Source organism: Alligator mississippiensis, chromosome 4 (assembly GCF_030867095.1).
Source record: "Alligator mississippiensis isolate rAllMis1 chromosome 4, rAllMis1, whole genome shotgun sequence".
Lineage (NCBI taxonomy): Eukaryota > Metazoa > Chordata > Crocodylia > Alligatoridae > Alligator > Alligator mississippiensis.
The window spans coordinates 168,382,678-168,504,573 of NC_081827.1; the positions used below are offsets into that span (position 1 = coordinate 168,382,678).

The following is a 121,896-nucleotide window of genomic DNA, read 5'->3' on the forward strand; positions in this document are numbered from 1 at the left end:
CGGATCAAAATGCAGTTTGGCGGCAGCAGGCGGCTCAGGCATGCTCCCTGCCAGGGAAGCGGAGAGAAGGCTGCATTTCCATGACCCCTCAGTCCTACAGCACCCGGAGGGGAAGGGGCTGTGCAGTCCCTCCCATCCATGTGGGGGGCACAGAAGGGAATTGGTGAGACTTTACACACCAAGGCGCCCCTGGGGATTACAAGACATAATGGCCATAAACTAGCAGAGAGCAGATTTAGACTGGACATTAGGAAGAACTTCTTCACAGTTCCAGCGGCCAAGGTCTGGAACGGGCTCCCAAGGGAGGTGGTGCTCTCCCCTACCCTGGGGGTCTTCAAGAGGAGGTTAGATGAGCATCTAGCTGGGGTCATCTAGACCCAGCACTCTTTCCTGCCTATGCAGCCGTTCGGACTCGATCTATTGAGGTCCCTTCCGACCCTAGCATCTATGAATCCCACTATCCCAGGGAAGGGGGGGAGCTCTGCCCCCCCCCCCGCTCTTACCTGCCCCAGCCCCTCGCCCTCCGCCCTGCCCCGCCACAGCCGCCCGCACCCCCTAGGACTCTCAACCAACCCGTCCGGCCCTGTCCCGCACAGCCCACCCTGCTCGCTCGCTGTTGACCTCCGGATTGGCCAACACACACTGCCACACCCCCGGCTGTCCCGGTCCATCTCAATTAGCCTCTTGCCCTCCCATTGGTCCAAACGATAACTAGGTTGCTGATTGGGGAAGACTGAAAGGTGGGGGGAGGGAAGGTGGTTGTCATGGCAACGGCACGACGCTCCGGCCTCGAGCCGCTGTGTGGAGGGGTGCGCCCGAGGCTGCGCGAGCGTGCTTCGCTTCTCCGCCTCTTCGTGTGTATTGCGCTGGTCCTCCCAGCAGAAGACCAAGGGTCACGAACTGTCCCAACTACACACAGGGGGCGGGGCCACTTTTGAACCTCTGCAGCCAATCACAGCTGGAAGAAGCAGGCGGGATTTAAATACACGTCATGGCTTCTGCTCCTACAGGTTCTTAGAGGCAGCAGTGGAGGGAGGGGGCGGAGAGCTGCAGGGAGGGGAGAAAAGAAGAGACCCGTCAGCACGGAATTTTCCCCAGTCCCAGGTGTACCCGGCGATGACGTCATGGTACCATAAACACGCCACCGTGACATCAGCGCACTCAGCTTGGTGGTGTGCAGGCATGATGACGTCAGTCACGTGCATCAGACGCCGGCTGTTGGGCTCACCCCGCTGCGGTGCTGCTAGCTGACCCCTCTTTAGGGCTGGGTTGGGATTGTGCTCTGCGTAGGCTCAGAAGTCCCCCAAATCGGTGCCTTGCACAGCAGCTTCTCGCCAACTACAACCTGCAGAGCCAGTCCCAGCAGCCTGGTTTTGCTCTTTGCTGCCTCTGATGTCATCCCCCTCCGGTGGAAATCTGACCTCTGGTTGATGGGAGCCCTGTGACCACCCCCACCCCCCGTTCAGAAACCGTGGGTCGGGTCCTCCAGCATTGCTTTCAGATGTGTGAAGCTTAACGTTACCACAACTCGTGGCAGAGGTGATCTCTTTCATTAGACCAACTAGATATTTGCACACAAAAAATTAAAATCTTTATTTTCAATCTTTTGGGCACAGTCACCCTTTCTCAGCCATAGGAGAATGGCACAGATTGTAAAATTTCTCCTAGGTGGCAATGAAAATTCATATTTCACATGAGAGCTGAATAGTTGGAATAGTTTGTTTTGTGCAAATTAGGCTCAGATAAAAGTTAGAACAGTCTTTTTAAAGGTTAACATTTGCATTTGTTTTCTGACTTTTAGGTGCATGTTTTTGTGTTTTTCAAAGCAGAGCCACAACCTTAACTTCAAAATTAAATCCGAGCTTCTCATATAACCATCTGACATCAGGAGCCTCAGCTTTTCAGACCCACAGAGTACCAGAGGACTCATAATAAAATTGCAAGAGTTGATGATAACCCCATCTGATGACTGTGGGAAATGACCTGTGAAGTCACAGGCCAGTTGTCAGAGGACAAGTACACACATGACAAAAATTGCCAATGCTTTTCCTCCCTTGTTTCCCTGGTAATTTCAGCAGAGAAGCCAAAACTTGAATGGGCTTTGAAGACCTACCTGTCTTCTTATGACTGTGGCTCCTAGGTGCTACAACAACACAAACAATTCATAATGATAGTAATTAGGGGTTTGACCATACACGCCTACACTGGAAAATTGAAGAGCCTTAGATTTTTCTCCTGGATGATGTGTCCTGTTGTCTTCCAGGGCATGTGCCAGGTCCTGCCAGTGGCCTGTGCTATGAGCACAGTTTTAGTAATTCTCTCTGGCACTTGAAAAAGGATTAATATTTCATAGATTTCATAGACATTAGGGCTGGAAGGGACCTCGGAAGATCATCGAGTCCAGCCCCCCGCCCAAAGGGCAGGACGTCAGCTGGGGTCATAGGATCCCAGCAAGATAAGCATCCAGTTTCATCTTGAAGGTGTTCAATGAAGGCGCTTGAACAACCTCCGGTGGCAGGCTGTTCCAGACCTTGGGGGCTCGGACAGTAAAGAAATTCTTCCTTATGTCCAGCCTGAAATGATCTTGTAGTAGTTTGTGACCATTCGACCTCATCATCCCTTGGGGCGCTCTGGTGAACAAACGTTCCCCCAGATACTGGTGGTCACCCCTGATAAACTTGTAGGTGGCCATCAGATCACCCCTGAGCCTGCGCTTTTCCAGGCTAAAGAGCCTCAGGGCTCTCAGCCTGTCATCATAGGGTCTGCTTCCCTGACCTCTGATCTTGCGCGTGGCTCTTCTCTGGACTCTCTCAAGCTTCTCCACATCCTTTTTTGAATTGTGGAGCCCAAAACTGGACGCAGTACTCCAGCTGCGGCCTCACTAAGGCCGAGTACAGGGGGAGAATGACGTCCCGGGATTTGCTTGAGAAGCATCTATGGATGCAAGCCAGTGTTTTGGTCGCTTTACTAGCCGCAGCATCGCATTGCAGGCTCATGTTCAACTTGTGGTCAATGATGACCCCCAAGTCTCTTTCTTCCATAGTGCTAGCCAACATAGCACTGCCGAGCCTATAAGGATGCTGCGGGTTTTTTTTCCCAAGGTGGAGAACCTTGCATTTATCGGCGTTGAACACCATCAGATTCTCGTCCGCCCACTTGCGGAGCCTGTCCAGGTCAGCCTGGATCATCCGCCTGTCTTCTGGTGTGGATGCTTTGCCCCAAAGTTTGGTGTCATCGGCGAACTTGGCCAGTCCGCTTCTGACTCCAGTGTCCACATCATTAATGAAGATGTTGAACAGTATGGGTCCAAGGACAGAGCCCTGGGGGACCCCACTGGTCACAGGACACCACGATGAGTGACTTCCATCAATTACTACCCTCTGGGTCCGACCCCAGAGCCAATTTTCCAGCCAGTGGATCGTGGAGGACCCAAGGCGACAATTGGCCAGTTTCTCCAAGAGACGATCATGGGACACCAGATCGAAGGCTTTTTTGAAGTCAAGATATATGACATCAATCTCATGTCCCTTGTCCAGGTGATAGGTCACCTGGTCGTAGAAGGAAATGAGATTGGTCAAGCAAGACCTACCCGCAACAAACCCGTGCTGGCTATCCCTTAAGATGTTGGCGTCGGCCAGTCCATTAAGGATGGCCTCTTTAATAAACTTTTCTAAGATCTTCCCCGGGATAGAAGTCAGGCTGATGGGCCTATAGTTAGCCGGATCCACTTTCCTCCCTTTCTTGAAGATAGGCACCACGTTGGCCTTCTTCCAGTCTTTGGGCACTACACCAGAGCGCCAAGAGTTTTCAAAGATCCGCGCTAGAGGCTGGGCTATGATGCTTGCCAGCTCCTTGAGTACCCTGGGGTGAAGATTGTCAGGGCCGGCTGACTTAAAGGTATCCAGCTTCTCAAGATGTTCCTTCACGAAGTCAGCATTAATGGAGGGTTAATTGATATTAATATTAATGATGGGATTAATTAATATTAATTAATATATCAAATACACTTTTAAAATGTAATTAGGAAAATAATATGAAGACCCATTTCATTTTTATTCCTCTCTCTGCCACCTACCGGCATTCCTTTCACCTGCTATCGCAGCACCATCAAATGACATAAGATCTTGGAGAGGGCTCCTGAGGGTTTGGAAAACTCCCCCAAAAGGATCATTTATATTATTGTTTCGATGGCACCCACAATGTAGATTTCCAATGCAAACTAAGGCAGAGTTTACATGGTTAGACTCCAGTCCTGGAATGGGGCTCTGGATGGGTGCAGGTCTCTGCTGCCATAGGTCTAATTGGAGGATTAGTACCTACCAAACTAAAGACCAGAAATAGGCTGGCACTACCATGACCTGTACTGCCCACTCTGTGGATAAGCAAAAGGCTTCAGTCCCTGGCACAGTCTTCCATGTTCCTTTAACTGGCATAAAACTCACATTAAGTAAGTAGAAATAGGAGTTAGATCAGGGGTAGGCAACGTTTTTTGGCTGGAGTGCCGAAAAAAACACAAAGTCTACATTGGAAGGTGCCAGAGTGCCAGCATGCCAGAAAAACAAAACCAGGGCAGGATGCACTGCATATTAGTATAGTTAATAATCATAAATGTTGCCTTTTATGGTAAATACCAGATTTTCTAAAAATTGTAAACCTGGTGATAATAAATAAAACTTCTGATCCTTTGATCAGAAACCTTTGAACTTCTGAAACCTTTGATCTTGTGTATTCGTTTTGTGCGGGTCCTCCCACAATAGCCCCCCAGCCCTGCTTGTGCCCCTTGGCTGCCACCCAAAGCCCCTGTCCCCCAGCCCTGCTGGAGGGGGCCCTCAGTTGCCAGGGCTATGGGGCCAGGGACCCAGGTCTATAGCTCCCTGCCCCCAACAGAAGGCAGTGGCTGCTGCAGCAGGAGCCAGCTCCCCAACCCACTGCTGCTGCCTGCTGTGCGCTTAGGCAGGTGGTGCGGCTGGCTCCCGGCAGCAGCATGCACTCCTGGAGGGCAGGGGGGACCTGCGCCCCCCAGATCTGTGCAAGGCTGGCAGTGGTGTGCCAAGCAAAATGGCCTCGTGTGCCATGCTTGGCACACGTGCCAGGGGTTGCTGACCCCTGAGTTAGATCCTAGCACCTGTTAGTGCTGTTGAAACAACAGTAACTAGCATTCTACATAAGGAGATAATTGCAATAGTCGTATCAGTTCAGTTGCTGCTGCCATGGAAACAGACATTGGATGGCTAAAAATGGAGCAGGTTGTATTAAGCTAATCACAGTTCTACAAAAAGATAGGTTTGTTTTGTTTTTTGGTGAAACTGATTTGTTTAAAGCAACCTGTTCCATTTCTATAGCAACCAGCAGCAGATTTACTAAAATTCATTTTAAATTTGGAACCAAAATACATAAATTTGTAAGGCTTAGATTTGGCTAATAGTTTACATTGAACTCAGGATCCAAAAATAATTCTTTAGATCTATTTTAGCAATTGGTAGAGTACCCCTTCATTTAACATCCAAATGATACATACAGGTTTCCCTTATCAACCGCGGGGGTTAGGTTCCTGAAAGTTCCCATGGTTGGCAAAACCGTGGTTGGTAAGACAAAAGGCTTATGGGAAAAATGGGATTAGGGACTTGAATATGAATAATAAAGGAACATATAGTGTATAAAAATCATTTTTATTTACCTTTAATATAGGGGTTTTTATCCGGGGGTACACGTACCCCTAGGGGTACTTAGGTGATAGGGGGTACATGTGGGTGGGTGAGGACGGAGCACACCTGGGGCACAATGGCAAGGTCTCCCTGGTACATTCATCTCTTACCCGGAGGAAAGGGAGGGGTGCACCAGGCACCACCAGCCCTGCACAGCACACTACAGTGCCTCCCCAACCCCACCTGTCTGAATGGCAGGATGCGGGTATTTTGTGCTCGCCCCCAGCAGTGCATGATTGGCTGGTCAGCAGCCCATGGAGCCATGACTATAGGAAAGTGGTGCAGCACGTGGCGACTGCTGCATGCAAGCACCCCCTCCACCTCCAGCACCGCTGCTATGTGCACCCCCGGGAGGGCACGGTTGGTGGGCTGATGCATGGCCACAGAAAACCTTGGTTACTTAAAACTGTATACCACGGTAGCCAAAATGGTCCATTTAGTCCTGTATATTGCTTCCAGAAGAGGCCAGCTGCAGAAGATTCAGCACCAGGTGCAAGAAATCTCTTTGTAGGTTGTTATAAGCCCTGACACATAATTGCTATTCCAAAGTATTTATTGCATTAAGCTTTCCCTGAAGGGGAAGAAAAATGACCCAACATCACCAGAATTTACTCTTTCCTCCTAGAACTATTTGCCACTGTTCTGCAACCAAGCATGCCAATCTTGGATCAGCCTTCTCTGTCATCTAAGGTCATCTATGGACTTACCAATGACTTCCCTATTTACTGGCAGACTGTCATCCTCCTATTGAGGGAAGGATGCCACCACCACCAGCTGCATTAAGTTGTATGATTGGGTATTCTTGTTAAAAATGGTCTGACTTAGAATCAAATGGGGGCCTCTATGGTATAAAGTTTGCAACAGTTGGAGAGTCTCTATTTTTATTGTTTTGTTTTAAAGATCACCTTGCATGAGTGATGCACCAAGAAACCTCTCAGTAAATTAACATCTAGAAACAACCCTCAAAGAGTTGGTAAAATTATTTTGACAGAATATAAAAGCTGCTTTCTTGAAGGTGTAATATAAACACTAGCCTGGCTAAATGAAAATATTGGTGCCTTCTCATTAATCTTATGAAAACCCTAATCCTTTTTCTTTAACTTTCTTCAGTCCTGGAAGCACTCACTTTTGGATGATCATGTGATATTACCACTCCAGCTAGGGGTACTTCTCCCAGTTTCTGCATACTATCACTTTCTCTTGCAAATACAACAGAAACTGTTGAGACTTCCACCTTGGCCACATTAGAAAGAGTTCATCTCTATAGCACTTCCTGTGCTATAGCTATATCAGAAAAAAGAAGTGCACCTTATATTGGAGCAGGGGTGTAGGTTTTAGCCGTGTTGGTCTAAGGACATAGGCAGACAAGGTTCCTTTGGTGAATTTGATATCTTTTATTAGACCAACCCAAATAGTTGGAGAATAGTTATTAAGCAAGCTTTCGGGTTCAAAAACCCTTCGTCAGGCTAAGGAAGCTTCAGCAGTTGCTGCGTGCTCTTCCTGGATGGAATGAAAAGTAAACAAGCCAGGGGCTGGGCTGGGCTGGGCTGGGGAGTCAGTTGCCAGGCAGATTATAATGTATCAAAAATCCAATGTCTATGTTTAGTCCATGATCTCTAGTATCCAGGAAGTTGATGAAATGGAGCTCATAGGCTCGTCTCTGGGAAGTGTTGTGTAAGTTTCCCTTGAGGATCAGGACTGAGAGATTGGAGAGAGTGGCCCTCCTGTGAGAAATGTGCCCCCACTGGTAATTGGGTATTTCTGTCTTTGATAGATTTCCGGTGTGTGTTCATTCTGGTGTGCAGTTGTTGTTTGGTCTCTCCTACGTGTTTTCCATCAGGGCATTTGGTGCATTGGATGAGGTATATTACATTTCTGGAGGTGCAGCTGTAAGATCCTGGGATGCTGATATTGGAGTTATTTTATTATATGCCTTGTAACAGTTCCACAAACAAAATAAGCTCTACTTGTTGGCAAGAAAATTCTTGGATAATTACATCTGTAACTAGGGTTTTGTGCCAATATAACAATGTTGTAATGAATCACAATCTTAACAGACATTATTACACTAGCAGAGGTTTCTAGCAGAGACTTGGCTGAAGAGGCAGGCTGCTGAATACAGTAGACTCTCATTTATCCAGTTAAAATAGAATACACATAGTTTATTCAAACAGATAGATTTTGGATAAGCATTTTCAGTGTAGCAGATGCATGTAGAAGGATGTGTTTCCAGTTCTGAATATGACCTTCTGAATAAAAACTCTACTGTAAATCTCAGTGCTCTGGTCTTAGAAACAAACCCTGACATATGTTTAACTTGATATATGTGAGTAGTTTCATCTGCTATTTTGGAACTGTTGGCTTGTATAAAATTAAGCATTTGTGTGTGTGTTTATAAGATAAAAGGCTTTTAAATATTGTTTTAAGGAAAAGAACGGTAAGGTTAAATACTGTATTTGAAAAAAAAAAGCATATATTCTAAATAGCCTTATTATAACTTTTAAATCACAGAATGTGCTTTTTTTTCTCCCTGCTTATTTTGCATTTGTCTAATACTGGACCCTGGAAATAGACTATTTTTTTCATTTTTTATTATCACTTAGCCCTTTTCACTCACACATGTCCAATGCCATGATGTTTTTTTTATTGTAAACACAGAATGGGAATATTTCTTTGTTATACTCTTTCTGTTGACATTTAAAAATAGCCTTGGAAGCACATTTATTGGAAAGAAGGTTTTTGTGTTTATTTGATTTAACAAAACCTAATTTGTGCACCAATACTGTCCTGGCAATCTCTCTTTAAAAGAGGATTGCCAACTCTAATGGCTCCATTAGGACTAGTGTGGATTGTCATGTGCACTGCTGCTACTGACTAATAACTCTCTTGATTAAAAATTTCTATGCCTCTCTGGACCACATACTACACATGTACATCAACTGCTTTTAAAATTATTGGTTTATAAAACAATCAAAATAAAGTTATTATATCACATTGCTTGCTAAATAACATTTTATTTTTCAATTTAAACTGCTTGTTTAAAAGATGCTGTCAACTTTCTTTTTCATTATTATTATTTATTTGTAGTAGTGTATAAATACCTCATTCAGGATCAAAAGCCTGTTGGGGCAAGGACTGGGGAAACAATAGTCTCGTCCCCTCTTGTTATGGTGGGAGGAGACAGGCTGAGTGTGGGACTTTTAGAATCATGGCCAGCTAAGGACTGGAGCTGGTTTGCTCCAAAGCCATCTACTCTCACTGGGAAATGTTATGTGGGTTATCAACGGGGAGAGTCATTCCGAAGAACCTTACTATGTTTTTCAGACTGAGACGCTAGGAAACATAAAGGACTCCCAAGATCCTGAGGCTTTTGCCCTTTGAAAAGCAACCCTTTGTCCTCCATCCAAACTCTCTCCTTCTGCTACCCAACCCTATCCAGGATGAGTGCTAGATCTGAGATCCTTTTATGCCATAAACTTTCTTTGTGACTTTGGCCAAGTTGTTTCGTCTCTCTATATCTCAGTTTCCCCATCCGTAGAATGAGAAGAATGTTTTGCTGCCTCATGCTACGGGATGGAGGTTAAGAGTCCTAATTCATCTATATCTGTAATGTGCTTTAAGATCCCAAAAAGAAGAGCTTAGAAGATGCAAGGAAAGAACTAGACACTAAAACTATTATTACACATTAGGGTCTGTGTTTTGGAGTCTTGATATTGTGCTGGTAATTGTGTGAGAATGCATTCCTAAAGGGCAAAATCCTGGTCATTCTGAAGTCAATGGGAGGTTTATCATAGATACCTCTAATACCATGACATGGCCCTACACTTGCACTAAAAATAATTGGAACTGTTTATGGTGGAATGTCCTGGGAAAAGGAGTCTGTCTTAATAAGAGATGCTTCTTCTGACTAACAGCAGGAGATAGGTTATACAGTACCAATTACAGAAACTCTACCAAACTAGCTCTGATGAAAAACTCCACATTAAGGGAGGCACTGAGTTTGTTTAAGATTTACTGCTTCACAGATTGACAGAGTGAAGTGCAAATTGCAGCACATCTGTCTGTTTTCCAGCAGCCTCTCTGGTTATGCTATCCTTATTCTCCAGTCCCCGGGGTGAATTGCCCTTCCTCCAGTACAAGCTGAATGGACCAGGTGACTCTGTAACTGACCACCCAGCAGATGCTTCTGCAGTGCCAACTGTTCTGAATCCCCTGCTACTTCTTTCCCTTTTTTTCTCCTCCTTCCCCTGTGTCCTACCAATCTGGGCTGCCTGGCACATGCTGCCGGCTGCAGTCCCACTGGAGTGATATTGTGATGGAAATGAGGGAGGGCATGCAGGCTGAACTGCATAGATTTACAACACTCAAAGGATTTCCATTAAAATCCTTAACAACTTGATATTTATGGAGAGAGCCAATAGCTCTCCTTATAGCCAAGGTCCGGGCACCATTTTGCTGCTGTAATGCTGTTTGGACAAACAAATGAGCAGGAAGTTAGAAACCACCTCAGGTAGCAGGACAGCAGATGCTGACAACTGGTTAAAGAAAACAAGAGATTCTATTTGGGATTGAATCTTGCTTTCACTGACAAACTGCCAGGGCCTGGCCTGTCATGTTGTCACTTAGATAAGGACAAAGTGAGTGCAAAATGCTCCCATTCTGATTTAATGGTGTTTTACACCCACTACACACAGTGTATGTTATTAGTTACACCAGTACAATGGAGAAATAGGCTTTCATTGACATGAGTGTGAGCAGGAGCAGGCTGGTTCTTCACAGAACACAAAGATGGACTCAAAAAGGGATGTGTGCTTAGAAGACAATAGGAACAACAAGAACAGCTCTGCATTACCATTTGTTTGTATTTATTTTCCAAATCCTGGATGCTTAGGTAGCATTTATTTCCTTTTCAAACTTGTTTCTGTATGTTTACTTTTCCAAAATGACCCAGTAGTAAAGCAAACGGCTCCTTAGAATAACACCCTACATTTTCTCCTCAGTATGAAATCTGATAAGGAAAATATAGGTGCATTTCTATATAACCAGCACAAATGAGCAGAATAGATATGATCCATGAAATAAGGATGCTTGTTTAGCATTTTATGTGGCCCAGGGGGGAAGGTGGTGACCAGTTGAGAGCCAGGAAGCTGCACATTAACCCCTTGCAGCCTGTATGTGGCCCCCAGGCCACCAGTTGTACAACCCTGGACTAAGCCACATAAAATGCTAAACAAACACACAGACTCCACAGGACTCATTAATGTTCAACTCACCAAGTATATGTATTATGTATAGAATAAAAAAAATAAGAATAGCCATCACCACTGAACAACTAGCAAGGATGAAGAAAATCTGGACAAACAGCAACATGGCAATGAAAATGAAACTCCAGCTACTACATGCTGTTGTCATTTCAACAACTCTCTATGGCTGTAAGACCTGGACACTCACTAGTGCACTGGGAAAGTGAATTGACACCTTTGAAATGTAGTGTTTCAGTAGACTTCTATGCATACCCTACACTGCAAACAGAACAAATGAATCTGTGAAAGATCAAATCAGACAAGAAGCTGGCAAAAATGGATGCTTACTTGAAATCAGAAGAAGATGTAGTGGTTTGGACATGTAACAAGAGACTCAGCGCCCTCACCAATGCCATCCTGCAGGGTGCTGTAGGTGGATGAAAAAGAGGAAGACCTAGGACAAACTGGGCGACCAGCATCAAAGACTGGACAGGATTAAAACTGACTGATAGTACAAAGATTGCAAAAGACCTGAAAGAATGGAGGAAAGTTATTGCTATATCAAAGGTGCCCCCTTGGTGATGTGGCCTTGGGACTGACTTGACTTGATAGCTATACCACCGCCTTGAAGGACAGGAGGTTAGCTGGCAGAAGCCCCCTTCTGCTAACACAGATGTATTCAGACTAGAGTGGGAGGAGCTGCTGGCATCTGTATCAGGAAGGTGTGCGATCAATCATTTCACATCCTTAGCCAACATAGCAACATCAGAAAAAATTTAGTAGTGTAAACTAAGCCACAACTGTCCAGCCTTAGTCCCTGGGGACCACATGCCTGGGTTCCACACCAGCAGGGGCAACATGCCATGACGGCTGCTCTGTGTGCTGCATAGATGCTCCCTCCTCTCATCCATCTCTGCACACACTGCATTGGTACATAAGTATGATCCATCCACGCTGTGATAGTAACCCACATATGTGCCACCTCTCACTGCTGCACTGCATGAGCGTGATCCCTTTCTGTACATGGCCCCAGACTCACCCTTAGCTCCATTTGCTGCCATACTGCCTGCCTCTGAAAGCTGCAGAAGATAGGGGAAGCCTGGACCAGTGATGTGGGGAAGGTGGCAGCCAGTTGAGAGCCTGGAAGCTGCACATTAACCCCTTGCAGCCTGTATGTGGCTCCCAGGCCACCAGTTGTACAACCTTAGACTAAGCCATAGGGGCCCAAGTCCCATTTTCAAAAGTGATCTAGGCACTTAGGAGCCTAAAATTCCAGGATCCCAGCTACATTTTTACACACCTAAATACTTTTGAAATACTGGCTCTAAGTCAGTTTTGGAAATGAGACTTGGGCAGTTTTGAAAATTTTATCCAAAGGTTTTGATTTCTGCTGACCTGTACCTTGCATAGCACCTTAGACAGCTGAAGAAAAGTGTAGGAAATTCTGCCATCCTAACTGAATAGCATTTTTATACCCAGTTTCTTGGGAGTAATTCATGATGAGGCAGCTGAGAATCAGTATGCTTGTGTTGGTTTCCCAAGAGTTCAAAATACTTAAGTGCAATTATTTTTATGCAAATGCTGAAGAAAACATGGTGTAAACAGTTCACACACATAACATGCTAAACAAACACACAGACTCCACATAACTCATTAATGTTCAGCTCACCAAGTATATGCATTTCAGAGCTGTCTTTACTTAAATAGAGCAGTGCTTAGGCTGTTGTAACTTTCATCAGGACTAGGTCAGTTTGAGAATCATGGAGTTCTAACTGGCTTTTCCCTTTCTTCTGCACCAAGAATATTTTGACACAGAAAAAATTCTGGCCCCTCTTAACAGAATTTAAACCACTGGGTATTTGGTGCTATCTGTGATCAGAAGTACTGTGTCCTTATAGTGCAGGACTGTTCAAAAGGCAGCCCATGCTAGGTTAATCTGAAGTCTCTTAGGTCCCACATGCTGACCATGAAAGCTTGGCAGGACCTGCACATGAAATTAAAATGACCAGATTACACTAACAATACATCTGGCACAAGAATGCATTTCACCAGGTTCAAGTCCCGTTCTTGACTGTAACAAATTGGGAGCTCCTCCGGAATTCTAGTGTGGATAGATGGCAGAAACGCTTGTGAGATTTTGAGTTTGTGTGTGTGTTCACTTTTATTGCAAGGTAGCATTTGGAAAAAGAGAGACAGATTGTTTGAGGCTCTGTTCTCAGTTGTTGTTCAGAGCTAGTACTTGGGTAAGGAAGTATGGGGTCACTCCCCACACACAAATACAGTCCAAGTATTTAGACCTGAGTGAAAGGGTAGCAACCTACATTCAAGGGCTCTATCTGATCCCCATGGTGGGAGGAGGGTAGGTGTAACTTAAGAAAAAGTTACTAAGGAAGCTGATAAAGACAGCTTTACCATGGCAGTACCATTTGACTCAGTCATGGGGACCATATTTAAGCAATTTGTGCAGGAACAAAACTTTAATAAAGGTCCTTGGGAGACCTATAGATTCACTGGCACCATGGCATGGAGATTTTACCACACCTTCAACTCTCCTATGAAATATGAACTTTCATTTTTACCTAGAAGAACTTATACAATCTTTTCTCCTATGCCTGAAGAAGGGTGCCTGTGCCCGAAACCTTTCAAATATCTAGTCGGTCTAATAAAAGATATTACCTCTACCATGAGTTCTGATTCCTTTTGCCTCTAGATGAATTTGGCTACAACCTGGATACCTGACATCAACAGATTGCTACCCTCAAGGAGGAGTTAAAAGCCTCACAGGGAACTATCTCAGCAGTTTACCCCAAGGCAATTCAAAATGTTACTGCAGAGATCCCAGAACCTTATCCTCCCCAGTACACTCCAAATTCTCCAGGCTTTATGTGCCCAATTATTACAGATCACAAAACCCCAATGTCACCAGCATCCCTATTCTCATCCATATCCATATTAGAAACCCCACTCCCCACCCTCATCTCCTCCTGTAATGGACAGGAATGTGTCTATGGCCCCTGTTCTCATACATACTACACAGAAATACTAACAATACCATCACTGGCATGGATTCACGAGTGAAAACCTACCCCCTAGCTCCTGCACAAGCAGCTGCTCTCACCAAGACCCTTGGGCCACTGGGTTTTGGACTGGGTTATAACCATCCATAAAATTCCTACCTTTTACTACCAACTTAATTTGCCTGGCTTGTTCAGGGAAACTATACACCCTGCTGACTATGCTGGGCTCCTTATCTAAATTAAATCTGGAGCCAGCACAGAATACACAGAAGCCTTACGGCAAATTATTCAGTATCTCAGCCCGGGAGACAGCATGTTGGGCTTATTTTACTCTGAAAAACTAAAGCCCGGGGAACACCCAAAATTCTTCCTTCATAAGAAAAAACTGTTAGGCAAATTATCAGGAGTTTTCCCCAACCCACCTCAGAGACAACAGCATAATTATGACATCTTTGAGTCTAGAACAGATGTGTGGTACAGTCTTTAAACAGCAACATGAAGTTTGTAGCTGTTAACTTCCCAGATCCAATCCCTCCAGATAACATGCTCACTCACCTTTGTATTGCCTATAATGCAACCTCTGCACTTGGGGGTTTTAAACCCTCAGACTTGGGGTCAGAGACCCAGAGGAAAGGTTGCTGGTTATCATAGTAGTCATTGGTGTGGATACAGTCATGCAGCTGACCAAGATGGATCAGGAGTTAACACTTTTGATTCGGAAAGGGCTTGGGTACGATGCCAGTTACTTCTATTTGAACCCTGAGATGCTACTGATGGATTGCCCACGCGAGCTCCTTCACTGCTTGGCTGGACACTGGGAGCACAGTTTACAAAGCAGTGCCAATGATGCCCTGCCAAAAATGCCCACTTGCTCTGAATATAGGCTAGCCTGGTTTCCACACTCTGTCCCATGACTATCTGTGCATCTATAACATATAATCATTGGGGACAGCCTGAGGTTCGGGTCTTCTTAAAAGATCCAATATCTCTGAGGAAACTGAGGCAGCAAATGATTCTAAATTCAAGCGCATCTGTCTTTTAAGCTGTGAGGGACTCCAAACCTCTTAGCTTAGAGGTCCCCAAGTCTCAGTTAGGCTTGGGAGTGGCGAGAGATGCACAGGTGAAAGCCTGCTGCGCCCCCGCTCCCCCGAAGCCCCCCAGAAACCCTCCAGCAGCCGCAGAGCCCCCCACCGACCCCCAGCATAGCCGGAGGTAAGCGGGGCCTGTGGAGAGAGGGGGCTAACCCCTTAGTGTGTGCGTGGGAGGAGGCGGCTGAGTGGAGCTGGGCCGGCTCAAGCCCCACCCAGGCCCCTACTTCGCCCAGCCCCGCAGGAAGCCACGTGAACAGGCTGTGCAAACAGGCACGCTTCTCTGCCGGCACGTGAGTTAGCGTGGAGTTCTCATGGGAGGGTGCACGGGAGGGCCCAGGACCCTGCCTGCGCACCTCCCAGGGTAGACAGTCCCAGCCATAGCCAGCCTACCAGAGGCATGCCACGGATGGGCACGTGCTGCTCCCCGAGGGTCCCCTCAGGCTCTGCGGCCCCCCCCTCGGGCACCTCAGCGACTGCCACCCAGACGGAGCCCCTGGTTCCGGGCTCCACGCAGACGGAGCCCCTGGCTCTTGGCGGCGGGAGCTGCCTGTCCCCTTTTCAGGCTCTGGGGCCTGGGAGCATGGTGACCTCCCCTTGTGGGGTCTGCTCCCTTTTGGGGTCTCTGGTGCGCCAGCTGGAAGAGCTCCAGGCCACAGTCCAGAGACTGCGTGCCATCAGGGACTGCGAGCAGGAGATAGACTCCTACTGCCAGGCCCTTCTGCTCCGGGAGGCGGAGGGTAGACCACAGTCTCCCTCCAGGCCAAAGGAGGACTCCGGGACCTCCTGCTCTGTCCAGCCAGGGGCATGGACCACGGTGGTCAAGGGCCCTAAGGCCCGCTGCACCAAGGCCCCCACCCTGCCAGAGCTGAGCAACAGGTATGCACCTCTTGCCGCTCCAGCAGAGCCTGCTGAGTTGCCGGCTCCCGCAGGCAACATGGGCCCAACTGCAGCTCCCGCCCCTGCTCTCCCCAAGACAAAACGTAAGGTGTTTGTTGTGGGAGACTCCCTCCTGAGGGGGACTGAGGGGGCAATCTGCCGCTCCAACCCCTTAGCCTGGGTAGTCTGCTGCTTCCCGGGGGCCCGCATCCGGGACATTGCGGAGAGGATCCCAGAGCTCCTCAAACCCACAGACCACTATCCCATGCTCCTTATTCATGTGGGCACCAATGACACGGCTCGGAGCGCTCCCAGCCGGGGCATGAGGCGCTACAGGGATTTGGGAACGGGGCTAAAGGGTCTGGGGGCACAGGTGGTATTCTCGTCGATCCTCCCAGTCTCAGGCTATGGGCTGAGGAGGGAGAGGAGGATCCACGTGGTCAACCAAAGACTGCAGCGCTGGTGTCATCGGGAAGGCTTTGGCTTCCATAGCCACAGCCCACTCTTTGGCGAGAGAGGCAGTGAGCGCTGGGAAGAGATGGCCTCCACCTCTCCCCCCTAGGGAGGAGGCTCTTCTCAGCCAGACTGGCTGACCTGCTCCACCAAGCTTTAAACTAAGCCCGCTGGGGGACAAGGGGACTACCGCCACTGCTGGCCCGCTGAGCAATCCTTGCAAAGCCAGCGGGTCAAGGCACTTAAGGGAGCCCACCCCTGCCCCAGCCCTGGTAAAATCTGTGGGCAAGGAAGGGGCCCCCTAGGGGACACTTGCCTGCCTGTACACAAATGTCAGGAGCTTGGGAAATAAGCAGGAGGAGCTCATCCTCCTGCTCAATGAAAATAATTATGATGTCACAGGGATAACGGAGACCTGGTGGGACTCCACCCATGACTGGACCACGGGTATAGATGGCTATACCCTGTACAGGAGGGATCGTGTAGAGAAAAGGGGCGGGGGTGTAGCTCTCTATGTTAAGGAAAGCTACACGTCCCTGCAAGCTGATATTGGCGACCAGGGTGGACGACTGGAGACCCTCTGGGTTAAAATCTGTGGGGAACACGGCACAGGGGACACAATGGTGGGAGTCTACTACAGACCTCCCACCCAAAGTCCTGAGCTTGACCAGGAGTTTGCCCAGGAACTGGCTGAGGCAGCATGCTCCAGGACCATGGTTGTCATGGGTGACTTCAATTACCCGGACATCTTGTGGGAGGATCGCTCAGCAAAATCTGAGCAGTCACAAAGCTTCCTCTCGTGCGTGGATGACCTCTACCTGACTCAAGAAGTCTATGGGCCAACGAGAGGCAAAGCACTGCTCGACCTGGTACTGGCTACTGAGGATGACCTAGTCGGCGACCTAGTGATCGATGGGAAGCTGGGTGACAGCGACCACGAGCTGATCACCTTCACCATCTGCCGAAAAGCTGGCAAGTCAGTCAGCAACACAGAAGTCCTTGACTTCAGGAAAGCCGACTTTGACAAGCTCAGAAGGCTTGTCAGTGAGGCCCTAAGGGACCATGACCACAGGGAGAGGGGAGTTCAAGAAGAGTGGTTGCTCCTCAAGGGAGCGATCCTCAATGCACAAACTAAGTCTATTCCATCTTGGAGGAAAGGCAGCAAGAGGGCACAGCAGCCCCCCTGGCTCTCCAGGAACCTAGCAGACCTCCTGAGGCTAAAAAGAAAGGCCTACAAAGGATGGAGGATGGGAGTCACCTCCAAGGAGGATTATTCTGCACTGGTCCGGTCCTGTAGGGAGCATACCAGGAAAGCCAAGGCTGCAACTGAACTCCAACTAGCTTTGAGCATCAAGGGCAATAAAAAGTCCTTTTTCAGATATGTGGGGAGCCGGAGGAAAAGCAGGGGCAACATTGGACCCCTGCTGAACCAGATGGGGCAACTGACAACTGATGCCCAGGAAAAAGCCAGCCTATTAAATAGGTACTTTGTGTTGGTCTTTCATCAGTCTCATGGGACGCCTATGCCTGCTACAGGACAGGGAAGTCCGGGTGAGGGTGATCCCCTGCCCTCCATTAATGCTGACTTCGTGAAGTAACATCTTGAGAAGCTGGATACCTTCAAGTCAGCCGGCCCTGACAATCTTCACCCCAGGGTACTCAAGGAGCTGGCAAGCATCATAGCCCAGCCTCTAGCACAGATCTTTGAAAACTCTTGGCGCTCTGGTGTAGTGCCCGAAGACTGGAAGAAGGCCAATGTGGTGCCTATCTTCAAGAAAGGGTGGAAAGTGGATCCGGCTAGCTATAGGCCCATTAGCCTGACTTCTATCCCGGGGAAGATCTTAGAAAAGTTTATTAAAGAGGCCATCCTTAATGGACTGGCCGACGCCAACATCTTAAGGGATAGCCAGCACGGGTTTGTTGCGGGTAGGTCTTGCTTGACCAATCTCATTTCCTTCTACGACCAGGTGACCTATCACCTGGACAAGGGAGAAGAGATTGATGTCATATATCTTGACTTCAAAAAAGCCTTCGATCTGGTTTCCCATGATCACCTCTTGGAGAAACTGGCCAGTTGTCACCTTGGGTCCTCCACAATCCACTGGCTGGAAAATTGGCTCCGTGGTCGGACCCAGAGGGTAGTAATTGATGGAAGTCACTCATCATGGTGCCCTGTGACCAGTGGGGTCCCCCAGGGCTCTGTCCTTGGACCCATACTGTTCAACATCTTCATTAATGATGTAGACACTGGAGTCAGAAGCGGACTGGCCAAGTTCGCCGATGACACCAAACTTTGGGGCAAAGCATCCACACCAGAAGACAGGCGGGTGATCCAGGCTGACCTGGACAGGCTCGGCAAGTGGGCGGACGAGAATCTGATGGTGTTCAACGCCGATAAATGCAAGGTTCTCCACCTTGGGAAAAAAAACCCGCAGCATCCTTATAGGCTCGGCAGTGCTATGTTGGCTAGCACTATGGAAGAAAGAGACTTGGGGGTCATCATTGACCACAAGATGAACATGAGCCTGCAGTTCAATGCTGCGGCTAGTAAAGCGACCAAAACACTGGCTTGCATCCATAGATGCTTCTCAAGCAAATCCCGGGACGTCATTCTCCCCTTGTACTCGGCCTTAGTGAGGCCGCAGCTGGAGTACTGCGTCCAGTTTTGGGCTCCACAATTCAAAAAAGGATGTGGAGAAGCTTGAGAGAGTCCAGAGAAGAGCCACGCACATGATCAGAGGTCAGGGAAGCAGACCCTACGATGACAGGCTGAGAGCCCTGAGGCTCTTTAGCCTGGAAGAGCGCAGGCTCAGGGGTGATCTGATGGCCACCTATAAGTTTATCAGGAGTGACCACCAGTATCTGGGGGAACGTTTGTTCACCAGAGCACCCCAAGGGATGACGACTAGGTTGAATGGTCATAAAGTACTACAAGACCGTTTCAGGCTGGACATAAGGAAAAATTTCTTTACTGTCCGAGCCCCCAAGATCTGGAACAGCCTGCCACCGGAGGTGGTTCAAGCGCCTACATTGAACACCTTCAAGAGCAAACTGGATGCTTATCTTGCTGGGATCCTATGACCTCAGCTGACTTCCTGCCCTTTGGGCAGGGGGCTGGACTCGATGATCTTCCGAGGTCCCTTCCAGCCCTAATGTCTATGAAATCTATGTGTGGCAGGGCACTGTGTGTGTCTGCCACTTTAAGGGCCTGGAGCTGGCAGCCACCAGGTGCCTGATGAGGGCAGCCATTTTGGAGGCAAGGGCTGCCTATATAAACAGGGCAGTTTGGCTGCTGGAGGCCAGGCAGCAACATTGCCTGGTTGGAGGGCTGCTGAGAACAATCTGGAGGTAAGGGAGGAGCTGGAAGGGATGGTAAGGAGGCTCCTGGTCCTGGGCATGACCTAAAACTGCACCCTGCGAGGAGTGGGTGGTCTGGTGGGGCTCTCAGTGACGTGGGAGCCCCCAGGAAATGCCAGGCCAGTTACCACCCTGGTGGAAGGCGGGTTGGGGCACCTTATCCTCTTGCCCCCACCACCGGGTGGGTAACCCTCTGTTTGTTCGAGGGGCCCAGAGGGCGGACCCTGGGAGAAAGTGAGGGGCTTGAGACCCGACCCGGACGAGAGAGTACCCTCGACTGGCCCATGCTGGGGCCAGGGCCAGGAGGGTCAAAAGGGCCAGGGGCCCACCATGAGGGACGCCCAAGAGCCAGGGGCCTGGGGTCTCGACTGGCCTGGAGGTGGGCCAGGGCTGGTAGCTGAAGGTCCCGGGGGGACCACACCCAAGATGGGAAAATGGCTTCAGGGGGGCTAGGTAGCCCAGATGAAGGCGGAGAGGCCGCCTGATTGGAGGGATCATAGAGGGGTCCTGTTTGGATGATTCTAGGGCCCAGCAGGGGGCCGGTGAGGATATGAACAGCAAGATGCCATCTGCGAGGCTTGGGCTGTGGTATTGGGGAGGACAGGAGCTGCAGAGAGCGCCCCCTCGCATTGGGGCACTAAAATGGGCAGCCTCCCGCTTGAGTGACATCTGTAAATGAATCGATTAACACCAGGGTGTGGCAGGCGAGAAGGCGGGCGACTGGCCCAGAAACAGGTGGGCGGGCCACAGAGATCGGCCCCGAGGAGGCCCCCTGTTACACTATGAAATCTATGAAAAATAAATCTTGAAGGATTTAATGGCCATTCTACCACTGCCTGCATTTTTTCTGCCCTTGCAATTCTGGGTTGGTGAATCCAATGCCCTATCAGAAAGTACAGCTGAGTTTGCCTTTACCCCACTGGGAGGAGTTGGGATCCTGGGAATGAATGCATTAAGAACCCTGCAGTCCATAACAAATCTTTCTAATTTAGCAATCTATGTTCATCTCAGGGATGATGAAAAGGAACAAAACCCAGAGACTGTATTCATCCATGCTGTGAATTGATATTCCACCCTTAAGGCACCCAAATCTTTAAAACTACCTGAGTGGCCCCCTGATGTCAGAGATATGGCCAACACTGTCTCAAGGGTCTGGGCTCAATCAAAATTAGATTGTGGACAGATTAATGCCTGGGAAAAGGTAACAAGATTAGATCCGCTCCCCCAGAAGCAGCATTGTTTTCCAGTGGCTGCAGAAGCCAACATAGAGTAAACTATTGACAGCCTGCTTAAGGAGTTCTGGTGGAACCAGCCAGCCCTAATAACAGCCCTATCTGGCCAGTCCAAAAAGCAGGTGGGAAAACTTGAACCTGATTATTGATTACCATGCCCTTAACAAAGTTACAAATATCCCTGCACCTGTAGTGGCTAAGTACCCTAAAGTTATGGCTTCCATAGCAGGAGGTGCAACATAGTTCTCTGTATTAGAGTTCTCTAATGCATTTTTCGCAAACCCCTTAGACCCTGACTCCTGGTATAAGTTTGTCTTTACCTTTAAGGCATGGCAATACACTTTTACCTGTGTTCCCTAAAGTTTCCATAACACCCCAGTGGTCCATCATGCCTATGTCACCCACATGGGGGACCATCTCTCTGAAGACCACCCCATGTAATTTCTTATGTTAATGACATCATGATTACTGCACATTCATGTGCTGAGTGCTTAAAAAGAACTCAGAAAGCGCTCCAAATTATTCAGGATGCTGGGTTTAAAGTTAATTCCCAAAAGGATCAGCGAGTCCTACAGATTCAATATCTTGGCGTCTACCTATGTCAGGATGGCAGGAGTCCTGACCAGCAGTGAGTCAAGTTAATTAAGAAGCTCCCAGTTCCAACTGGTTTCAATTCTCCACTCCTTTATGGGACTGATAGGGTTTTCCTGTGAGTTCACTGAGAGCTATGCCAAATTGGCGTCCCCCTTAAATCATTTATGAAAAAGAGAAGGAGAATGGGAATGGGGTCCTGAAGGGCAAACAGCTTTTCAGGTACTGTGGCAAGCCTTAACTCAGGCTCCAGCATTAGCATACCCATAGCCTGAACTGCCTTTTGAACTGCAGCTTGTTGCCACTGATCAGAGCATGGGTGCAATACTCCTGCAGGACCATGGCACAAAGCCCCAACTAGTGGCTTATGCATCCCAAGTTCTCCAAGCCCCAGAAAAGGCATCCACACCCTGTGAAAAAGAAGTGCTTGCTTTAATATGGGCACTTCAGCATTGAAATATCCTATAGGGTCCAGCTCCAGAGTACCACGAGTCAGCCACACTCCCATTACATTTGTTCTGTCTGGAAAAATTAATGAAGGTTATGTTTTCAATCCAAGATTAGCCTACTGGATGTTGACCCTAGTAAATAAAAACATTATTACTGAAAATGTCCCTCACCCATTCCTTGTCCCCTGTGCTCTCTTAACTGCATTAGGTTTGAAGCCCATTCTTGACTGTAACTCACCTGGCTGATGCTCCTCTACCTGTGACAGCAGCTTGGGCCTCTGGACTTTCTCTCCCTCATCCATCTTTTGCTTCCTGGACTTGTCCTAGGGGGTTGTGTGGCATGGCACAGCCCCATGGTGTGGTGCAGTAAAGGAGCTGTGGGGGTGGGCTGCACATGTGCATAGTGCAGTGGGGGAAGAAGAGGCTTCCTGCATGCCCAGTGCAGCAGGGAAGGGAGTGCTGCCCATGTGGCCTCAGGCTGGGGAGCTTGGAGCTTGTGGCCCCAGCTGCTTAGAATTTGGACAGCCATGTTGTAGTTGGAGTATTTTTATTAAATATATTTATTTATATTATTTTCAGAAATTACTACACTGGATCAGACCGATAATCCCTCATTAATAAATGACCTATTCTTTCTAAACCTAGCCATGTCTTAGTCTTAAAATGCCAAAAGACAATATTTTAGTTTTTTGTTTTGCTATGGGTTTGTTTTGCTTAGCAATGTCTGGGGCATGTGGATCAATAGAGAGTTGAATTGATTTTATTCATAGGGTGAAAATAAATTGTTTTGTGGTAAGAAGAGAGAAGGAAGGGACATTGACATCAGAATCCTGTCGTGACTTAAAAATCACAAAATCATACAAACATAGGGCTGGAAGGGACCTCAGAAGGTCATCTAGTCCAATCCCCTTGCTCAAAGCCAGATCATTCCTATTTAAATCATCTCATCCAAGTATCTTTTCTAGTGTAGTCTTAAAAAACTTCCAAGGATGGGGACTGCACAGCTTCTCTAGTTAAATCTGTTCCAGTGCTGAACCACCCTCTGAGTTAGAAACTATCTCCTCACATTCAGCCTATATTTCCATTGTTGTAATTTAACTATTATTTATCTTCTTTCCCCTATGGCCACAGAGAATAGTTTACCACCAACCTCTTTAGAGCAACCTTTTGTGTATTTCAAAATTTTTATCCAATCCTTTCTTGGTCTTCTCTTCTCCAAGCTAATCCCAGTTCTTCCAACCTTTCCTTGTGAGACATTTTCCAGAGGTCAGAGGGTTTGTTCCCCCAATTATTTAAAAATGCTCTTCCCTTTCTGGCTGTGACAGGGCCGACCTGTTGCCAAGGCACAACACGGGCCTGCCCCCTGTCTAGGGCAGTTTGCCCTCACTCACCTGCCATGTCTTGATGTCACAAAACGGATGAAAATGTGGGAGGCTGCCCATTTTATTGCCCTGATGCCTAGGGCCAAATACACAGCTCCGAACCTCCCCTAATAATGTGTCCCATGCCTCACAGATAGCATCCAAATTCACTATTACTCCACTGGCCCCTTACTGGACCAACACATTCATGCCACACAGTCCTTCGGGTCACCTCTCTGGCCCTACTCTACACGGCACTTCAGGCTACCTCTTTCACTCACTCCCTGGACCTTTCACCCCTTGGGCCTCAGGTCCCATTAGATGGACCTTGGCCCAGTCTCAGTCTCCACTCAATGGGCCTGGACCCTGTCTTAGGCCCCCCTCACTGGACCTGGGCTCTGTGCTTTTCTGTCAGGGTGTTCTCTCCTAGCTTTTCCCCTCCACGGGGTACCCACAAAGTAGCAAGGGGTGAGGCTTTACAGCGCCACATCCTCACCTTTCACTGGAGAGGCACAGGTATGGCATTTCCTGGAGACTGCCCCATCACAGGCAGCCCCACCACACCATCGAACCCCAGTAGTTTATAGTTTCAGGTTTTACCCAGGACCACCAGGAACCTCTTCCATCCCTATAGTTCCTACCCTAACCTCCAGGTGTTCTGGGAGCTGCTCTCCTCAGGCTGCACAATGTTACTCCACTGGCTCCTTAGGTGTAACTGTGGGCTCTGCTCCTAGGGTCTGGGCTTATACCCTGGCTGCCCAGCCTTCATCCAATCAGTTGGCCCCTTTGCAGTCAGGTGACCACCTAATTGGGCCTGACTGCACCTGCCAGCTGCTGCTCAGCCTGCCTAAACCTCTTAAAGTGGCAGACACAGCTTGTGCTCTGCCACACTGCCATATAACCAAAGATTTGTAGAAAGCACCTGGCCAAATTCTGCACAGATGTAGGTGTGAAACATGGGCCATTACTGTAGAAAGCTCTTTCTCTTTCTGGCTTGCTCGTTTGGGTTATTCATCCATCAGCTACTAATGTAATATTGGAACAGCTCCAAAATTTTTGACATACACATAATGCCTCAAGCAGGGGGTTGAATTAGATGACCTCCTGAGGCTCCTTCCAGACCCACTTTTTAATGAATCTACACACTGGTAGAGTTACTCCTGAATTAACTGGATGGAACTGAGACAGGTTGTCAAGCATGGTTGCCAAGTGTCCATAAATTTGCAGACGGTCAGTAAAAAAACAGGTTAAAATGGCTGTCAGTAAAATCCATTAAAAAATTTGAGACATCTGTAAAATCACAAAGCTGTAGGTCTGCTTGATTGAAGCTGGACAGCCAGAGCTTGATTGAAGGATAGAGCACAGCAGCACCACGTGGTGTCCAGGCTGGAGTACAGCATCCTGCAGGGATCATTCCCTCAGGTCTTGTAGACACATATTCCTCTAGCCATATGCTACTGCTGCTGCTATTGTATCAGGTCCTATAATACTGCTGGGTTGCAGATAGGCTTCTTTGGGGGTTCATGCCAGGATTGGGGGGGGGGGGGGCGGCAAGGGCAAAGCCAACAGGACTAAGGCTGGGTGGATATAGACAGTATGGTGCAGGCTCCAGGGTGCAGTCAGTGACATCAGGATAGGGGTAAGTAAGGGACCACTAGGATGTGGGCAGCATGGTCTAAAACCATTGCTGCAGTAATCAGTGTTGCCAATCAGTGTTGCTTTTTTTTTCTAACAACCAACCTTTTTAATGTTTTTACTATGCTTGGGGTTAGACCCCTAAATTTGAACCCAGTTCTTCTCAAGGGTCCTGGCAACAGAACAGGACCTGCCAGAAGAGTTTCATTTATATTATGTAAAACATATATCTTTAAAAATATGTCAGTTAAAAAAAATGGTTGTCAGTAAACGTTAGCAATTGTTGTTTTCTTGGGTTGGCAACCCAGAACTTGAGATGAGAATGAAGTCCTAGGATTCCATGGTTTAAACTCTGTAGTGACATGAATAGTGGTGTAAGGTACTGGTCAGGTACAGTTTTATAAAAAAAAATGGATACTCTAATGTGCCGGGGGCCAAACTGGTCTTTAGCTGCCTCAGGGTAGTGACAGAGCAAGCGGCATCCTGCCAATCAATATAGCTACAGCTTTGAATCTCTGCTGTTATTAAGACTATTGTTCTTTAAAATACTAATACAAAATAAGTATCATCATGAGATTTCTTGCAGTCTAACCCCCTCTACTGGTCACCCACCAGTTATCTGTGGTCCTGGAATGGGGCTACGTGATGGATATACACATGAGAAGACCTGAAAATATTACAACAATAAGACAAAGGGCAGCGGGGGGGGGCGTAAAAATAGCTAATGCAAAAAGGAGGGAATGGCAAACAAGGAGCTCAGATGAGTAGGATCACAATATTGACAGTCAGATGGACATAAGACAAACTCCTGATATGGATAATAATGCCAAAGGACCATAATTTGTGTTTACAAACTAAGTTTCTAGGGCAAGTACCAGCAATATACGGCTGTGGAAGCAGATGCGAGAACTGTGTTTAATAGTGGGATGTGCTGATATCAGGGTTTAATACTATCTTTTAGATCCATATACATGGTCTGCAAATCAGTCATGTATCTGTGAAGGCAGAAGGCTTTCTAGGCAGGAAAATATAATTTGAACCATAGTGGCTGGAAAAAAATGGGAAAGAAAAAGTGAGGGGGGTTTCTTGTTGGAAAATGGGATGTGGTTAAATCTGAAATTTTCTGCAGGAAAAGAATGATATTGGTGGAATTTTCTCTTGGAAAACTGAAAATAGGCATTTCTTTTCAATAATATTGTTATGTTTAATTTTGATAGAAAATATAAACAAGAAATAGTTTGATATTCCCTATTTCAATTTTTGCAACTTTTCTTTGTGTAAAAATTTTCAAAGTTTTCAGACATTTGTCTATATCTGAGACAAACTAACAAGTTAAAGTATCAGGAGTTACCACTTAATAAAAATTCCATATTTTGATCAACTCTACTTGGAACCATATTAAGAAAACATTACAAACAACAGGAACATTTCCCCAAGATGCTGTGTACAAATTAAATTAGAACACAGGGAGTCAAATCCTCAGTTGGTAGAAATGATGCTATAGTGCTTTACATCAGCTAAGGATCTGGTGAAGAGACCTAGACCTTATGGAAATGCCAAATGAAATAAAGTTTAATGATGTAATTCAGCCAGTTATCAGTGCATGAGTGATTTGGGGCTTCTTTGGGCTAGGCACTGCACATTGTGACAGTTAAAGGAAGCAGTCGCTACCTAGAAGTGTTTACAGTATAAACATCTGACAAGAGCCAACAGGTATAGAGAAACAAAACAGATAAAGCCCTTGTTTTAAGCAAATATCCTCAGAGGATTGCGTGATGTCACCAGCGCATATCTTTCTAGGCCAAACGTAAACTCAGAGATAATAAAAGAATGGGTAAGAGGAGGTGAAACATGTTGCTCAGAGGGTTGTTTGAAGTACAAGAGGAACATCAGTTACTCATTAACCAGGAAGCTAAGAAGGTGATAAAAATGGCCTTATGGTCCAACCTACAGGCTGGAAGAAGGGAAATCTTGTAAGATTTAGCATTCTCTCTGATTTCTGTGCTATGCAGGCTTTAGTTCTTGCAACATCCTCCAGGCCACTAGGTAACAAAATATCATTATCACAACTGTAGAGCTGGAAAAACTGAGGCAAAGAGGTTAAGTGATTTCTCAGGCTAAAAATGAAACAACCAGCTTAATCCTGGGCTGATTAGTCAGAAATTTCACTTGCATCAAGACAGGCACCAGGACAGTCATTTACACAGAAGATTTAAATGACAATTAACTCCAAATGTTCTGAGACAAAGTAATCAGGACTCATAGTAGAGATGATATCTTTTATTAGACCAACAAGATTTTTGCAAAAATTTCTTTAATTGCAAGCTTTCGCAAAAATCTTGTTGGTCTAATAAAAGATATCATCTTTACTACAAGTAGATTGCTTTTTTCCTCTAGACTAATACGGCTTCAACCTGGATACCAGAGACAAAGTGTTAATCCAGGCTAAAAATAGATCACCACTTTTGATTTGGATTTGGGAGGAGCAAAGGGGATTTGGCAGCAAATCCTAGAATCTTATAGAAGACAAGCCTATTTTTTCACATCAAGTACCTGTGAAGTATTTCAGGCTAAAAACAGGCTGGAAGTGTATTCCCCTGGGAATCTGAGAGTCCTTTTGTGTTGCTCTGTGAACACCTCCAGGGAAGAAGACACACATCACAGAGCAACACAAAAGGACTCTCAGATTCCCAGGGGAATACACTTCCAGCCTCTACCTCCCCTGTGCAAAATGGGGTTTATTTTCTACCTAGGAGGACTTTTACAATCTTTGAATTCTCCTCAGCTTGATGAAGGGTGTATGTGCCCAAAATCTTGCAAAGAAAAGACATTTTTTGCTGCTATTTAGTTGGTCTAATAAAAGCTATCACCTCTGACCCAAGAGCTTTGTATCTCTCTTTTTTTCTCAGACCAACACAGCTACAAAATAGATCTCTGAAACATGGAAGATATATTTTAGCCATTTGGAAAAATAAACTTCATTGCTAAACAACAAAGATTGTTTTCACCTCCTTGGCTGCCTCTTACATCAGACATCTTCAGGGAAGGCAGCCTAATCTGCATATTTCCAGTTTAAAAACAGAGGACACCTGGTATGTGTGTGCACGTGTGTGTGTGGGGCAATGATATGCCCATGCCCTTCCTCTGCCCTTCACTCCCAAGCCACAGCACTCCCCCCCCACCCCCCGCCCTGCTGCTGCCCCTCACTCTCAGCCCACAGTACCCCACCCCCCAGACAACACTGGTGCCCCTCACTCCCAACCTGCAACCCCCCGTCCCTGTTGATACCCCTCACTCCCTCCAGCCCTGCAGCATCTCCCAGTTGCCTCACCTCTGCGAGCACAGGCACAGGACCTGGTGCAGACAGCCTGACTATGCAGCTCTTTGCTGCTCCTGAAGACCCCCTCTCTTCCCCCGTTGGAGGGGCAGGTGCCTTCCCCCTTGCCCTGCTGCAGCCCCAGCATCCAGACAGCTTCTCCCAGTGCCAGCAGGCACCTGCCACCCTCACACACCCCTGCCACATACCCATACATGCCACCCCCTCACTCCACACAGACTTACTTGCAGGCAGCTGCCAGGGCTGATCCCACCACCCTGCCTGGCTGCATGCCAGCCATGTGCATGTGCATGCGCAGACGCACATAATGCCCCCTGCCTCCAATCATCTCCCCCCGCCCCAACTACCTCCATCCCCAAGCAGCTCATTGCTGGGGAAAGCTGAGAAGTGCAGGGAAAAACTTGGATGCTGAGCAGAGCAAAACCCTGGACATTTGGTGATATTTAAAAAACCCCTGCCTGGACGAAGATGGGGTGACCCAAAAAGAGAACATGTCCGGGAAAACCTGGACATATGGTAACCCTATAGTTGCTGAAATTGCAATACAGCATGTACATGCTTGGCTATTTTTGCTATTACTGCATATCCTCAGTAGAAGGTGGTGGCAGAGGACACTGTGCACCATGTGTAGAAGCCCAGCGATTTCCCCCACTGCCACTGTGATGTTTGTAGTGAGCTCACACTGGCATTTTGTGGTGACTGAATGTCAGCTGACAGCTTGTATTGTTCAGGGAAATGGTTTTACTTGGGGACACAAAGGCTGAGTTTTGCTGATTTACTTCAGATTTGTGGACAGAGGCAAACTAGTTGCAACAAAACACAACTTCTCTTGAGCATAGTGTGTATGAGGAGTCTGGAAGGGGACTGGAGATGTCTGAGGATAGATTTTCTGTATACATACAGTGCCTAGCACAATGGGGTTCTGATCCATGCTTTGGGCTCCAGTAATGCAAATATATGATAAAAAAGAGCAGGAGATTTTGTAAAGAGAGGTATATGGGATTTGGTAGCAACTCAAGGGGTAAAGTTTAGAATGTGCTTAGGATAAGGGGAGGGGATGGGTGACAAAAGGTTTGTGTACAAAGGTCATCTGTTGTGGACACTTGAGAGTGCGGATGAGAGGAAGGGCCTGGAGCAAGGAACACGTTCCTTTTATGCCCTACATCAGTATTTGAAAAGCTTTTCTCAGTGCTGCTGTCTTGGCTGTACTCTGCACAGAATCAACATGACCAGGAGTGCTAATGCAGGTGTCCTAGAGCAAAGATGTACTGGTGTTCAGGGACTGGGCTCTACAATGCACCATGGCCTGCTACCCATTGCGATGTCTCAACGTGAGAGCTCTCCTCCCTTCAAGGCCTACGTACATCTCTGCCTCAGCCTGGCTCTCCCATTCCCACTCCTCCATAATCTTTTCCTATCCTTCCCCACAACACCCTAACATCAAGACAGCAGTAGCATACATGGGGGAAGAACAGCTACATTTTAGGAGAGCAATGTGGGGGAGCAAGTGAAAATTGAAGGGCATGGAAGTGTCACAGCTCTAACACAGAGCTTTGTTAGACAGGAGCTGCCCCAGGAACATACTGCATTTACCCAAATCCAAGACAACTTCGAATTTAAGATGACCCCCCTCCCCCGTAATTAGATTCTATACATGGAAAATTTATAAATGTGTTATAATTTTCCATGGATAGACTCTAATTATTGAAGTCATTATAAATTCATGCCACCACTATAATGGGGCAAGCAGCAGCAGTGAGGCAGGCAGTGGAGGAGTCAAGGGGCTTAACCCCCACACCTTGCCACCTGCTCCCCCTACTTGTCCCTCCTGCTTGATGCCTGTGCCTGCTCTGTGCCATGCCCTACAGTGTCTGCACCCCTTGACACCTTACCCGCCCCGTTCCCAACCCAGCATTGCTTACCCTCTGTTGTGGTTCCAGTTCCACTTCTGGCCGTGCCGTGGTTTGGCGTACAAAGCACATGGTTGCTCTGGCCCCTGCCTGGCCATACAGCAATAGTTGCAATGGTGGTGGCAGCTCTGGCCCTGACCCCAGATTATAGCTGAAGCCAGAATTGCGATGGAGGGTGGGGGAAACAGGTGCCAGGGAGGTGGCAGAGGTGGCAGTGGGCGGGGATGGGGGGGCTGGAGTCAGTGCCACAACAGCTACCTGCCCTTCACCTTGTACTGAAACCCAAGATGAGGGGCTTTTCTCTCCACATCGAATGGGAGGGAACTTCATCTTGGATTTGAAAAAATATGGTAGTTGATAGCTCTGCTCCTGAGGCACCAATGTATCTCTGAACTCTATATGTATATAGCAGTGGAGGGCAAAGTATTAGCAGTTCTGTTGCCACTGGTGACCATATAATCTGCCTTCTCTGCCTACACTGACTTCAGATCTGACTCTTCTCCCTTTCACAATGCCCCATGGCATGGTTTTGCTGCCCTGCTGTGTCCCATACTGTTGGGTTTTCCACGCTAGGGTGAGGGGTTGGCCAAATAATGTATTTTCACCTCTACTAAACTTACCTTTAAAGAAAAATGGAAGTCTTGTGTAATGCTCCCATCTTTGCTGTGGGTAAGCTATTTCTTGGATGGACATTGCAGTGTTGCTTAAAATGGATGCAAGTACTGCAGTGCTTGTTTTAAATTAAGATGATGAAGGCAACATTATAATGAAGCACATGTTCATCACCAGTCCTTAGAATTCAGTTTTAATCTTGACTTGGCTATTGCTGGGCTATTCCAGAATCCTTGAACTCCTTGCTATACTCCCATTTTCACAAGCAGACCATGAGCCAATGAAAGACGCATCAAACCTTCTTCACTTCCAAGATCTTCACCAGAGGTCCATTCAGTAGCATTTAGTTTTTGCACTAAACAGAACAGGTACCTCTAATTTATGCTCCTGCCCCATGCTGACAACTTAACTGGAGTGCAGGAACTTCCCAGCTACTAGACATATCTAAGTATGAGCCATCAGCTTTGAAGGGTTATCTTCTTGTCTACTAGCATACTGGGATGCATTAGCCGATGTGTTGTGAGCAGGACTAAGGAAGTGATACTTCCTCTCTACTCAGCGTTGGTGAGACCCCCAGCTGGAGAACTGTGTCCAGTTCTGGGCACCGTGCTTCAAAAAAAGACTTGGAGAATCTTGAAAGGGTCCAGAGAATGGCCACAAGAATGATTAAGGACCTGGAAGACAAACCTTATGAGGAAAGACTAAGGGACCTAGGACTGTTCAGCCTGGGGAAAAGACTGAGGGGGGACTTGGTGGCCATCTATAAGTATGTAAGGGGTGAATATTGGGAGCTGGGAGAAAAACTGTTCACTAAGGCGTCTCAGGGGAGGACAAGGAGCAATGGCCATAAACGGTTAAAGGATGGCTTCAGGTTGGATGTAAGAAAGAACTTCTTTACAGTAAGGGTGACCAGAATCTGGAATAGATTTCCTAAGGAGGTGGTGCAGTCCCCAACCTTGGAAGTCTTCAAGAGGAGACCCTTCCTCACTGCAGAGGCCTCGATCTGCCCCCTCCACCTCTTTCCCCTCTCCTTCCACCACAACAGACTTACAAGCTGGACACAGCTATCCAAGCTGCCGGGCTGTGCTCCTTGCCGCCTACGTGCTGTGCTGTGGCTATGCACGTGCACAGGGTATTTTTTTCTGTTCAGTGGTTCCTCGTTCCTCCATTGTTTAATAATTCCTACCAAGTGATTCAGGTTCTATCCCAGCAAAGCACTTGGGAATGGACCTATGCAGAAACTTGTATCAACATAAAATGGATTTTAAGCCCTAATTTTTGTTATCTTGGTGCAAGCTTGAGTGATGATAAAGCATTCTGAAATAAAAGTACCTCACAGGAACATCCACATTTGTATAGCAAAAGGTCCAAATTACAATTGATTTGCTTATCTTGGTGCTGGTCTAGTGTGAAGGCCAGCCACTTATTTATGTGCTTTCCTTGATTTCAGTGGGGTTAATTGACATGTTAAAAGTTAAACAATGTGCACAAGTGCTTTGCTGGACAGGAAGCAATTGATAGGCTGCAAGATAGCTCTCTTAAAACATCTTCAACTCAGTAGAGTCTCCATCTGTCTCATTTGTTATAATGAGGGTTTATAACAGGGATTTTCCTAGTACAGTTGCTCTTCTTTGCTAGTTTTTTCCACCAGTATTTCTATGTTTCCGTTACACGCTTCTAAAATAGCAGCTAACATAATTGAAAATAAATAAAATAAAATACATGACAGCAGACAGAACTGTAATGTTTAACACTATAGGTTGACTGATAACAAGTTTATTTATGTTGGCAGCTTTGAAAAGATTTAAACAACATTTTAAAGGTTTCCATTATTCTTAATATTCAAGTTAATTTAAACCAAGCTGCTATGAAAACCTATTAGCATTTCCCATAGCTTTACATATTCATCAGTAAATTAATGCACAGTATGACACAGTTGAATAATAAATGTAATCCTTTTGTACTTGCATAGAAGGAAAAATTGCTTATTGCGTACTGCAACCAGAAACAGAATTCAAAGTAGTGTTTTTTTGCATAGAGTGTCCAGTCATTATAATCACCCTAGGCACTTGATAGTTTTGAACCCACTGTGTTCTGAGAACAGGTCCTTCTTGTCCTGGAGTAAGGGCTGAAGTCAAGATGCTACATACAAATCAAAGAAACAATCCAGGCTCATCCATTATTTTAGAAAAGGCTTATGGATGGCTAAATGCATTGCTGAAACATATAAAATGTTATCTGGGTGGGGACAGAGAATGAAGGAAGAGGAAATAGGTACATTTTTATTAACCATTAGCTCTGCACTCCTGATACCTCAAAGAAGTCAGAAAGCATGAGCTCAAAAGGTATGTACACTTGCTTTAGTCTATGGACTAGTGTCCACAGCATTATGCCACGGGAAAAAAAAAACATTATGGAAGAGAGATTTCTTTCCAAGCACAAACAATTCAAAACTGCTATTATAGATTCTTATTACTCGGCCAAAGCTAAATGATATATCACAGCTATCACTGAATGATTGGTTATAGGGACTGAGCTGTTTCACAGTGTCTAGGCTTGACTCAAGATAACAAGACATAGCTGACAAGCACGGATCTATTTCAGGGCATTGATAGGTGATCCAATTCAGTAAGGGGTCCCTCCATCTGGAACACCAGGGTCAGCACTGCAGTATCAGTGCTATGTCCAGCCTTGTTTGGGTGGCCTCACTGGGAGTAGCGTAACCTACAAAACTGATTCTAATCTAGTTGGTGCTGAGAGTTATGAAAGAGCAGCTATGCTGCCTACTCTAGAGAGCAAAAAGAAGAGTTAAGAATTATTCCAAATCATGACAGAACAAATGATCCTCATACACCTGCTTATTGGACTCTTCAAAGGTCTGACTGCAGATAGGGCACTCCAACAGGTGGCTTCGCACATGGACTGCATACTGACTTTCTTCAATGTCCTCAGGAAAAGATGCAATACACCAGGGGCATTTCTTCAGAGAAGACTGAAAGGAGAATTACAGTGAGGTATATATCTCTGCTTTAGCACTTAAAGGCGAAAGAAGAGAAGGAGAGGTGGCCAGAAAACATCAGTTACAGTGCAGACCTTTTTTATTTCTAATGGTCCACAGGGTTTTAAATGTCTCCATACTTCAGTGACTGGTTCTATCAAGCTAAATGCTTCTGGGAACTGCTTCTGTTTTCCATCCTACACAGTATGTGTCCTGTCTCCATTATGAAATACAGCAGTTGGCAGTTGCATGCTGCTCATTGTGGCTTCAAAAGCTGATGTTGCCAAAGGCTGTTCCTTAAATTTTAAAAGATCTAGCAGAGTTTCCTCTCTTATCATTAACAACAGCCATTAATTTCGCAGCTTTTCTAAAACATTCAGGCATCATTTTTTATTCTGCCTGGAAAGATGAAGCCTGCTGCCTTGATCAGAGCTAAGAGCTTATTGAGGCAGCTGTCCATGGAGCTTAGAATTCTGACTTTGTGCCATTAACCAAAACCCACAAAAAGTTATACTCACCATGTTCTCAGCACTTGTCTTTGGGGAGGCTGCCAGAAAAAAAAAAGCATATTTAACCACAGCAAAAAGTTTAATATCATGATGGACTGCTGACTAGTAAATCTTGATTATTCTTGAAGAATGTGGCTCTCAATCTGGAAGTCCTCCATTTAGAACTACGGAAAACTGGACTCAACCCATAGGCCCAAGCACCTCCCTGCTGAGATAATTGGCTGGTGGTTTTAATGGCCTGCAGGGTTTTAAATATCTCCATACTTCAGTGACTGTCTCTTGGCAGAAAAAGAAGAGAGAGCTGATCACTTAAATCAGCTCCAAAACCTGACAGCATTTTGGGGACTGCTAAATCATCTCCTACACACACGAGGCTACAGAGAGGTACTGTTGTGAACTTCTTTTGTAATGCCTCCAAATCTAGAGGTAAAACAACTTGCTGAAACTCCCCACAAGAAGTACATAAAGTAATGCCCCTGCCAACAACAAGAGAGAACTGATAAAATCTCTCTTCTCAGGAGAGGATGGAAGGGCAAGTTGTTCACCCTCTGCTCCCAACAGCCAGAAAGAGGTAGGAAAAGGAATGAAAGGGGATCACCAAGAGACGGGGGTTGAAATGTTGGTAGGCCCAGCCTCTGCTCCTTTTTAAATCATCTCTGGTTTTAGCCAAGTTATTTGAATAGGGGGCTCTTTTGCTCAGGACCGGTCAGGGCAAGGACTAGCTATGTTTTATGCTGTTGATCTCTGGAAGTCTCCAGATAGAATGCCAAGTATCTCACCATATGGATTTCCAAAAACAAGTCCTGCATCTTCTGGAGGCACCTGAACATACATTGGTGAGGCAGCAGCAAAGGAAGAATAATCTGGAAGTGCAGAAAGGCGCCTCAGCAGGTCACTGTTCTCCTGCTTTAATAGCTGCAAAAGGACAAGATGGGCATAATGAAATTCTAACAGTTCAGGGAGTCATAGAATTAAAGAAAATGAGGGTTGGAAGGGACCTCAAGAGGCCATCTAGTCCAATGCCCTGCTCAAAACATAGATTCATAGACTGTAGAGCAGAACCATCCCCAACTATATCATCCAAGCCAAGGCTTTGTCTAGCCAGATCCTAAAAACCTCCAAGAATGGAGACTCCACAGCCTCTCTGGGTAACCTGTTCCAGTACTTTACTACCCTCCTTATGAAATTTTTTTTTCTAATATCTAACCTAAACTTCCCTTGCTGCAACTTGAGACCATTGCTCCTTGTTCTATTATCTGCCACCACTGAAAACAGTTTCAGTTTAGCTCCATCCTCTTTGGAACCACATGTCAAGTAGCTGAAGGTTGCTATTATATCCCCTTTCATTCTTTCCTTCTCTAGACTAAATTAGCCCAGTTCCCTCAGCCTCTCCTCATAAGTCATGTATCCCAGTCCCCTAACCATTTTTGTTGCCCTCTGCTGGATCCTTTCCAATTTGTCCACATCCTTTCTGTAGTGGGGGACCCAAAACTAGACATAGTACTCCAGATGGGGCCATACCAGTGCTGAATAGAGGGGAATAATCACTTCCCTTGATCTGCTGGCAATGCTCCTATCAATACAGCCCAATGTGCTCTTAGCCATCTTCAAAACAAGGTCATATTGTTGCCTTATATTCAGCTGTAACTACCAAGTCCTTTTCTGTAGAGCTCCTGCTTAGCCAGTCAGTTTCCAGCCTTTACGGGTGCATGGGATTGTTCTGTCCTAAGTACAGGACTTTGCACTTCTCATGAGATTTCTTTTGGTCCAATCCTCTAATTTGTCTAGGTCTCTCTGAATCCTAGGCATACCCTCCAGCATATATACTACTCCCCACCTGGTTGGTGTCATCTGCAAATTTGCTGTGGTACACTCTATGCCATCTTCCAGGTCACTGATGAACAGTGATCCTGGTTTTCTCCGATTAAAAAAAAAAATCTCCAATTTTCAGTTTTAAAAAAGTAACCTAAAATCCCTATTTTTCCATGATTAAAATGAAACACCACTAATATATAGAATGTTGTGGGAAACTATAACAGGCTGTAGGCTTTCAGTCTGGAGCTGTTAGCTAGCCAGTTAGCAGGCTGCCCACCTAAGGGGCTGCAGCTGACTCAGCCAATTAGTAAATGAGGGGAAGTTGACTGGCGGACCCAGAAATAAAAGGGACCAGGCAGACTAAGTCAGAGGGAATTGGTTGTGTGAAAAGGCAGGTCTCTTTCATGGAGTAAAGGAAAGTACTGGGCAAGAACTAACCAAGGCTGCTGGGTGTTCATTGTGGACTGTTGGTACTTTATGTTGTGCTCTGTGGTGCAGTTTAATCCAGGGCTTAAACTTGCTATGGGTGGTTATGTTTCTGTGTGCTCTGTGGAACAGAAGAACCCAGGGCTTTATCGGCTGTGTTGTAAAGCCCAGAGAAAGACTGTAGTGGGGACCAAGTAATTTGGACATCAGAGTTTGTTCAAGGGTTCAAAGACTGACTTGAGCCAGGCTAGCTGGCAACCCGCTACAGAAACTGTATTAAAAGCCTTGCTAAAATCAAGTTATAGCACATCCACTGGTTTCCCTGCATCCAAAGAACTAGTCATCTCCTCATAGAAGGCAATCAAGTTGGTCAGGCATGACATACCCTTGGTCATGAATGGCACGTGCCCCCAGACGCTGGGGGGGCATGGAGAGCTCCTGCAAGCAGCTGCAGCACTGTCAGCAGCAGGGGGGGTTAGCAGATCCTTGAGGATCTACTCCATGATTTATCCTCCCTGGATCCTCATTTTTCCCTTAATGATAGGCACTATATTTGCCCTTTTTCCAGCTCTCCTGGACTCCCCTCCCCCTCAGACTGGCCTCCCAGGGGATACTACCCATAAGTCCCCTGAGTTAATCTAAGTCTCATTTTTTGAAGTCCAAGGTCCTTACTCTGCTGTTCTCCTTTCTTTGTGTCCTCAGGATCCTGAACTCAATCACCTCATGGTCATTGAAGAGAGAAGCCATTTATTAATAACAAAAGTTTGCAGTGATGTAGCTCTTCACCCCTGAGAATCAGAGTCCTTCAGAACCTTTTTAGTTAGGTCAGTGCTATCTCTATTTTACAGAATGCTGAAACTGAGGCAAAGGATTGAAAAGATCTATTCTGCAACCTATTTTAGAACGTGCTTTATGTGGGAAATCTGACCAGATGATCATGACAAATTTGTAGATCTTAAGGACAGAAAATTCTCAAAGATTGCTCTGTCCTGTTCCCAGCCAGTAAGTGGTAATGCTCTGAATACAACGCAGGAGCCATTCTTTAGCTGACAACCCCACAAAAAGGCTGTGTGCAGGTAGGACCATTGACTTCAAGGGGAAAGACTTAGGACAATGCTTAATGTTCTTGAAAATCCCGGCAGGTTATTGTCATTAAGAATATGATTCAGTCTCTAACCAAAACCTCTGATTTTTTTGACCAACTTCCCCAAAATAGAAATATTCTTAATATCACTTGCAGAACTCTCACTTGTATTCAGTTCCATGGCAAGGGAAGCCCTTTGCCCTGGAAGGCATGTACTAACATATTCACGGTATATGCATGTGTTAAATTCTAACCTGATTTTCCTCATCAAGTTCATTCTTTTTTCTCTGGAGAATCTGAAATAAATGGTTCTTTTCTTCAAGTTCCTTTGTTAAATCTTGGCTTTGAAACTGTTAAGGAAAACATTAGCTAGTTAATGCTGGGAAATTGCCAAACAGAAAGCAGTTAGAGTTTCAAGTGCTGCTCATATATCAACAGATTCTTGTGTAGGCACTTGAATGTATTTCATCAGTAAATCAACGTCAGCTTTCAACATGGGGTCATAGAAAAATAGGGCTGGAAAGAACCTCAGGAGGTCATATAGTTCAACCACCTGCTCAAGGCAGGTACACCTCTATGTAAGCCTTCCCATGAGTCTGATCACCTCATACTTTGTTAACTTGAGTCACTTCTACCCCGACAGCTGTTGATATAAGCCTCTCATGCGCCTTATTACACACATGCTAATATCTCTAATACATTTGTAGCAGGGTGGGGTGCCTAGGGGTGGCCATGTTACCCCCAGGTCCTTAACCGTGTCAGTCTTTCCCTACAAGCACCCTCGTTCTTGCCCGCCACGTCTTGTTGTTGTGATGAACATAGGGAGGCTGTCCTTGAGCTTTAGGTTTGGACAGTCTGGCTAGATCCTAATAACCCTGTTGTTTCTAGACCCCTTGACATCCTGCTTCACTGTGGACAGTTCCCGAGGCTCTCAGCCTTATTGGCCATATGCGTGGCTCCAACCACCCCTTTACCATGCCCCAAGCCTCACAGATGAAACTGGCATTGTCCTGCCTAGACCTTGTTATAATTCAGCCCTTTGTCCTCAGTGCTGGGCTCCCCGCAGCCCTTGTCACTGCACCCCTTGGTGCTGGGTTCCCCACAGCCCTTGTTGCTGCGCCCTCTCTGGCGCTGTGCTCCCCACAGCCCTTGTTGCTGCACCCCTTGGCACTGGGGTCTGTGCACCATAAAATGCTGCGCCCTCTCTGGTGCTGGGGTCTGTGCTCCCCAAGTGCTGCGCCCTCTCTGGTGCCAGGGTCCCCACGCTGCAGTGGGCCCCAATGAGGCCTCCTCCTTCCCCAAACAGCTTCACCCAAACCACCGGTGTTATCAGACAGCACAAAAACAACAGCCAACCACCATGAGTCCCTGGGCTGTAACGTAACACAGAACTCCTGTCATGCTCTGCCCCTTTAAAAGGGTAAAACCCCCTCTCTGAGGCTCGGTGTCTAGTAGGTAAGGATACCCTATGGGCTCCTGGTGTCCCCTTTGTTCTAAGGGTAGCATATCTGCTGGCTACCACATCTCTGGGCCCTTCCTTCCTGCAGGCTCCTTCCCCTTCGGCTGCTGGTAGGAAACCAACCGCCTGGTCCCAGCCCTGGGGTTTATATGGGCCGAGGGCCCTGCCTCCTCCAGCCCGCTGACCAGGTGCAGATGCAGCCAATTCCCGCACTAACCGGCTGTCATGGCAACCTGCACCTGGGTTCTTATCTGGCTTTGTGCTCTCTCCCCGGGCAATCTCTGCCCTAAGAGGATCAGGCACCTTGGTGCCCTGCAACAACGTTCTTTAATACACCCTTTCCCAACTGATAAACAATGGAATAAATCTTAATTATTCATCCCGTTGCCTAGGCTACAGCTATGCAATACACCTGAGCCTGAAGCCTTCAGCACTTAAGAAACGTCAACTTCAACTATTTCAAACAAAATACTACAGTGCATCCCCTCGGTAACACACATGAAGATGTCAGATCTATCCTCCCCTTCCTACACTGACTTCCCATAGAATATCAAAACTAGTTCAAAGTCTCAGTTTTTTAGCTTCAGCACACTCAATGGCCTAGGCCCAGGGTAACTTAAAACTTGCCCAAAGCTCTACAATGGATATTCTTCTGGAACAATGGCACCTTCTACAGTGAATGTAAATCATCAGGAGACAGAGTCTCAGGGGCTGGCACAACACATTGGAATGAAATAAGAGCAAGAAAAAGCCTCCTCAACTTGGGCTTTAAGTGCAAGCCATCTTTCTCTGACCTTGCCTTCTCTAACATCAGCATGTAGCAATGTGTCTACAGATATAAAATCCAAACCAGAATGCTCCCCTTACACTCCTCCCTCTCTGGCAATCAGATGAGAGAAGAAAGCCCTCACATGTTAATCATACTGCTTAATGCATCACTAGAAGGCACTTAGATACTCTCATGAAGAGTGCAGTGTAAGCAACTGTACAAAAAAAATGCCCTCATGTTTTTCTTTAGGATATATTGGCAAGACTTTATCAATTACTGGTATGTTTCCTTCAAAATGAAAAAAATACAATGTACTCTGACATTACACTCCTAAAACTTTGCACTGAATCCTAGCAATGCATGGCCTGTCTCCTAACCCTAATTTTCCATAGCACAGCTTTGCAATATGCTTCTTAGCCATCACTCCCATGGTCACCAAAAGAAACACTAAGCACCTGCACATGCTGCAGACGAAGGAACGTGTTGGCCTCAGTCGCATTTGAATTCTCCAGAGCGTGTTCAAGCTTCTCTGTATGCTCCTTCTGCACAGAACCACAAATTTCAGTGCTGTTTGTGTCAGAACAGGACAGGTTGCATACAAATAACAAAGGGTATGTCAGAGGAAAGAAATGCCAGGGAAAGAAATGGGGCAGGCATAGAACTACCAAGTCATCCTCCACAGAGAATGGATATTTCCTTCTAATTGCAGCTTTCTTCTATCATTTCAACAAAATCTTTTCCATGGGCATCTATTTGTATTCCTATCTATCCAGTGCCAAAGCTAAGATACTAATGACGAGAAAAGGACAACATTACAGAGTGGAGCTAAGGACACTAAGAGCAGTTGCAGATGTCCAGGGCTTTGCAGATCATCTTCCCCTTGAAGGAGAAATCAGTGATGCAGAATCTGAGCAGAGTCTTACAACAGCTGATTCTATTTACATAAGAACACCAGTCCTGGAACTGATAGCCAAAAAGAGCACAGAAGCAATCTTCAGTCTCAGCTAAACACCAATCCCCAGTTCCTAGCAAGTTACTCTTATCTGAGAATCAACTCAAGTCGGATTAAGACAGTGAGTTAGTTGTCTTCCTGCTTGTGAGAGCTACTCTTGAGAAACTGAATCACAAAACCTAAACATACATAAGATTTTTCCAAAACTAAAACTAGTTGGTAGACAAAGAAAAAGAACTTACAGGCATATATGTAACAGCATTACTTAGGAATGCCTGCCATGATACAGAGTCAGTTTATTTCCTTCTATAACTGAACTCCCCTGGAGTTTCCCTGTATCTGTCCACTGCCAATGTTGTTCTTTGTCCACCCATCCCAGGTCTGTAAGCATCAAGATTATCAGGAAAGGCTCTACCTGTTCCACTAAAGTGATGTGTAACTGTTGTTTCTCCTTCTCCAAATGTTCCAGCTGCTCAGTTTTGTCTCGGTCCATACGAACCAGATTTTCAATTTCCTTTTCTTGACTCAGCACCTGTGACTGAGGCAAAACAAGGGTGGATAGTGTCACAACCAAATTAGGTAGTGCCCATGTCACAAACAAGTAATAACCATTTAAAACAGTTTTTTCTGCACTAGGTTAACTAAGGGTTAACAATAATGATAGTAACCGCTTTTTTCTGCGCACGTCAAAAAGAAATTTATTGCTGCGCCACTAACAGAGATAAAAACTTTTGCCTTCTTTGCTTTATATAAATCATTATAATTGGTCAAAGAAAACAGGGAGTAACCCTATGATAACACCCTAGCGAAGACCACTAGATAATTGGCGATTCTAATTAGATTTATGACGTGGCGAAAAACAATTGGCTATCATATAAACAAAACCCGCTTACATTTTTCGCAAAGTCAAAGACAACTCTGCCCACACCTTGGAGTAAATCTGACAATTTGATCAGTTGTCAGCATCTTCCCGCCGCGTCCTCCCTGGCGTACCCTTGCCCCCCGCATGCCCGATAAGCCGACCGCCGGCCCGTATATATATATCTGCAGAATAACTGAACGACGATCTCTAAGCTGTAACTAACTAAGTATCTCTGACCTCCGTCTTACACCACCTTGATGTGAGTAAACAATCTTGCTTTGCAACCGACAAGCGTCTGCCTAATTAATTCCACTCCACGCGTCACAAGTACCCGCCTGACGGCCTTCTAAGGCCCCGAACCCTTATCTGCCCGGGTGGGAGTCAGGGAGAGCTGCTGGCCGGCTGCCCTGGGTCCCGACATGGCGTCACGAACAGGATCAAGGGGAAATGTGATGGAGTGGGAATTAATTAAGAACTGCCCCTGGTGTAGTGGGGGGCGCCGTATAGATAACGCGGATGAATTATGGGCCCACATCGCTTATCACCAAGCGAGTGGAGCGGAGTCAGGGTGCGTCAGCGGCTACTTCTTGCTGAGAGGAGAGGAGGGAGTTGGAAAGGAGTGGGCAAGCTCCGAGTGGGACAAAGAAAAGATGATTAATGTAGTGTCACTCCTACTGTGTGAAAATGCAAACTTAAAAACCCAGTTAGCTACAGTCAGCAAAGCTGCTGCGGAGATGGCAGCGTGCCAAAACCCTCCGTTGCCACCAGAAAATGGCACCGAGAAAAATATGAGCTGCCCGGAGGACCTGGAAAAGAAGGGCGGAGCCACAGAAGAACAGGCGGGACTCCACCCAGCTACCCTGCCCCAGGAGATGACGTCGTTCCCAATGGCCCCACCTCCGTCCCACAGGGAGGGGGCAACGAGCGAGAATCTGATCCTCCCATCAGACACAGTAACAACTACAGCTGCCTCTCATCATGTAACAATAACCAAGCAAGTAACCAACCCAGAGGGTGCAACCACCACCACCACCCTTGACGTCATCAAAGCATGCATGAAGATTTATGGAGAAGAGGATACCATCAACCTTCGCCTTCTCCTCAACCTGCTCGTTACTCAGCCAGCAAAAAATCTTTTAAGTCAACTTCCACAACTGCAAGCCCTTATAAAGTCAGCAACCGCAAACTCAGCCGTTGCCCTAAGCTATCTTACTGCATATCCAGTCGAACATCAAAAGCCAAGACATTCCCAATTCAACTTACGAAAGGAATCAAAACTGCCACCCCAGAGGACACCAGAGGAAAGAGCCATGCTTGGGTTCCTCCTAAACCACTTCACGCTTACCAAACAACGGCTACACGTCCTAGGAGATGCGGAACAACGACAACTGGCACATATACTAGGCTACCAATCTCGACCAATCCCGCCAACCGGTCTGGGCCCCGGAGGCACCCACGCCTAACAGCGCACTCCGGATAACACCGCAGCCTGCCCCAACAAACAACTACTTGAAGGGGGCATCTATGAACTAGCGCTTCAAAAGCCCCAACCATGAAAGCCGAAGCTCACCCGTAGACACCACACCATCGTCAACTACATCCGCGAGTGCACAAGGAAGTCATCTGCGAACCCGAGCAGTATCCTGGCTCCTACTCTGTGCTCCTAGAAGGCGATCAAACCTGGTCGCTCATCATAGCTCATCACAACTGGCTAACTCGCCGCCATGCTGTTCACCGAGTATGGCCACCCTTTTCTTTGTTTGTCTGTTTGTTTTGTCCCCTTACAGGCCCAGCAGTAACAAAGAAGCAATCTGTAACTGCCCAATCGCAAGAATCACCGAGTACCAACCTGCAGCACACCTGAGTCGACGACACAATGACTGCCTGCTCATATGTCGCAAGCAGGGTCGTTGCTCTATTCCTGCTGTTACCAACAGATTTCTCGGCGAATAGAGCTGACTTTGAAACCTCCAACTCAGTCTTAAACCTTCTGTCATTATAGGCCAAAAACACAACTAATGATTCATTTTATGGTTTTCTTTTCCTGTTAATGATCTTGTACATATTTGTTTTGTTTTGTTTTAAAGCCTGTTCAAAACTTTACGCAGTGAAGCCAAGTCATAATGTTTTGAGTGGAAAGCTCTGAATTATTAAAAGAGAACAGCATTGGTAGTCTGAAGGTTTGGGGGATGTCGCAGAAAGGTCTAGTGTAGACAAAAGCATTGAATAAGAGAGAGAAAAGAGAGAAAACTTTGCCTTTTTAGTTTGGTTTCTTAACTGAAACATGAGAGAGCACAAGAAACAAATGTGAAGGCTTATTGTATGTCGTAGGTGGATGGAGGACAGGAAGTGTCAAATCGTTGAGAGAAAAAGCAAGTAGTGATGTATGACAAGATTAATGCGTTTCGACAGTCTTAAACAAAGAAATGAAGAAAATTGCGAAAAACGCCAAACCGACTCTCGGGTATAGGCCAAGGTTGGCTATCAGACCTCTTCCGTTGGTTTGGGTGTAACATGTGATCATGGTTCCTCAACTTGTTAATACCCTTCATTATGCTTTTGTTATCAATTGCTATGTTTGTGTGTTTTAGCTGTTGGAATTTACAGTATCTCAAAACAAAGTTAACCATGCTTTTTGCTTTTGTATACACCCGCTTGCCAAATACTAACAATGATGAACAAAATGGTCTGTACATAAACATGATGTTACTTGCTGTGCCATGGGCAAGGGGGCATGTCACAACCAAATTAGGTAGTGCCCATGTCACAAACAAGTAATAACCATTTAAAACAGTTTTTTCTGCACTAGGTTAACTAAGGGTTAACAATAATGATAGTAACCGCTTTTTTCTGCGCACGTCAAAAAGAAATTTATTGCTGCGCCACTAACAGAGATAAAAACTTTTGCCTTCTTTGCTTTATATAAATCATTATAATTGGTCAAAGAAAACAGGGAGTAACCCTATGATAACACCCTAGCGAAGACCGCTAGATAATTGGCGATTCTAATTAGATTTATGACGTGGCGAAAAACAATTGGCTATCATACAAACAAAACCCGCTTACATTTTTCACAAAGTCGAAGACAACTCTGCCCACACCTTGGAGTAAATCTGACAATTTGATCAGTTGTCAGCATCTTCCCGCCGCGACCTCCCTGGCGTACCCTTGCCCCGCATGCCCGATAAGCCGACCGCCGGCCCATATATATATATCTGCAGAATAACTGAACGACGATCTCTAAGCTGTAACTAACTAAGTATCTCTGACCTCCGTCTTACACCACCTTGACGTGAGTAAACAATCTTGCTTTGCAACCGATAAGCGTCTGCCTAATTAATTCCACTCCACGCGTCACAAGTACCCGCCTGATGGCCTTCTAAGGCCCCGGACCCTTATCTGCCCGGGTGGGAGTCAGGGAGAGCTGCTGGCCGGCTGCCCTGGGTCCCGACAGATGGAAAATGAAGAATCAACAGTTAATGCAGGGAAAAAGAGGAGACAACTTAAAATGCAGGATGAAGAGCTCAGCAAAGTCTCACTAAACCACACTGCTGATTCTAAATACCTTTCTCTTCACATGGCTTTTGGGGCTGGGGGGGGAGGATTGACATACTTACCCATTAATAAAACCTGCTAACCCAATGGTTCTCAACTGGGATACTGTGGCACCCCGCTTAGGGATGCCAAGAGACAGGTGCTGCCACAGTGGCAGCAGCCAGGTAAAACTGCCCTGTGCACAGGACTGCAGCATATGTTCACTTCTGCTGTATTAGGGGTCTCTGATAACACTAAAGCAGAAAGCAGGATAGATTTTCACCTTACAGACTAACCAAGGTGCGTCTGTGTGTGCATGTGTGTGTGCATATATAATCACAAGCTTCCATGGGTTAAGGCTTATTTCACCAGATGCTGTGAAAGGAGATGCAGAAAGCAGAGAATGAGAATGAGACATAAATCAGAATACAAAAAACAGGGGGAAGAGGAAGGGAAGGGAGATGTTGCTGGGAGAGACAACCCTAAAGCAGACAGAGCTGGGACAGTTCCACCCAGGTACCCCTGTTTCTGGGAGGAGAAGCAGGGAGATCAGACCAAGAAGTGATACAAACTGAGCCAGCTTTGTTTGCTTTAGAGTCATCTGAAAGCCCTAATGCAGAAGCAGTGTGTGCATATGCCATAACCCTTCCTGGGCTCGTTGTGCAGCAGGTATGTGGGGCAGTTTTACCTGGAGGCAGCAACACCTGGTTGAGAAGCATGAATTAAGTTGAGGCAGCAACAACAGTAGTTCTCAACAAGGGGTGCTGCCACATTCAAAAAAGTGATGGTGGGGTGCTGTGATTCTGAAAAGGTTGAGGGCCACTACACTAGCTCATCTCAGTGCTGAAATAGATGTCTGGAGCCAACCAGCAGTTTCTGGTGAAACATTTTTGGAATATAGAGTAACTTTTGGAAGCTTTGTCAGAAGCCAGCAAGGAGATCCCATGGTTAAGAGGTAAAGCTGAGAGACAAGAACTCTAGGTTCTAGTCTTGGCTCTCCCACTGATTTGGGGTATGGCTTTATTCAAGTCTCTTAATCTCTCTGTTTCTTAATCTGGACAACAGACCTAATTATACTTACCAGAGCTGGCCGAAAAAAAAATTGAAAAACCTTTTCCCACCAGAAATGCCAATTGTTGAAACTGCCATGTTTCAAAGGAATGCATTGTTTTTGACAACATTTTCACTGGGAAAATTTCTTGGGCCCAAGATGTTCCAACTGCTCAGTTATGTTGTGGTCCATGCAAGGAAGAGAGGAAGAAAAATGAGAGACTCTATAGCATGTTGGTTAGTCCCCTGGCATGGGTCTTCCACATTCTTGGTCTAATCACCATGCTCCGGTCTCTCTCTCTCTTTTTTACTTTAAAAAAGATCTCATTTTCACTTCACCATGGAACAAAGACAAATTTAGAAATCTCAAAATGTTTCACAAAATGGAACTGTTGTTTTTCAACTAGTCCTACTACTCCTCTACCTCACAGAGCTTTTGTGCGAGCAAATCCTATGCGATTTACAAATTTCTTTGAGATGTTTAGATAGAAGCAGCTAGTGGAGAGCAACGTCTTATTTTGGTGAACCTAGCCTGTGTGCAGGCTCATGATATATTTTGGAAGAGAATAAAAATAAATCTGTAGGGTTCTTTAATGCACCTTCCTCTAAAATATAGCATTGTTAGGATTTTCTGGAGCTCAGGTATAATTGTAAGTTTATATTTTCCTAAAGAATAAAGGATACCACTAAGAATACCACTTGGATACCACCATAATTTGCTAGAGGCATCTCAGTTTCAACTAAAGACAAAGTAAGACAGCCAAGTCCTGACAGATTGTAGAAGTAGAGCCAGATGGTGTATTGCCTACCTGCAGCTGGTCCATCTGATCCAGGGTTGTTTTCAGTCTGTTTCCCAGCTGTTCCTTTTCAGATGAGATACTTTGGCTTTGTTCTTTCAGCCTGTTCAGAGCAAACCAAATCATAACATATTCTCAGCTATGCCCCCTCAAAAACCTCTCTCTCCATCTATCCTTGGTGATAACACCAGCAGCTTTCATTTTAAGGCTCATCAAAAACTCAGCTTGAAGTGCAACTTCAAATGAAAAAAAATCCTAGAGGTTCTGAGTGTTCTCCAAAGCCCTGCCAGTTTGCTCAAACCTTTCCATATGGTTACCTAAAATCTTGGGAATCCAGACCTGTTCTACAGTCCTGTCTGCTCTCTCAGCCCACACAGAAACCTGAGATCCTGAGGTCCCTGGCCTCATTCCAGGAGTCAGTTTTGCTTAGTCACCCTCACACTGGCATTTGTATAAGGTTTTATGAATTCTGAACATAAATCGAAGCCTCAAGGAGTTTCTTATATTCTGACGCACTGGGTTAGTTCACTTGTTGACATGCATTCACTGTCTTTCATCAGCACTAAAAAGAGGAGAAAACATACTTCTTTTATCCAAGAATCTTCCAGGAGCAACCATTTTCAGACATACTAGGCACATTTACACAAGACGCTGACTGCGCGGTAGCCAAATAATACTGTGCAATAACATGTCACAGCACTAACAGCGCTAATACGTTACTGCAAAGTATTATTAGGCTACTGTACAGCAGCAACACTTAAAAGAGTTTGCTGGCACTACTGTGCAGTGACTCCGGTTACTGCACATTTATTGAGTACTTGCTTACCTAAGCACTCAATAAATGCACAGTACCTACTGCACAGTAGTGTCTCACGTAGACGTGCCCACAGTAAGCATACTCACTGGTGCAGCTCAGCATCTCTGCAGGCATTCTGCTCCTTGAGATGCCTGTTCTTCTCTCCCAGGGAATTCAACTCCAGCTCCAGTTTCTCACTGCTGCCCCTCAGAGAGTCCAGATCACTGCGCAGCTCCTGAAAATCAGTGTGGAGGAATCCAAATGAGAGTCAAACCATAGGAAACTACTGTATGTGCAAGTCCCATCCAGTGCAACACTCCCAGAGAACTCTCCTAAAGGGAACATTTTCTTCATGTTCTCTTCTGTTCTGTTCTGTATTTACCATGCATTGAGACCTAGTTTTTTTTATAGCACAGTCCTCAGCAAAAGGAAGATGAGAAGAACAGGACAATGAAAGGAAGGTCAGCCCCAGAGCTGGCTTTGGGATCTTGGAACAGGCCTACAAAACAATTTTTGACCATTGCCTCTTCTCAAATGTTACCAACTCTGGTTCCAACCTTGTCGCTCTCTAAACCACAGGGCTGACTTATGGGTTTGAGGGAAGGTTAGAGAGATGATTATTTAAGGTCACGACCCCAAACTGATTCTTTTTAAATAAAATGAATGAGTATTTGTGCACTGGTGGAAGTCTCATCAATTTCTTGCAACAGAAGTAAAGCCAAGTCGCCTTATTCCTTTGAACCCTATCAATTTGTGTTTTCAAGGCTCTCTTCAAGGAAAAGAGCTTGAAACTTGTCTTTTTAAATGAAGACTCTATTAGTTTGAGTGTTTTTCCCCAAAAGAGAAAGCCTATGGTGGCCAATATGCTAGGGCCCAGGAGCCAACTTTGCTCAGAACCTATTTAGTTGCAGAAAGAAGCTGAACTCAGAGCTCAGTTCAGGTGAAAGGTGCTGGGTTACATTTAGTGTTGCAGAAAGATAATTGTAAAGAGAGGGGACAGGAGAAGAAAAGATTTCTTTTACTTGCCATCAGGGACCCACACCAAAGACTCATGAACCCCTCACTGGTTTTAATGGGTATTGCAGCTGCTCAGCCTCTCCCAAATCAAGACCTTAGTCTTTGTCTTCTCTTCCCCTCTCCTCTTTTTCTGGCCTCCTTTCTTTTCCTCCCTCACCCCATCCCAGTTGCCTTTTTACCTGGTTCTCCTTTCCCAGGTCCATATTTTTCTCCTTAATGGAAGCCAAATCAATTTGAACAGCAGTTAGCTCCGCAGCCTGTTGATCCAGAGCACTCTGTAGCTTCAAGCTCTCAGTCTGCAGGAAACAGACTTCTCCCTCTAGCTGCTTCATCTTCTCCTGGAAGCAGGCAATGGAACATGACACATATAAGACAGAGTTTTAGAACCCCAGAGCCTCTGATCTACTTCACTATCCCTGGAAATACCTGTGCCTTTCTCAGCTTCTCCTGCAGGTCCATGTTCTGTTTCTGGAGACTCTTGCAGCTTTCCTTCAGTTGTTGGTTTTCTTTAAGTAAATCCTTGTTCTGTTGCTCAATCTCCTCCACTTCTCCCTGGCAAAGAACACACAATTGTTCAGTAAGAGCACAGAGTTGTATGTAGGTTTCAAACAAATTGTGGGGAACAGCAAGGAACCATGAGTACTGCAGAAAAGCAGTGAAGGGTTAGCTCCCTAACCCTTTGCTGACACTGCCACCACCCCTTATTCTCTCTTGGCTTACCAGACATTATCCAACCAGCTCCCCAAAATATAAAAACACCAGGCCTCATCCTGTAAGGTGCTAGATTTCTCCAGAAGTCAAGGTAGTAGAGGCCTCTTTGCACCATGTAGGACCAAGCCAATGAACTGAAACTTTGGACAGTCATTAACTCAGGCAAACACCATGTGTCCTTAAGGCAAACAAGTTCTTACTAGTTACCCACACAATGAATGCACCCTGGCTGCTTCTGGGCACAATATCACTTGCTACCAGTGCTGTACTTCCCTCCCCATAACATAGGAAGACAGCTGAGAGCAAGGGCTCAAAGACTCATAGATAACTACAAGCCACACAAAGCAGCTGGGAAGTTATAAAACTATCACGTACATAGCACCTTTCATCAAGGGACTCAAAGTACTTTACACAATTTGGGATTATTAGACTTGCGTGTGCAGAGGGGCAATCTGAGGCACAGTGAGATTAAGTGGTTTGCCCAAAGAATGGACCACAACCCAGCAGTCCTGACTGCCAGTCTGCTGCATTAGGGAACATATTGTGTTGCCTCTCTTTATAAAAGCCTCCCTAAATCCAGCAGATAATTGAATCTGACAGCAATATTTTCAAGTTTGCTATCTATATGGCAGCTGTGCCCATCAGCCTTTATCAGGGACCCAGATCTTTATGTGCTGGGCCAGTGGTGCCCAACTGCTTGGCCGTGTGGGCTAGATGAATGATGCGGGGTAGGTTCACAGGTTGGAACCAGTCGGTGAGCACACATGCCGTATCACAGTCCTAGCCCTGTCCTTAGCCCCATGCTGGATCAGGCCCACTGCCCCAGCCCCAGCCCTGTGTGCACACAATTGGGCCCCTCCAACCAGGTCCTGGCTCTCCATGCACCAGAACAGCCCCAGCCCCGCATACACCAGATTGGGCCCCTCTGCCCCAGCTCCTGCACCCTCTATGATAGCAGGGTCCCTTGCACAGGGCCACATCTTTTGGCCTGTAGAGCTTGGAAATTTGTTGGTGAGAGTGGCGACGATATTAATTGCCACCACTCCTTCCTCGCCAAATTTACAAACACTTGAGGAGCGCTGCAGGCTGGATCATACAGCTCTGTGGACCAGATCTGGCTTGAGGACTGAGGTTGAACATCCCTGTGCTAGGCACTATAAAAACAAGACAAAAAAGAGAGCCCCTGCCTCAAAGAACTCACAGTCTAAGTAGTGTGTCTGATCCTTCTCTCAATATTAAATTCTTTATTTCACTCCAAGGCAGACTCTGTGCAAAGAGGCCTAAAAAGACTAATTTTGGTCAAAATGAAGGAGGGGTGGTTCATGTTTAAACTTCAGATCACCATCAGGAAAAAGTACCAATTCCCAAAATGAGAGTTTCAGCTGCTGGAAACAAACAAGATGCCAGTTTCTAATTTCTTGGTGGCAAGCAGAAAAAACACATCCTAAGTTGTCCACTCTGAGTTCTATTAAACTAGAGTGGAAATGGGGCTGAACAATTTGAGCAAAAGACTAAGAATGCAGACTCCTGAGTTTTATTTCTAGCTCTGCCAGTGAGTTTCTGGGAGTTATTTCACAAGTTCCTTCACACATCCATCCTTCAGTTTACCCATCTATGCAACTGGCGATAATATTGGTTTCCCTCAGAGAGATGTTGTAAAGGAGGATGAATATGTTTTTGCTTAGTGTACAGGCTCTTTGGATATAAGGTGCTATAGAAATGTACCTTATTATTACAACACATTCAACAGACCCGGAAACTAGTACAGCTGCAGATGCCCTGCAGATGTACTTACACATAGTATGAGTCAGCCCCTGTCATGAAGAGCTTACAATGTAAAAAGTCAGACAGATAATAAGACGAAAAACAGAGGCAGAGAGAAGCAAAATAACTTGACTAAGGTCACCAGAAGGTCAGTAAGAGATCCAGGACTAGAACTCGGGTCTCATGATCTTCTGTTCAGTGCCCTCCTTACAGAACCACACTGCGATAGGGAAAAAGGAATCTGAATAAAAAGTAAAGGCATGAAAAGCAAGGAGAGGGAGAGAGAAAATTCACCTGTGTGGTAACCACCAGGATGTCATCCTCAGCCTCTGCACGGAACTGGAAGGGCACGCTGGCTCCACGGACCACCCCATCCTGGTCAACGTAACAGAACTGGTAATATTCATCATCTTTTGGCAGGTAGTAGGCTTAAAACAAACACAAAAATCACACCATGGGGTGTCTCTAATTATTATTGCCTCTTCTACAGTGAATGGGACAGAAAGCTTAAATCTACAAAAAGCAGAAGTACTGAATACAAAGCAATATAGCCATTATGGGGTCAGCATTGCCTACTCCTTGTGTGATCTTTCACACCAGTGCAAATTGTGCCAAATACGCTTCCAAATCACAACCTGGGCACTTTGTGTCACAATACACTCCACAAGCAGCATGGCAGTGATAAACTTGACCCTATCACTAAAACATTATGAATGATCACAAGCAGGTTACTACAACCTCCAAAGGGGTATTTCCCCTAGGTTGGGTTTGTGGTGCGCTGGTAACACAGTCCTTAGGAGTGAATGTACTGAAAGGAGACAAGGTTCCTTGGGTGAATTTGATATCTTTTATTAGACCAACCCAAATAGTTGCAGAAAAGTTATTAAGCAAGCTTTCAGGTTCAAAAACCCTTCCTCAGGCTAAGGAAGTTTCAGCAGTTGGTGTGTGCTCTTCCTAAAGGAAAGGATACATTTCTGAAAGGATACATTTCTGTTCTACCAGCAGGGGGCACTCATGCAAGGCTGATCTACACTGACAGCACAAGCAGACTGACAGGCTGGTAGAGGAAACCCTGGGTAGAAATTTGGTGGCTATTATTTTGAGATTGCTTGATAGCCATGGTTCCTGAAATGCAGATTGCCTAAGCACAGCACAACAGGATGAAATATTCAATAGTTCTACAGCCTCAGGTTGTAACGTGTATACCTGGCCTTTAGAGAAATTTGGTATGTGATTTTTTGTGTGTGTGTGTGTGTGTGTGTGTGTGTGTGCGCGCGCATGCTCACATGTGTATGGACCACCCATCCTTCCCCAGCCAACCTTTAAACTGAACTTCTTGCTGCAGCACTGCATCGCTGTCAAGGCTGCTGGGCAAAGGTGCCCACATGAATGTGTAATATTCACGGGTTGTTTTCCATCCCACCTGCAACAGAAAAGTAATCACACTGCATAACACACTGGATGTTTATCCTGTGGCAATTTACAGAAGCCTGAATTGTTACACAGTTTATAACCCCTCATGATGCAGTAAGAACCAACCCCCACCATGCCCCTATGCAGGCTACTTAGATCTTGGGCCCATAGAGAGGCCTGGAGAAGGAGAAGAAGCATGCTGGGGGAGTTGGGGAGGGGGGATGTGGCTAGAATGTATCACAAGGCAGCTATTCTTCATTGGTCCTGTAATGCACAGTTCAAGCCAGATCAGCCCCAAGACTGCTCCAAATACTGGAAAAGGGCAGTTGAGAATCACACTCTTTGTCTCTGGACACAACACAGATACTACAATATATAAGTCCACCACTGAAAAAGAGCTGTTACTCTGCACTACCTTAACTCTGCTCTGGGGGATCAAGTGTGACATCTATGGAAACCTCCATGCCAGGGCACTCACCCTTTTCAGTGCATGGAAACTGATGAGTCACAGCACACACTTACCCTGAAAATGCCCACCCAGTCCTTTCTGCGAGGAGTGATATTCTTTGTGAGGGTATAGTAGCAGATGACATCTCCTCCAGGCATATAATATTTCTCTACATTAGTAAAGATGACCTGGGAGAAGTGGCAACTGTCCAAGAGGATAGCAGAGGTGGGAGGTTCATCTACATTCTCATCCATACTGGAGTTCTGCAAAAAAGAACAAAGTAGAGGGTGAGGCTATGTCCAAACTAGACTGCTTCTCCTGGTGAGGGTATGGGCCCAGACTGACATAGCTGTGTCGACATATGCCTGAATTATACAAAAGTAGGACTGGAAGGGATCTCAGGAGGTCACTTAGTCCAATCCCCTGCTTCAAGAGGTTGGAGACAGTTCCATAGGCAAAGCAACAGGATGAGATGATAAGGACACTGTCAACATTCTTCCGTTGCAAGGACAGGAGGTAGTTACTAAATACACTCAAGAGATCCAAGGAAGAAGACCATGGCCCCCACTACAGAGGAAGACAACTCCCCACCCCATAGACCTTGCCAGATGTGACTGTGGGGTAAAATTCTGGTCTTGAGTGAAGAAGTAAGACCCTTCTAGCCAGGAACCTCTGAATGTTTTAATCCCACCAGGCACATTGGCACACCCCAGCCAAAATCCCCTGCCTTGGCTACAGTTAATAATGAATGCTTCTACGGATGGTATAAAAACACCCTAAGACTCATAGCAGTAGGAGGGGAAAAAAATCCTTCCTGGCCCTATGTGGCAACCAGTAAAGTCTGGAATCATGGGATAACCAAACCCTGTCCACCCAGCACTACAACCTGGGGGCCACAAGCACAACTTCATGGATCACATATCCTAACTGGAGAGCAGGAACACCCCTTTCTATCATCTTATCACCCTAAAAACTTAACCCAGCTACTTTAATCTTTTTTTCATATCCAAGCCAGTTGTGCAACTCCACTTCCTGCTGCTGAGCATGGTCCTCTCCAATTTCGACCTGTTTTGGGCTGCAGAGCTCTTCTCACAATCTCTGAGCAATGTGTGTGTAAGGATCTCCTGGGCTTCCAACTGTTGCTCTTCACAGCCTGCTCTTGGCATTGTTATTCCTAAATCACCCCTGACCCATGCTTATCCAACCTTTTTGAAAACCTCCGATGATGGAGGATTCACAATTTTCCCAGGCAGCCTATTCCACTTCCTCACTGTTCTAATAGCAACAAGGTTTTTCCTGATATCCAATCTAATTTCAAGACGTTGTAATTTCAAGACATTGTAAATTTAAGATATTGCTATGTGTCTTAATCTGCAGAGAGGGAGAAAAGGTGTTTTCCCTCTTCTTCAAGGGAGCCCTCCCCACTTAATTGCCTTTTCTGCAAGCTAAAAATGTTTGATTCTCTCAGCTTCTTTTTGTATGGGTCAGTCTTTGGGCTCTCTCTAACTTTTCCACATCCATTTTTAAAACGTGGAGCCCAGAACTGCACACAATAGGTCAGGGCTGTCCAACTTCTGGGTGCCAAAGGGCTGCATACTGCACAGACTGCAGACTCCTGGGTGCACAAGGTATGGGCCACACACCACAAAGGAAGGCCTCTGAGGGTCTGTCCGCCCCCCCCCAGCTGCACAGGGAGCCGGCTCCCTCTCTTGTCCCGCATGCAGCATGGGCAGCTGGCTCCTCCTGATGTGTGCGCAGAATGGCTCCTTTTCTGGTTACACATGCAGCTTGACCCTTCCTCCCCACACAAACATAAGGGCAGCACAGCCAACTGGAACCCCCCTTCTCCCCTCCCTCACCCTGTTGATATGGTCCCCAAGTCCTCCCCAGCCCAGACCCACAGTCCTTGCCCCAGAGCTCCCTCTCACCATGTTTTTCTGTTCCCAGGGACACAGAAGCAGGAAGCAGAAGCCAGAGGAGAGAGGAGGAGCCTTGAGCCTCTGGCTGCAGTAGCTGGGTGGGAGCCTGCAGGCTTCATGTTAATTCTTCATAGGTTATGTGCAGCACATAGGCCACCAGTTGGACAGCCCTGCTCTAGATGAGGCCTAACAAGCACCAAATGGAGTGGCACTATTCTCTCTCATGTCTTACACCTAATAGTCCTATTGACACAGTCCAAAACTGCATTTGCCTTTTTGGCAGCTTTATCACACTGCAGTCTCATGTTAAGTCCATCATTCACCAAAACCACAAAATCCTTCTCTGTAGTACTGCCATCCAACAAGTTATCACCCATTCCTTATTTGTGCTTTTGATTATTCTTTCCTAGGTGTAGCACTTTGCATTTGTCAGCACTGAACTTCATCCTGTTGTCTCTAGCCCAGCTTTCCAGTCTGTTAAGATCCTTCTGAATTCTCCTGTCCTCTGGCATGTTTACAGTCCTTCCCAGTTTCATGCTGTTTGCATGTAGACTCAGTTCATAGATTTCATAGACGTTAGGGCTGGAAGGGACCTCAGAAGATCATTGAGTCCAACCCCCTGCCCCAGGGGCAGGAAGGCAGCAGGAATCATAGGATCCCAGCAAGATAAACATCCAATTGTCTCTTGAAGGTGTTCAAAGTAGGTGCTTGAACAACCTCCGGCAGCAGTCTATTCCAAACCTTGGGGACTCGGACAGTAAAGAAGTTCTTCCTTATGTCCAGCCTGAATCGGTCATGGAAGAGTTTGTGACCATTCAACCTTGTCATCCCTTGGGGTGCTCTGGTGAACAGATGTTCCCCCAGATCCTGATGAGCACTCCTGATAAACTTATAGGTGGCTACCAGATCACCCCTGAGCCTGAGCTTTTCCAGGCTGAAGAGTCCCATGGCTCTCAGCCTCTCATCATAAGGTCTGTTTTCCTGACCTGATCATACACATGGCTCTCCCCAGCACTCTCTCAAGCTTCTCCACATACTTTTTGAATTGTGGAGCCCAAAACTGGACGCAGTACTCCAGCTGTGGCCTCACCAAGGCTGAGTACAATGGGAGAATGACGTCCTGGGATTTGCTTGAGAAACATCTATGGATGCAAGCCAGCATTTTGCTCACTTTACTAGACGCAGCATCACGTTGAAGGCTCACGTTCATCTTGTGGTCAATCATGATCCCCAAGTCCCTTTCGTCCATAGTGCTAGCCAGGCACTGCCGAACCTATAAGCATGCTGCAGGTTTTTCCTCCAAAGGTGGAGAAACTTGCATTTTTCGGTGTTAAACACCATCGGGTTCTCATCCGCCCATTTCCTGAGCCTGTCATGGTCTGCCTGGATCACCCTCCTGTCCTCACGTGTGGATGCTTTACCCCAAAGTTTGGTGTCGTCGGCAACCTTGTACAGTCCGCTTCTGACACCGATGTCCACATCATTGATGAAGATGTTAAATAGTATAGGCCCTAGGACAGAGCCTTGAGGGACCCCACTGGTCACAGCACACCACGACAATTGGCTTTTGTCAACCACCACCCTCTAGGTCTGACCATGGAGCCAATTCCCCAGCCAGAGGATCATGGTGGGGCTGAGGCTGCAGTTATCCAGTTTTGCCAAGAGGTTATCACGGGATACCAGATCGAAGGCTTTTTTAAAGTCAAGATATACGACATCAATCTCTTCTCCTTTGTCCAGGTGATAGGTCACCTGGTCGTAAAAGGAAATAAGATTGGTCAAGCAAGACCTACCCGCAGCAAACCCGTGCTGGCTATCCCTCAGGATGTTGCCATCAGCCAGTCTGTTAAGAATGCCCTCTTTGATAATCTTTTCCAAGACCTTCCCTGGGATAGAGGTCAGGCTGATGAGCCTGTAGTTTGCCGGATCCACTTCCCTCCCTTTCTTGAAGACAGGCACCACACTGGCCTTCTTCCAATCTTCGGGCACTTCACCAGAGCACCAGTTCTCGAAGATCTGTGCCAAGGGCTGAGCTATGATGCTAGCCAGCTCCTTGAGTACCCTGGGGTGTAAACTGTCAGGGCCAGCTGACAAAACTGTGCTTGTGTGGTTAGAGCTTGTTCCACTGGAGTAGGCAGTTGGATTTACTTTTCTGGTACACAGTGACCCTTTTCTTATATAGCAGGGGTGTCAAACTCACTTCAGGCCCCACTCTGGATTCAAAATGTGGGGCTTGTCACAGGCCAGATCCAGCCTTGGGAATGGAGATGGCTGCTGTGGCCACTGGGGCAATGGTAGCAGAAGTTCTGACAGCAGCAAGAGGTCTGGCAGCAGTGACGCAGGTCTTGGGGGCAGGACGGGTCTAAACTTGCAGCTGATAGCCATGGCTAGCAGGGCCAAAGCACCCCAAATTCTGTGGCAGGCCACACTCCCTCACAACTTCAGGTGGCCCACCAATAGCCCAGCAGGCCAGATAGAGCAGGACTGTGGGCTGGATCTGGCCCATTGGCTATATGTTTGACATCCCTGCAGCAAAATGGTATTCCTATAGGGACACAGGAAAACACTTCTAATATAGATATGACCTGCAACTAAATCAACAGCTTGTTCTACCAGGACATTGAAGAATACTGACATCCCACCCGGATACAAACCACAGTCACGACACTATGAAGCAAATTCGGCAGCCTTCCTGGGTTTTTTTGATCAGTTCCACTACAGTGATTTAGCAACCCAGATCCATAATGTTCCTGATCATCTTCAGCTTTCTAGATCAAAAGAAAGATAGATACTATGCTGTACAAACATCCCAGGGAAGAGCAGGTGCAGAAGAAAGACTTGCTAGGAGGGCTGAAGCATTTTTCTCTTAAGGGTTGCTATCCTGAGATTATTGTAACGTTTGCAATAGACACCACTGTAGTGAAATTGTCAAAGGGCTCTCAGCTTTACATTTACTGGGTTGCCTAGTAGCAGCATCAACACACAATATCAGAACATTCATGTGCTTATTTATTCAGGAAACTTTTCAACACCCTCTGATAAGTTAAAACACAACAATATGTGGAATGAGCAGCACAAAGCTACTGACGCTGCAGCTGTTAATAAAACAGAAACCAAACTGACAGGAACAGAAACACCATTGAAGACAGAGCGAAACAAAACACACAGGAAATAAAATCTCTGCCTTGCCAGTGCTCTACAGCAGCCAGACTCGGGCAGAAAGCTAAAGGGGAGGAGTCCTTGCTGAGAAAATCCTGTTTCCAGTGCTTGACAGTTCAGTTCCAGGAATCAGAAGCAGGAGCCTCCCATTTGATCTGAACTGCAATAAGGGTGGGTCATGTTCTCAGATAAAAGTTCCAGACCAGGCAAGAGTTTTAAGGAAAGTGAACAGAAATTGGAGTACTGGTTTTATGCAATATCTTATAAGGACATCAGTAGCATTCAGTGCCAGCCACAGAGTCCAGGTAGTCTCCAGGGGCAGTGAGCCTAGCCTGAAAATGCCATGGGTGTAGATAGCTGTTGGGAGGGCCACAATTAGACTTACAATCTTTTGGCCAGCAATGAAAAAAGGGGGACATTATGGATCCTTATTCGGGTATCCAGGAACAGGGATAAATTCAGTAGGATTCCAGGCTGCAAATCTATTCAGTAAAAGATACATATATACAATCTGTTATGCCGGCCAGTTTTCTACAGACTTCTCCCTAATAATGTACATATGCTGTGCAATAAAGATGGAAGAGCTAAACTCAAGTTCTGTAACAAGTTCTGTACACTCCATTGCATACAGCAAATGAAGTGATTAGATACCTGCTACTTTATTTCCATTATTACCCAGTCTCTATGTTTAACTGGGTGATGTTGGCATTCTCACTCCCAGAATAAGCATTATGCTTGGCAGTGTTATTTCAGAATGGGATCTGGGTTGTGCTTAGAACTGCCTGTGTTCAGTGTGCCCTAAATCACAGTACAAAGCAACAACTCAGATGCCAGAATAGCAGGGACTGTGTGGACAAACAAAGCAACTGTTCTGCAAACCACAGTTCAGACCAGCATTGAACCTTAGAAAATGGAAAGCTTTAGTCAGGCCTTTGGGAAACACTTTGCCATTTTCTTGATAATGCCAACGGACCTCTAGCAGCCACCTGAGAGAGGCAGAAAGCGACTTTGGCTTAATCTAACTGTACGACCTCAGTTATTGTCACAGAGCAGCATCAGTATTAGACCCGAGCCCAAGCTCTTGCAAAACTTCAAAGAAAGAAAATAAAATGGCAATGCCTGGCTGCAATGAAATAATGAGTTCTGTGGAAAAAATGTCCAATTCAGCGGGGCTATGGAATGATGCCGAATTCAATGCTCATACAATCCCAGAATCCATAAGGCCCTAGGTAAGAACACCAGGACATTTCATATACCTCAAAGCCATCAGTTCAGGCTCTTTGCAAATGCAAGCATTGGTTTATACTGATTAACAATGCAGAGCTTATTTTAACAGCCATTAGGGACAGAAATATTTTTTTTAATGAAAGCTGAGATTCCGGAGCACAATTCTGTAGCATAGGGAAAACTCTTTAAATGCAGAACACATGTCACTGCTTATGTTTTGAAATTAGCCACACCTTGCCTTTTTCTGCATCTTCCAGCCAAGGATCTGAAAGTGCCTTATAAACATTAACAAATTAAGATTTATAGTCCTTCACTGTGATGAGCAGTATTATCCCCATTTTACAGAGAGGGAAACTGTAAACTTGTATATTTCAGTTGATTGAGCTTCAGGTTCTTAATATCGCTGGCCAGGGTTCAAGTACCTGTTCAGGTGGTGCTTGTTTTTACAGAAGTGAAAACTGAGTATCTCGGGTCAGTGACGGAACTAGGAAAAGCCCCATTCCTAGTCCCCTACCCTCTTTCAAAGCTGTCATTTGTGTGTCACAGATATAACAGTATTTGTCAATAGAGCAACAATGAATCAAGGAAAAGATAATGGCAGGGAAAGGAATGGGTGCTGTTTTAGTGATGCCCAAATTCTGCAAGTCATTATCTGAGCTCTTTATAAGTCATCAGCAAAGAGGGGAGAAAATGAGCCACCTGGGGTTGCTGCCTCTGAAAGAATCAGTGGCAGTTACACCTTACACAATATTAATGAGAAACTCAGTGCCACACAGACTGTGCCATGAGGTAATGAGGTATAATTACACCATGCACCCAGCAAGGGAGAAATAAATAACCCATCATGGGCTTCCCCTTATCTGCAGTCCAACCTCTGGGACTTGGAGTTGTTTTAATTTTGGAAGAGGCCATTTTTGGTTCTATTATATAAGGATCGAAGAGACTAAGATAGTTCTCATCTGTTACCCATCTGCTAACTATGTATGAAGCCTTAGATGCTGCTTGCCAAGTCACAGATAGAAAGGCTATAACTGACCTTGCTCCTTGTAGGTTCTAGTCAACAAAACAGTTATTTGAGGAGACTTGGGTCCTTCAGGAATGTTCTCATTCAGGAATCACTGGGAATCTAGTAAACAGCAAGAAACCAGATTCAAGCTTAGGAGGGGGATGCACTGGTTTGGGGTCCAGGGGTCAGGATTCAATTCCTCTTCCTGCAACAGGCTTCGGTGCAACTTTGGGAGTCAGTTAATATTGTTGTGACTCAATATCTTGTTGCAAGACAAAATCTTATCCAGGGGCCATATCAGTATCCAAACAAAGGTAAGGGGAAAGTTTATACAAACTCCCAAATTTGCCTTTCATAGGTCCCTTTGCCTAGTAGGGAGAATAGCTGAAAAAGTGAAACTGTTAGGCCAGTGGTTACCAATCAATAAATATAGCAGAGTGATAAGCAGAGAAGTCAGAACCAGAGGGAAAGAGAAGTAAAAAAAAAATCATCCTATCCATAAATTCAGTGCCTGGCACATCCCTCTCATCCCCTCTGATGTCCAAAAGCTTTGTAAAGCCCTCTGAGATCCCTGAATGAAAAGAAGCAATGGAAGTACCATTGCTGTGACCTTCAAGCCCACTACATTTCCCTTTGTCATTAAAGTCTCCAAATCCGTGATTTCTGTCCTATAATACCATTCAGATACATCAGTCCCTTTCTCTCTGCTCTCTCTTCTGACAGATGATCCATTATTTATTGTCAACGGTTATTACTAAAGAAGGGTTATCATCAAAAAAGGTTTGCTGGATGGCTCAAGGGACAGAGAGAAACAAAAAGCTCAACCAGAAACACTCCTTTGCCAGCAGGGGTAGCAGCAATTCTTCAGTGTCTGGCTTCTGGCTAACAATGAGGGACAATTTATTTATTTTATTTCATTACTTGCTGCTCCCACAGTGTCATCTTCCCTTTCTTCCACTTGAATCCTACACATTCTCCTTTCACTTCATATTCCCTGTCCTCCTTGTCACTATCAAAGCTACTCATACCACTACCCCAGCACTATTTCACTACTATCCCCCCACATGCCCTTCATTACGCCCCTGCTCATGCAGCCAAATACATGCCGATGCAAGAGTGGGGGGGGGGGGGGGGCGGGGGCATGCAGATTTAACTCCTCTGCCCTCCCCTCTTTTACTAACACACATATGCTGTTAAAACCCTTATAGATGTTGCAACAGCTTGGAATGCTTAGGGTTGGCCTGGTTCAGCCCCAGCATGCCCTCTGTTGGGAAACGATGGATTGGGCCCATTTAACTCCAGTCTGCCACACAACATGCACCTGGTCTCCTTTCCCCATAAGCAGCTTAAAGCCTTTTCCATATCAACCCATATTTCCCTAATCCTGGGTGCTAGGCAACTTAATTCTCCTTCAAATCCCTCAAGACCCATTTTGTTCAGCTCAGCCACTAATACTTCCTCCTTTCCAGCACTCATAGGAAATACCATGCAACAGCAGACCAATGGCCCATCTGGTTTCTGATAGTCACCAGTATCAGATGCTTCACGCAGGCTATTGAGAAACTCCATTACGGACAATTATGAACTAAACTGCCATCTGGGAAATTTCTTCCTAATCCCAGGCATTAGCATGTGATTTATACCATGAAGCAGGGAAATTATATCACTCATATTTTTCCTACCTAATGTAACAATAGTTGTTTTTTTTATGTAAGTGAGCTGTCATCTTTGGAATCCTGCTAAATTCTTGATCTCAGTAGCAGCTTGTGCCAATGAGATCCCCAAGTTGATCGTGTATTTAAAAAATGAAATCTTATTTCCTTATATCTGTTTGAAGTGTGTTGCCTGTCAGTGTTGTCAGACGTTCCCATATTCTAGAATTAATAATCATAGCAGAGAGGTGCTTACCTTATCTACAGGGACCTTTGTTTTGTACTCTGCTTTCAAGCTCTGTTGTTTAGTCAGCCCATGTGTATACATCCCTCCATCCAAACCCCTCAATGCCAACTGGAGGCAAGGACTGCAGAATTGCCACTTGACTGAATTCACCCAGTTCAACCAGCAGGAAGTTGCACTGGCACCATGCTTAGTGACACCTTGCCTCGCCGCCCTCCTAGCAGCATGCTGTGGGGCCAGGACATGGTGCAGCAGAGGCAATGGAAGGTCAAAAGGCGTCGGCGTGAGATCCGTGGAGGCAGGGGTGACTGGTGCCTCCTGAGTCTGGGGGGGCACAATTTGTGGGTGGGCCCAGGGGCAGGCCAAAAGCCCCATATCCAGTCCTATACTTCTGTGCCGCAGCTTAGTGCCCCCCCGCCCCCGCTCCAACACACCGCCAGCCAGTGCAGCAAAAAAACTGCCCCATCCTGAGCAGTACTGAGTCAGAGGTCAATCTCGGGGTGGCGGGGGGCATGTGTGCCTGAGTCACCTGTGCCTGGAGGCAAAAGGGGAACAGCTCCAGAACCATGAGGGAGGGAGAGCCCAGTGCAAGACCCAGCTCTTTCAGCAGGGTTGGAGGATGAGTCATGGGAGAGCAGGAGCAAGCAGAGGGGCTGGCAAAGGAGGATGAGGGAAAGGTGAGACAACTGAAGGGATGTGGGGGCAGACCGTGGCATCAGGCTGGGGTGCAACACCCCATAGCAACACTCTGCAGGGGGCACATTTGCAAAGCAGGGTCCTCCTGGAAGCAACACCCTGAGCATCAGGCCTGCTATCCCCGTCCCCCCTTCTTTCCCTCCTTCCCGTTAAGCGTGTGGGGGAAGGGGGGTTACCCCCCCCACCCAAGCCATGGACTCCGGGTCCCCGAGTGGGACATTCTCCTCCATCACCATGTGCCCCTCATTAAGGAAGTGAAAGTGAAAGTGTTCAGGACCCAGAAACAGAAGCAGCGACAGCTCCCCGGTGCTCCCCCAAAACCGCTCCCCCGCGACACACACACACCACCGCCTCCTAAAGGAGGCCAAGCACCACCCGCCGCGACAGCGAAGCCAATCTCCTCTGAAGACTCACTCACCAAAGGAGACAGCTCGAAGCCTCTCGGACTGCGACTGAGGAGGAGGAGCCGAGGAAGGGCGGCACCCTGCGCCCCGCCCCCTCCGTCCCACCCGGAACATTTCGGAGGGCACCGCCCCCGCGGGGGATGCTGGGAGTTGTAGTTCCCGGGGGGGCTGAAGGCGCTCCCAGCTTGCGCCGGAGGAGAGGAGTCATCATCTCCCCAGAGCGCACACACCGAGAGCCCGTGTGGGAACAGTGTCTGCATCACCCAGGGAGGCTGAGGGATGCTTACAAGTCCCTGGAAGAAGGGAGATGCTGGTGATCCTTAGGAAGACACGCAAAAAGCTCGGGCACGTTGGAAGAAGCTGGGGACCAGTTGCAGGCACCAAAAGGATCCATGGCAGCATACTCCATACTGACCCGTGAGATCATACCTCTGATACTGACCAGCGACGTCACACCCCGGGTACTGATCCAGGCCAACATACCTCTACTCATCCATGACATCATACCTCTGAAACTGAAGCGAGATCCCCATCCTTCCCTCTTTTTCTCACATCTTGTGCACTGAAGGAGAGAGAGCCCACCCCCAACTTCAAGGAGGTGAGAGGAGACATACAGCCCTAGTAAAGTGATTGGGGTATGGGGAAACTTCTCTCATGCTGTATGGTTCCTGGGGTCAGGTGATGACAGGAGACTCTCCCTTGCTTTTTTCTTTTTAAACAAAAGATTCTAGCTTTAACTGTGGAGGAAGCTTGGGAAGGTGAACCTTAAAGCCTTAAAAAGAAAGAGAAAACAAAATGCAAACCAAAAAATAGATCATTTTATAATGTCATAGCTTTAAAGCCTGCCCTGACTGTCCTGGGTTTGACTCTCGTGTGTGTGTGTGTGTGTGTGTGTGTGTGTGTGTGTGTGTGTGTGTGTGTGTGTGTGTGTGAGAGAGAGAGAGAGAGAGAGAGAGAGAGAGAGAGAGAGAGAATGTTTGGGATTGGCAATACAAGCAATCCTTGGATTTAGGACACAATTGGTTCCTGAAAACCACATCTTAAGTGGAAACATTGTAACTCAGAACCAATTTTCCCATAGGAACAATATTATAAATTATTATATATTATAAATTATTACAAATATTATAAATGGGGTCCGATACCCCATTTTCACCAAAAACAACTCAAAATTTTGTACTCAATCAATTATAGATGAGTTTTACATGAATGCCTTGAGCCTCCCGAGGCTGGGGGGGCACGGCGACTGCCTGCCAGCAGTGGTGTCAGCAGTGGTGAATGGGGACTGCCTGCAGGCGGCTGCGGAGGTGTTGGCGGCGGTGGGGAGGATGGGTGTGGCAAGCGCTGAGTGGTGATTGGCAACCACCCAGAGACACTGCTAGCCACCTTAGCAGTGAGGGCAGGGGGAGTGGTGAACAGTGACTGCCCGCACATGCTGCTGGCAGCGGCGGTGACCAATCTCAGGGAGTGCATGGCCAATCTCAGGGGGTGCATGTGCACCTGTGTGCACCCCCTACACATCGCCAATGGATGAGTAATATAGCTACATTAATGTATTTATATTGTAAATAGCAGTCATATTGATTTGGAAGGACTTCTTTGAGGTGACTTTGCTAGACTTTTTGAAGGGCTCTTGGTCAGACTTTTTGAAGGGTTTTTGGCTGGAGTCTTCTCAGGAGTCTTGGCTGTAGGTTTTTCTGGAGTCTTGTCTGCTTTCTTAAAGAAAGCGTCCAAGGAAGTTTGAACAGATGTTCTCCAGGGAGATGAGTGACGCAGCGAACTTGTTTGCTGGCATGGCGTCAGCTCAAGTGTCGTAAAGTCAAAACTGAGGTCAGAAAGTTGAAACAGGGTGTCAATTTATAAACACCATAAGTGCCATTTGTTGTAACTCAAAACGTCTTAAGTTGAGGACTGCCTGTATTGAAGCTTGGGATTGGCAATATTGAAGCTGTTCAAAGCATAGGGAACAGAATGTAAAGGCAGAACACTGCAAGTGGATGAAGCTAAGACAAAGCGGGGAGGATACACTGGAATGTGAAGGAACAAACCATGGAGAAGGCTGATTGATACCCTGTTGTATTTATTGATTGATGAAGCCAGGAGCAAATTGGTTCAACTTGCCCCAAAAGACAAAGACCAGACTTGCTGATGACTACATTTCAGAGCCTTGAAAGGGGAGGTAGGGAATTTAACAAAAAACTGAGGGAAAAGCAAAAGGATTTGATTACAAGTGACATAGTATGAGAAGGAAGACGGTATCCTCTGTAGGATTGGCCCAGAGGCCTTTCTCTCAAACACATGGTGGAATGAGCATGGATCTCCGAAGTGTAGGGGCTCATAAAGCCTGCATTCTTGCATTAGCAAACTTGTGCAGTGTTCCTTGCTTTGAAATCATTAGTACAAGGACACTTCCTGGATCAACAGATGCCAGGAGAAGGGAGAGAGCGGTGACAGGACTCCTCATTCCATTGGAAGGGTGGAGATAGCGCTCTTGTAGTTTAGGTAGCTGACTCCACCTGCTGGTGGGTCTCTGGATTGACAGACAGATGCCTGATTTTAGTTCATATGAAATATGGTACTGAGTGGGGAGAAACTGCTCCAGGGGCAGAGGTGTTTTATATCTATATGCAGAATCTTGACTCCTCTCCTCTCTTTCATTATCATGCTGTGATGGTTGAGCATAGATAGTAATGAACCTTCCCAGATCTTTCTCCTGTAACTGGGCCATTTCCTGTTGGCAATCTAGTGCAGGAAGAGAAAAGGTCAAGGTCAACAGGCCTCATAGCAGGACATGAAAGGCCTTTGACAGTGTCTCCATTAACTTGTGTCTGCAGGAACTAGACCATTCTGTCTTTAAAAAAGCTTCTGTTGACTTTTGTTTTCACCTTAGAAGTATCAGGAAATTTGAGATTCGCCTTTCTTGGGGGTTTCTAAGGAATATGCAGATATGGTTTAGAAATTTTCTCAGGCTTTAGTTCTAAGAACTGGGATGGTGCATTTCCCATCCAAAAAAACAGAGGCACATATTTGGAAGAGGGCCAGAACAACAATTGTGGAAGCAGCTAGTTGCTCACACATTGCTAGCTAGTCAGTCAGAGGCTCCATTTCACATAACTTTAGCCACAGAGTCCTACTACCAGATTTCTGCACATTGTGTTAAGTGCATCCCAAGGGCATCCTCTCTGGAAAGGCACATTCCCCATGGCAGTGTACACCCCTCTGTGGGACTTTACATACAGGGCTGCCTCAAGATTTCCCTTCAGCTCTCCATAAACCTATTGAGGTTGCTGCACAGAGAATATTTCTTTTGGCTGTTTTTTTTCCCCCCAGGTGTTTAAGCAGGTGTATTAGTAAAACAGAAAAACATTGAGTTTAAACTAGTCTGTTTTTTAAAACAAAAAGTTATATGATAGGGGGACAAAAAAAAGGGGGGGGGCTGTTTTTTTTCCATGTGATCATATGAGGGAAGTATTTGGAAGTGCTTCTTGGCCTGCGATTCCAAAGTACAGGAGAACTTTGCAGAATGCTGACATTGCAAACCCCCGGGAGTGAAAAATGATTGCTTTTCAGTTCGCTGTTTACAACCCGGTGCTCTGTTTGGTGTCAACACCTGCTTAACCCCAAAACGCTCCGGGGCTCAAACACCCCAGGCTTGCTGAGGATCCAAGGCACCTGGGCATCCTTCAGTGAAGGACTAAGAAACTCCAGGGCCCATTTCCCAAGGATCCGATTCACGGAGCTTCAGCAAACCACAAGGGAAGCTGGACACAGCTCGGGGGGGCAAAGCAAGCACCAAGCCAACAGGATGATAAACAGAGGCTCGGCTCCGCAGCACCGGCAGCAGCGCAAGGGGCTGGAATCCGGCGGGGAGCCGAGCCCCCGACCCCGGGGGCCCGCGATCTGCACGTGGAGCAGCCGCCGGCGGGATCCCTGCTCCGGACCCAACCCGGGGGAGCTCCCGCGTGACGGAACGGGCGAGCCCCTCAACCCCGCCCCTTCAGTCGCAAAACTCTGGGTGATGCCACCATCACGTGACCTCCCCACCAAGGAGCCCCCTCGGCCGCCATGTTGCGTTCCATAACGAGCCCTACCACCTGAGAGGTGAGGCGGAACGGCCGCTCTAGCTATCCCTGTTTGGGCCGGTTGTATGCTCCTGCACACGACCGCCGGGCAGACAGCCAATCAGAGACCAAGAGGGGGCCACCATCCCTCCAATCAGAACGCGGGGAGGTGCCCACGTCCTCTTCCTCCTCCCTCCCCCCACTCATTCGAGATTAATGTCCCGGATGTGGGAGGCGGGGACTGCTCCGTGGGAGCCAATGGGGGAGAGCCGGCCGGCTCCCAGGAGTCAATGCGGCGGCGTGGCGTGCGTCGCGCCAGCCAATGAGCGTGGAGGACGCGGAGGTACATGGCAAGGTGAGCGGTGGGGGTGGTCCCTAGTCTGCCTGTCGCGGGCGCCGCAGTTCCAGCTTTAGCTCCAGCTCAGGCGCTGCTTGCCGGTGAGCGGCCGCCGGTCCCGCGTGTCCTTCTCGCCCCGCCCCACGCTGGGGCTGGAGCTGCGCGTCCCTGGGCTGCAGGGCTGGGGAAGTGGGGAGGCCTGGGTGTCCCCCTCCCGCTGCTCAGAGCCGTGGATCCTGGCACCGTGCCTCCCCACCTTTGCTTAGGTTTGCTCTGCTTTGTTCTCCCCAGGCCCGCGAAGATGCAGACCCCCGTGGCACTCCTCGCCTCTCCGGCGCTGGTAAGCAGTGCCCGGCCGCGGTGGCAGGGGTGGGCGGTGCTGTCCGCGTTCCCCTGCTTTTCATGGGAAGGCGGGCTTTGCTGGAGAGCCGCAGGCCTGAGGCTGGGGGAGCAAGGTCACCCTTGGTGTTTGGGGAGGGGGGAGGCAGGGTGTCTTTTGCTCCTGCTGGGGTTATCTAAAGAGGTGGTAGATTATGCCCTTGAAGTTTCTTAAGACCCGTCTAGACAAAGATTTGGTTGGGATAATTTAGTTGGGGCTGGTCCTGTTTTGAGCAGGAGGTTGGACTAGATGACCTCCTGAAGTCCCTTCCAACCTGAATTTTCTATGATTCTGCTGTCAAGCAGAACTGGGGTGGGTGAGACAAGGTGCCAACGTGCTGTGAATGAGAGCAGGTAACACTACCTCCTTTTTCCAGAGGTTTTGTTCCTGGATAGGAGTCCCTTCAAAGTAGGTGATGGTGGCAAAGTCCTGAAGTAGCATCTGGCCGTAGATTAAAGGAGGGCGTTAATTGGCTGGGTTAAGTCCTTGAAACTGAAAAGCAGATGCATTAGTGGAGTTAGTGAGAGACTTCAGCTCTCTTGTTTCACTTGCAACGTGTTCAAGGACATCTGATAAACAAATGGCTGCTCTTGCATACATTGTGAACTGCCTTCCTCTCTGAGGAACATGGAGGTTTCTCATCGTGGGTTGAATGTCTGTCTTCCACTTCAGTTCCGCTGCTGTTCCAGGGCTCTGGCCAGGCCAGTTTCTGTATTCAGCAGGCCTGAGATTCAGACGGTACAGGTAAGGCAGGATGGTTCTTACTTGCTGTAGCAGGGGTCTCTCCTTAGAAAACTTTGCAATGAAACGCTTCCTTGTCTGGGCTAGCTTTAGTCTGTATCACTAGTTTGGTGCATATGTGTTTGGACAGTGGAAATGATGTCTTGGAGTCTGATACCTAATGCAAGTTATTAGCTTGAATTGTTGTTAATGTCAACATATAGACTTACAGTTTGTCTGTACATTAGCTAGCAATGGTTCATAATTTGGTGGTACTCTATAAAACATCCAGCATGCTCTTTCAGCTCAGCATATTTTGGTGCCTTTGCTGTGCCTACAATAGGGGCTAGAATGGAAACAGACCTTTGTTAAATGCATTGAACTACAACTGCATCACGCTTGGGCTTCTCCTACCTCCCCCAGCCCTCTGGTGCTTCCCATCTACAGCTGGCCTGCCGGGAGTTCCAAACCAGCACCATTTCCAGGGATATTGATACTGCTGCTAAGTTCATTGGTGCTGGTGCTGCCACAGTTGGAGTGGCTGGCTCAGGAGCAGGTATTGGAACCGTGTTTGGCAGCTTGATCATTGGCTATGCCAGGTAAGTAAAATATTTACTCTATTTTAGTTTGTTTTTTTTTGTTGTTTTTTTTAAAGTGGTCTGTAGTAGATTCTTGCCCCCACCCCTGTGTTTTCCTTATGCTCGGTCTAGGAGGCTTTCCTGGGACACTTGCGTAGAAAAGTGAGGAGAGGAGAAAGGGGCCACTTAAAGAGGGTCTCAGACTGTATAGTGCCACTCACTCATCTGCGTACCATAGCAAGTTAATTACTCAACTCATTGATAAGTGCTAAGGAATCACTTTGTCCATTTGTGAAATTAAACCACATGTAGGATGGAGAGTGAGGTGGGATGGACTGCACATACATAGTAGTTTTGGAGGAGAAGTAAAGAGAAATGTCACTTCTTCACTATTTCTAAGTACTTCTGATAACTCTGCAGAACTTGACCTGCTGGCAGAGGAAGTGGTCCAATAATGCTTAGGGATTGCTGCCCAGTACAGTAGTGATTCAGTTAGGGACAAGCCTTTAAAGGTCTTAGCTTTTTAGTGGATTGACCAGAAACAAGTTAAGTAAATGTCTTGCATCTTTCTCTCTTTCTTCTCTCAGCTTCATTCTTGTGTGTGCTATGCTGGACCTTGCTAAGTTTCCATTCAATGCCCACTGTTTATGGTCTTCTGTTTTCCTAAGGCTTAAGTGCAGTTGAATCTCTTCCTTGTGTGTGGCCATCCTCAGCTTTTTGTGGAATAGCTACATTGTTTTATGCATGTGTTTGTGACTTCCTGCACTCCCACACACACTTATCAATTTCTTCTTGTATCTTTTACAGGAATCCCTCTCTCAAGCAGCAACTTTTCTCTTATGCCATTCTGGGTTTTGCCCTGTCTGAGGCTATGGGGCTCTTCTGTTTGATGGTGGCATTCCTCATCCTGTTTGCTATGTGACAGCTTCTGAGCCTGATTGTGGCTCTGTGTCCTCTACAGTTTGAATCCACCTCCTTTATCAGAGGGTTCCAGACTTATGATTAAACAAAATCTTTCTCTAAACAAAATGACTTTGGATGGTTCCTTCCTTGCATTCTTTTCCAGTGCCAGAGAGACAGTTGGGGATTAAACCTCTGTGGTATATTTAATACAAGATGAAATTCTGTGGGTCTTTTTGAGTTAAAATAATGTACATTTTTAAGATGAAAGAATATATGCTAGCATATAAAGGTATCTAAAGGTGAAGCAGAACTGCACCTATGTGGGGTAAGGGAGAAAAGTAGCTATTGTAAACTGGTAGCAAGTCCAGTGAGGATGGCTTGCTGATTTGATCCTGCAGTATCATCCCATGATAAGAGCATGAAGAAAGAACCATTAGTGCTGTTTACACTCCCAAATAGAATGGTTCTTGTGCAAATCTACCTTTTCATTGCCATACTACAGCAGATAATGGTGCTTAAATTGACATGAGGCATTGCTGTCTCCCTTTATTCTATCATGCTTTTCTTATAAATCTGGAAGATGGTACATAGAGGCTACCATTTGGGTGTGTTAGTATTAGTGGAACTTGGATGGGTACAATACCTGTAAATCAACTGAAGAAGCAAGAGTGCACTCATGTTGATGCCCCATTTGAGAGAGATGGGTGGATTCAAGGTCAAATTTTAAAAATGGCTGTCAGTAGCCAGCCTTCCCCCATGCTGGGCAGAGGCTGATGTGCAGCCCTAATTTGTGCAGGGTGTTATCAATGAACTTTTTCTGTTTCCTTTTTGCAGCAGATATGTCTGGGTGATCTAACCTATAAATAATGATCTAAGGCAGTGGTTGGTATTCAAAAGCCTTTGAATCTGGCTGTGACCTTTCCTGCTGCATGCATTTGTAAAGGACTATAATAATAACTGCAGTGCTTCCTAACTACTGTTACCACTCTGAGAACCCCAATGCAATGAATAGAGTAACAACACTTAGAAGAAATAAAAATACCCTTCCAAAAACTACTAGCTTTCTCTTAAAGCAGTTGAATGAGATTCTTTTGTGTGTGTTAAAGGAAGATGGGGGGTGAAAAATGATATGCTCCTAACTATGTAGAGTTCTAGGCACAAGTATGTAGACACTTCAGTGCATTTCTGCTGTGTAGTTGGTTCTGCTGTGTACATGTCATACTGCACTATAGCTAGACTTGGCTGTTGCATGTTACCTAGGCAACAGCTGTATTAGGTCAGTTAAACCAAGCCTTATTTTAGATCTAATAAGTCTATTTTACACAAACCTAGTATTTTATGCTTATGAGACATACGATTGTGCTAGGAATGTGCAGCTAGGGCAAAAACCACACTATTTTCTTGGAGAAAAGCATGGGGAAAGGAGTTTTCATGCACGATCCTAAGACGAAAGGATGCTGAGCCCTTTTTTGAGGATGTTGCCTTGGAGGGGATCTCCACAAGGGAAACATGATCAAACTGCCTCTTAATATGGGAAGAAAAGGCTTTGAGTGGCTTAGAAATGATGATTTTATTTATTTATTTATTTATTTTTTTTAACCTCAAGAAATCACATCTGACTGATACTAAAAATAAAGGGAACAAGCCTGGCAGACTCTATCACCATCCTGCATAAACCAAGCAGCTTTTAGGCTAACCCTGTTTCTCTTGGGTGTGGGAAGATGGGAGTGGTATTAACGTGCTGCTGAAGTCCTCCTCACATTTGGTGTTTGGATGTTTCCATCTACCTTGCCAGCCAGTTACAGCAGTGTACATTCAGAAGGTCCGTCCTATTTTCCCTGCCAACAGCCAGACAGATCATTGCATCTCTTTAATGTATTGGCATATTTTCTTCATCTTCCAATCAGTAAAAATAATAGCTTGAGTCCAAGTGTGAAGAAGCTAGCTGCCTGCAACAAATGAAACCATTGGAATGTTTGTCTGCTTCCACAGTTGCCTCCTTCACTTTAAATTCTTAACACTGCCCCAAAGTGCAATAGGCACTGTAGTCAATACTATGAAAGTGGGGCTGAAATAGGGAAGGGGCTCTCTTAGGGTGATGCTTATGGTTGTGATGAGATTTACATCTTAATTACCCCTTTAGATATATACTTACCACAGAGGATCTACCTAAGCCCAAAGCTTAATGTGAAATGCGATGGCAAATTTCATGTAAAGTTTAATGTGTGTCAGAATCTTAGCCAGACCCTAAGCCTTCCTTTGTATTGATAAAAACAAATGGAAGTCATTCTTTTTATGTGTTTTGTATGGTTATTCACTCACAGGCTGGATTTGTCTACGAGGGAGTGCAAGCTGTTAGTGACTCCAGAAGAGCTGAAATGTGGGCTGGAATCCCCCAGCAGCTGATCAGATTGTATGATATTGTCTGTTTGAAATTCAAATTCCAAGGTGACACTAGGCACCTACATACCAGGGCTGGTGGGGAGGGATAAGTGTATTCTTCCAGATCTACCATAGCCACATATCAGGAGCCCTAAAAGTATATATAGAACATACAAAACACAGAGAAGCACCTTTATCTTTGATCGTTTAATGTGGACAATAGCCACTGCACATGGCTTGACAGTAAGTGAGAGCGCTAATTGCTAGTTGGTATTGTCTCTGTGAATAACACCTTCTCTTAGACTTAAGCAGTTAGAGAATGTGCTTTGGCTTTACCTAGCCACTGTGAATCCCCAAATTTAAGTTCAACTTGCCTCAGTAAGTTGGGGCTAGTAACTTTATTTTTTCAGACTTTTTTTTGGGGGGTGAGGGGGGAGGTTGGGGTTCATACCATGTTTTAAGTTTGTTATGGTGCTGTAAACTTCTCTGATTCTATTATGGAAAATAAAGAAGTGTAATACTTTATATCACTACACCCATGCTCTTACTTCTCCAGGATCTAAGATATTGTAAAGTTGTTCTTAACTGTTTCTGTGTTTTTTCTGTACTGTTGTATCCCTTTTCCTTCTGCTTTCCTGTTCCTTCCTCTAACATGCTGTCTCAAAGGGCATTACATACCACCCAAGTGTCTATATATACCAGCTTCAGAAACACTTCTCTACATCACTATTTTTTGTTTCTGCATCCTGAGAAAATAAAATGTGACCTTGAATTAGGACTAAGGACTTGTGAGGTGGTTACAGCTTTGTGATTGTGTTATGGGAGGATAGGACTAAATACCTTCTTTCCTCCCATCATACAGTCATGAAGTTGCAAAAGATAGACACTTGAGATAGTCTGGGCTTGATGTCTAGGTTGGTCTCACAGAAGGAAATGGCTACATTCTAGCAGGGCCTGGCACAAAACTTCATAGAATCAGAAAAACAGGGCTCAAAGGGTCCTCCAGAGGCCCTTTAATTCAACCCCCTGCCTCAGGCAGGATCATGCCTATCCAAACCATCCTCTGCAATCCATGTTCTGAACTCTACATAAGACTACCATCAACCCTGATACAACACAGACCTAACAACCTAACCTGCTGCAGGGGAACCATGGCAGCTGATATCCTGCTTCCATGAAATGTTGTCAATATATATTCAAGAGATCTGCTGTAGTGCAAGCTTTGCTAGAGTTGTGCTGTGTGACCTCATGGGCAGTTGATTTAGGTCCTGAGCCTCCATTGTCTGGTACTGCAAACTGAAGTTGCCCATGCTTCAGATTTCTGAGAAGCTTTTCTTCATTCATTCATCTTTGGTGGACTAATATAAAGGGATTAAAAGAGGCATGTCCTCTCTCAAAGGCAATGGCTGTCTGCCACAGTGCAGGGGAAAGGGTGCTGGCATGCCACTTGAGGCCAGCAGTAGAAGCATGGCCTGGAGTCACTGCACCCTGCTGTAAAGAGGTTTTGTGCTGCTGTGCACCCTGAGCCTGGCATCCCAGCTGGGGCAGCCCCCTTCCACCCAACCCCCATGTGACAACCCTCCAGCTGCAGGCCATGATGCCTGGGCAGTGGCCTCGCTGCAAGGAGCCTGCCACCAGGCCCCAGGTCGTGCCTCAAGGACCCAACACGGGGAGCTTCTAACAGGTGATGGACTAGCTGGGAGATCAAATGGGCCGTCATTGTACTGAGCGAGGCGACACTGGTGTGAAGAGACGCTCGCTTCGGGGTGGAGGGAAGCATCTCATTGGGTTGGGTAGACGCTCTGGTGTGAGGGGACTCTATGGTGGACCCCTAGTTGGCCGAACGGCCGCTCTGAGGGAGGACTCTATGGTGGGTCAGCCGAATGGCGACGCTCTGGAGGTGGGAGGGGACTCTATGGTTTCCGCGAGAGCTCGTGGCGGCGGAAGAGAGTGAGGGGCGGGTCCTCGCAGCGGACACTCTGGCCCGGACTCTGTGGTGGAGGAGCAGGGCGGCGGCCGCTCTGGCCGGTCGACTCGGTGGTGTGGAGTCCCGGAAGCGGAGCTCTCCCAGGCCGGGCGGCGGAATGGCGGAGAGCCCGGCGGCGGCGGCGGTGGAAGTGGAGGAGGCGGCGGTGCCGGGCCCGGCGGGGCCGGGCGGCGGCGGGGGCAGCCCCGGTGTGTTTATTCAGGCCGAGCTGTGGGCGGCGGCGGGGTTCGGGGCGCCCCCGCCCGGCTCCGCCGCCCCCCCCGCCGGCGGCGCGGCCCCCATGGCGGGGCTGCCGGCCGCGGGCGCCGCGCTGCTTTCGCACTCCGCCTTCTGGGACCCCACGGTCAGCGGCGACTGGGATGGCGAGCGGCCGAGCGCGGCCTGTCTGCTCCGCATCAAGCGGTGGGTGACGCCACGGCCCCCGTCCCGGGCAGCCCGACCGCCCTGCGGGGGAAAGGGTGGCCTGGCTCCGGCTCCCCTCCCCTCCCCTCGCGTCCTCCCCTGCGGCAGCCGGGCCCGGCCCCTGGGTGCAACCTCCCCACCACCCTGCCCGGCCTGCTCTTCCTCGCGGCGCTTCGAGGCCAAGGCACCTGCTCCAGTGTCGCGGCTGGGTCTCGGGCTGCATGTGCTGGGGAGGCCGTTTGTCTGGTGTGGGGAGGGTGCTAATACCCATCTCCCCCTGTTCGGCATGTGTCATCCTTGTGTTGTCCTGGTCTCTGCCCTGAAGCTGCCACTTGAGTCGTGTCCCAGGGTCCTGGGTGTGTTTCTTCATCTATTAACCCTTAACCTTTCCCAGGACAGCCTGGCTCCTCGCCTTAGTATTCTTAACCCCGGCCAACCCTGCTGGCAAAGACGGCAGCTTCTCCAGGCCCGGGCGGATTCGCCTGTGTTCAGACGCTCGCCGTGCCTCGGCGCTCTGTATTCCCTCTGGCCTCATTGACAGTTGGCTCTCCTTGGTTCCCTGCTGGTGCTCTAGAGCCGGCATACTAATGCTACTTTCTATTTATAAAGCACTTTGCATCCGGAAGGCTCGCTAAGCGCTTTGCAAGCTGTACAACTGTGGCTGAGGGTATACCTACCTCTAGGGCAAGGCAGCTGTTTTGCAGGCAGCAATGCTGCGCGCCACAGGAAGCGAAGCATCCCTTAGCAACTTGAAATGTCTGCGGAAATGTAATAAACTATGCTGTTCTCCTCCCGGAGTTTGGCCAAGCACACCAGGGTCAGCAATTTCTGGCAAAACTCCCCCACTGGTTACTGCAGCAACCACACTTCCTTCATCTGAAAGAAGGATTAATAGACAATCTTGTGCCCTCTCCACCTGGTTTAACCCCTCTCATTGCTACCAATGATTCAGATTTTTTTTTTTTTTTTTTTTTTTTTTTTTTTTTTTGCTGCCTGGAGTAATGCTGCCTTTCCTCCTCCCTTCCCGAAAGATTTCAATGTCCTTTTACGGATGCAGAATTTCACAACTGGGTGCCCGTGTTTTACAGGTGCATGATAGCCAGGCAAGGTGACTGATCAGAGGTTAATGGTGATGCTGACACAAAGGAGCAGTTCTGGTCTCAAGATTCTGTTGCGTGTTTTGACTTGGAGCTCTCTCCCTGCTTGACCAAAAACTGCTGCTTTTCTGCTCCTCATTTATCTACCCAACAGCTGTTTATCAATTCAAAATCCAGCATCAATACAATTTGGGAGCTTTGGGTTAAAATGTCAGAGGCAGAAAGGTGTGGGGAGAGCTTTCTCTCTTGTTCCCAGTGGAGAGGCTGACTGAACTTTATAAGGTATTAGATCTTAGCCTGTCCCTACCCTTGTTCTTTCATTTCCTGCCTAGAGCCTATTACACTTGGGCTGCTCTCTAACTGTGCAGTGTTAGAGGCTACACACAAAAAAATTGTTAACAATAGATCTGACATGCTGATAACCTCCAGAATAACGAGCAATATGTTCTTACATTGTTAGAAATCCTGGCATTATTTCAATAGGTTACTCCTTTGCTCTTATCACAAATATTGCCGCTTGCCAGATTATGCGAACATCCATGTTCTACCACCTCGGAGACCTCTGTTTACCTTTTTCAGAAAGTGATACAAAGTCTCTGGGTGGTTTCTGATCCAAGTGACTGAAAGCGCTGGCTTTGCAGGAAAACAAGGTTCTTTCCTCGCTTCCTAATTGTCTCACCCACTCATTCTTACTAATGAAACTCCAGCTAAACTCAATTCTTTTTACAAAAAGGAAGGCTGTTTTAGAAACAAAACAAAAACTCCACCAGTAGTTTGATTTGACTCTCACTGACACTGGGAGGAGCTCTTTGGCTGTGACAGTGCTTGCACTCCATCTCTATGTTCCTAAGCTGCACTGAGTCATATCTGATTACAGCTCTATTTTTTAATATAGGGAGAGCCTGTGAGCACGCTGTATCTTGCACAGTTATTCTTTCACGTAGGCAGGAAGAGTTCAGCCAGAAAACAGTAAAACAGCACAACCCCCTGCCCCCTTTCTCCACAGTCCATTTTCAGTGTTTCCTTTTTAAAATTTCTGACGTATTATGTTGTGGTGGCATGTGTTTTCTCTCTCTCATACATGCACATAGATACATAAGTCTTTTTCTATAATGAATGTTATTTTCTTAGGAGTGAGGGATGCTGAGGGGGAGGTATTGGCTAATTCTTGTTTCTTTGTGTTCAGGGATATCATGTCCATTTATAAGGAGCCTCCCCCTGGAATGTTCGTTGTGCCTGATCCCCATGACATGACTAAGGTAAGTGAATATCCAGAGCTAATCCACCTTCTCTGCGCTTCTGTTTTTTTGATGGTTAAGTATTAGCAGGATGAGCCATTGGGCAGGAGCTGGGGCTGTGGACTGCAGTGCGTCCTCACTAGAGTACCTTTGTAAAAGAATAGATGAAATTCTGCAGGGGAAAATGGGAAGGCTTTTTTTTGGAAATAAGAGGGAGGCTAGCAAGGAATCTGACTTTGTGAAGGGATAAAGCCACAGGACTCTAAGCAGCTTCTGCAGCTAAATCCAGCACAGGCTCGGTGGCCAGAGGGATGGTAAAGCACCACTCCAGCTGGCTTTATCCTGCCAGCACTTGAAAATTATCACTAGAATGTATGTGCATGGAAGTTCAATATCTGTTGGAGCAGCAGATGACTCTGCTGAAAGCTGGAGGGTGAAGACCTCTTTTCTAATGGTCAGGGAATGTTGCATGACCCTATTGGGGACTGATGCCTCTTCCCCCCCACCCCATTCCCTCCTCTTTAGCGTAGTCAGGGCACCTGCACTCTTTCTGAAAGAACTTTAAATTGACAACTGATGTGGGCATGATTTACCCAGGCTGAGGCAGGAAGATGTATTTTGCATGGTTCCCTGTTCCCCAGTTAAGGTATTCTCCGTGAGGGAGGGCAGGCAGTCATTTGTGAATGCCAGACCATAGGGTTTTTGCCAAGGAGGACTGCCCCAAGTAGTTGCAAGGACTCCTGAGCAGCCTCTAGATCCAGTGCATCCCCAGCTTTCTCTGGCCATGCTCAATCTTTGGTTTGCACCAGCTTTTGGAGGTTGGGGCCTGTTGATGAAGATGTTCCCTCCCCTTTCCTCTGCTGCCACCCATTTTTCCTACCTTCCCAACCAACCTGCCACTCCTGATTCCACCAGTTCAAACTTTTGCCTGAATTCAGGGCCTCTGAGCTTTAAAGAGGTGCTACAAGGGAATGTTCCTTTGGAGAAAATTCAAGCCTGAAATAATAGTTCAACCCTTTTAATTAGCTCTTTGACCCAAGAAGTTGGCAGCCATAAATTCACCTAAGACCACGTCATCACAGACAGTGCCCTGAAACGTCTCAGGGTGGTATGTGACTAAAAATCCCAGTGATCCGGGTGGTCATATATGTTAAAGCAAAGGAAGGAGTCTTGTACAGCTAATAGCCCAATAGACTGTGCACATCAGGGATATTCAGGTGCCACTTTTGTGGGGAGATAATAGACTGGGGTCTAGACAGAGATCAGGAGCTGATCACTCCTGTTCAGTTTAATTGAGTACAAATCAGCAGAGTATTGGCCAACCAAGAAAAATCCTCTTTTGGTTAGAAGTACAGATGCTGGGAAGGGGGTGCAGTGGAATCAGTGAAAGGTTGCGAATATCTTTTTCTTTAACTCTTTAAAATCAGAGCTCCTGTGACAAATGTTGCTTCATTTGTGCTTGCTTATGCAGGTGTGCCCAAAGGTGCATGCAGGTGTTGCTGTACAGGCATGCACTACACACGTGTGGCTATTGGGGGAAAGATGTGCAGCAGTAGTTTAGACTCCAGGAGTTTTGCATGAGGGGTGGGGGTAGCAGCCTGTGAGCATGGCACTGGCAGGAGAGGCCTTGTTAGCTCTGCCCTTGCTGAGATTTCTCATCTTTGTCGGGTCTTGTTCAAGAAGTTGACGGTGCTGCACAATTTTGAAGTGGTGCGCAAGATGGGCTTTTGTTTTCCAGATTCATGCATTGATCACAGGCCCATTTGACACGCCTTATGAAGGGGGTTTCTTCTTGTTCCTGTTTCGCTGTCCTCCAGATTATCCCATCCACCCACCAAGGGTCAAATTGATGACAACAGGGAATAACACAGTGAGGTTTAACCCCAACTTCTACCGCAATGGGAAAGTCTGCCTGAGTATTCTGGGGTAAGAGGAGACTTCCAGTATATCAAGGTGAAACTGAGAGGTTGCTCCAGGCTGTTTTTTTGTAACATGCATCGTTCTTTGCATGTTCTAGGCCCCAATTCTGTTACTGCATGTGTTCATGCAGCCAGCCCCTTGCTTGCAGTCACCTGTGGGACACAAAAGCTGCCAAAAAAAAATCGTAGGTTTTTTGCTAATGAGATGGTCTGACTTTCTTCAAAACCACAAAAATCAGGCTATGGAGAGTGAAGGCGGAAACTCAGAGCTCCTTTCTTTGAGACTGGCTGTCACTGCTCTTGTCCCATCTGCCCCTGACACACTGAAGGTCTCAGTCTGAACTCTGCAATTCTTCTGCTTTTATGGCTTGAATTATGTCCCTCAATGTTGCTCAGATGTATGTTTTTTGTGGTTTTAATTTCCTCTGTGTGCATGTTGGTTTTTAAATGGAAATTAAAAGCCACTAAGCACTTCCTTGAAAGCCGTTTAACTGCTTCCACCTGCACTCAGGGATAATGATGTAGAACTCACAGCTGTAGTACTGTGTCCTACAGCCAGGCTCCCACTCTGAAAACACTTAAGCAGCACCTATTTAGTTTTAAGAGCATGACAGTCCCCATGGAACCAATGGGACTGGTGTGCTTAAAGAATACCCGTGCCTGCAGGATTAGGACCAATTTCTTCCCTGTTCAGAAGGACTATTAGTAAAAAGGCCTGATTCTGAGTGGTGCCAGGCACCAGCAACTTACAGTGAAATTAATGCAAGTTATAGGGGTCTCACTGTCTCCAAGTATGCCAAGGGTAAGATAGTGGTTAAGACAAGGAAGACTCTTGACATGGAGGGTGGAGATGGGTTCTCATCTTGCTGGTGAGCATGGCGAGAAGATGGTCTGAACATGTGGGAAATCACATTAGAGGGTACCAAACTGAAAGCAGGGAGTTGTAAAGGGAAAGTGTTTGGGGAGCAGTGCCAGGTGCCAGATGCACTCTCTTTTTGAAACACTGTTGCTTCAGCTGGGGGAAAGGTCTGTAGCAAACCATTCATGGCTGCTGGGAGACTGCTAACTTTTTTCTAATCGTGTCCTACCTTAGGGGTAGACTATATATGAAGTAGGGACATACAGTGCGTGTCAACATGTCACCCTACGTCACTGTAGTGACGTGCTATGGCAACATAGTGATCACATAAGTCTACACATGACCAGCAGCTACTTTGCCATAGCAGTGTGCTCCCCTGTTTTAGCATGCCGCTACAGCGAAGTCGTGGCTAAGACTAACCATGCCCTGTGCATACCATTCAGTATGCATGTTCAAAAGGAAGTACTATAGCATGGCGCACTAACAGCATTGCCATAGGACGATGTGTAGATGTGCCCGCAGTGTCAGTTGAAACTTTCAGTTCTAAGCCTACTGTAGAACAAGCCATAAAAGTATCACCATCAAAGCCAACAATTCACTTAAACTTGAAAGTCAGGTTTAAGCCTAAAGATAATTATTTTGGCCTCTCCCATGGAGAGGGGAGTTCCTTTTATTTTGGAGGAGTCTTTGAGCCAGTGCCAAAGCCAGGTAAGATGCGCTGTTATTATTTTAGTCTCTTAAAGAACCTGGGCCCTTGACTCTGATGTGTCTTGCTTTTCCTGAGCTCTCTTTTGTCTCTAAGGGACTTGACCTACTGGCAGCAAAACAACACTTACCAGAATTTCAGATATAGGTTCAGAGCTGGGCAAGAAGAAACACACTAGTTCCAACCCATGAACATATAGCTTGTTATAGGCCAACCAGGGCTCTTGGTAGGTTTTGTTCATTGGCATATTTTTCCCTTAGCAGGTGTCTACACCTGATGGTTTTCCAATTTCCAAACTTGGCCTTTGTATGATCCAGTATGGTGACTATGAAAAGGACTAGGAGGCAGGGGGTGGATGCTCTATGATGTTTTTGCTGTGGTATTTAAATAATGCTTCTGTGTTTTGATGTCTCAGCACTTGGACTGGACCCGCTTGGAGCCCAGCACAGAGCATCTCTTCAGTGCTCATCTCCATACAGTCTTTGATGACTGAGAACCCCTATCACAATGAACCTGGCTTTGAACAGGTAATGGCTTTGAGTGCAAAATAACACAAGAACAAATTATCAGAGACAGGGCAATATCTTTTATTGGATAAACTGTATAGGTGGGAGGGAGCTCCAACAAGCTTTTGGGCAGGAAATGGCAGTGTCTCAACTATGCTTGTATTTACTCACAAATCTTGCTTGTGGCTGAAGAATACTGTATTTTCTCACATACCCCACAGCCCCAAATAAGACGCATGCCTTATTTTTGGAGGGCAGAATGTAGGTATTTCTTTTTCTTCCACAATCATAGCCTAGAACTGGCTCTTTCATGAAGACACTATGCTTTAAGATGGCTGCCAGCTTCTCTCCCTGCTGGCAAGCAGGAGAGGTGCAGTCCAGTGTTAATCCTTTCACAGCTGCTCTAAAATTGGAAGCAGTCCAAAAATTAGTTCCAATCTGAGTGACTGTGAAAGAGTTAACACTGCACTGTGCCCCTTCTGCTTGCTGGCACTGAGAGAGAAACTGGCAGCTATTTTGAAGGACAGTGTCCTAATGTTTCTATTCCTTGATGCTTCTACTTTGGCAAAAAGCAGCTTCTCTTCAGTTTTGGAAGGCTGATGGTTAGGAAAAGGGTACATGTAGTATGCAAATAAATAGGGTATTTGATGTGGAAAGGGAGAGGTATCTGTTGAGTTGCAGATTGAGAAATGCCCTGTTTTTTGTTCCATGATCTGCTACTGACCTGTTGCAATCATGGGTGAATCTGTCAACAGCTCTGTATAGTAGAACTTGAGATAGTTTGCAAGTTTAGGTTCCTTAGCCCCTTACAAAGATGAGCGGGGGGGTTGTGAACTATCCAGGGGTATTTGGTGCTGTAGCAAACAGCCATGCTGACCAACTTAGGTGCTCCAGCTGTTTGCTCTGGATTTTACTTTGAAGGGTGCTGCTTCTTCCATCAGCTGGAACTCAGTGACAATCCCACCCAGCAGATCACAGAAGTGATACCCTGTGAAGTACAGACCACAGTAATTGGTTGAGCAGCTCATCCTTAATGTGGCAATCCACTGCAAACATCCAGGCTTTACTGTACAACATTGTCTACCTTTGCACAAATGGGGCAGACAAGCAAGTGCTCAGTCTCCTCTGAGATCCTGAGGAGCAGCAGCTTGTCAGCCCTAATAGTCTCCTTGCTTAACTGTGTAGAGCATGGTTTAAAGTATTCACACTCATGCCATTGAGCCAGTTTCTTAAATCTGAGGAAGCTTGCATCCTAAGTATGCAAATGAGCAAAATGCAGAGAAGTTTTCTGTCTCTGCAGATCACTGCTGTGTGACTTCTGAAAGTTAATGGCTTCCTTACAATATACTACTGTCATCTAGCAGTGCACCGATAAAGATTTTTGGGGCCGATACCAATAGCTGATTTTTAAGGAGGCATATCATCCGATACCGGAAATCGGATCGGTACCAGCCTGGCAGCTTGAACAGCTGCGTGCAGCTGGTAAGTCTGTTGTGGTGGAAAGGGTGTGTGTGTGGGGGGGGGGTGCAGATCAAGGTCCCTGTGGTGAGGGAGGAGTGGGGCTGTGCCAAGGCAGGCGTGAGATTGAGCTGCGGTTCATGGGGGGGGGGGCAGGTGGCTCCCACAGCTGTGTGCCACTTTTCCAGTGGCTCCTGCCGCTCATCCGGGAGGGCATGGGGGGGGGGTCATATGCTCCTGGATTTGCACAGGGTGGAGTGAGCTCTTTTCAGTGCGTGGGGCTGCACTCGGGATGGGCAGCAGTGGCACTGGGAGGGGGAGATGGAGGGGGCTACAGTGAATTTTAGGGTGGCTGTAGCCCCTGTCCCATAGCCCCCTTCAAGCACCACCGCCACCCACCCTGAGCACAGCCCCCACATGCTGGAAAGAACCCACCCCACCCCACGCAGATCCGGGAGCACATGTCCCACCATGCTGTCCCAGATGAGTGATAGGAGCCACCAGATGAGTGGCTTCCAAATGAGTGGCGCAAGCCGTCCCCACCCTCCCTCCCTCCCCCTAGACGAGCTGTGGTTCCGTCCTGTGCCTGCCCCACCCTGGCTGGGCAGCCCCTGCCCCAGCCCCACTCCTCCCTCACCGTGGGGGCCTTGATCTTGCCCCCCCCCCTTCCCTCCCCTTCTACCACACCAGTCTTACCAGCTAGACACAGCTCTCTAAGCTGCTGGGCTGTGCTCCTCATCATCTACATGCTACACTGCAGCTGCATGCATGCACAGGCCATTTATCAGCCAAATTATTGGCCATAGCAAGCCAATTTCTGATACAATTTTCTTTATAGTGGTGCCGATCCAATATTGGATGGCTGTATTGGTCCACCTCTACTGTCTTCCCTGAATCAAATGCCCAGGTTGTCCTTGTTGTCAGGGCCCTGAAAGGGGAAAATGAGGAGCCAGATCACTGTGCTGACTGCTGTAGACTTGTCCTGTCTTTTGACTTCCTGAATCCAGCATTGTGGGCACAAAGGAAATCTCTTTGCAGCTTTCCAGCCCCAGCATAAATGAGCTGACTGTACCTCAAGCAGGCAGAGCTAAGGAGCATTTGCTGCTTGGTAAAATTCACATGGTTTAGGAGAGAAAGGAGAAGGCCATTCATGTAGCATGGGTTCAGAGGAGTGATTTTTATATTTGCAGGAGAGGCACCCTGGAGATAGCAAAAATTATAATGAATGCATTCGGCATGAGACCATTCGAGTAGCTGTGTGCGACATGCTGGAAGGAAAGTGCCTTTGTCCTGAACCTTTACGGTAGGTAATGGGGATGGGGGCTCCACCTCAGCCTGAAAGTCTTAGTCTTTCTTCACTTAAAGCATCTTGTGCACTTGCTGGGATGCTTGTGAGGGGCTGAATACCTTGGAAAGTCAGTATGATAGTGTTCCTTGTACTCAGACCTCTTGTCATTCCTGAGGGTCCAGTCCTAGCCCTACCAATGCCTTGCTACATTACCTGGCACTGGTCACTTAATCTCCCCTGTTCTTGTTCCCAGTGTCACTTCCTCATCTCCCAAGGGTAGGTGACTAACTGTATCTTGCTCTAAAGATGGCTGTTAGCTCTAATATTCATATAGTAACTTATGTTTCCTCTGAAGTGGTTTATCTCATTGGTCATCTGGTGAGTTCAGTGACCTCTTTCTCTCTTGATAGTCTTGTTACCAAAGCTGTGTCCCTTGATCAGAATATGGACACAAGTGAATTCAAACTTTCTGACACCTAAGGTTGCTCTGAGCAGTGAAATAGTTACTCTGGCTGCCAGGGCAGACCTGGACTTGGATGGATCATCCATGCACATTTAGAAGGCATGTGGGCTGTTGTGGATTTCATAAACCCTAAGTTTGCTTAATGATTACTGAATGGAGGCATACGTGGCCACAGGGTAATGAGACCATTTCTGTAATGCTCAATCTGGCTGGACTTAACCATGTGCTCTTCTGTTGTGTTCCAGGGGAGTAATGGAGAAGTCCTTCATGGAGTACTATGACTTCTACGAAGGAGTGTGCAAAGAAAGGCTTTACCTCCAAGGACAAACAATGCAGGTAAGACCCATTCCAAAGATTCTACATTGACTTAGCAAGAAAGGCACCATTCAGTTATCTATTAACACGTTAAGACATAAAAATGCTGATAAATGTGTATGGTGGAGTTGGCTAATTTAGATGGGGCCATATATTGTCCTCCTCGTTACACTGGCTGAGGGAATTCATTTAACTTCACTAATGGCATGCTTAATGAAGGGGATGGGGTGGGAAGGGTAGGATCTCTTATTCTCTCCAGACGTGTACTCTGATTACATAGCACCCATGAGACATTCCAGTGGGTATTACTGCACTGTCCTTCTCTTTAACATGTATCTTCTTGATTTAAATAAATGCTGGTTAGCCTCATCAGAGAGAGTGTTTCTTCCAAGAACTAGAAGTCAGAGAAGATGCACAAGCTGAAATGCAATAGGATTTTCTCTTCTGGTGTGTTTCTTGACTCATTCTTGAATAGAAAACTGATGCCAGCTGCTTGTTCAGCACTTGTTCTGATACAGCTGTTCCTATCTATAATTTAGTTAGCTGGTATCTTTCTGCTGGCTTTAGCTGTGCTGGTTATTTAATAGGAAATCATACAAGTCCTGGGACACTCCTAATTCCACAGAATACCTATCAGCATGTTTCTTTGCTGATGGTAATGTGCAATGCAATCCTTCTGGATCTGAGGTGGGGAGGGAGTTCCTGATTAGTCATCAAAACTGATTTACTTCTTAAAATTATCTTTATACAATTATCCTTATTTGTAAAGATTAAAATTACAAGAATAAAGCAGTGATAACAATACACATGTAAAATCAAATATGCTTTGCCACAACCCAGTCTTTCTGCCTTCCATATCCATTGACTTTACAGACCCCGTACAACACTTTCTAGGTTGCTGAGCTTATTCTAGCAGTAAGTCACCCCCTAAGAAAAATTATGCTTTTCACTGTTGCCACTTGCCAAGATGTTTACATCTGAACAGATGATTCATCCTTCTACTCAGCTGCCTCCTGTCTTGACTCATTAAGAGCTGCTACCACTGTGAAAGAAAGGAAGTGAATTTTACAAACTAGTATCTACACGTGCCCTTTATTCTGTCAGTATTTGGCTCTACAGTCAGTGCAATTAATGCACCCACAATGTATGACTAAAGCAAAAGAGCTTTTGTTTGGACTGATAAGCTCTATGAGGTAAGATTGTGCCTGACTCGCACGCCTACAGGAATCTTTGGCAGAGTGTCTAGAGGCTGTATTGTAAAACCATATAACCGGAAGGGAGTATTATGGGGTGGCAACAGTCACTTTTACATTTACAATTGCTCTCTCTGCAAGGAGAAGGAATTCTGTATGGTTATAATTTATTATTATTATCTTCAGGAGGAGAAAAAACCAAGAGTTAAACCTCCATTGCCTCTCTGCCACTGAGCAGCTGTGTGGCTACAGACTAATTGGATTACACCTGTGTCTTAACTACACCATCTGTAAAATGAGGATAATAATTCCTTCCCTTCGATATAATCGACTAAAGAGGCATTGTATGTTTGGTCCTTGGTCTCTCCTACTGAAATAGTAGCTCATAGTGTGTCAACCCTGGCAATGGGTCTGAAACTAGTCCTTGGAACCCCTGATTCATATGCAGCCCGTGTTCAATCAGCTCTTCCTTCCTCAGGCTAAGATCCAGGCAAGTTTTATTTACATGAGGGCTTTCACTAGAGACCTTTTGAAAGAGACAAGGTGCCATTAAGGCCATGTTGATGTTGAAGAGTCCATAGCATTCCTGGTAACAATCGAGGATTTCATCTTTAGCTTTGACCAGCTTTCTACCATAAAGTTCTCTCTCCCACAGAGGAGATGGATTTTATAACACCTGTAAAGCACTAACATGTTGATGTGTGTTTTAAATGGCTCTACCATGTCTTTGAATTCAGGATCCTTTTGGTGAGAAACGAGGCCACTTTGACTACCAATCCCTCTTAATCCGTTTGCAAGGAATTCGGCTGAAAGTGCAAGAGAAACACCAGCAGGAGAATGCAGAAATAGACTCTGACAGCAGCTCCTCTGAGACAGAGACAGATGCTCATGGGTGCTCCAAGGCTTAGAGCTCTGTAGATAATTGAGAAACCCAGACCTGGAGATGTTCAGTCTTCAAACTCTAGGATACACCCAACGGACTTGAACCAAACCAATCCCAGAGTGGACAGAACTGAGGGAGCTCGTCAGTCTCCTTTTGAACACTCTGATGGATATAGTTGAAAGAGAAGACTTCATGCTAGACAAAGCCAAGCTTGAGACAGGCTACTCTTAAAGGTACTTACTATGCTAGAAAGCTGGAGCATGTGGCATCAGGTTATTTTTGGAAACTCCTACACTGGGTTATTTTTTGTTTTCTTTACTCAATTAAAAGAAAGAGATCTAGAATGCGACTCCTTTTTACAGCTTTTCTGTGCTTAAATATACAGCATGCCCTTCCCTGGTGCTACGCTGAACTCTTAAGGACCAGAGCTGTAGGAGCACTTTGGAGTCTATTACTATGAAGCCCTCGCTGCTTGCCCAGGTGTGACTTCCCAATTGAGGAGTGGTGGGTGTAACTCATGCTTCACTCAAGCCCGCATACCTGCCGATGTCACTGTTCTAGACAGACCAAAGACAAAGAACAGTGGTAGAATCTGGGCTTCTTTCAGAAAGCATTTATCCACCTCCCTAGGTGGTTTTCTTTGGCTAGACTTCAGGGAGAAGGGGGAGAATAGTACATTTAACCAATCAAGTACAGGTGTATTTACCCTGAAATTTGGGGGAGAAAAAAATCATTGGTTCTTAAAAACACTTAGAAGTCTAGTTAATCTTTTTGAGGTTAAAATCTGCAGGGAATGTTATATTCCAGCTCTTCAGAAACAGAAACATTCTTTTCAATTGTTGTTTTGCTTTTCAGTCCCCATAGTCAATGTATTTCTTTCTGCTAACGTTTTGATCCAGCAAAACTTTAAAATGCTAGGAAGCCATATCCAGGCAGGAAGCCAAGATGGAGTTCTTTGGAGAAATAAGCCTTGTTAGTAACAGAATATTCCCCTTGCCAAACTTAGCCAGTAGCAATGAGTAAGTATGGCTTATGTTTTAATGCTTTGATGGTTTTGTTTTAAGAGCAGATTTTGAGCAATTCAAACCTCTTGGGAGAGGTGTGTACTAGCTCTGAGTGCCATTGCATAAAGGATATATTCAAAGTAACTTGCATGGAGATGAAACACCCTGTTCAATCAGAGAAGCCTGATGGGCAAATGAGATGGGAAGATACTGTATTGATGATGGGCTTAATCTTGAGGGATAGGGCAAGGAGTTAATGAGAGCATTTATTGAAAGTTAAGCATGTAGTTGCACACTATCATGTCCAAAAAAAACCCTTTGTGGAAATCCCCTCTGTGGCATCGTCATACTATCCAGTTCAGTCAACTGTGTTCAAAAGAAATTGCCTTTCTGTAGATCAAACTGCAGTTTCTCAGTGTCCGCTGTGTTGGTGAGTATTTTCAATAAAGATGGTTTATGTAGCTATCACTATTACATGCTTCAGAAGCCTGCATACCACTGGTCTGAGAAGCTGAAAGATGGAAACATTCCTGAATTAAGGTGCCACCTAATGCTTAGGAACTTTTTCCTTTAGAAAAGAAACTCCCTGGGGTGTGTCATTGATATGGAGTAGAACTAAAACAGTTTTCCCTTAAGGGAAAAGTTAACTTAGGAATCACTTGACATGCACACCCAATGGAAGTAAAGCTGTGTATACCTGACTGCAAGATTTTATGGAGGCAAATGAGCCTTCCCGGAAGTAGTGAGCTGGGGGAGTAGTGAGCTGCGTGCTACATTGCTACGTTTAATACCTCTTTAATCCCATTGTAAATCTCATGTTTTCTCCATTCAGTGTCATCCTGACTTTACACTGAGGTAGAGCTGGGACTCTGATGCCTTCACAAGGCAGATCTGGGTCAGAAGTCTCTTATGTGGTGCATGTGGCATTACCATCTACACAAAAATGATGAAACAAGAAAATGCCTTATTGTGGACACTATTCACACAATTAGCATGTGGCTGTAAATGAGAAGTATTAGTTTTATAGCTCTAATGTTGTCTGTCCTACCATTTCTGAATGTTTCCATTTCAACATGACAATCCTCAATGACTGCTCTAGGCAGAGATGTTTTAGTAACAGACTTTTTGACCTAACGAGTTGAAAATATATGCACAAGAGTCACTATAAGATACCTTGTTTATATACAATTGTACATAAGATTTTTTTGTGCAATAAAGTTTGTTTTGGCAGAATCTAAGCTGTTGTACTTCCATGGGACTAGCAACTCAGTTATGAAGTAAGGTAGTTTAAAAAGCTGCTGTGTAAATACTTCAGCAAAGCAGGGGCATCGCTTGCTTGTGTCCCCAGAAAACTGAACTTTGTTCCCATACTAAAACTAGAGCTATACTTTTGCATCTCTTGATCTTCCACTTTAGAAGAGCAGCCCAAGAAGTCAGATTCATTTTCCTATGAAAGGCAGTGTCCTTGCTGGTATGACTGATACATTTTCAATGGCAATTTAAGAGTTAAAGCAGGTACAAATCTGACCTAATAACTGGCATAAATCTGAATAGTTTTTTAAAGTGTTTATTTTTGCAAGTCAACTGTCCCTCCACTTCAGATAATACACAGATAATGCTGTAGGGAAAGTAAGCAGCACAAGTTCAGAGAGCTCACTGTTTTCTGCTCAGCAGTCAATGTATTGCCTCCTTGGCTTCCTCTGGTGTGATTTCTTGAGAGTAGAGCTCTGTAAAGAGAGCTGGTAACCAGTACTGAGATTCTTCTGGGGCTTGTGTGTCAAGCCAGGCCATGCCTTCTTTCAGCAAGTGTTCCTGTCAGAACAGATTGTATGTAAATTGTTCCCAGGAGCTGCCACTGAAACTTGACAAAACATGCAAATGTCACTTGTGGTAGAGATCGGGCTCCACATTTATCTTGGGAAGGGTCAAGTGACTGAATCTACCAATACACTTAATCTAAGATGCACTTTAGTGGCCTCATTTGGCAGTCAAAAATAGTCCATGGGGTAGGCAGTTAATCCTTCTAATCCATCTCAACCACTGTCAGAGCCCTGTTATTAGCAACCATGAAACTGGCTATTCCTGTTAATTTCAAGGCTGCTACTAGAAGCAAGACTCCCAGAGTAGTCATTTAAGGAGCTGTAATGAGGTGTGAACAGCTGAGCAGAGGTTCTGGGTAGCAGTATAAGTGAGCATTAATGAGGTGTGAAAAGCTTGAAGCAGACTACTCCTGAAAAAATTAGCAGCCATACTTATTAGCACCCTTAATATTAAGATCAATAGGATTTAGCAAGTAGCTAGTGCTATTTGCATGATTTAAGTGCCTGTATGCCTGCCTAACAGATACCTTAAACAGCTTCTACAGTACCTTCATCCAATTCAGGCTGGTGAAACATGGTTCCACCAGCCTGAATTGGTTGCTTGGCTCAATGTCAGTCTTTAGGATAGGGGGCTTCTACAGCAGAAGCCGAGCCAGATTTATACATAGGCAAACTAGGGACCTGCAGGGGGGCCCAGTCCTTCCCTCTGTGGCAATGGCATGAATGGCCCCGTCCACTTCCCTTCCTTTTTCTTTCCCTTCCTTCTGCTGGCCTCGCCGCTGCAGCTACTTCCCTAGCTGCAGCTGTGAGCCCTACAAGCAGCAGCACAGGGGTGAGGAGAGGGGTCTTGACTGGCCTAGGGCCCACTAAAAGGTTCATCTGGCCCTGGGCAGAAGTGATATGAAAGGGTTCTGTGACTTTAGGAAGTTTGAAAACCACAGCTCTAAGGAAAGGTAAGGGGTGCATAAGGCATCTTATGGATGTGTAGATGTAAATTCAAGGCTTGCACCAAAGGTGGCCCATTATACACCCAACACTAATGCATACCTGGTTACTACAGCTGTGCAAAGCTTTGGTCCCTGATTTGAGGAGATTCAGCCCAATTTGGTGGCTGAATCTCCAAACGCGAATCGGGAGACCCTCTAGTCTATCCGAATTGAATTGAAACCATCTGAATCTATTCGGAGAGATTCAGACAGACAGCTTTAAATGTTTTTTCTACATACCTCTAGGTAGCAGGCAGCTTGTGAATGTTACGATGGTGGGGCATTCCACAGGAGCACAGAGGGCTCCTCAGTGTGCTTGGCAGCAGCCCCAAAAGTGGACCAGAAGCACTTCCAGTTCATTTCCAGGTCTGCTGGGGAGCACACTAGGCCCCCGCCCCAGCAACTGGTGCCTCCTGGGTCGGGGGGAGGGGGGGCACCCTGGGGCCCCCCATGGCTGATTGCTCGGGGCGGGGAAGGTGTTCAACCTTTTAGGCAGGGGTGCCATGAATTAGCTTTGCACCCTCCCCAAATGCCATTCTGCCCTCTTTCCCCTGCTTTCTATTCCCTGACCAATCTGCTACTGTTTTCTGCCTTGTACTCTCTGCCTGATCAAATGATAGGTTTTCTGCTCCTTTCTGTATGTCACTTGTGCTGCCTGTCCCCTCTCTGATTTGATGCATGCCACTTGTACTTCTCTACTTGGCTACCTCTAGTCCAAAGCTCATATAAAGATATCCAAGATAGCTTTAATCTACCCCATTTGTAATGACAGGAGTTAAGCTATCATGGCACTTCAATATACATCCAGGGCCTGGGTTTTTTCAGCCTGCGCAGCTACCCTGCTACTGGTGCTCCTGCTGGCTCAACTACATCTGCTTGTGTTGTAGTAGCACCCTGTAATTATAGTCACAACCTCAATTTGGAGGAGATCGCAGTCACCCTACATTGTCACTTGACCGAACAGTGCACAAATAAAGGTCTACGCACTTACCAGCACCTGTTTGGCTCGTTCCACCTCCCATTTCAAACTGGATCTGATCTCACTGACCGTTACATACCCCTTTCTCTGAAATAAAGGAGAGAAAGGGGGAGTCAGAGCCTGTTCATGTCAAGGCAGCTGTTTAGAGACGGAACAAGCTCCTCACTATCTGCTAACGATCAGGGCTTCAGAGTCCATAGTTGGAGACACTGGCTATATATCCAAATACTCTTTATTTTCCACACACGTTGAAGCCCTTGATTTCTGTTCAGGTTATAATTTAGATTCTTTATACATCTGTTTCCTGTCAAGGGAACCATATGGCCTTATAGGAGGCTTCTACTAAAGAATCCCTTGCCCCCAATACCTCTGCCAGCTGCAGAACCACTGTATGATCCATGTTCAATTCAGCTGGCACAGACTGGATTAGGTATGTTCCTCCAACAGGAATAATCCCAAAGCCACTGCCCAGAACTTTCAGCTTCTTGATTGCACGAATGAGATCATCCCTGAGAACAGGGAAGAGAAAATAAGATTTGAAAGAAAGCCTTTTGCTCTTCAGCTGAGCTCGATGCCAATATACCATATTTACTCAAATATAAGATGACCCCTCCCCACCCATCATGAGATTTGCCTTGAAGTTTTGAAGTTGTCTCCCTCCCACTGTAACAACAGAGAAAATAAATCTGGGGAGGGGCAACTCCTTCCCCTCTGCCTTCCCTCCCACCCCACAAATTTTCCCTTGCAGCCCCTTCCCTTCTTCTCTGTCATCAGATCCTGCTGTCCTTGAGCACATGAAAGTGAGGAACAAATCTAAAAACATCAACTTTGAAATAAACAGCTGTAGCAATTTGCACATAGTATACCCACAGATTTAGTTCCTTTAGAATTGATGCATGTTGCCTTTTTTGAAACTGCTGCAAATGTTATCACAGATACTCCATAAACAAACTTTTAAGCAACACTTTGGAATATATACGGTACAAACTATGCTTTTTTTTTTGCAAAAATATTTATTCCCATATATATTGCAGTACTTCAACTGAACTGTCCTGTGGCTGCTATGGTTCACCTGACAGTCCAAAGCACATCATTGCCATTACATTGTACATATTCCTGTCACAGTATCTGCAGTGTACCCACAGTCCCTTGTGTCTATACACCTGTGTGACCATCACCAACTATACATGATATTAGTCCAAAGCCAAAGGGCTCATGATTTAACCATACAGGTCACTGAGCTGGGCCCCAGCAGAGTCAACAGCATTTCAAGCCCTGGTGATCCCAGAGCCCAGCACCGTTCAGTATGTGTGTGTTCCAGATACTCTCCCCACAAAGGATATGTGTGTGAATTAGCCCCACACTCATGACTAGAACTGGCTGTTCTTGTCATAAATCCTGGAATCCTCCAAAAAATTACATGCCGATAAGGTGCAAGGCAACCTGGTCCAACTTCACCTCATGGAGGGTAGGGTCACACTTATCAGACTGAGAGGGGACAACATAGGGATTCTGGGTGAACTGTTTGGGGCCCCCTTTGGTGATGTTTGCCAGACATTTAAGGCTAGTGAAGAAACAAGAATCACTGGAAATGGGTAAGAAAGGTACAGCTCAGCTGTGGGAGTGAAAAGGAAGTAAAAATGTATACAGTGTAGTGGCTCAATATGACTTGAAAAAAAAGTCAGTGATGAGGAGGGATTGCACTCATTTGGTACCACTGCACACATACTACTCAAATGGACTGCACTAACTTACCATTGTAGCAGGATGCCTGCCATGGATTTGAGAGTACCTGAAGCCCCAGGGTACTTGGTGGTAGTGCCACACAGGCTTGAATGATTGAGCTCTGCTCAGTCAATACAACTTAGAATTGATTTGGCCCGAGAGGTTTTTCTAAATTACATAAGTGTTAAGTGCCCATCAGCATGTTTAGCACTAGGGGAGTGTGTCAGGCCTTGCTCTGGCCTCAAGAGTGCTGGCCTGGTGCTGTAGTACCTCTAGGTTTGGTACTCATTCCCTCTTGGGGAAGCAACTACCTGTTTTGTTTTAAGAGCTACAGAAATAACTATTGTTTCTTGGCCTTTTCAGCTAAGATCGAGTGAGACTGGGGGCATCTGAAACCCAAAGCCTCTGGAGCTGGGGCTTGCACATAGGATGCCTGCCTGGATTTGAGGAGTATCCCATTGGTCTGGGAGGGAGAATACTTGCCCAGTGGCAGAACCATGAATTAGAGCCATAGACTTGAAGACTAGACTTCATAGTTGGTTTCCACTACTGTGCACATGCTGCCTGTGGCAGCAGTTTAATAGATAATGGTTTTAATGAAGTTTTCTTGTGTATGAATATTAGGCGAGGGGCTTTTTTCCTCCATGCTGACTGGAGGGGGAAAACCCTGTCCTATATTTGAGTAAATATGTATTCTCCTTGTTTACTAGAAACAGCTGCAAGCAGCAGCATAAACTTTGAAATGCAGAAGTCATCCATGAACACATGTTCCTAGGAAATTATCTTGACTGTCCCTTTAAACAGCTACCAGTGAACACGTACAATGTAAAAGAGCTAAAAATAGTTCCCTAAAGTGATTTTTTTTTTAAAAAAGAAATATCAGCTGGGTTGCCTGTTCATATCCACCCTGCTTGAGTGATTGAGTGCACTTATGTTATCTACAAATACTGATTCTCTTCAACAGTTTGAGTGGTCGTGCAAATCTATTTTGATATCACACTCCTGAGAGAAGGGGAAACGGGCAGGAATGCTGTTGGGTTCCTTACAGCCCCAGATGCCCTGGCAAAAGCAAGAGTCCAGTGGTGGAAGACCTAAAGTGACAAACAGATTGGTCTCTGCAGCTAGGCATTTTGTCCTGAGTTAATCGAACCTAAAACATTGAGCCCTTATGCCTGAAGCCCAGGCATTGACAAAGCTTGCATGAAGGGGGCAGAGGACAGAAATTAAACTTTTAACTGCAGGAGACATGAGTTACAAACTAGGCATTGCTTGCAATGGAGCTGCTTTTTGTGGCTCCACTTCACAAGTATAAGTCAGTTTAGGGTTTCCATTAAGAGCAGAACTTTTAGGTTCCTACTAAGAGAAGCTCTTGGGTGATCTATACTCACTGGCTGACATCCTGAGCAAACTTCCCCCTTCCCTTCAGCACTTGCTGATGAAGCTCTTCCAGTGTTATGAGACCTAGACAGAAGAGGGGAGGCAATGTTACTACACAGCAAAGGAAGGTTCCTCCCATACGCAGTCCTATTACTTGAATTTCCTTTCTGTGTTTGCCATTAGACTGCACATCCCTTGTATTTTACAACATCATTTTAATCTATAGCTCCATGTGCTTTTCACTGCATTCAAATTCTCAGTTCTGGGTAGATCTGAATTCCTAGAATGCAAGTGCTTGGAGAGTTCACCAATATCTTCTCTCACTGAGATATCAGACTCACTTTTATTACAGCGCATATATTTCTCATCAATAGTTAGATGGTACTATCTATAAGCATTTTGGAGTAGGGACTGTCTTTTGACAGGGCCTGGCACGCTGGTGTCCTGGTCCAGAACCCACTAGAAGTGCTACTGCATTACAAATCAACAGATGCCACACCCAAGATATCAATTTCCAATAATACTCATATAATAAGACCCTCACTCCAGAAGTATTTCTAGATCAAACCCTCCTTATTAATGATATCCTGAGCAATAGGAAAGTTTTTAAAAGCAAGGGTTCTGTCAGGTTGTTAGATACAGTACCCCCAAAATATCTGAGTACCCTTATGTACCCAATAACAAGAGAGTCCTCTGTCTAAAAAGTCAATTACAGATCCCTTACTATGAAATACAGTATTGGTACAGATTCACCAGAGTATGACTGGCTTCCTTGTGGCACCAGCAGGCATTGTGTTCACTGCCAAAATAGGGAAGAACTGATTGACTGGCTCAGTTTTTATAGTAAGACAGCTGATGCATACTGGTGGTTTCACTAAAATCCCAAGAGAGACATGGCACAGGGGGGGGCTGTTACTCCACTGTAGGGAGACAAGGTCAACACCTTCTACCACACCTGAACTCACCTACTTACATCAACGGTAGTCTCCAACAGATTGTAGCCAACCCATGTTATCTTGCTAGAAAAAGGCATTTAGAGCAGTGAAGATAACAGCTTCTAAAATTGCCAGTACCCGGCACTTCTGAAAACCTCACACAGAGCCATGAACACGGGGAAGGTAGTCAAGAGCAAGCGTTTCAAGAAGATGAAGCCAGCTCCTGTAACCATCCACCTAGTGGAAGCCAGTATTTGCTCAGTGCAGTGTAGGGTCCTCACCTCCATTTCTGTGCTTTAGAGCTAGACAGACTTCAATAATCTGAACGCCCAACTCATAGTAAAAGTCTCCAACTCCCAGCATCTCTGACCAGAAGCCTTTCCCAGCTGTGAAGGAAGATTTTTTTGGGGGGGGGGGGTGAAAGAAAGGGATCAGATTAATTGTCTCCATTAATACCCTTCACAGAGAATTAATTATATGAATATAGCTACTGAGTCCTAAACACCACACCCTAAATTGTTTTCATGGCTGGGCCTTGTGAAAAAGTAAAGGAGCAGCCCAGACAGGGGTAAGAGATCCATAAGCCCTATCGCTTGGCTGGACATTATATGCAAGGCAAAGGGAAGATGAACCCAAGGGGAAAGGAGTTTTTCTATTTTCCACTGGCTGCTGGTAGCCAAAAAGAAGCTCCTAAGGAAGGAGTTGGCAATGTTTTCCCTCAGGGAAGCCAAAATGACCTAACTTGGGTTGGAGGCAGAAGGGCTAATGCCCTGAACCTAGCTACCACTGCCACTTCTCCCTTCTGCTCAGCTACTATCCAGCAAAAGCAGAAGTCACCTATTCTCCACTGGAACCTGTGCTGCTCAAGTGTGGCATGGCAGGAGTGTTTGGGGACTCTCTCATGGGGAGAGTTTCCTACCACCAAAGCCACAGCCTTGCAGGCCAAATCCAATGGTTACTGACCCCTGCTCTAAGGAATCTAAGATCTGTCAATTAACTTTAATTCGGTTTACTTACTGTAATTTTGTCTGAAAGACAGAGCCACCCCAAGGGCAAGCAAGGTGACTATGGCATTTCCTTCCTTGAATTCATGTAACAGCCTGACAATTTATGAACCCAAGAACCCCTTCTGTCACCCCTCCTTTGGCACAACCCCCAGCAGCTCCAAGGAGGTTTTTACTGGGCATGTCTACATGAGCAGTAATCTAATAACACAGCGAAGTAGCATGCCTGTCAAAAAACCATGATAATACACTACTGTGCAGTGTTATTAGGCTACTGCACAATAAGCATCACTAAAAAGCCATATGTCAGTACTAATGCACACTAGTGCAAGTTACTGCACATTGAATTAGTACTTGGTTAATCAAATACTAAACAACGCACAGTAACTAGGGTGCATTAATGAATGTGCAGATGTCCCTGGAAAAGTGGTTGGTCCCTAAACCAAAGGGTGTTCTGGACTGAATCCCCGCACAACCTAATTCTTACATGCCAATGGATCCACCCCAATCGTTGCACACATGTCCTGGAACTGGACTCGAAATTGGGGATTTTTACGAATCTCTTGCTTGTGTTTGCTAGCGAATTCTTCTAAGTTAGTCTTAAACATGTCCAGTTGTTTAGACATCTGTAAAAGACAAGTAAACAGTAAGACCTGACAATCACTTTCTATACATATGTACACATATCCACGCCTCCCCCCAAACATCACAATGCCTTATTTAGGCAATTCACCACAGGGGTCTTAAATAAGGTGACCACACATCGTAATTTACTGAGTCAGTCATGAATTTCAGAGGCCAGTTCTGGCCAGCTGTTGAGAATGAGAATGGACATCCTGGACATATGTACACACACACATACCTCCCCCCAACCATCACAATCCCTTACTTAGGCAGGGGTGCAGATTAATTTGTCTCAATTAATACCCTTCATGGAGTATTACTGATTAGGGATCGGTACAACAGGTACAGGCACTGCTGCCTGCCCAGCACACCACCCTGACCCCACTGACTTGTGAGAGTGTGAGGGGAAGGGGGCAAGAATCCCAGATGAATGTCCTGGATTTCCTTATGATCATCCCAGTCTTAAATGAAGGACGTGACCACAGCAAACTACTCGGGAAAGAAACACAACCGGAAGTCAGGCAATCTGTTACTTGGTGGTGCGCAGGGCAGAAGGAAGCCGTTTTAGGCACAGAAGATGCCAAAAAAGGTCCTCAGCAAGATGAGGATTTGCAGTCAGCAACTCATAGATTTCCACTCTAGGAGCTGGTGAAGCCGACAAGTACGGTGACCAGACTTACCGCCCCATCACCAACCCAAGCCACAACCAGAGATCCCCCCCGCCTGGCACAGCCCACCTCCTCCAAGCAACATCCCCTCCAACCGAGACACAGCAGGGCCTCACCTGCGCCAGCTGGTCCTCTGCCAGAACCGTCCCGCGCTCCTTGTATTTGGCCTGGAAGAGAACAAAGACGATCTGGAGGGAGGGTTATTTAATTGAGACGGTTCACTGCCGGGAGGTGCTGCCGGCATGGAGCAGGCTGCTCACCTGCAGGAGCTCCCCCTGCCCCACCCCACCCCTGTTTTACTCTAGGCGGCTCATTTTGCCCGCTTGCCAGGGGCCGGGAATCAGGCGGCCCTGCCGGTGGCCACCGAGGACGCTTCGGGGGCTCGCGGGGCAGCTGGGAGGGGGCAGAGCTGGGCTGGGCACAGCGCTGCGGACTGTGACTTGAGGCGGTGAAGACCAGGGGGGAAGGCACAGCTGGGCCTGAGCGGCTCCGGGGGGCAGGGAGGCGCCGCCGCTCCCACCTCTGCCAGCTTCTTCTTGGCGATGGCGCCCGCGCCCACCCCGCGCCGGTGCATCCCGCCGGCTCGCAGCACCCCAGCCGAACGCGCCCCACACTGACGTCATCTCCCCGCGACAGGAAGTGGCCGCCCACCTCCAGAAGCCTAGAGGGGCGGGGCTACGGTCTGTGCCCTCCCGCTCTCCCTCAGGCAGGGGCGGGGCTAGTGCTCCCCATTCCACTAGTTTTTCTGAGTGGGTGGCCTGGAGCTGCCCCCACAGTTTGGGGAATGGGCAGCCGCCTCCCTCAGCCCCTGCAGCCGGGGGGAGGTGTTCAGTCCCGTCCCTAAAGCCCTGGGTTGCGGCTCTCCTAGCTGCAGAGAGGGGGTGACCCCTACAGGAGCCCCTCTGCTACAGCTGCCTTGCAGCCCCTTCCCTTGCCCCCGAGCCCCCTGCTTTGCTCCAGCCCCGTGCGGCCTGCTCTCCCTCAGCCCTTGTCCCTAGGGTGGCCGTCATAGAGGACAGTCCGGTTATCCTCTGTCCTCTGTTGATACGAAACCTTGAAGAGCAAAATAGAGGATGTAAAGGCGTCGGGTTTCGTATCAACAGAGGACAGAGTAGCAGAAAACCAGAACGTCCTATGTGATGGCCACCCTGCTTGGGTTCCCATGCCCAGGGAAGGAGGGAGCCCCCCCCCCCCCCCACATCCCAAAGGGCCGGGTCTCTGCATGCACCCAGCCACAGATGTCTCTCCCCACCCCTCTTGCAAATCAGTGCCTGCTCAGTAAGGATGCAATCCCCCCATGCATCTAGCCACGAGCGCTGGGTAGCCCTTTCAACATCGCCAGGTCTGGCCACTTGGTTGCCCCTCTGACACCGCCCCTTAGTGATGAAAGGGGACAGGAGGGAGTGGGGTCGGAGAAGATGAGATCCTGCCACTGATGCTTTTTATTCCAAAGAATGTTAGGATTTTATGCAGTGGATTCATCTTAATCAGAAGCTGCTCCGCTCTCATCTCCGTACATGCAAAACTTACAAATCGTTCAAGCCTCATGGAGAAATTTGTGACCTTTGTGGGAGAGTCCCCGCATGCTAAATCTTAAAACTAAGACCTTCACAAGCTTTATACATCCAACCAGGCCTGCTCTGTACAGAGGCCGCACTCCAAACCACCCAGGGCTCCCTCTCATTCAGCAAGGTGGGAGGAACAGCACCCAAACACTTGTTTGCAAAGCTCTAGCAGAGAACTTGCATATTAAAGGTATAAGGAGAACAGGACACACCTGGTTTTCTAGGCATATACATCCAGACTTGCCAAGCCTGGCAGCAGACATCCATACTGCAGAGTCACAAGTGACTTATATATAACCATGTCGCTACATCAGCAATGGTATTGCAGTTACCTGGGTTTGGTGCTAAGATTTCCAGGGGCATATCCAGGGCTGTTAGGACCTCAGTAATTTTCACCAGTCTAAGTATTAGTTCACAATCTGTTGTGGGGGGTTTGCTCCAGCTTGAGGTTGGGCTGACATTATTGCAGCAACATAGAGACCAAAATTATGGGAGACAATGGAAAGTATTTCAATGGCCATTTTATACTCCAAAAGGCAGTGGCAGATCTTAGAGCTGGGGGTTAGTTCACACTTGATGGTAATGTGTAGGGTAGAGACATCAGGGGCAGAATTTCTATTTCTATTTCAATGGACAATCAAAGGGCAGTTTGCAATCACCTCTGATTTACCCAACTAAAGTGTAGAAGCAATTTTGTTGCCCCATCTGGGTGTGTGTCACTATTATAGGAATAGGATTGCCCTCCAGACATGCAGATGCCTTCTTATCTCCATAATGCACCCAGAAGAGGTAACAAGATCTCTCCTACAGTTCAGTTAGGTAAGGAAGAGGTGTTTGCAGGCTGCATTTCGGTTGTTCACTAGGCAAAATAAAATTCTTCCCCTAATGCTTACAGCAATCACTGATGAATCAGTGCAGGACAATGAGCTGAGTGGTGGAATCAGAGCAGCATGGGGACACAGGGTGACCAGCAGTGGCTTTAGAACTTGCACCTGGTGAAGTAGGCCTTCATGGATCTGTCTGAAGCATTTCCCCCAACCATTCAGTGTCAGGACACTCAAATGAGGGAGGGAGGCCGTGTCAGTTGAGAAGCAAGTTGCTATTGCCATCTTGGAGCTGGTTACCATGGAATGCTATTGGTCCATGTTTAAGCAGTCCCATATAGTGATTCTCAGTCAGGATGCCATGGCACCCTGTGGTATTTTGAGATCCTTTCAAGGGTGCTGTGGAGTGCCACACAATGTTAGCATTGTTAGGTATGTACATGTGAATCATGAGATAAACACAGAGATTTCAAATAGGAATCTAAAATGGTAAAAACATTCAGACCTGTTGTAGTATTTCTGAGTTCTTTGCAACAGAAGAATTGCTTTATTTTTTATTTATTTATTCATTTATTTTTGTAGTCAGAGAACATGAAAACTAAGAGCTAGTATTTTCTAAGGGTGCCTTGAATTTATCGAGGGGTGCATTAAATCTAAAAACATTGAGAACCACTGGTCTGGTGCAAGAAGTCAAGAGTTATATTTTATGGATGTACTGCTTGGAAGGGATTAATAATGTGCTTTGCCCAGGGGAGAGTGAACATAACCAATGTGCCTGAAATAAATGCTAGGCCTGAGAGAATGAATGAGCTTCCAAAACTCTGCTGGGGCTATCAGTAGCACTGACATGCCTAGAGCTTGCCTAGTGCAAGGAGCACAGTTATGTGTCAGCTGTAAAGGAGACCCACTGATAAGAGACTTTATTGAAACAAGTGTTTTCAGGCATCTTATTATCACATCATTTATTGAGACTACAAGCATGTTCTGGGAATAGAGCATGTGAGTGCTATAGGGCAAAGTCTAACACTTCCCTTTACTAAGGCAAATTTAGGTGTAGGTCAGGCAAATAACATAATAGCTCCCTATGCTTGCCCTGAATCCTCACAAATACCTCTCAGGCAACCCTGGATATGCTAGCTATTGCCACTCTGTCACCAGTGGCCTGAGCATTCCTTCTGGGACACTACCTTCACTCATTCCCACTAAGCTGCAGAGTCCGCTGCTTTGTAAACTGCTGGCAATTCCCAAACCAAGAACTGTGCCCCCACCTCCCATGCACAAATACTGACCCAGCCTGCAGAATACAGTGCTGAAATGAAGCATTGTTGATCCATAAATGTACACTGCATCTCTTTGCATACCATGGCCAAGCTCTGCCAGGCCACCAAAATCTAATCCTTTCAACTATACCACCTAACTCCATTTACACAGAATGAAGACAGCTGACGGCACATCAATAGATGCTGGAATCTCTCTCTCTGGGTGTGTCTACATGTTCATTAGTGTACCATAGTTGCTGCACATTACGTTTAGTACCTGTAATATAGTACATACTAACTCAATGTGCAGTAACAATGCACATGTGCCAATGCACACCTTTTTAATGATGTTAGTACACAGTAGACGAATTCTACTGCACATCAGCCCATTAGCATGACTTTTGCTGTGGTGTGCTAATGCGCTGTGGAATTAGTCTACTGCACATTTAGCATCTCATGTAGATGCACCCTGTGGGACACAAAACAAACAAGGGCACGTTCTCCCAGGCTGTCCTCAGATCTGCTTTTTGTAGATGAATGTTTCAAAGCCAAGTAGATCTTTTAGTTTGTATAGTACAGATCAGAGACTTTTACCTATTTACTTACTGAGCCCAATCACAGAAATGCATCAAGTCTTGATCTGAAGAATTCAATAGATGAAGAATCAATCACTTCCTCCAGTAGGTTATTACTGTCATCTTTGCAACACCTTTCCCAAACCATTTTTATTGGCTTTTGCCTGCTTTAAGGAGGGCATAATTTAGTTACATTCTGAGGATGGCATTACCTTGATTCTTCATACCCTGAAAACATGAATAAGTAATAGGCAGGGCAATAGTGTCTTTTCATGGTATTAAATAAGCACTAGGCTGAACACAGAGCTGGTTAAAGGGACCATTCCTTTGGATCTACAGTCAGTTAAGGGGGTGGCCCCTGGAAGAAACTAAATTGATGGGAGTAGAAACCAAATTGTGCAGAGAGACTAAATACAAATGGAGTTCTTCTGGTGCTGTGGGATAAATAAAAAATGCCAGGAGGTTCAACATTACAGAGGGGTATGAAACAAGAAAGCCAATGGAGGCAGCAGAAAGTGAATCCTGCAGCATGCATACTGATCCTGTAAGATAACAAATAGGTATCACTAGAGGCCCTGGGAACTTCAGGCATCAGTTTAACCACAGAACAGCACAGAGAACAGAGTTATGTGAGCTGTCTACACCTTGTAGCAGGTTGTTTCAGGGACACACTGTAAGCAACTTCTTTAGGTCTTGTCAGTCCCAGACCTTTCTTCTGAGTCTCCCAGCAAAGGCAAAAATGAACACTGGGGTATTGTTTGTTTGCTTGCTTCAAAAATGTGCTGTGAACACACATTAACTGCAAAATTACCTAAGGTCGTGTTATCCAGGCCACGCATCTGCCAGCAGAGGTGTATAATGAAGACATCTTTCCAAGCTGCACTTCACGCCCTTTAGAGGGGCTGGATTCTGGGTCTAACTTCATGGGGTAATTGCATTAATTTAAGCAAAGTTCCACTTGGTGACATTCATTACTTTTTGTATCAACTCCCCCTCTTGTGGTGAGCTAAAATCCTGAAATGACTAAGGCGTGAATTCAGCCCAGCACTTAAGCCTGGGGCTTACGTTCTTTGCTGAATCAGGGCCTAGACAGTTGCAGACAACAGCTTTTTATTCTGCAATGAACTTTAAAAAAAACCCACCAGGGTTTATTTTTTGATGGACTTTTCACCTTGGCACTATCTGGCTATAACTGTCAGGATAATATGCAATGTTTTTTGAGTGTGTGTGTATGAGAAAGTCCTAGAACACAGGCAAGACAGACAGTTTTGTGACTAAGGTGCAGGATAAATATAGGGAAGACCTTTGTTCTATTTCTTTTAACTTTCCCCTGGATTTGCTTAGTGAATCTTCTTACAGTCAGATTATGGAGTAAGGTCAACAATCACCACCAGGGCTTGATTTTCAGAAGAACTTGGTTGACAAGCACTTCTGAAAATCTGGTTCTTAAGTCTGAGCTGAGCTCTTTTTTTTTTTTTTTTTTAAATCAGCCCCTAATTGTGGATGCTAATAGCTTGAAATTTCTGGCCCCTATGTCTTTAGATCATAGCTGGCCCATGAAAATGAAGCAAAAATTAATCAAGACCCATAAAAATGTTTGGATTGGAAAGAGACACTGTTATTTCATAATATAGCTCATGAAGAAAGCTCAGTTGCCTTTCAGCTTCGGACTAAATTCTTTATTGCTCACATCAGCAAAGATCACAATGTGCACAGAGTAGAATGAATACAGAGCGAGGTGACAAGCAAGTTCCCCTTCCTCGTTAACATCTCAAGGGTAAGTAGGTGCAGGCAGCTCCTCCATAGGTTGCTGGGTTATTGAGTTCTGGCAAAACAGAGAATGGGGAGAAGAAACAATTGAAGCCTTTGTGTCACTATATTTAAGCCCGGCATTTGGCAAAAATAATTCCCTCTGAGCTCCATTCAAATTTGGAGAGGAGTCACCTCTGCTGATCATCCTCAGTTGGGTTCCATGTTGGGATCTCTTGGGTGACACCTTAGAGAAAACTGAAGGTTGGTTTTTACACAGCTGTTAAAAATTTTCTGTTTTCAGCTTTCTTTCTATGGCTTTTCTAAGTGTTGTATCCTTAAACATATGACTTTACATAAGGATAGGAGTCAACCCTATTGTTCTTGGCTATTTACTACCCACAGGTGTATGCTCCCGTAAAAGGCAGTGGATCCCAAGGGTTTGATTCAAAGCTCACTGAAGCCAAAGGGAAGGTTTTTTCCTTTCCCTAGATTCATAGAAAAATAGAACTGGAAGGGCCCTCAGGAAGCCATCTAGTCCCATCCCCTGCTCAAGGCAGGATGATCTCTGTCAAAACCATTCCAGAGAACTGTTTGACTTAGAAACATTGCAAAGATGGAGATTCCACAACCTAGACTCAAGGTAATCTGCTACAGTGCTGAACCACCCTCAAGAGAAACATTTTCTTAATATCCAGCAGAAATATCCCTTGGTGTAGTTTAAGACCATTACTCCTTGTCCTGTCCCCTGTAGCTACAGAGAATAGTTTATTATTATTACCATCTGCTTTAAAAAAAGTCACCCTCCTAGTATTTGAAGACTGTTATCAAATTCCCACTTCAGCCTTTCCTTCTTCAGACTAAATTATCCCAGCCTTTCCACTCCTCTCATAAGTCCTGTTTCACAGACACATAATCATTTCATTGCTCTCATTTGGATTCTTTCTAATTTGTCCATTTCTTTCTTGACATGAAGGGCCCAAAACTGGACACAGTTCTCCAGGTGAGGCCTCACCAGTGCTGAACAGAGTGGAAGAAATCACTTCCCTTGACTTAGAAGACATTCCTGTTAATAAAAGCTAGGGTGTTCTTGACTTTTTCTCCCTTTTATCATTTTTTCTGCAACAAGAACATACTATTGGATTATATTCAGTTTATGGTCCACCATCCTTGATGACTTACTCCACGATCTTTCTAGTTACTGAGGTCAGACTGACTGGTCTGTAATTCCCTGGATCCTCTTGCTCTTTAAGATGGGCTCTATATTTGCCCTTTTCTAGTTGTCTAGGATCTCACACAATCTCCATGAATTCTCAAGCAGAATAACCAATGGCTCTGAAATTACCTCACCCAAATCCATGAGTACTCTAGGATGCTTCCAGTCTGGCCCTGATGACTTGAAAACACCTATCTAAGTAATCTCTAAGCTGTTCTTTCCCTGTGCTAGGCTGCTGATCTACCCCACACCCACCCATCTGTGCTGCCAACTGTGTTAGTCTAATAGTTGAAGTCTTTCATTAAGACTCAAGTAAGAAAGGCATGACATTCTTCAGTATTCCCTACATCATCTCTGACTAGATTGCCCTCTGCATTCAGTAAGGGACCTACACTTTCCTTGGTCTTCCTCTTACTTCTGCCTTACATATAGATGCTTTTTTTGTTGCCTTTTATATCCCTTGCTAGCTGTTTCTCAAATTGTTCCTTGGCCTTCCTGATTTACTCCCTGCATGCCCATGTAATATTCATCCTTAGTAACATTGCCAAGTTTCCACTTTTTGTAGGATTCTTTTTTTGAGTGGAAGAGTTTGCAGTTTAATTAAACTGATCTCTTGCTGCATTTCCCAGCCTTTCTTTGCATCAGCATAGCCTGCTCTTATACCCTTAATGTGGCCTCCCTAGAGTACAATCATCTCTCCTGGACTCCTTTTCCCCTCAGACTTGTCTTCCATAGGATTCTGCCTACCAGTTGCCTGAGTTTGTTGAAGTCTGCTTTTTTGAAGGCCACCGTCTTTATTGTGCTGCTCTCCTCCTCCTTTCCTTAGGCTATCATTTCATGGTCACGGTTGCCAAAGTTGCCTTCCACCTTCACATGGTTAACTAAATTCTCCCTGTCTGAGCAGCAAGTGGAGAAGAGCTTCCTTCTACTTTATACAAAAAAGTTATTCTCAACATACTCCAAAAACTTGCCGGCCTGCCTGTGCACTGCTGTGTTACCTTCCCAGCAGATGTCATGGTAATTTAAGTCCCACATAAGCACCGAGTCCTGATATCTGGATACTTCTGCTAGTTTGGAAAAAGCCTCATCCATCTCCGCCCCATGGTTTGGTTGGTGATCTATAAACAGATGCTCACCATAACAACATCCTTGCTGTCTTTCCATCTTATCTTGACCCAGAGACTTGCAGTATCCCTACCTCTTTGTACCATACCTTGGAACCAGTGCATGTCTCATACACAGAAAACAAGGCCACCTCCTTTCTCCCCGACCTGCCTTTTCCCCTACTCCTTTTAACTTGCGCAGTGGCTCCTAGGCTGGTGTTGAATTTATGAGGCATGAACTGCCAGACTGGATCACACCCAGTTGAGCTATTGTCTTTGATAGGAGTGCCCTTTAAAGGAAGGTCTAAGGATACCCAAGCAGACAGAGATGGGATGTTAGATCTCATTCTAATTTCTAACTATTAGGGCAGTGATGTCAAATTGTGGCCCATGTCTGATTTGATCTATAGAGCTGTATCACATGACTTGTGAGGATGGTAGTGAAGCTGGGAACATGGGGAAGGAGCAAATAGGGGTAGGGCCTGCTACCAGAATTCAGGGCATAGAGCCCCACTGGTGACATGTCAGTGACAGGGGGCAAGCAACAGTTACATTAACTTGTGCCACCACTACTCGCCCTACTGTGGCTAGCACTCTCCCTGCCAGATCTGGCCTGAGGGGTGGGGTGAATTTGACACCTCTGCATTAGGAGTGGACTTAGCTCTAAAACAGAAAGCTTAATATCTGCCATCACTGATGATGGCAACTTTGCATAGTCTTAATATTCCTTTAAGTATCTTGTCCCTTTTTGGGAAGGAACATGACTGGGAAGGACTCTATAGACTTGAGTCCAGTCCTTTGCTCTTGAGAGCACCACATCATATATATCCCTTTCATAAAGTGATCAAGCTCTATCTTAAAAACCAGGGAGGCTTAAAATCAGGTAGTGGAGGCAACTGCTCTTGTGATCAAGAAGCTGTTCTACAACCGCACTGCTCTAAGGGTCAGGAAACTTTTTTTCTAATTTTCACTTTCCATTTATTCCTTCCCAGTTTATCCCCATTTTATTCTTGTGATAATGTTGTCCTTTTGCTCAAATCTTTCCACTTCCTTGCTGGAGTTTATCCCCAGCTCTATTTTTCTAGACAGTGATCAGATGCCTCTTCCACTTGTGTTTTGCTGAGAAAAACAGGACAAGTTCTTCTAGTCTCCTCTTGTAAGACAGATTCTCCATTTTCCATGATCATCTGAGTCTCCTTTCTCTGCACCTGTCCCCTTTTGAGTTCCTGGTAAGTTCTTGGTCTCAATGACTTCCTGTAGTAACCACTTAGCCATACGATGTGTGAAAAAGTATTTCCTTTTATCGGTCTTGAATTTCCTACCTTCTGATTTCCTGGAACACCCCTAGTTTTTGAGCTAAGAGGCAGGGAGACCAGATGTTCCCAATCTCTCTTCTCAAGGCCTGTCAGTCTCATGTCCCCCTTCTTAAGGTGGCACAAATATACCTTTGCAGGCACCACCTCTGGCTGTGCCCCCAAGCCTGGCACTCGGGTGGCACAGCTCAGCATCCCACCCTGAATATTAGGTTAAGAAATCTGAACTCTGTGGCCAGAGTAGCACAGCACCGTGTTGCAACTATTTGTAGAAAGGCAAGAAAGAGAACTGAAGAGAAGCATTAAAAACCATGGGAATAGGAACAACAACTCCTCACCTTGGTCTGAGGAGATCAGCAGAAATCAGCCATGCCAATAACTCCTGACTCAGAGCATCCTTTGGGACATCAGAATCTTCTGGAAAAGCAAAACTGTAACAAAGGCACTGAGGAGTTAAATTCAACTACAGTTCAGTTTTCAACCAGCTGTTTCTACAACTTACTCGCAATGCACAATGGCTTTCTGTTTGCTTCCTGTTGCAAATGTTTTTGCTCTGTTTCGGGCAACTAAAAGGCATCAGGTTGAAAGACTTGGAGAACAGAGCAAGACAAAGCAGATACAGCCTGGAGTATCAACAGAGCAAGCCATTTCTCCCTCTGCCCACATGCCACACTGCTTTTCTACAGTCTTGGTTCAGTCTTCACCAGACAATTTTGTCATGTAGCTCTTAGGATTAGCCCTCTTGTCTGCCTAGAGGAGAGGTCTGGAAGTGAGAATATCACTTCCAACATCAAATGGAAAAGACTTTGCCAGACTGGCAGTGATTGGCTTATAAGGGAGCAATGGCAAGAGAATTTCATAGATTTCATAGGCATTAGGGTTAGAAGGGAAGGGACCTCGCAAGATCATTGGGTGCAGTCCCCCCGCCCAGGGGGCAGGAAGTCTGCTGGGATCAAATGATCTCATCAAGATAATTATCCAAATGTGCCTTAAAGGTGTCCAGAGTAGGTGCTTGCACCATTTCTGGAGGGAGTCTGTTCCAGACTTTGGGAACTCAGACAGTAAAGAAGTTTTTCCTTATGTCCAGTTTAAAATGGTCTTCCCAGAGTTTGAGACCCTTAGACCTTATCTTCCCTTTGGGTGCCCTGGATCTCAGTGGGAAAGTCTGGAGCCTGATTTGAATTGTGTACCTCTGGCTCTTGTATGAATTCATCTGTTCTCTGGCTGCAACTGCTTCATTTCTCCTGAGGCAGGAGCATATCATCTCGCTCCCCTCTCCAGCTACAACTATCTTATGCTACATTATTCTTTGTTAGCTGTATCACTCCATGCTCTACACCTCTATAGTTTTGAAACCTCTTCCTTCTGTTCCCCAAACTCCTAAATAACTCCTAATCTGGACCAGAAGTAGCTAAACCCCCATGGATCCACGGTCCTCTATGTTTTCCGGTCTCTTTGCTCAAGGTACTGCTTTGAGTCTTGGTTATTGCAGCAGCCAAGGCAGTTCTCCAACTGTTTCTTTCTTAATAGAAGCCCTTATGTTGATGTCTGAGCATCCCAGCAGAACCATAAGCAGTGACAGGCAGTTTAAATTAAAGGACATTTTGATCTTAATAACTGGCTTCACTTTTGTGAAATAAAAGCTTCAGGAAAGAAGAGGGAATGAAGTGGACATCTCAATGGCTGGGGGTGTTCCTCCCGACTGTAACAAGAAAAGAAACATGAGCAATTTAACCCCTTTCCAGAATGACAAGCCCTTTGCATTAACACAAAAATCAACTCTCCTCTTTGTAGTCCTGCTAGCAAATATGGGCAAGATTCTACTCCTCCTGTTAGGTGCAGAAGTGGACTTAGTGCCCAAGTGTGATCCTATTCTATCCTGTTCAACCCCCTGAAAAACAGTTAATGCAAAAGATGGGTAGCTCCTCCTTCTCACTGCTTTTCTGTGAGTCTGACTTAATGGTCTGATGGCAGTAGGTTACAAAGGTAGATGCATAAATAGATTTTTCAGGGGCTTGAACAGGGTGGAATAGAATCATACTGAGGTGACCAAGTCTACTTGGATGCCTAACTGATGGAATAGAATCTGGCGCAGTATCTGTATATAGACAGGATTTAAGGAGTTCCATGAACTTGGCCACCCCAGAGCTTGATCCTTAAACTACTCCTTATAAATGGAGTGCTACAGGTGGAATGAATTGACACTTGTGTTCAGAATTCACAAGCAGTGCTCTGTTTTTCAGCAGGACTTTCGGTAGTGTCAGGTTTTTCCTCACCAACCTGAACAAGAATCTAATTAGAGACACGGGCAAATATTTTCCAGTGTGACTAGTGACTCTGGGTTTCTTGCTGGTTGAGTGCTTGAGATGCCCCCGTGCTGGCTGGTGTGCTTGCAAAAATACAACCATAGCCATACCCATTCTCCTCCATGTTCTGTTCCTCCCCAACTATTTGTTCATGACTCAAGGGCCATGTACAGCAAAGATGCTAGTAAACTTATTAGAGCAGTGTAATGAGTCTTTATTTCCCTGGGACACTACATTAGGGCTAGTTAAAATCTACTTTATTAGAGACTTTGTAAAAATCATCTTACAATAATCATAACAACAATCATAATAACATTTACCACTATTATCAATATAAAATAAAATCACTGTCTCCATAATTTTTTAAAACACAAAAGTTTGTCATCGCTGGCCTTCTAAAATGTGAAACTGGCAATTGACAGACTGTGCAACTAACTACATTGTTTTCATTGTCCAAGTTGACCGAAGGACAAAAAAGCCAATTAAAGGGCACAAACCAGAAAAAGTTAGAGATAAAAAGTCCTGTTAGATCAGCCAGGCAACTCCCTTGTGTAATTCCGTGGACACTAGATAGCATCCCTTTCTCTCATAACTTTATTAGCAAGCAAGAATTTGTGTTTTAGAGAGCTAGTCCAAAGGAAAAAACAAACAAACAAACAAAAAAAAAAAAACAGTGGATATTTTCCCCAACAGAAGATGATGATCTGATTAAATCAGAACATTTTTCAGGAATTTTTGCATCAGTTTTATTTTTTTTTAAATTGAAACGTTTCATTCCGATAAAATCAAAATGTTTTACTCTGATAAAGCTGAAGTGCTTCTTTTAAACTTGTTTCAACTACTGTTATCTTATGCCACACTGCCCTGTATTATAAAAATGAACCTTATTGGAATGAATATTTCAATCAGGGATTTTTGTTATTTCTAAAATTGTTTTTGCAGAATTTGTTTAATGGGAAATTTCAGAATGTCAGGGATTAAAGTTCAAGATTAAAGAAAATAATGAAAGATGGAGTTTCATGTAGGATAGAAATTCCAAGTTTTGACCAGGTCTAATTTTCAATGCTGCTTTATCATCTGGAAGGGGTGCTTCAAGAGACTCAAGCACAGGGGTCTTGCCCTTCAATTGGGAGACTCTTCCACAATTCAGTAGCTCTTTACATCGTATATCTTACCTCTGCTTTCTTTTGTTTTTTAGAAGCCAGACAAAGAAGTCCTTAGCTTGCTGGGAGCCCAGCTCCAAGCCATAGCTGTTTATTTGGGGTTCAGCTTCCCTCTTGTAGGGATCAATAGCGTTACTGAAAAGGCAAAATTCAGAGGAAGTGACCATAGGACTCCACTAGGGGGGGCTAAAATGCTTCTCTTTCCTAAGATCTGACTCCCTTCCACTACATCCCCCATGCCATCTACCAGCAGTACTACAACCTCACATAAGAAGCCTTGGGTACTGACAGCGAGATTCTTGCTGTCTGGCCATTGGATAGAGACACTTCCTGGCATTCACAAAATAAGCCCATGGATCATCACCGCTGTCTATCCCAGCCTCTACATCACCTACAGGTTTCAGTAGCCTCAAGCTTGGTTAATAGAAGCATGAAAAAGTCTACACACTCACTCATTTTTCATCTCTCTCCTAGCCAGCAACCATTCCACAAAGTTCTTCTTGATCATGTTGTCTATGGTGCGGCTATAATCACTAGCCAGAATGGCCTCAGAATAACGTCTCTGCAAAACTCTGCTGCTGGGACTCTTCGTGTTTCCACTGGGAAAAAGAAGGGAGATGGAGTTAGCCATGGACAGACAAGAGAGAGAATGTTTCAAAGGCTCTTGCTTGTGATTTGAGGTGGCTGCCCAATTTGGTCACTGTCATTAGAGATATTTCATGATCCAGTTCAATAACCTGATAGGCACAAGGTGCTTAGTGGCTGCCCTAGTCCTTCTTTCCTTCCATCTCACCAGGATACAGTAACTCTTACTAACTTATATGGGATTCATACATACTGGACGAGAGGAGGCAGTATCACAATCTTAAAGAGGTCAGGAGCTACATACATTATACTCGCCCACTTTATGTAACTGCTCTATAGTTTCAAAGTGTCAGATTGTTGAATTCCTATTAGCTTCTCAGCCAGAGGAAGGAAATCTCCATTTTGTTCCTGACCAGCCTCCGTTCTCTTCCTGGTTCACTTGCAGCTCATATCCCCCAGACCAGTGCAATGAGATTTGTAGTGAGGTCTCGATACTTGGCTACCATCTCTAGTCTGGCATTCCTCCTTACAGCTGATATTTACAAGCTCTCATTGACACACTTATCTCAGGTGCATTGGAAGACTATGAATCTGACGTGGAAGTGATATGCCCAGAGAAGTCAATGAAACTCTCCTTGATCTCAGGGAGGAGCTGGAACAGTGTACTGAAAACACTTACCTGGTGCGGTTCTCCGCTGTCAGAACAAGGCTCAGAGAGGCAAGGAGGAGGGGGAGAACTTTCAAGGCCAGCATTTTCCTGACTTGTTTTCTCTAATCAAAGACAGAAAGCAACACAGAAGGCTAATTCTTTTCATGCACAGCAGGAAGGAAGTAGCATAACAGGAATAGTGGGCCAAAAGGTGAAGTGGGCTTGTACACATGTACTTATGTGACTGTCACACAAGTAGCCATGTCCCTGCTTAGAATGGCTTTTCCCCTTTTGAGGTATGGTGTGATCCCTACCACCTTTGCTTCCAGGATTTTTGCTTGTAATGCTGATTCCCTCCCTAGGGCTGACAGTAATACATTTTGTACTTCTTTCACTCACAAGATGACCATCTTACTCACTGGAGAGTGCAAATCCCTGGAGGCACAGACTTTCTGCAGATTAGCAAAAGGGTTCTGTACACATAGGCAGATTAATGCATGAGCCAAACAGGCCCAGGCCCAGGGTCCCATGCTTGGTGCAGATGAAACCAGTGACCACAAAGGGCGGCAGGCCATGGCTACCAGGTGCTGTTTGCTGGGTGCCACTTCAGCCAGACTGAGCTACTGAAGTGCGAGGGGCCACCCCTGGAGCTCAGTCTGTGCTACATGTGCCTGGCGGGGAGCAGCTCCTCACCCCAGTTCAGCTGGAGGGGCAGGGTGAGGGTTGGGGGGCCCAGGGCTCCAACGAATCTTAATCCATCCCTGTCTGTACACCTTCAACACTTTAGGGACTGATCCATGTCTCAGTGAAACAGTGGGAGTATTTCTGTTGCCTTCAATAACTCCAGATCAGGCACTTATAATGGTATCTTGACCAGGCCAGCCCAAGGGTAATTGGTACCTTAGGCAAACTGTGTACCTCAGCTTCCCCACCACTTCCAATATGTCTTTTAGGATGATGTTGCCAGCAGTATGCTCTTGTCATAAGACCACTTGAGCACTGAAAAGGTAGGAGTCATGAGGGGAATATGAGAGAGCTGTGAGGTGCACTTAAAGCCATGTCCAATCCCTTGATGTAGCTGTATGAAGGTCACCGGGAGCTGTAGTTGTGATGGTGGATGATTCTAGTGATCTTTCTTCAGAGATCTTTTCAGAAGTCCTTCTCCCCTTACTAAACCAAAGGTCTTAGTCCAAGGTGCAGCCGTAACCAGCCAGGTCTGTTATTTAAAATGATGCTCCTGTTATTTTGTTCTGCATATAAATTTGGCACCCTCCAAATTTTGGCACCCTAGGTGACCACCTAATTCGCCTAATGGTTGGACTGGTCCTGTATCTCGATATCCACATAACACTTCTGTAGGGATTAAGAACCTGACCTGATTTCTGTTTAAGTCAATGGAATGTTTTTATTGAGTGTGATCAGACCTTAAATAAGGACATGAGCCAAACTTCACTGAAGTTAGTGGAGAAACTTCATTACTGAGCCTCCAGCAGATTATTCCATTAATGGTATCCAGCTCTGGATCCTTCCCCAAGATGTTTTCACCTTAGATTGCTTTTTAGGTCATGTGACCTTGTCCCTATTCGAATTCACTACCCCTCGCACACTGGACCCCTTTGAATGACTCACTCAGCTCTGCAAACACTTTTCAAGAACATTCTTGCTTATTCACTATACAGACAACCAAACACATTCCAAAATAGATTTGGTTGTCCAATATTTCACTCTCTTTTTAAATATTTTTAGAATATTTGCAATGTTGAGTTTTAATATTAACAGCCACAGTAGTAAGAAAGACAAAATAAATATCAGGATGGAACAGGTATGTCAGGATTTAGTTGCTCAGTCCTGCAATCATTTATGCATGGGCATATCTTTACTCCATAAGTATAATGACTTACTATTCTTATATTTTCACAAGACTAGAGGCTTCACTGTGGTTTACAAAAATTGTGGAAATCAAAGATGCTTTTTAGATGTTTTTGTAATTCACACAGTGTTCACTTCTAGGAAATCAGGACATTTAAAAATATTTCTTGCAGTCCTTTTAGTAAGAAATACATTTGATGTAAGACCTCTGCATTTATCACCATCAACTTAGCAGCGTTTAAATCAAAGGTGTTGTGCTCACTGAAGATGGACAACCACCCTAAAAAGTTTGCATCCAAAACAGTAAGGCACATAAGGATGTGCTAGCTACAGAAGCAAATGGCAGTAAACTCTTAAAGCTTTTTGAATTAGAGAGAGAGAGAAAAAAAGAGAGAGTTTAAGTAACAGTGACTATTCCCTCTTTCATACAATTTGATTGCACATATTGGGATGATAATGGATTTGAAAATAGTTAAATTGGTGGAAGAAAATTTGTGTACCTGAAAGGAATCTTTTGTCTAGAGAAAATAGAAATAGAATTTTAGAATTGATGGGGGGGGGGAACATGTTAAAGTATTCTTAGATGATGCTGAATTTACTCAAAAAAGGAGAAAAAGTTCTAAGCTTAAGAGGCATTATGAAAATAAGCATTGATGTTAACATAATTATTTTAACAATATGGCAAGATTGGTCCTTTCCATCTTGGGTCTTAAGTCACTGGAGGATCTCAGGCTCTGAATCTGAAAGCTTCCAATGCTACCATACATTGCACAGGGCATGAACAGGACTCCACCATCCCCATCCAGCATACCATTTGCCAGACTATCTTCCCAGCTGTATTCCTATAGCTAAGCCTTCCCATATGGGTAGGTGGTGGCCCTCCAAGGAGGACCAGTGGACTATGTGCCATTTAGACCAGACCCATTGACCTGTGTGACTTAGTGAACACCTTCCTTCTCAACTCTCTCTGGTAGAGCAATTTGGACCTGTTACATCGTCATTTTGGGCAGCTTCTGAGTTCTTAGCCCTTATATGCACATTGACACCTTAAAGTGGCTTAAACCACTTGTTATGCAGCTCAAAGTTATGCCACTCCAGGGCAAGATTAGCTCTGATCTGCACAACCCAGCTCCTGTTCCATTAACATGTGGCTACTCCACACTGATGTGCCATTCAAGTTGAAGTTCTCCAGTATCTCAGGATGCAGTGGTCTGTCCCCCACCCTCCTGTTTTGTGGACAAACTTTCCATCCCCAGAACTCCTACAGCTCCTACTCCTGCCCCTGGTCACCAGGCCTCCAGTGGCAAGTCACAGCTGTGCAGGTGGGGGACAATCAGAGAAGGTTTCTAGACCAAAGGTGTGACTGCTTCAAACTCCAAGCTAGCACTAAATTGATCAATATTTGTGTGGCTCATAGCATAAGGTATAATATAGCCCTTAAATGCCATGGCCAAAGTCACATAGGACTGCTCTGGTGACATACAGAAGCCATAAATAGCATATAAAGGAATGACAGAGAATTCCCCCACAACACTGGCCCTCCATAATTGCCCTCAGTTGCAAGCCTTCTGGAGGTACACTAAGGGAAGAAACTTATCATTGGAAGAGGTAAGGCCATGATGCATTCTAGCTGTTACCACAAACTATAGGCAGCACTGGGGAGACTCATAATTTACACACCCCTCCTCCCAGGCTGCCTCATTACACATGAGCATGTTTTGGCCCCCTAAACAGTTAAAAACTGGGAGGACACACAAGATGATAGTCTCCCAGGCTTCACCGTCCCCTCCTTCCCCACCAGTCCCTTTGACTGTCTCTTCTGTGCTGAACTGCTTGAAGGTGTAGAATCCAACCCCAGATTTCTTGAGTGACAGCTCCTAGCCTGAATCAATGGTATGTTCCCTTTTCAGAATTGTAAGGACCTAACTGAATTTTTCTAGTTCAGTCAGAGCAATTTTAGCATTGCTTCTGCTGTGACAAGCAACGTGCTCATACCTCTTCACCCATATCAAGAGTTAACCATGGGTACAACCTCCTTTTTACAACTCCTTCCACCTGCAGTACTCACACTACCTTCCCTGCCTCCACACTATTAATTTAGGGAAGCATTTCAAAGAAAAAAAGAGAACAAGCGAGAAAGAGGGAGATTGGAATTGTACTTCTTACCTTGCTGACCCTCTGATTTCCGTAGATCCTGGTGTCAAATCAAGGCTCTTCAGACTCTTTATATTCCACAGGTGCAATGGACCAACCCTATTTCCATGAAATAAGCAGGAAATTAGTCACCTAATCAGAGTAAATCAAAGCCACTTAGATCAGCTCCATTAGGTCCACTGACCTACTGAGCAGGAAAATAACCTTTTAACGGGTGTTTACATTAATGGCAATTAAGCACTGTAATATCACAATGTTAAGAATTAACTCACATTAGGGCTATAATATGCATGGCATAAACTATGTGATCTTAAATTCTGCATGGTACCACCTTTCACCTGCCAGGACTGAGAAACTGAGGCAAATGCAAATGGTAGCTGGTGATGATTCTACAGAGAGTGAGTCTGATTCTCCTCTCTTTTCCACTGGGGTAAAGTAGGAGTCATTTCACTAAAGCCAATTGTGAGTGCCTACGGCCCCCTCCAAATGTTAATTAAATACCATAATTAGGATCTGAAAAATTTTAACTCCCCAAAAATATCATATCCATGGCAGAATGAATGATTGTTTGACTCTGTAATCACATGTCTGTCAGAGCATGCAGCTGGCTGCACCCTTACACCCGAGTAGAGGGAGCTGGGGATTGGAGACCTCCTGGATACCCAGTTGCCCGTGCCCAACAGGTGCAGGCCATTGCATGTGAGCTGGTAAAAGTTTGTGGTGCCTTTAATGGGAGATCCTTAATCCACAGTACATTTGCAGCTGCCTGCACATGTGCCAAGGTACAGATAGCTGTGGATTGGGAAGTTCCCCAAGTCCCAGAAGCTATAGCCGTTTGAAGGTCTGCAGCATGGGTGGCTGTGAATTTGGGAGCTCATTGACACAGAGCTGCCTACACCTTGCATCTTGAAATGGCACATGTACAACCTGTGGCAAGTAGGCTGTGGATTGGGGAGCTCATTGATCCACAACTTGCATGCAGCTGGCATCATGAATGCCCATGACAGCTTGGCACCACAGGTATCTAGGAAGGGTGGAGCTAGGAAGGCACCAGCATGCATGCTGACAGCTTTATGCACACCAGGCTGTGGACAGCTGGGGAATCGAGGATGCCCCTGTGTATGAAGAACCAATCGACTCCCCTGCATGGGGACCTTTAAAGCTCCACATCATTGGCGACATGTAGGGGTTGCATGTGCACTTCCTGAACTTGGCAGTGCACCCCCTGCAAAAAGTGCTGCTGATGCTGCCAGTGGCGCCTGCAGAAGGTCGCCACTCACCACCTCCCCCCCACCAACAACAGCACCGGTAGCATCTGTGGGCGGTCCCTGGTTGCCACTGGCTGCCACTGCTGCCAATGGCATCTGCAGGTGGTCACTGACCATGGTCAGTGCTCACCACTGCCCCCTTCCCCCTACCACCCCACTGCCAACACCACCATGGCTGCTTATGAGAGCTCCCCACTCACTGCCAACACGCCCCCGCTACTGACACTGCCACCGCTGCCTGTGGGCAGTCACTATTCCCCCCCAGCCTCTGGGGGCACACAGCATTCATGCTCCACAGTACAGCCCAACATTAGTCTGCACAGCATAGTTTTAAATATCTCTGAGCAGGGGGAACTATCTTGGCCTTCCCCTGTACCAACAAGATTAAACTCCACCATGCACCCAGCATCAGGCTGCATTGCAGAACTTTAACATGTCTTGCATTCAAATTAAACTGAGATACAAACCACAAACAAAGATGTTCCACATAAAACTGTGCATTAAAAATACTCATTGAATGTGGAACATCTTTGTTGCTGATTTGCCATTTTTATTGCAGGATAACTTGTCTGAATATGTGGCATGTTACCAAAAAGTTGCAGGACACTCTTTCTTAACTTGCAACAAATGTAATATCTGGAAGGAGTCTCAGAATCCCCCTTACAAAATGCTGTGCAAACTCTGGGTAAAAAACTAGTCCCTGTCCCAAAGAGCTTACAATCTAAGGCAGGAGACAGAAAAGTTTAAAGAGATGATCCCTATCAAAATGACAGGTAGGCACCACCCACACACTGGCAGCCTAGACAGAGTCACATTTTTTTTGTATTGCATCACAGCAGAGTTTTAAGGAGGGATATGAAAGAAAACAATGGAGTGACTGTGCAGCTGTTTATGGGAAGCAAAAGGGGCAATGTGGAAGAAAGCATGAAGGCAGGTGGTTGAAAATTTGACAAGGATGGAGGCTTGTGTCACGGATCTAATAGAGCCAGAACTTACCCTCTCAGCATTGAATGGGGAAGAGTAAGGGTAGGCTGTGAAGGGCCACGGAAGTAAGGATACATGGCTTGTGTTTGATGTGATAGACAGGGGAGAGCCAGCGACAGGGCACAACGAGAGGGGTGACCTGGTCAAAGGCACAGGCTCAGAGAATGTTCCCCACAGCCATGTTCTAAATGGATCCAAGCAGTGCAGGACTGCATTCAAAATGACCAGAGAAAAGGATATTGTTGCAATCCAAATATGAGACAGGGAGAGCCTGGGCAAGTTTTAGCTCTGGGAAGACAGAGCTGTATCAGAAATGTTTTTTTCCCTCAGAAAGAATTATTTCAGGTTGTCTGGTTCTCTCTCTCCTTTACACTAGCATTAAAAAGTTCCTCACCCAGCACAGAGATGCCACAGGATGCCCTAATCTGCCTCCCTGTGCTGCCCTGTATATTGAGAAGAGCCTCTCTGGCCTCAGGGAGAGACAGAGGTGTAGCTGGAGTGTTTTGTGCTGCAGATATTCTTGGCCAGTAGGACAAGTTATACAAGAGCTCCGTAACTTAAAGCAGCCTCTAGGTTACCTACAAGCTCTTATGTGGATGCAGTTACACTGTGCAGGAAAGGAGTAAGCTATACTGGGATAAGCGATATTATTTACATTAGTCTGTGTTCATACTAGGGGCTGTACCAGTTTAACTGCACCAATATAAACTCACACCCCTCATCAACATCATTACTGTATGAAAGGCTGTGTAGATCAGACCTAAGGGAGGAAATAGGTACCTGTCTTGACATTTAAATGTTTGTTACTAAGCAGTTGGATGATTGTTTGGGGCCTCTGCAAAGTAGGTTGCCTATGTGATGAGACTGTTGCTGCTTTTACTGTGCCAGTTAAAATACTAGAGATCCTTGTTGTAGCTATAGGCAGTTATATCATCTCCCTGGATGACAGAAGTCCCAGGTATGGAAATACATATTTTTATTTTAAAATACCACACTGGTCACATTTTCTTGAGATTGTCTTGGCTGCCATAAGAGAAAGTCAGGCCCTGCCTCGACTTGAAAGGGATTGTTGTTGTGGCTATAGCAGCACATCCTGCTAGGCTGTGTCTACATTGCTAATACATACTGACAGGGCTCTGTCAGGGAAGGGTGCAAAGTTGTGTGATCCTGGATCAGCACAGCTGTGTTAGCGGAAGCAATTACACTGGTGAAACTGCCCAATTACCAGTGATAGAATCATAGAAAAGTAGGGCTGGAAGGAACCTCTAGAGGTCATTTAATCCATGGGTGGGCAAAATATGGCCCGTGGGCTGATTTTACACAGCCCACAGCTGCTCCTCTGAAGGAGAATTGTAGTTCACACATAGCTGCCCTGGCTTTATGTGCCTCTCACCCTTCTCCCTTCCCCATGTCAGCCAGCAGCAGCAGCAACAACAACAACCACTCCCCTCCCCTCCCCTCCCCTCCCCAGCTGCCTGTCCTGCCCCCCAAGCCCCAGTGTAAGCTCCAAGGCAAGGGGTGCTGAGCTCCTGGCCAGGTTTCTGCCCGGTGGGGATGTCTGCTCACTGCTTGGACCCTACGCCCAGCAAGTTAAAGCTCAGGTAAGATTCTCCCTGCTGGTAGGAGAGGGAGTACAGGGGGAAAAGGGCCAGAAGCCATGGATTATCTGGGTTCTGCCAGGCTGGGACCTGGTAGGGGCATGGGCACTGGTGCCACGCTGTGTTCCCATGCACCACTTCAGGCTGCACCATGTGGACACAGCTGGAGTGGCTGGCACAGCCTCTACTCGACCCTGAGTCTCTGACATGCAGCTGGGTTGGGCAGGAGCTGTGCCAGTTGCACTCACATGGCCTAAAGTGGCACACAGGAACACAGTATGTCACCAACCTGGCTGCATGCCAGGGACTCGGGGAAGGGGTGCAGGAAGAAGGGGGGAACAGTGCAGCACTGGCTTGGCCAGGTCTGGATAACCTACAGCTCCCTTCTTCCTGCACCCCCTCTCTCCTCCCCTCCTGCCCCCCAAGTCCCCGGCACATGGCTGGGCCAGGCCAGTGCTGCACAGTATTCCCACGCACCACCTTGGACCACATGGGTGTAGCTGGCACAGCTCCTGCCCGACCCGGCTGCCTGCTGGAGACTTGGGACAGGGTGCATAGAGAAAGGGGCTGGGAGCCATGGGTAATCTGGGCCCAGCTGGGCCAGTGCTGCTCTCTGTTTCCTCCCTTCTCCCTGTCCTCTTTCCCCTACCCTGAATCCTTGGCACACAGCCAGATTGGGCAGGAGCCATGCCAGTTGTACCTGTGTGGTCCAAGGTGGTACATGGGAACACACTGCAGCACTGGCCTGACTGTGTGCTGGGGACTCGGGGTGGGGCTGCAAGGAGAAAGGGGGAACAAAGGTTAGATTCCCCTAACCTTTCCTTAAGTGGCTGGAGGGACACTTAAGGAGTTTTGGTGAGCTGTTGCCAGGGGAGGGGGTCCTGACTTAGCCCGTGACAGCTCACCCAAATTCCCTAAGTGGCCCTCTGGCCAAATTAATTGTCCACCCCTGATGTAGTGCAATCCCCTACCTATCCAATCTATCCCATACAAATCCATTGTCTAATCTAGTAGCAAAACTACAGTCAAACCCTAACAGCCACAAAACAAAATACCTTAAACTGTCATAGGTAAAGAAAGGGAACAATGGTGGCCAATGTCCTGCTGCTGGGATGGTTGCTAAAGTACTCTTGAGAGACACAAGGAAGAGGGTCATGCCCCTGCTACAAAGAAAGGCAAAAACCTTCACTGTCCATACCAATATGATCAGAAGATAAAATTCCTTCCTGACCCCAAATATAGCGATCAGTCTGACCCTGAATAGAGGTGCAGGATCTTCTAGTCAGGAACCTCTGTTTAAGTCTCAGCAGCAGCATTGCTATCCCCCTGTTAAAATCCCC

At 46.1% G+C, this 121,896-nt stretch overlaps 5 protein-coding genes across 11 annotated transcripts; 2 read left to right on the forward strand and 3 right to left on the reverse strand.

Annotated features, from left to right (window-relative positions):
* Nucleotides 1-32,610: 32,610 nt before the first annotated feature.
* Nucleotides 32,611-63,693, reverse strand: CALCOCO2 (calcium binding and coiled-coil domain 2). 3 transcript variants are annotated; one of them, XM_006277911.4, is made up of 15 exons: nt 63,595-63,693; nt 60,615-60,704; nt 53,348-53,536; nt 52,733-52,835; nt 51,707-51,840; nt 49,364-49,489; nt 49,117-49,275; nt 48,028-48,155; nt 47,137-47,227; nt 41,297-41,419; nt 40,385-40,471; nt 37,956-38,051; nt 35,156-35,291; nt 34,386-34,414; nt 32,611-33,861 (listed from the first exon to the last, which is right to left on the reverse strand). In XM_006277911.4, the coding sequence occupies exons 3-15, from the start codon at nt 53,525-53,527 to the stop codon at nt 33,685-33,687; spliced, it is 1,569 nt and encodes a 522-aa protein (XP_006277973.3). In that variant the 5' UTR covers nt 53,528-53,536; nt 60,615-60,704; nt 63,595-63,693; the 3' UTR covers nt 32,611-33,684. The 3 variants fall into 3 exon arrangements, with proteins under 3 accessions (XP_006277973.3, XP_019338143.2, XP_014459155.2); XM_019482598.2 differs by lacking the exon at nt 40,385-40,471; XM_014603669.3 differs by lacking the exon at nt 60,615-60,704 and having other exon boundaries at nt 63,595-63,691.
* Nucleotides 63,694-67,965: 4,272 nt separating this feature from the next.
* On the forward strand, nt 67,966-70,684 carry ATP5MC1 (ATP synthase membrane subunit c locus 1). 2 transcript variants are annotated; one of them, XM_006277909.4, is made up of 5 exons: nt 67,966-67,996; nt 68,270-68,318; nt 69,030-69,101; nt 69,501-69,676; nt 70,463-70,684. In XM_006277909.4, exons 1-5 carry the CDS (start codon nt 67,989-67,991, stop codon nt 70,575-70,577), a joined length of 420 nt encoding a protein of 139 aa, XP_006277971.1. In that variant the 5' UTR covers nt 67,966-67,988; the 3' UTR covers nt 70,578-70,684. The 2 variants fall into 2 exon arrangements, with proteins under 2 accessions (XP_006277971.1, XP_019338144.1); XM_019482599.2 differs by lacking the exon at nt 69,030-69,101 and having other exon boundaries at nt 67,974-67,996.
* Nucleotides 70,685-74,808: 4,124 nt separating this feature from the next.
* On the forward strand, nt 74,809-89,491 carry UBE2Z (ubiquitin conjugating enzyme E2 Z). Its single transcript, XM_059727037.1, has 7 exons — nt 74,809-75,329; nt 77,613-77,685; nt 79,403-79,590; nt 81,564-81,675; nt 84,303-84,415; nt 85,109-85,199; nt 87,109-89,491. The coding sequence occupies exons 1-7, from the start codon at nt 74,824-74,826 to the stop codon at nt 87,277-87,279; spliced, it is 1,254 nt and encodes a 417-aa protein (XP_059583020.1). The 5' UTR covers nt 74,809-74,823; the 3' UTR covers nt 87,280-89,491.
* Nucleotides 89,492-89,809: 318 nt separating this feature from the next.
* SNF8 (SNF8 subunit of ESCRT-II) lies at nt 89,810-99,001 on the reverse strand. Of its 4 annotated transcripts, none has more exons than XM_006277907.4 (8): nt 98,897-99,000; nt 98,493-98,543; nt 97,572-97,710; nt 96,362-96,466; nt 95,157-95,229; nt 92,411-92,552; nt 92,056-92,130; nt 89,810-90,070 (listed from the first exon to the last, which is right to left on the reverse strand). In XM_006277907.4, exons 1-8 carry the CDS (start codon nt 98,948-98,950, stop codon nt 89,933-89,935), a joined length of 777 nt encoding a protein of 258 aa, XP_006277969.1. In that variant the 5' UTR covers nt 98,951-99,000; the 3' UTR covers nt 89,810-89,932. The 4 variants fall into 4 exon arrangements, with proteins under 4 accessions (XP_006277969.1, XP_006277970.1, XP_019338146.1 ...); XM_006277908.3 differs by lacking the exon at nt 98,897-99,000 and adding an exon at nt 98,637-98,650 and having other exon boundaries at nt 98,493-98,564; XM_019482600.2 differs by having other exon boundaries at nt 89,943-90,119; nt 98,897-99,001.
* Nucleotides 99,002-104,263: 5,262 nt separating this feature from the next.
* On the reverse strand, nt 104,264-116,807 carry LOC102577422 (pro-glucagon). Its single transcript, XM_019482509.1, has 6 exons — nt 116,719-116,807; nt 112,714-112,805; nt 111,902-112,048; nt 111,462-111,584; nt 108,319-108,411; nt 104,264-104,424 (listed from the first exon to the last, which is right to left on the reverse strand). Exons 2-6 carry the CDS (start codon nt 112,785-112,787, stop codon nt 104,415-104,417), a joined length of 447 nt encoding a protein of 148 aa, XP_019338054.1. The 5' UTR covers nt 112,788-112,805; nt 116,719-116,807; the 3' UTR covers nt 104,264-104,414.
* Nucleotides 116,808-121,896: the final 5,089 nt, after the last annotated feature.

Bases quoted from the DNA above. Each gene is read 5' to 3' on its own strand.
- UBE2Z (XM_059727037.1), top strand. From the start codon at position 74,824: ATGGCGACGCTCTGGAGGTGGGAGGGGACTCTATGGTTTCCGCGAGAG. The intron at 77,686-79,402 runs GTAAGTGAATAT...TTTGTTTTCCAG, and splicing joins ATCCCCATGACATGACTAAG to ATTCATGCATTGATCACAGG. The intron at 79,591-81,563 runs GTAAGAGGAGAC...TTGATGTCTCAG, and splicing joins GTCTGCCTGAGTATTCTGGG to CACTTGGACTGGACCCGCTT.
- CALCOCO2 (XM_006277911.4), bottom strand. From the start codon at position 53,527: ATGGATGAGAATGTAGATGAACCTCCCACCTCTGCTATCCTCTTGGAC. The intron at 51,841-52,732 runs GTTGGCTGGGGA...GTTTGTTTTAAG, and splicing joins GCAAGAAGTTCAGTTTAAAG to CCTACTACCTGCCAAAAGAT. The intron at 34,415-35,155 runs GTGAGATACTTG...TTTTTCTGGCAG, and splicing joins TGTTTTTGGAAATCCATATG to CCTCCCCAAAGACAAGTGCT.
- LOC102577422 (XM_019482509.1), bottom strand. From the start codon at position 112,787: ATGCTGGCCTTGAAAGTTCTCCCCCTCCTCCTTGCCTCTCTGAGCCTT. The intron at 112,049-112,713 runs GTAAGTGTTTTC...TCTTTTTCCCAG, and splicing joins ACAGCGGAGAACCGCACCAG to TGGAAACACGAAGAGTCCCA. The intron at 111,585-111,901 runs GTGAGTGTGTAG...TTGCCTTTTCAG, and splicing joins AGGAGAGAGATGAAAAATGA to TAACGCTATTGATCCCTACA.
- ATP5MC1 (XM_006277909.4), top strand. The intron at 68,319-69,029 runs GTAAGCAGTGCC...CTTCCACTTCAG, and splicing joins TCCTCGCCTCTCCGGCGCTG to TTCCGCTGCTGTTCCAGGGC. The intron at 69,102-69,500 runs GTAAGGCAGGAT...TACCTCCCCCAG, and splicing joins CTGAGATTCAGACGGTACAG to CCCTCTGGTGCTTCCCATCT.
- SNF8 (XM_006277907.4), bottom strand. From the start codon at position 98,950: ATGCACCGGCGCGGGGTGGGCGCGGGCGCCATCGCCAAGAAGAAGCTG. The intron at 98,544-98,896 runs GTGGGAGCGGCG...GTTCTCTTCCAG, and splicing joins CCAAGAAGAAGCTGGCAGAG to GCCAAATACAAGGAGCGCGG. The intron at 90,071-92,055 runs GTAAGTGCGTAG...CTGTTCTGACAG, and splicing joins AACGAGCCAAACAGGTGCTG to GAACACTTGCTGAAAGAAGG.